The 125,168-nt window shown below is 31.9% G+C and overlaps 4 protein-coding genes across 5 annotated transcripts; 1 reads left to right on the forward strand and 3 right to left on the reverse strand.

Moving 5' to 3' along the window:
- Nucleotides 1-12,990: 12,990 nt before the first annotated feature.
- On the reverse strand, nucleotides 12,991-51,957 carry LOC143045386 (protein ecdysoneless homolog). Its single transcript, XM_076217844.1, has 14 exons — nucleotides 51,728-51,957; nucleotides 50,708-50,825; nucleotides 49,812-49,899; nucleotides 48,746-48,924; nucleotides 47,764-47,905; nucleotides 45,877-45,927; nucleotides 43,336-43,464; nucleotides 42,592-42,720; nucleotides 36,320-36,405; nucleotides 35,843-35,952; nucleotides 29,095-29,272; nucleotides 23,606-23,667; nucleotides 22,814-23,052; nucleotides 12,991-22,402 (listed from the first exon to the last, which is right to left on the reverse strand). The coding sequence occupies exons 1-14, from the start codon at nucleotides 51,927-51,929 to the stop codon at nucleotides 22,025-22,027; spliced, it is 2,091 nt and encodes a 696-aa protein (XP_076073959.1). The 5' UTR covers nucleotides 51,930-51,957; the 3' UTR covers nucleotides 12,991-22,024.
- An 89-nt stretch (nucleotides 51,958-52,046) lies between these two features.
- On the forward strand, nucleotides 52,047-59,634 carry LOC143045388 (ragulator complex protein LAMTOR2-like). Its single transcript, XM_076217845.1, has 4 exons — nucleotides 52,047-52,194; nucleotides 55,487-55,649; nucleotides 58,555-58,644; nucleotides 59,427-59,634. The coding sequence occupies exons 1-4, from the start codon at nucleotides 52,127-52,129 to the stop codon at nucleotides 59,481-59,483; spliced, it is 378 nt and encodes a 125-aa protein (XP_076073960.1). The 5' UTR covers nucleotides 52,047-52,126; the 3' UTR covers nucleotides 59,484-59,634.
- Nucleotides 59,635-60,662: 1,028 nt separating this feature from the next.
- Nucleotides 60,663-81,004, reverse strand: LOC143045389 (uncharacterized). 2 transcript variants are annotated; one of them, XM_076217846.1, is made up of 8 exons: nucleotides 80,938-81,004; nucleotides 75,507-78,506; nucleotides 74,866-75,002; nucleotides 74,274-74,433; nucleotides 73,728-73,823; nucleotides 73,070-73,201; nucleotides 67,796-67,900; nucleotides 60,663-62,023 (listed from the first exon to the last, which is right to left on the reverse strand). In XM_076217846.1, exons 2-8 carry the CDS (start codon nucleotides 78,490-78,492, stop codon nucleotides 61,836-61,838), a joined length of 3,804 nt encoding a protein of 1,267 aa, XP_076073961.1. In that variant the 5' UTR covers nucleotides 78,493-78,506; nucleotides 80,938-81,004; the 3' UTR covers nucleotides 60,663-61,835. The 2 variants fall into 2 exon arrangements, with proteins under 2 accessions (XP_076073961.1, XP_076073962.1); XM_076217847.1 differs by lacking the exon at nucleotides 80,938-81,004 and adding an exon at nucleotides 80,822-80,840.
- Nucleotides 81,005-98,221: 17,217 nt separating this feature from the next.
- Nucleotides 98,222-116,341, reverse strand: LOC143045390 (uncharacterized). Its single transcript, XM_076217849.1, has 7 exons — nucleotides 115,981-116,341; nucleotides 111,854-112,222; nucleotides 110,562-110,963; nucleotides 106,227-106,358; nucleotides 105,971-106,027; nucleotides 104,972-105,050; nucleotides 98,222-104,233 (listed from the first exon to the last, which is right to left on the reverse strand). Exons 1-7 carry the CDS (start codon nucleotides 116,039-116,041, stop codon nucleotides 103,210-103,212), a joined length of 2,124 nt encoding a protein of 707 aa, XP_076073964.1. The 5' UTR covers nucleotides 116,042-116,341; the 3' UTR covers nucleotides 98,222-103,209.
- Between the last annotated feature and the right edge of the window lie 8,827 nt (nucleotides 116,342-125,168).

Here is a 125,168-nt window from a genome sequence, read left to right on the forward strand (position 1 = left end):
GCAGATAAACTGTTGAGAATCTTATCTATTGCATTTGGACGGCAAGCAATATCAAGATCTGAATAAATCCCACCGAAGTAAAACAGAAGAAAATATCTGGCGACATCTACTCTTTGAATATTAAAGGGATAACTGTCATATGTTTCTATGAACCATGGAAATGTATCATTTATAAACTTCCTTAACATCAAGTCGTCCCAAAATAAGTACGTTATGTCTTTTTTTCCGCATTTTTGTTCCCGCCATGTTTTTTGGGCTTTCAGCCATACTTCCGGTACATTACCATATTTCCAAGTTTGATGCACTATCATGGATATTCCTTTGTACGTTGAAAAATTCTTCCATTCATGTGATCTGAAAAAACCAGGATCTTTCATCATGGACGAGCGTGTAACATAAATAAATGTAATCCATAAATAAAAACTCACCATTAGCAGAAACAATACTAATATTACACTTAAAACAAATACTTTCTTAACTCTAAGATAAAAGTACATAATGTTTGATTGAGTGTTACGAGATAAATTGATACAAAATGTATAAGCAAAAATATCGAACTTCATAAATATGATATGCACTAGACTTCATGGTATTTAAATAAAGCTTAATCGGCATAGATGGATGATTTGAAATAGAATCATTTAATTCATTTCATACCGAGTATCCGAGTATAAAATTTCAGATCTTTTGACATCCCTAATTTAAAACAATGAAAATTACAATACTTATAAATATTAAATAGTGGTAGTAATTAGACAATTCAAATGTGAATAGGTACGGGGCGCCGAACGGGACTCTTGTGGTTTTGAACTCGGAATTCAATTTTGTGCGGACAAAAAATTTACAAAGTTCAGTTTAACAAAATTTGTATAATACTACAAATTTAAATTTTGTCATACAAAATTATCTCTCAGTGAACAAAAGTTACTTTTGTCATGACAAAATTCATTTTTATATCACAGACTTTACTTTTATGACCTAATTTGAAAATAGGTTGACAAAAGTCAATGTTGAATGCAAATTAGTTTAGATTTGTTTCTGTGAACAAATTTGCATACAAAATTGACTTTTGTAAAAGTAACTTTTGTGACACAAAAATGACTTTTATGACACAAAAATGACTTTTATGACACAAAAATGACTTTTATGACACAAAAATTATTTTTATGAAACAGAAATTACGGGGCGCCGAATGGGACTCTTGTTGTTTTGTACTCGAAATTCAATTTTGTACGGACAAAAGTGAGTTTTGTTCAACAAAAATGAGTTCAGTTTAACAAAATTTATAGCATACTACAAATTTAAAATTTTGTCATACAAAATTATCTTTCAGTGGACAAAAGTTACTTTTGTCATGACAAAATTCATTTTTGTAACACAGACTTTACTTTTGTTACCTAATTTGAAAATTGGGCGACAAAAGTCAATTTTGTATGCAAATTAGTTTAGTTTTGGATTCTGTGAACTAATTTGCATACAAAACTGATATTTTGTCACAAAATTCAATTTTGTGTTTATCTTTGTGTAGACAAAATTGAATTTTGTTAAACAGAAATGAAAATTTAACACAAAAGTCAATGTTGTGTCACAAAAGTCAATTTTGTCAACAAGACAATTTTACAAAAGGATGACCATTTAAGTTTTGTATAAAGAAGCCAAATGACCTTTCCGTCAACACTATGCCAACTGCCACCTCTAAAATGTTTGAAATATTTGTTTCCATATAAGGAGTTATTGATATGTAAAATCTGTGACTTTCTGTTGTACAACTGAGCTTTTCTGGTCAAATATATTGATCCAGTGGTCAAAATAACAGTAAAATAAGGTATGATATAATTCTTCTTTGCTGGAAGAAGTCCAAAAATAACATATTCCATAAACGGATGATGTTTTGCAGCAATCATAAGGTCATTAGAAACCCCCGATGGTTTTGTCTCCATTAAAACAATACCCAGTAAAATAAGGTATGATATAATTCTTCTTTGCTGGAAGAAGTCCAAAAATAACATATTCCATAAACGGATGATGTTTTGCAGCAATCATAAGGTCATTAGAAACCCCCGATGGTTTTGTCTCCATTAAAACAATACCCTGTAATGCAGATAAACTGTTGAGAATATTATCTATTGCATTTGGACAAGCAATATCAAGATCAGAATAAATCCCACCGAAGCAAAACAGTAGAAAATATCTGGCAACATCTAATCTTTGAATATTATAGGGATAACTGTCATATGTTTCTATGAACCATGTAAATGTATCATTTATAAACTTCCTTAACATCAAGTCGTCCCAAAATAAGTACGTCATCCCTGTTTTCCACATTTTTGTTTACGCCATGTTTTTTTGGGCTTGCTGCCATACTTCCGGTACATTACCATCTTTCCAAGTTTGATGCACTATCATGGATATTCCTTTGTACGTTGAAAAATTGCTCCATTCATGTGATATCAAAAAACCAGGATCTTTCATCATTGACGAACGTGTAGCATAAATAAATGTAATCCATAAATAAAAGCTCACCATTAGCAGAAACAAACTAATATTACACTTAAAACAAATACTTTTGTAACTCTAAGATAAAAGTACATAATGTCTGATTGAGTGTTACGACATAAATTGATACAAAATGTATAACATCAGATTATTACATGGCATTTTTCATATCGCATGTATTATCAGCCCTAGGTTAAATATCAGCCCAAGAGCCGCAAGGCTCGAGGGCTGATATTGACCGAGGGCTGATAATACATGCGATATACAAAATGACATGTTACGATCTTTTTATCATATGCTTCAACAATGGAGAAAAATTACAGATTCATATATTGATCCTTTTACGTTGTTCCAAAATAGAAGTTTTAAGAGTGAAAAGTTCACGGACGTCGGACCCCAAATTTAGTTCATTCGATATGAAATCTTCTATCATATGCCTCAACACAGAAGAACAATATTCTAATATGGACGAATCGACAAAAAAAACATAGCATTGAGGTGTATTTTCCGGAATTTACCGAGTATCACCGGAATGCCATGCGATAACGTTACGGAAAGGCATGTGATAACAATCGAAGCATGTGATAAACTTTTCATATTAGCCCGCTAAGCACCAATTCGAAAAATATGGAATTTACGTTAATTTAATGCTATTATCATACAGTAAAAATCATATGTTATTTAGTCTAAGTATATGATAAACAAAAATATCGAACTTCATAAATATGATATGCACTAGATTTCATGGTATTTAAATAAAGCTTAATCGGCATAGATGGATGATTTGAAATAGAATCATTTTCATAACAGTGTGGAAAAGACAATTTTTTGGCGCGCTCAGGTAATTAATTGACTGGGTCGGATAAGTTGAATGCTTATCTGAGGCGCCCATTGTCATATCGTACGTGTTATAGACATTAAAACTGTGGGGTCGCCAAAGGTTCTTAACGCCTAAATCAAATAATACGAATAACTAGGAGAGGACTAAACCTTGTGTGTTGTTTTAAATGTTGGATGCTTCATTTTTTTTCTTCTCGTGAACCTGCATGTACTTTACTCTTTAAATCCCCACTGGAAAGCATGTGACAGACTAAGTGAGCGTAAAAATCACTGTTTTCGATAGCCGATGACAAACAAGTTGACGGTAAATAATTCAGTAGTATTACTAACATAAGAATTGCGGACAGGCACAAACATAGAGAATGTGGTGGGGTTAAATTGTTGATTTGTCTGTGACGTATATATCAACTGTTACTTTTATACATTAAGAATATTGGAGGTATCAGTCTAAAGAAAATTGATGAAAAATCTACGTGCTGTTCAGTTTTGCAAAGAAAATTAACAGGAGACAGATAGGAACTTGCAGTTTTATGTGATATACCGATTAATGATTTAAAAATAAAATTGAAAAAAGGAATGAAAACATGTTTTTGTTATAGTCAAAAAGTGATTAACCGACATATGCTTCTGTTGTATTCTCCAAAAAAGATGCATATATAAATGTCTAATTTGATTTTCCGAGATAAGAGGAATAAATCTTTTTGGGTATTGCTGTGGGAGGTTGTTTCGACCGGTTATAGATCTCTGAATCCAATACACACAATTTAACAACCGATCAATGATAAAAAAAAAAATATAGAGCATTGCAAAAGGTTCTTTGTGATAGTCCAAAAGAGGTTAAACTACATGCTTCTGTTGTATTCACCGAAACAAATATAAGTAGTCTATTTCAAGTTATCTTATGTAATTTAGAAGATATCTCATATCATTTTCTTTATAAGATATCTTATAAACTTTATATGATATCTTATTTGTTATATGAAATATATTATGTTTTATGAGATATCTCATATAAAAATTATTTATAAGATATCTCCTAAAGTTTAAAGGATATCTAATATTAATAACTCCATTGAAAATCCAAGTCTCCCTTTAAATAAGTAATCAATAAATGATCGCGCAGACAAAATTTGCAAATGTATTATATTAAGATACCTGAAATAACAGTTGACTTCTAATGAGAGTTATTTACCTTAAATAACGATTTTAATCGTTTTTGGTTGTGGTTTTTTACCTATAAAAGAAAAAGAGCACTCGTTAAGAGCAAAACTGAGCAGCAAGATAATATCTACAAATAGGCCGACAAAGCTGAAATTGTTCGTCCATGCACTTCTAATAGGGAATTAGGAGAACTCGGACTAAGCAACTTGGAAAAATTTAAAGACAACTCGGGTCAGTATGAACATTGTTCAGTCAAGGTTTTTTACTTGAGTTGACTTAACTTGTTTTATACAAATACAATTATAACATTGAAATTGAATCAAACATTTCAAACTATAGACTCAACAATTTTGTTAAAATATTCTTAAAACCCTTATGCTACCTATGATAAGTACGTGGATGTCTGTAAACCCAATTTTAGTTATAATGCATATCAAATCATTTTTAAAACGATGAATTTTTCCCATTTCTATATAATTAAAGTAGTTATACCTTATTAAAGAAGATTATGTAACATCATTCTTGACTTTAATCCTCTTTCAATGTATAGTTAATTGATTGAATAAACTCATCATAGACACCCGGATTTAACCAGTCTAACCCGGATTAACATTTTATACGCCACACGCGCATATCCGGGTATGGTCTACAAAATACTAAGTGACACTCGAATAAACACGGATATCAATTGGATCCGAATCTTAATCAAACCCTTGACAAATTATTTATAACGAATTTATTTTTTTATATATTTCATTAGAAATAAATTATTAACTGATATTAAAATGAATGGGGAATGTCTATCATATCAAGTTATAAAATGAAACAACTGAACAAAAAGTAAAATAATAAAAAAAAATCAAAACGGAAAGTCCCTAATCAAATGGCAAAATCAAATGATAAAACGCTTCAAACGAATAAACAACAGTTCCTGTTATAGTGATTCTACCCAAATTTGTACTTGATATGAGTTTCGTGTTAATATCAATTGTGTATTTCATAACATTTGGTTGAGGCAAACCTAAATTAGAGATTTAGCATTTTGTCCCATTTGTAAAGGTGCATAACTCTAGAATGGTAAAAGTGATACCCCCAAAATTCAAACCTAATCTGTAATTAGCATTGGGAATAATCAGTTATCAAAGGTACCAGGCTTACAATTTTGATACGCAAGACGCGCGTTTCGTCTGCATAAGACTCATTAGTGATGCTAAAATCAAAATAGTAAAAAAACTAAACAAGTATAAAGTTGAAGAGAATTGAGGACCCAAAAATTCCAAAAAAGTTGTGCCAAATACGGCTCAGGTTATCTATGCCTGGGATAAGAAAATCCTTACTATTTTGAATAATTCTTACTTTTGCAAACAGTTTATTTATAAAAAAATGACCATATACTAGTAATTGGTATGCATGTCAATACCGAAGTACTGACTACTGTGCTGATGATACCCTCGGGGACGAAACGTCCACCAGCAGTGGCAGCGACCCAGTCGTGTAAATAGTTATTAAAGGTACAAGGCTTATATAAGTTTCATAACATTTGTTTGAGGCAATCTTAAGTGAGAGAATGGAAACCAACTTTCGGACGTACGGGCGGACGTACAGACGGACAAGGGTTAAACTTAATGCCCCCTCCGCTACGGCGGGGGCATAAAAAAATCGACTACTCGTGCATGTACAATATCAAACATTTGTGTTGATCAACATTTATAGAAGAATTAAAATAAAACAGCCTTAATATTTGGCATTGTACTTTGTCAATAAGACAGATGAAATTAATAAACAATTAATTGAATAATGACTATTTTGCAATTACAGTGATAACTAATTAATTTGCTCTTATCAAATATTTTCTATCCTCCTTTGCCGACTTTACTCTTTACAGCAAAGTTAAATTATGTCCTTCCATGAAAGCAATGTATTTATGCCTATACGTCCTTGTTCCATGTGATAAAATTGCATCATTGGACCAAAATTTTATATGAATTAATTAAGAAATAATTCCTTCATGTCATGCTCTATGCTCATTTTAACATGGGTAGGCATTATATTTGTCGATATTTTACACTGAGCGTTAGCGAGGTGTAAAATGTGGTCAAATATAATGCCTATCCATGTTAAAATGAGCATAGAGCATGACATGAAGGAATTATTTCGATTCTAATAGGACAAATACAGTATTTTTATAGGTCGAAGCGTACGAAATTACCGTAAAAATGTTTGGCTGTTCCCGTTTCCTCCTCGAGGAGTCTGTGCATTGCATTTCATATTTGATAAGTTTAAAAACTACGAGCATGATAAATATATGTTGTTTCATAAAAATATATAATAAAAGTTAAATGTGTATATTTTAAAGGATAACGATGGAAATAACGTTAATATAAACAGTAAGTTTGTGCGCATGTGTCAAACATATTTTGTGCTCATTAGAACACGGCTTTGTTTACAAAGCGTAATAAGGACGTCATATTAGAATATCAATTAAGTGATACCGTACAAGTTAAAAAAATCTTATAATAATCAACAAGAGGTTAGTTAATCTCTGCATATTTTTATATTTAAATGAGATGATATCTCTGATTAACGCACCTCTTTTCTGGTGTGGTATATTAATTTCATATAATGGCTAATTGGCATAAAGTAAAATCACAAAAATACTGAACTCCGAGAGAAATTAACGGAAAGTTCCTAATCAAATGGCAAAATCAAAAGCTCAAACACATCAAACGAGAGGATAACAACTGTCATATTCCTTACTTGGTGTAGGCATGTTCTATTGTAGAAAATAGTTATATAACATTTGTATATCAGTGTTTTAGATTTAGTCAATTATAACATGCTTTTGTAAAATCACTCATGTTAAAGGGGCACTACCTACGAGATGTATAACAAATCTAATATCTTTTTTTTTGTTTTTCTCAATCAATAATGAAATGTAGATAGTGAAATAATAATTAGCTTAGCAGCCAGTTTGGATCAATTTTATCAAAGTAAGCTAAAAAAAACCAACATTGATTTTGAATTATTCACTTGCAAGTGAATAATTCGACCTCATTGGATCCGTATTCATGTGAACTTCAATTTAACCCCTTAGCTTTAGATGGATAACATGTGAATTGTGTATGTGTAAAGTTTTTTAAAGGAAAAGAATGCCAGCATTGAAAGTGAAACAAAGATAAATTATTTAATTGACTGATTCGATCCACAAAAATTTATTCTTATACAGGTAAAAACGATGATAACCATTTATTTTTCATCTACAATATGAAATTAAATAGACCTAGAATAATCCAACAGCACGAGTTTGCTTAATCTACATGTATTTATATCTATATCTATGTTTACATCGCTTAAATGGTCATCGCATGACTTTAGAGGCCAACTCGATATTTAATTAGATGGCGTCTAGACTAAAATACACACGAAACGGTTACGAAGTTACGTATTTTCATGCTCGTGCCCTGTTTATTATTTATTTTAGACTTTTAATAGTTTGGATAAATGTTTTACATTGTTAAAATATGAGAATTTGATTAAAATTGGTGAACATGAATTTGACAGCTAGTATTCTTTAAACGAGTTCTATACTATTGTCACTTTTCTGTTCTATTTGATTAACTTAAATGCTATCTTTCAATTTGTAAAATTAGATCAACCTGAAGCCCAAGGTTTTGGTTGGGTTCGTGTTGCTCAGTCTTAAGCTTTCTATGTTTTTGTTAAGTGTACTGTTGTTTGACTTTTTCCCTTTTTGTCATGGCGTTGTTTACAACTTAGGAGTTTGAATGTCGCTTTTTTACACCTTTGTCTCTCTTACATGTAAATCATAGGACTTTATTTTTCTAATTGAATTTTATCATCTGGCTAGCAATCACCTGTTCAAAGATATGCTAGAATAAACAAATAAGATAAATAAAAAAGAGGGGCGAAAGATACCAGAGTAAAAGTCAAACTCATAAATCGAAAATAAAGTGACAACGCCATGGAACTAGAAATAAAGGATACAACAGATACAGTTAAGTCTGCCTCATATCTTGACTTACATCTAGAAACTTGTGTAAAGTGTAGAAAATTCAAAAGTAACCGTAGCCAGTGACAAAAGAGAAACACTATCAAACCAAACGTTTCTTTTAAGGCAGGCTATCATTACATGTTTTAATGACATTCTGTCTTCATATGTCGATTAGGAACTGCATTGTCATGTATATTTCATGGGTTTTAAGATTAATAAACAAGTCAGACTTCCTTACCAAGTTTATAAAGTTATGTGATTCACACCTTGTAATTGGTCATCCACAACTCTTAACTGCAGCAAGATTGCAGATTATCAGCATGAGAGAAGCAGGTATGTCGCTGTGACAATTGCACGTAGTGTTGGTCATCACCATTCCTCTATAAGTCGTTTTGAGAATAAAAATCAGGCAACAAACGATGTTATAGACCTTCCGAGATCAAGAAGACCCCTATAACATCTGCTAGCTAGGGAAAATCAAGCCTAATGAAGGTTGGTCAGAAAGAAACCCATTGCTAACAATGCAATCCTAAAAAAGAGAGTGGTGGCAATACAATAGCCTTTAAACAAGAACTGTTCGAGATCGACTCATCGCTACTGGCTATCGTGCGAAAAGACCTTTTCGGGAACCTTTGCTTACGAACAGACACACAGTTGCCAGTATCCAATGTAGTGCAGAGCTCGCAAAAGTTGGAAATTACAATCGTGGAGGAAGATCCATTGTTCAAATGGCATTCTGTTAATCTTTCTTGGTTCGATCGTAGCCCGGATTTGAACCATATCGAGCATATATGGGACACTTTTGGGCGTAAAGTGCGGAAAGGATGCCCCAGTTCAAACATGTCATGAAATTATCAATGTCCTTCATCGGGAATGGTTTCTGCTACCTAGGCAACATATTAGTCGACTTATGGCAGGAATCAGAAGACGCTAAGAGGCGTTTATCCGTTTGAATGGAGGCTGCGCAAAAAGTACTAATTCTACGGCGTATAACGATCAACCATGATGTGAACAGTCATCTTAAGATTAATTTTAAAATGTCTGACATTGTAAAGTTCGACTACAGTAAAAGTTGTAAAATGCATTTTTTTGTACCAAAAACACTTCATTTTGTTATCAAAGTTAGTTTTTTCATACATTTTTTGTTCGTTTTAATGCCAATGTTATCCTTAAATATGTTTCAATATCATTTTACAATTATTTTATTATATTCCATCCAAAATAAGAGGCTGATTTTTCAAGCTTTAAACTTTTTTCCATGTGTGTACTTCGAATTTGACATACGCTGTCATCTTAGTATCAGAATCGATAAAAAAACGAGACGATTTTAATTTTTAATTATCAATTTCCCCCAACTTATATGTAGCAATAAAACAACCTTCATCTACACATAGGATATATTTTCCAACTTGTTCGGTATTCAAGAGCTTGCAAATGCTACTCATACTTTGTACTTTTTGGAATTTTGAGTCCTCAATGCTCTTCAACTTTGTACTTGTTTGGCTTTATAACTATTTTGATCTGAGCGTCACTGATGAGTCTTATGTAGACGAAACGCGCGTCTGGCGTATTGAATTATATTCCTGGTACCGTTAATTTGATAACTAATTAAACGTAACCAGATTCTGAGCAGAAAGTTGATAAACCTGGGGTTTGTTAAAGAACGTGTCGTCCTTTGTCTAAAAAAAATAAAGTTCATCGGAAGGTACCAAGACCTTGTTGATAAATATTCTGTATCAACTTCACAAGTAATACACGATGATATAGAAGTGTAGATTCTGGGTACTGACAGTGTTAACATCTTTATAGTAATTAAGATTAATTTATAACACAATGCTGACTGCTGATACCCTATTTTTGACATTTTTACGTCTTATGTCTGTTTGTTTTGATCACACATCGTTGTCAATATAATGGACTTTTTTGCGGCTGTCATACACATGAGATTTAGCTAGCTATAAAACTAAGTTTCACGATGAAAGATAATCTTTATAAAAAAATATCTGTACCAAGTCAGGAATATGCGGTCTCACTAATTAGCGACAACAAGAATTTTAGCGACAACAAGAATTTTAGCGACAACAAGCGTCAACAAGCGACAAGAAGCGACAACAAGAATTATTTTAGCGACAACAAGCGACAAGAAACTATTTAGCGACAAGAAAACATTTTTTTTAATTAAAATTAATTATTGCAATAAATTTTAAAAGAATATGCAAAAGAAAATAATTTTAGCGACAAGAAAGTTAAAATTGATAGAAAAAAATGAAACATTATTTACATAATATTTTATCATCTATTATGAATAACAGCCAGTATTACGTTTAATTATTGTATTATGAGATTACTTTTCCTTGTGTTTTAGAACATATTATTTATCTTATAATTTGTATTTTAAAACTCTTTTCGTGCAATATGTATTAAGCTCGCAAAATGAATTACTTGTGCATCATTGTCCTGAAAATATTGACACAAATTGTGAAATACAAAGAACTGAAACCAAACAGGAGGAAAAGAAAATTGAAATGTGAATGTTTTCATCTTTTTATTTGTTTATTGCCTCATTAAACGATATTTATCATGTTTATGCATATTGATTGAAGATGAAAGGAAATTAATGACAATCTTGAGTTTTCAACAGGTGTTCACTATTTACAATGATTGTATAGTCTGGTGCGTGTAATTGTATAGTCTGACGCATGTACAAAGTTGAAGGTGTTAATTGGATGTTATTGTAGCAATAAAACAGGGGACACGCGACTCGTTAATCTCATTTGATGTTCCACATTGTTTGTACTGTTATTACCTTAAGGTGAAGCCACATCTAATGTTGTTACTATTAAGAACAATGAATTATACTGTTAGAAAGGAAATAATATTTCATGTTTTTGTTTCAGTAAATCCTTCAAAGGAAAGTTGACCTTTTTTTTTGTTTTTTTTTCCGCAAAAGTACGTGATCTGTATATGGACCCCAAGGTAGAACCACGTCCTCGTCGTGGGGTCTGGAAACACGCTTAAATAATAAAGATGGCAAAGCGTGGCTGAGAGTTTTACAAATAAAGCATCGAATTGACATAACAAGAGTACACTTAGAGGATCCTAGAGCATAGTATTAAGCAAATGAATCAAAATACTATATTCGATTATGCCCGCTCCATATATATATCTCCATTCGTTTATTCATACTTTGACTTTGATGAAAACAGATACATACATTATCTTATACATATTCTTCATATTTAAAAATAAAAAAAGAAGCTCAATCTCTTTCTTTTTCACAAATGTTAAATTTCTTCATCTACCAATATACTAATATAAACTTCACAATCTCTTTCTTTCTCACAAATGTTTCATTTCTTCGTCTATCTATATAATAAAACATTTTAATTAGACATATCTGCTCGTATATTTAAAAAAAAAACATTACATACAAATTTCTTTATATCTAATAAAAAAAAATGTTTTCTTGTCGCTAAATAGTCTTCTTGTCGCTAAAATAATTTTTGTTGTCGCTTCTTGTCGCTTGTTGACGCTTATTGTCGCTTGTTGACGCTTGTTGTCGCTAATTAGTGAGACCCGGAATATGACAGTTCGTTTGATGTGTCTGAGCTTGTGATTTTGCCATTTGGTTACAGACTTTCCATTTTGAATTTTTCTCATAGTGAGGTATTTTATGAAACACTTTTTTCTAGCAACTGCAAAGTTATTAAATCTATCCCCTACTGTTGTAGTGTTTGAGTTGGGAAATTGACTGTACTTTTATTGTTATTTTACATGTCAAATATTTCTACAGTGCTATATTTCATATGGGTACAATTTTCTTACAAGTTGCATATGACAACTCTTTACATTAATTCTGTATTTTTTTAAATATTTTTTTTGAAATTAATAAGCTATACAATCGTACCTGATGATATTGAAATCTATTGCCTTAATGTATCAACCAATTAAAGATGCCAGGCTTATAACTTTGTATACCAAGCACCTTAGTCAAATAGCATATGGCCACCATAACTTATTTTTAATGTACTGTTAACTTATTAAATTATGTTGTCTTGTTGAAGTTTGAAAGACAGTTTTTAACATGGTGTAAAGTGAAATAAAACATTTAATTTGTTGACTACATTTGCATTGATGCCCACACATATTGTCTGCCCATATGAGGTTTTGTTTTATAATATGACAAGACTTATCAATAGCACACTGACAAACTCGTTTAAAATGCAAGTGCTAAATTTTAACCCCACCTAGGTAGCAATTAAAACAACCTTCACCTGCACATGGGATATAATTTCCAACTTATTTAGTATTCAAGAGCTTGCAGCTGCTACTCATAATTTGTTAAACGTAACCAGATTATGGGTAGAAAGTTGATAAACCTGGGGTATATTATCTAACACAATATATCTGTTATTGTTTGTGTGGTACCTTTGATAACTAGTTACATTTCACACCCGTAAAGCATTTGCCTAATAGAACAACAATTTTACACTTTTTCCATTTATTTTTATTTTTCATGGCACAATGTTCTATTGAATTGTCTGTATAATCATATATAACAGTGTTTAAAATTTAAGGCAAAACATAAGTTATCATAGTGCAATGATATGTTCTTTGATTGAATATGAGTTCCTTTTCATGGGGAAAAATAATGAACAAAAAGCAAACTGGTAATAAAAACCTTTATAATCATTTGTCCAAATATAGCATTTCTTTGCAATAGAACGTATTAGGTATTGCTTTGAAAGGTAACTGCAAAAGACTGAATAATGAGTAAAAAAAAATGATACAGCCCACTTTCTGTACATTAAAAACATTTCTCTTAACGGGTCTAAAGAGGACCTAGTGAAAGACGAAATATCTGCCTCACCTGCATATCTAGTTTCATTGGCAATCCAAATTTCATCCAGGTCGACAAAATCTTCAGAACCTACATATTTTATCTACTATTTGAAAAAAATAATTATACTAAACACATATTAAAAATTAGCTCATCGTCAAAACAACAATCAATCATTAAAGGTAAAGGCAGAAATCCTTACACATCTTCATAGGGATGGGTATCAGAAAAATCAAGCACATCAGTGAATATCTACACTTTGGAGAAACAACAATTTTCAGAACTTTTCAAATATTGCAAAATGAAAAACATTGCACTATGAGATAAATATGTTTACAACAATCCTTAGGTAAATGGTCATATAAAACTATTAATTCAGAAATTATTGGGAGTTTTTTTATCATTGCTAATAATGCAACTGAGTGAGGATAGCAAAAATCAAGAACTTCCATTTTAATATCAAATATTAACACACGAGCGTCACTGATGAGTCGTTTGTAGACGAAACGCGCGTCTGGCGTATTTACAAAATTTAGTCCTGGTATCTATGATGAGTTTATTTACTACCACTGGGTCGATGCCACTGCTGGTGGAGATTTATTTCCCCAAGGGTATCACCAGCCCAGTAGTCAGCACTTTTGTACTGACATGAATTATCATTGATATGGTTATATTTATAAATTTACTGTTTACAAAATTTTGAATTTTTGAAATACTAAGGCTGTTTTACCTCAGGCATAGATTACTTTAGCTGTATTTGGCAAAACTTTTAGGAATTTTGGTCCTCAATGCTCTTCAACTTTGTACTTTATTTGGCATTTTTAACTTTTTTTGGAATCGAGCGTCACTGATGAGTCTTTTGTAGACGAAACGCACGTCTGGCGTATATACAAAATTTAGTCCTGGTATCTATGATGAGTTTATTTACATATATGCAGATTTCTTTATATGGTCATAATAAATCTCACATTTTTTATCATCCTTCAAAAAAATCCCATTTTTATGCAGGCAATAATTTCTGAATAAACAGTATTAAATAAGTATAAAACAACATTTCCTAAACAAATAAAATTAATACTGACAAAGAATCCATTTACAACCAGGTGCTCCGCAGGGCGCAGCTTTATACGACCGCAGAGGTCGAACCCTTAACAGTTGGGGCAAGTATGGACAAAACATTCAAGCGTGATACAGCTCTGAATTTGGATTGTGATCAAATTTTTGACATTATATGTTTTTTTTATACACAAAACAAATGTCAAGATTTTACAAATCAATTAAAGATTTCTTCAAACTTTTTAAATCTAAAATTTAATAGTTGACACAGCATAGGTTTCTGACACAGAATGAATGTGGTCTAATGAACTTAAAAGTTTCTTTTTTGCCTTTTAGCAATTCACTATGCTGTTGAATATTAATCCTCTCAAAAAAATGTTTGAAGAAATTTTCTTTTTATTTATGAAATCTGAAATGAGAAAAATTTAACCCCCCCCCCCTTTTTTTCACATCCCCGTTTCCCTTTTTCCAAAACTGATATCAATTCAAATTTCTAATGGAGTTTGCAACAATAACTACTCTTTTAAATACATCATAAGATATTAAAATGTAAAATAAAGTGCTTGTTATCACTGAATGGTAAAGATTGGTTGGTAGTAAAAGTGAATATACATTGTTTATTGTATAAAACAATAAAAAAAACTTCATCAGCAACATTTTATATTGGCAAATTTCCAATGAAGTTATTTACATAAAGTTATTGGCAAATAAAAATAGAAAATGACATCATAGTCATGTCTGGCAAATGTCCAACATACATTATCTAAAAACATTTTAGATAAGATAAGGAAAAAAAGCTTCATCAGCAACATTTTATATTGGCAAATTTCCAATGAAGTTATTTACATAAAGTTATTGGCAAATAAAAATAGAAAATGACATCATAGTCATGTCTGGTAAATTTCCAACATATATTATCAACTACTATTCTATACAAAGAAAGATAACTCCAATTGAAAATTAATTGCTATTGCACAATATTGTGCAATTAGATATTTCTTGCTATTGTGCAATACTGTGCAATTGAAAATTTCTTGCTATTGCACAATACTTGATATGGAATCCTGATTTGGACCAACTTGAAAACTGGGCCCATAATCAAAAATCAAAGTACATATTTAGATAAAGCATATCAAATAAGCCCAAGAATTTAATTTTTGTTAAAATCAAACTTAGTTTAATTTTGGACCCTTTGGACGTTAATGTAAACCAATTTGAAAACGGGACCAAAAATTAAGAATCTACATACACAGTTAGATTTGGCATATCAAAGAACCCAAATTATTCAATTTTTGATGAAATCAAACAAAGTTTAATTTTGGACCCCGATTTGGACCAACTTGAAAACTGGGCCAATAATAAAAAATCTAAGTACATTTTTAGATTCAGCATATCAAAGAACCCCAAGGATTCAATTTTTGTTAAAATCAAACTAAGTTTAATTTTGGACCCTTTGGACCTTAATGTAGACCAATTTGAAAACGGGACCAAAAATTAAGAATCTACATACACAGTTAGATTCGGCATATCAAAGAACTCCAATTATTCAATTTTTGATAAAATCAAACAAAGTTTAAATCTGGACCCTTTGGGCCCTTTATTCCTAAACTGTTGGGACCAAAACTCCCAAAATCAATACCAACCTTCCTTTTATGGTCATAAACCTTGTGTTTAAATTTCATAGATTTCTATTTACTTATACTAAAGTTATGGTGCGAAAACCAAAAAAAATGCTTATTTGGGTCCCTTTTTGGCCCCTAATTCCTAAACTGTTGGGACCTAAACTCCCAAAATCAATACCAACCTTCCTTTTGTGGTCATAAATATTGTGTTTAAATTTCATTGATTTCTATTTACTTAAACTAAAGTTATTGTGCGAAAACCAAGAATAATGCTTATTTGGGCCCTTTTTTGGCCCCTAATTCCTAAACTGTTGGAACCAAAACTCCCAAAATCAATCCCAACCTTTCTTTTGTGGTCATAAATCTTATTTCAAAATTTCATAGATTTCTATTTACTTAAACTAAAGTTATAGTGCGAAAACCAAGAAAATGCTTATTTGGGCCCTTTTTGGCCCCTAATTCCTAAAATGTTGGGACTAAAACTCCCAAAATCAATCCCAACCTTCCTTTTGTGGTCATAAACCTTGTGTTAAAATTTCATAGATTTCTATTCACTTTTACTAAAGTTAGAGTGCGAAAACCAAAAGTATTCGGACGACGACGACGACGCCAACGTGATAGCAATATACGACGAAAAATTTTTCAAATTTTGCGGTCGTATAAAAAGTATGAATATGCGTCATCATGGTTAAACATGAACCTTGATTAAAATGTATAACTTTCCTAAATGATAATACTATAGAAATGTATATCATAAAAATAGTCATTTCTAATTTTAGTATGTCTGCTTTTTAAACATCATGTAATTACATAATATATGTGTTTCATGAGAATATGTAATTTTGATTTGCAGACAACAATAACAATGTATTCCAAATTATGGTTTGTTTCCAAATAAAATACAACATTCCTTAATACATAAATGATAGTCTATTCAAAAACTGAAATAATTTTACCTTAAATATTAGATAAAATGTATTATGATATACTGGTGTTATGTTAACTTTGGTTTTGTATTGATATTAAAAGGTTTTTAAATCTGAACATTCTTGACGACTGGTACTGAAACCAGACATTCAAACATAAAAATAGCATAAGACTAGACAATTCATTCAATTACTACATGTATATACATATTATCTGCTTTATTTTCATACATAAGCAAAACATAATATAAATAAATGCCATATATGAAGATTTTAAAAAATGATAAAATTAAAGAAATAAAGAAAACTTTACAAAATGTGTGAAATTATATTGAAATTTAGAAACTTGGCTGTTTTGTATCAATTTTCAACTTTAAAATCTTCTTAACACAACTACCATGCGACCAAACAATTTTAAATTCACTACTTTCAAATTTTGTTTTAATTTAAATCAAATGTTATGAGAAATGGAATGTTAGAAGTTATAACAGTTATAAGTTGTGTTAGGTTGAGGATGTTGGGAATGGTCTCTCATAAGTATTAAATTACCAAAGATGAAGTCAATGGTGCTATATTATTTTTCACTGATAATTTAGCTTAACAGATATAACTAAAAGCAGCATGTTTATATTATACCCAATGATGATTGTTCAGCAGAAAAAATTAAAATTAAGTACCTTTTTATTGAAAAAATAGAAAAATTTATTAAATGATACCAAATAAAACAATGAATACAGATATTTATTAGTTTTTGTCAAGCAACGCTTTGACAAAGTCATGTGTTAAACTGATGTAATATTGGAGGAATATTAAAGAAGAAAAAAGGTTTTTTTTCCAACTTTTTACTTAACTTTTTTTTTTAGATCACAATTATAGACATTACTTTTATAACATCAGGAGATGTAATATGATTGTCAATGAGACATTTGCAACTATCTGTACAGACCATAGAAACAAAAGTGTGAACAATTACAAGTCACTGTAAAGCCTTCAACAATGAAAAATACCTAGCTATAAAATGCCCCAGTATGACAAAATATAAAATAATTTGAAAAAGAAAAGCAACAGCCTGATTTATGCTACAACAAGGAATGAAAAACAAATATAACAAATAGCAACTAACAACTATTAGATTATACTTTCCTGGTGAAGGGCGGACTGATGTCATTAAGTCATGTATAACTAAAATGATAACACAAAATGTGACATCACAAGGAGGTTAATCTACTTATTTTGTTGATGTCTTATATATAATACTAAGTGGTACATATGAGGCAAGAACAAATAAAAAAAAAATACCAAATATTCCAAGACATAAAGATTAATATAAAAAAGGAAAAATACAAAAATGTTTAAAGTTAGCTTCTTTACTGGGAATCCATTTCCAGTGATACATATTTATATATCTATATATAAAATTACCATTTATTGTCTTAGAATATAAAATGTAATTGTACAAGCCTTAGTAACAAGTTGAAATGCAAAGCTCACAGAGGATTTAATTTTATTTTGTGTTGAGTCAAAATGAAATTTCTATTCCAAACAATGTTATAAATTGTTATTCTAGAAGAAAGTAGGAAGATTCTGCTATTCTATACACCGTAGCAAAAGCATGAATTTAATTCTATAAAAACATATTGTTGACATAACAAACAAGGCTTTGTACAGTTGGTGACTTTGTCACAAATGATTCTACAGTAAATACAATTTGACTGACTGCAAACATAGCACAGTTGAAGTATAAATGATGTTATTCTTACATCAGTTAGGAAGTACAGCAACATGACAATGTCACCTACTAAACATTGAAGTTATGTTTATCTTATATAAGAAAATCTTAACATACATTTTCAAGCTACACATTGAACCATGAATATTTACCATACATGAACATTTCACTGTTAATTTTTAAATGCTTTTCACAAGTTCATGAAATGCCAATAAGGAAAACAGCACAAACTAAGGTCGACCCCATGTCTAAATATACATGTATGGTATTTCAATGAATAATAATGTTATTTTCAAACAATAAACTATGACCATATTGTACTTAAATGCAAAGTCAGCATGTCGAGATTGTTAGGTAAAAAGGAAGGAATAATTGTTTCCTACATTGCAAAATAAATGTTTGAATTCTTTCTAAGACAGATTTTTAACAAACAAAATACAATTAACAAATTTAAATATTACATGTGTATAGATTAAGGTAAAATATATTTTTTTTACAAAAAAAATTAAAATTATATTAAAAAAAAGCACAAAACCACAATAATGTTGACCTTATCAAAAATGTGTAAGTGTATGGTCATTAAAACAACAATTCATTGTTAAAATCCAGAATTGATGCTTAATTTACAGTATGTGTTTTGCTCATGGCAAAATTATCTATATAGGTCACCATACAATCTTCCATAAAATAGATGATTAACTGTGAAAAACCTTATTTTTTTTCTGCATAACAAATATGAATTTCGAGAAGGATTGCAATCTTCCAATGTGCAGAAGTGTGAAAAACACTATTTGAAAACAAACATAATTATTAGTAAAGATTTTTCATCAAAAAAAATAAAAAATAAATATAAAAGTTATATCTTAATTGCCATATAGAATGCAAATCTTGAGAATTAATATATCTTGTCTAAAATATTCTTACCCACTCATTGGTTTAAACATGTGGACACAAACAAATGTATTTTTGTTGTATAACATGGGTTTTGTTGTCTTTTATATCTAGATATTATTGTATTTACATGTAAAAACTATGGAATACCACTTCAGTATCCACCAAAACTTTACCACACCACAATGCACACATTGCCTACCTCAGCAGGCCCATACCCAGGAATTTCCAAAGGGGGGTTATTTGGCCTCAAAAACTTGACTTTAATAGTCATTATTCGAACAGAACAATGCCTTTAACATTGTTACTAGAATGAAATTCAAAACAGTGTGGCTGTGGCCATTGATTGACACATTAAATTCATCCATTGACTGGGAACATTTACATGAACGTTTGTCTGTAACGACCACTGTTCATGACGTACCTAAGATAGACATTTAAACTGTGGGGTCACCAAAGGTTTCTTAACGCCTTTAATTATAAAATAATTCAAAAAATTAATCAGGAATAACCTTTATGTTTTGATTTATATAATTGATATTAATCAAAACATCGTGTTATTTCTGATTAGATTTTCAAATTACTTTATTAAGGTGTTGAGAACCTTTGGTGACCCCATAGTTTAAGTGTCTTTAAAAAGTACATAGTGAGCAGTGGTCGTTACATACAAACGTTCAACTAAATTGTCCCAGTCAATGGATGAATTTAATGTGTCAAGCAATGGCCACAGCCACACTGTTTTGAATTTCATTCTATCTATTCAGTACAGATGATAACAGCAAAACAAAAAACAATAGATAATAATTATTTACAAACATTAGAATTTATTTTTTTTTAATGCATGATTGGTCTGTACAGAGACAGTTTGTTAAGTTTATAATTGCACAATGTATTAATTTGAATTGCAAGTTGCATGAATAAACTCAAAATAAACATTACGGATAATTTTCAGTGAAGAAAAATCAACCAATTATTGCAAGTCTTCTCCTTTATTGCACTTATTACTATAGCCAAAGAGGAGAAAAATGTATAATCATATAAATGCATATCAAAAACAGTTTTTAAATGTGAAAATGAAAAAAACTATTTTTAAAATTTATAAACTTCTGATTGAATTAAAACACTACATTTTTGAGATAGCGCAGAGGTTTTTTTTCTGACATATCATTTGCTGTATTTACCTGAGAGAGAAAAAACATAGTCTATGCTGATTTATTCTGCATTAAATCAATGGATTTCAAAACTGAACACATTTGTATACATTCATAAAAGAAATCCTTTATAACTGTCATATTTGATTTGTGTGGACAAATCAATTTTGTATTCATTCATGAATTGAAACCCAAAAATGAAATCAAATTGAAATCACTTCATGAACAGTGATACCTACTTTTTAAGATTTTATGAATCAAACTTAATAATGAAATATTGACTCTGAATCAGAAACTGTTCTGTTAGAGCTGCCATCTTTGAACTTTGATTGAATTAAACAAAACAAGACAATCTAGTCAAAAACAAATAACAGTTGTCATTCAAACACATACTACATCAAAAACAATGTTGACTTTTCATTTTGTTTTGAGAAACAACATATTACATTTTCTAATGGATAAGATCAAGAATTTTCAGGTTGCAGCATGGAATCTATATAAAGTCACTTTCCAATCAATTAAGGACATTACCTTCAAATAGTAAAAGTTAAATCACAACTTTATCGCCATTTTTTCATCAGTAACAACATTTAAAAATTTAAATGCATTTATAGAACAGTTTTCATAATATTGCACAGAAACAACATAAAGTGCCATTTTCCGATCATTCAAGGACCATAACTCCTGAATGCCAAATTTGAAATTCCTCAATATGGAATTTAACTTCCATTTTGTAAACAATAACAATATATACAACTCTAATAGCATGGGTAGAATGTTTTTTAAGTTAAACTAAGGAAACAGCATACAGTATCTTTTCCCAATTCTTCAGGGATCGTAACTCCTAAGTGGCAATAGTGAAAATAGTCAATATTGAACTTCAAATTTGCCAGCAGCATAAGTATATTAAATGTAAAAAGATTGGTTGAATGGTTCATAACTCATTGCATAGGAAACAACTAGAGCAGACAGCCCCCCATTGGTACTACTCCACATAAATAATACTATTTTTTACCAGTAAACTTAGTTAAATATCAAAGAAAAAAAAACTTTTTATAAGTGGTCAATACCAGATTTTAGATTGTATAGGAGTTTAGAAGATTGGTTATTTAGAGGTAATATTTCCCAACACAAAGTTTAATCTAAACTTTTGATTATAGGTAGAGTAGAGGTAAATTTCGAATGATATGGCATTTTTGAAGTAACTACTGAATCAGAGTATAATTATAATATATATTATGCAATCATAATAAAATCTCTGAATTATAACAACCTTAGTACAAATAAAGTAAATGTAAAAAAATTAAACATTAGATTCTTGTCTAACAAGCAAAGGGGGTTTAGAGTCAGCTGACTTTTTAGGTGATCGATGATGTCGTGGAGGTGCTACCGGAAGATCAGTAGGTTTTGGCCGAGGAGGAATTTTAGGACCAGATTTCTTCTTTTCTCTTGATTTTGAACTTCTAGGAGGAACTATTGTGTCATCATCTTCCTCGGCCATTGGTGCTGGTGCTTTGATTCCCATGGACCCAAGTATATTTGAGGCTGGACCAGCCAGTCCTTGCTGAGACTCTAGAGATTGTAACATATTTTTGACAACAGTCATATCAATGTCAACTGGTTTAAATCCATCATCTTCTTCTTCAATACTCTTTTTGCTTTTTTTACCATTACCATTTACCTGTAAAACAAATTTTGACATGCTACAATATGAAATCTTGTAAAAGATATTTAAACTCCTCAACTTACACAAAAAGATAAAAAGCTTATCAAATATTTTCAGGAAAAAAACATTTACAGAGTAAATTAGGAAACGATTCACACATTTTCATGAAATAGATTTTTATTTTATATTATTTAATTTTCTGGTTTTTTTTTCTGTAATCTCAATATATAATCAACATTCCAACTACATCTGCAATCCATTTCAAAATTAAAAGAGAAAAAAGTAGTCAACAATGTGTTAGTGTTTTAGTTGGTTCAATTTACTTTGAAGCGGTGGCCTAAATATTTCGTTCTAGATGTTTGTGTCAGTTGAGGTTATTCTAAAGACGACTTATATACATTCAATGCATTCCCTACAATATTTTACCTTTGGTTTTGAAGCCGTGGTTTCATCTCCACCTACTCTTTCAAAACTTTTACCAACATCTGTTGTGGCTAGTTCCCTGTCCATCATGTTCATATAATCCTTAACTGTAGGTTGGACTGGTCCCTTTCCTTTCTTCCCTGACTTAGAAACAGGTGGCCGGTCATCAACATCTTCATCTGATTCCTCCCATCCATACTCACTCATGTCAGAACTTGAGGCATCATCATTGTCATTAAACTCTTAAAAAATATTTCAATACAATACATTAGTATTCAGGCAATATTCTGTTCTTTCATGACTTCTAAGTTAAATACTGAACTTAGAAACCTGCACTACCAGGTTATGTTTAACAAATAAAATCTTATGACTAAAATAGGTTGTAAGTCATCACTGGTCATGAATAATCATCAATTTTGTCATTAGATTTTTTTTTGAAACAGACAGGCCTGGTCTAATTGAAACTCTTTTGAAAACTCTAACAACTAAACTGTAGATGATCTGAATGCATTTATTTTAGTAACACATGTTCTCAGGCAGTTATTTTTTTCTTGGAATCACCTGCTTTCATCTAATTCTTCATATTTGATTCTTTACAATGTTCAAAGTTTCACCAAATTAATGAATCCTGTAAGAGGAATTGTAACTACAGGGTGCATTCTAAAATGAATTAATTTTACATAATAAATATAACTAATAATTTCTGAATTTAGAATTTTTTGGTCTTGAATTCAAAGTTTTTAACATACAATATAAATGTCTAACAGTATTTGTACACTTGTATATAAAACTTACCAAACATTTTCTGCATCTGTGTAATAAACCCAGTACCATCAAACTGTATATCATCATCCTCTCTGGAAAAATTTAAACAATCATTATTAAGAAATTACAAACGAAAGTGAACCAAAGCCTGGTGAATCTGTAGTACGATAATTATTATTAATAAACATTTTTTTATTTGAAACCTTTACAATTTAATTCATAAATAACAATAAATTGAACAAAAAAAGTTATTCTGTCTATAAAATATGTCTGATATCTGCTTATCTAATGATATTTACACTGCATGTGTGATCTTCTTAAAAGATGTAGTAACATTGTGATCCTTCTTTGAATTATTCGGGCAAGTATGGTTGCTTTTTTCATGACATCAAAGAAAAGTAAAATCAAAGTAAGACACATTGACATCATACTTGAAATTTTACGCATTGATTTCAAAAAAATAATTAAACATTCCAGAGAGTTAAAACTCAGCTAACAATTACAAAAGAGTAAAATATAATATCCCTCATCAATAAGGAGACTTACAGATTATTTAATGATTGTTTGATTGGTGTTTAATATGACTATCACTACAGTGGTAGTCTGTGGTGATAGTCTGGTAGTCAATTTTATTTGATGGAGAAACCAAAGGGCCTGGAGAGAATCATCAACCTTCCAGAAAGTAAAAATGACAATCCTAGTCATTTAAGACAAAGGTCAAGTGCAACTGCCACATACATGATTCAAAATCACAACCTCAGTGATGAAATGCTAGTTATACAGTAGTTGGACTTCTTAGGCCACTCAGCCACCAAGACCCAAATCAGATTATTTAACTAGTATGTCTAATCTATACTATTTAAACAAGAAGACCTCATTTTGTGTGTCGCTTCTCTTCTTCCCACAATAATTAATTATCATGCCTTTGTGTTCTATAGGTATCATGCATAGTCTCATTTATCATCCATTCTTATGATTATTCAGTTTGGGTTATTTTGGGAGAAAAACGAATAAAAAGAACTCCGTATATTGTTTCCATCATTGGAAGGAATTTTAAGGCAGAACAGACTTTCGGTTACCCATTTTATTTTTGCGGTCGTATATTGGTATGACGTTGGCGTCATCGTCGTCCGAAGACACATTGGTTTTCCCACTATAACTTTAGTTTAAGTAAATAGAAATCTATGAAATTTTAACACAAGGTTTATGACCACAAAAGGAAGGTTGGGATTGTTTTTGGGAGTTTTGATCCCAACAGTTTAGGAATTAGGGGCCAAAAAGTGGCCCAAATAAGCATTTTTCTTGGTTTTCGCACCATAACTTTAGAATAAGTAAATAGAAATCTATGAAATTTAAACACAAGGTTTATGACCACAAAAGGAAGGTTGGGATTGTTTTTGGGAGTTTTGGTCCCAACAGTTTAGGAATTAGGGGCCAAAAAGTGGCCCAAATAAGCATTTTTCTTGGTTTTCGCACCATAACTTTAGAATAAGTAAATAGAAATCTATGAAATTTAAACACAAGGTTTATGACCACAAAAGGAAGGTTGGGATTGTTTTTGGGAGTTTTGGTCCCAACAGTTTAGGAATTAGGGGCCAAAAAAGGGCCCAAATAAGCATTTTTCTTGGTTTTCGCACAATAACTTTAGTATAAATAAATAGAAATCTATGAAATTTAAACACAAGGTTTATGAACACAAAAGGAAGGTGGGGATTGATTTTGGGAGTTATGGTCCCAACAGTTTAGGAATTAGGGGCCAAAAAGTGGCCTAAATAAGCATTTTTCTTGGTTTCCGCACCATAACTTTAGTATAAGTAAATAGAAATCTATGAATTCTTGGGGTTCTTTGATATGCTGAATCTAAACATGTACTTAGATTTTTGATTATGGGCCCAGTTTCAAGTTGGTCCAAATCAGGGTCCAAATTTAAACTTTGTTTGATTTCAACAAAGTTGAATTCTTGGGGTTCTTTGATATGCTGAATCTAAACATGTACTTAGATTTTTGATTATGGACCCAGTTTTCAAGTTGGTCGAAATCAGGGTCCAAAATTAAACTTTGTTTGATTTCAACAAAAATTGAATCCTTGGGGTTCTTTGATATGCTGAATCTAAACATGTATTAAGATTTTTGCTTATGGGGCCAGTTTTCAAGTTGGTCCACATCGGGGTCCAAAATTAAACTTCGTTTGATTTCATCAAAAATTGAATTCTTGGGGTTCTTTGATATATGCTGAATCTAACCATGTATTTAGATTTTTGATATTGGACCATAATAGATTAATGTCTAATTTAAAATTTTTAAGTTTTTAAGTATAAGTTCTTAGACCACATTCATTCTGTGTCAGAAACCTATGTTGTGTCAATTATTTAATCACAATCCAAATTCAGAGCTGTATCAAGCTTGAATGTTGTGTCCATATTTGCCCCAACTGTTCAGGGTTCAAACTCTGGGGTCGTATAAAGCTGCGCCCTGCGGAGCATCTGGTTTCTGTATACTTTGATCATACAGGAATAAGTGTGTTTGCTATCTGCTATCATTTTCAAGTTTACTATCAAAGACGGTCACAGAGTTTATTAAATAGAGAGGGTCTATATAATATATCAATGACCGCCGTTGATCGATATTAATAAACTGAGAATTGATAGTAAAAAGAAAATACACTTTATTTATAGTAATGAATGTTCATAATATACAGATAAACACTAACATTATTGAAATTGATAGAAAACAAAAAAAATGGAATTTTGAAAAAAAAGGAGGAGCCGGGCTAGAAAAACAGTTTCCTATCCCAAAGTACCTATCACTATTGAAACCTTTTCTGAAATTCTCCAGTCTTAAAATCTTTTACAAAAATTCATCGGGTCACTATAAGCAGACATATAATACAATATTATAAGTATCATATGTCTCTGTTATAAGTATATTAAATAGAGAGGGTCTATATGATTATATATCAATGACTGACCACCGTGGATTGAATAAGTAGCTTATGTTCTTCTCATATATGTTATGATGGTATGATACTAAACCCCTAACGGGAAGGATTGTGCCTGATGTTCATATGATGAAATCACAAGTGAAACTGCGAGCTACTGCTCACTGATGATACCCCCGCCGCAAGTGGATAATATTAATAGTGTAAAAATATGCAAGTGTTCGGTAAACAGGAAGTTGTCGAGTGATGAATCTGAAAACGCATCACACGGTATAGATGACTTATAAAAATCCTGAAACCAAATTTCAGAAATCCTTGTATTGTAGTTCTTGAGAAAAATGTGACGAAAATTTTTAACTTGGTTATCATGTGTAAAATCATACAAGTGTTCGGTAAACAGGAAGTTGTCGAGTGATGAATCTGAAAACGCATCACACAGTATAGCTGACTTATATAAATCCTGAAACCAAATTTCAGAAATCCTTGTATTGTAGTTCCTGAGAAAAATGTGACGAAAATTTTCAACTTGGCTATCATGTGTAAAATCATACAAGTGTTCGGTAAACAGGAAGTTGTCGAGTGATGAATCTGAAAACGCATCACACGGTATAGCTGACTTATATAAATCCTGAAACCAAATTTCAGAAATCCTTGTATTGTATTTCCTGAGAAAAATGTGACGAAAATTTTCAACTTGGCTATCATGTGTAAAATCAGACAAGTGTTCGGTAAACAGGAAGTTGTCAAGTGATGAATCTGAAAACGCATCACACGGTATGGCTGACATATATAAATGTTGATACCAAATTACAGAAAGGGTGGATGTGTAGTTCCTGAGAAAAATGTGACGAAAGTTTCATGGGACGGACTGACTGACGGACGGACTGACGGACGGACTGACGGACGGACTGACGGACTGATGGACGGACAGACAGAGGTAAAACAGTATACCCCCCTTTTTTAAAGCGGGGGTATAATAATCTTTCAGTCAGTTTAATTGAAGTCTGGAGCTGGCATGTCAGTTAACTGCTAGTAGTCTGTTGTTATTTATGTATTTTTGTCATTTTGTTTATTTTCTTTGGTTACATCTTCTGACATCAGACTCGGATTTCTCTTGAACTGAATTTTAATGTGCGTATTGTTATGCGTTTACTTTACTACATTGGTTAGAGGTATAGGGGGAGGGTTGAGATCTCACAAACATGTTTATCCCCGCCGCATTTTTGCGCCTGTCCCAAGTCAGGAGCCTCTGGCCTTTGTTAGTCTTGTATTATTTTAATTTTAGTTTCTTGTGTACAATTTGGAAATTAGTATGGCGTTCATTATCACTGGACTAGTATATATTTGTTTAGGGGCCAGCTGAAGGACGCCTCCGGGTGCGGGAATTTCTCGCTACATTGAAGACCTGTTGGTGACCCTCTGCTGTTGTTTTTTATTTGGTCGGGTTGTTGTCTCTTTGACACATTCCCCATTTCCATTCTCAATTTTAACCTGAGAATTGATAGAAAACAAGTGAAACTGTGAGCTACTGCTCACTGATGATACCCCCGCCGCAAGTGGATAATTTTAATAGTGTAAAAATATGCAAGTGTTCGGTAAACAGGAAGTTGTTGAGTGATGAATCTGAAAACGCATCACACGGTAAAGCTAACTTGTATAAATCCTGAAACCAAATTTCAGAAATCCTTGTATAGTAGTTCCTGAGAAAAAAGTGACAGAAATTTTCAACTTGGTTATCATGTGTAAAATAGTTCAAGTGTTCGGTAAACAGGAAGTTGTTGAGTGATGAATCTGAAAAGGCATCACACGGTATAGCATACTTATATAAACCTTGAAACAAAATTTCAGAAATCCTTGTATTGTAGTTCCTGAGAAAAATGTGACGAAAATTTTCAACTTGATTATCATGTGTAAAATAATACAAGTGTTCGGTAAACAGGAAGTTGTCGAGTGATGAATCTGAAAAGGCATCAAACGGTGTAGCAGACTTATATAAACCCTGAAACCAAATTTCAGAAATCCTTATATTGTAGTTCCTGAGAAAAATGCGACGAAAAATATTCATGGGACGGACGGACTGACTGACGGACTGACAGACTGACGGACTGACGGAAGGACAGACTGACGGACTGACGGAAGGACAGACAGAGGTAAAACAGTATACCCCCCTTTTTTCAAAGCGGTGGTATAAAAAGCAAACACACTTTATTTATAGTAATGAATGTTCTTAATTTACTAAATATATTTTTCTATAGAAATTAATAGAAAACAAAAAAATTGGGAATTTTGGAAAAAAGGAGGAGGGGTAGAAAAACAATTGTCCTGTCCTGAAGAACCTATGACTTTTGATACTTTCAACCACGTTCTGAGCACGTGATTTCTCGGGTGTGTTCTAGTATCTTTTATCAATGAACTAACATCATGAATTATTTGTCATAAATGTTTGATAATTTGTTTAACATATATAACACAATGGTTGATCAAACCAGGGATAATCCTAAACTATAAATACATATGAAAATATAATCAGCATTTACCCTGGAATTTACAGTATACATGTTAGAAAAGGATCTATATTTACCCTGGGAATTCCGCTCCATCAACACCAGATACTTTGTTGACAAATGATTTCATTCCATCACCCATTTTATTTAAATCTGAAATATCTCCAGTTTTAGCCATGTTACTTGGGTCTAGACCTGATGATTTGAACATTAACTTATCAAGCTCTTCTGGAGTTATCTGTAACCAGTTATCATCTGAAAAATGAATCGAAAATAATATAAATACTAAAAAAAACTTAAACAACTATGTTTACATCTAGTAATATATATAGATATAAGTAGATGAGGTATTAGTGCCAATGAGACAACTCTCCATTCAAGTAAAAATTTATAAAAGTAAACCATTATAGTTCCATGTAGGGCCTGCAACACGGAGACTTAGCTCACACCCAAAATAGCAAGCTATAAAGGTCCATAAAGGTCCGCAGAGCCTTGGTTCACACCTAACAGCAAGCTTAATAGGTCCATGTTTGCAGCTATAAGAAACCTCATTCTGGAAGATATTTAGTAGAGTGTTTACAATGACATTCTCAATAATATTCTCAAGATTCAAACAATTCTAGTTTGGATTAAGAGAAGTGGTCAATACAAGACATACCCACTTTATATCACAAAATTTTGAAAGAAAGATTCTAATATTCTATGTGGAAGATTCTGTGACCATTTTCACAAAAAATCTTCTGATTAAAATTGATTGCTGTTCTACTAAATTGTCTATGACTTACAAGTGTTTTTGCTAGGTAGTTTCTGAATGTGAAAATTTATAACCAAATAAAATATGAAAGACTGTTCAAAACAGGCATAATACTGTAAATTCAGAAATTTATGAGCACATCTTTTATTGCAAATCTTTGACCACTGGCAAAAGTTTGAAATCAAATTAATGCAATACATTAATTCTTTGAAGTAAAACCACTTCTAACATTATGAATGCAAGTTTAATTTATATTGCACATCTGATATAGTCACAATTTGCGCATTAATAAAAACATAGCAATAGTTTCTGAATTTAAAGTACCAATCTCATACCCTACAGGCTGACATGTAAAATGGAATGTCAAATAACACTACAAGATACCTTTAAATCTAAGATCAAGTTATGTTTAAATAAAAAAATAAAAAAACAAACAGCAGTTTTATTTGCTATACGAATGAATAATAATAAATGTGAGTCAGCACACATTTCAATTGTCATATTAATCTAATAATATAGTTTGTGATTAAGAATCCCAATATAACATTTGATACATTAATTATGTCATTGTGTGTATAGTTTATCAATAATATTATCTGAGTATTTGTCACTGGTTCAAAAAAAAAACACCACATGAACAGCAGACCACTTGTACATGTGTATTTTTAATGGTTTGTTATTTACAATTATGTTCGGACTGTTGGTGTACTTATAAAGTGATTATTTTGATTAACTTTTACCCTTCTTTTAAAACGTTTCTTCAACTAATGATTGAAAAACTTTTCAGAAGTCTAGTAAGAGAGAAACCCAATGTTATCTCATGACATAATTTTAATATATTGATTTAAAAATTAAACTTATAGAACTGATAACATTGCCCTATGAAACTGTCTAAATACGCTTCTGCTATTAAAAAGTACTAAATAAGGCCGTAAGTTTTCATGTTTGAATTGTTTTACATTGTCATTTCGGGGCCTTTTATAGCTCACTATGCAGTATGGGCTCTGCTCATTATTGAAGGCTGTACGGTGACCTATAGTTGTTAATTTCTGTGTCATTTTGGTCTCTTGTGTGGAGTTGTCTCATTGGCAATCATACCACATCTTCTTTTTTATAACAGGTGCATCAAAATTGGCAGAATTTATTTTGACTATTTCGGTTGATCTGTAAGAAAACATCCTGAGAAAACAACTTGCTATACAGTATATGACTGTTGGCCAGAGCGTATTGCGTTTCCGCTAATTTTTCAAAGTCCCAATACTACGTTTCCGCAATTTGTATTTATTACTTTTCCGGAAATTTACCTGGTAAATTATAAATATTTGAATACAAATTAGATGAATAACTTATTTTATTTTTTTAATAAAGAAAAGGTTCTGATCTTATGTCTACAATTTACTAGATATAACCAGTTGACTGATTTTGGTAAATGGCTAACACATTTCTTTGGTTTGGCTTACTTGTCAACTGACAAGATTAAATAATGCCACGCTTTTGTTGAATTACCATTTAAGGCATCACCTCCTGACCTCAAAGAAAAGAGAACAACGAATGGTGCCGAGTCTTTTCGTGACCACCTGAACGAGCAGTTTTACGATAGCCATCCTAACATTTTTGTCTTTTTCGATGTATTATTGAAACTTCAAACACCATCATACATAAAGATGAGAACTGTAACTGTAAAAGCACCCGTTATGAAATATGAAAAGGAGAAAATGGACTTCCTTCTTGAACAAAATACAAAACTTGTAAACGATGAATGTACTGTGGACTTTGTATGATGTGTTGGCTACAAATATTCTGCCAGAACTGACTTATGAACTTAATCAAGATATATCTGATTCATGCTGACTTTTGAACATACGTTTTCATACATTTTAATGGTGAATTTTACTTGTTATAATGACCTTTAGCTTAATAAATATTTATTTTTTATTAAGGTTTTGCTTTCGTTCAACAGGTATTCTTTAATTAATTGCGGAAAAATATTAATAACGTAGACTTTTTTTTTCGGAAACGTCATCTTTTTTTTCTGGAAAAATAATGCCAATTTGCGGAAACGTAAAACGCTGGTTGGCCACTTCTTTGTTTGGAAAACAACTATCATTCATAAATGGATGAGTAGAGTACTCTAATACCCCTCTCTCCTTTAGAATATGATTTGGTAGTTTATATTTTAACTATAAATTCTTGCAGTATGTAAAACAAAATCTGCATGTTATGATAAATCAGACCATTAAAAAGAACACAGTTTTGCCTATACATGTAATCATTTATATGCAAATTTCTTATCACAAGTTAATATAAAGTACATATCTATTTTATGGTGTAACTGTTCACAAAGTAAATATTGACATTAAATTTGTTATTAACTCCCATGCAACGTTTAAACAAAAAAAGAAAAATGTATGGATCTTTTCATCAAACAAAAAAGCATATACTAACAACACACCTTCTGCTGTTGAATAATATCAATGGTATGTCACTTAGTACAATATAATTTTAATGTTATAACAGAAAATTTTTATATCATGAATTAGTAATTTAAATTCATTACGACTCTTAAGTTTTCTATAGTTTTTATACTGTTTTATCGCCACCTACTTAATAATATATAAACATTATTTACCAACCTTTTTAAAGAACTATACAAATTCATCCACTTACATCAGAATATTATGACTATAAATATTTTTGTAAGAATCAATGAAATTAACGTACCGTGAATTGTACATATATAGAACGCCAACAGATGCAAATCATGAAGAGAAACTATCCTCAATTTTCCATTAAATATGAATCAACTGAAGTTACCTTGCATTTAGTCATTTACCTTTCATTGGTAAACTGCAAACAAAACTCCATTACAAAAAGCTGCTGGAAACTTAACCTAGTTTTTAATAATAACATTTTCCTTTGAACATGTAATTCTATAAAATGAAGTTTGTCCTTAAAACATAATAATCAGTAACAGCCTTAGGATATGTATTGATTTTATACCTTGAATTAATAACAGACTAATAAAGTTTCTGTTCACTTCATTACATCTTCTTTGTAAATTAACTCTTCACTTTCATTGTTCTATATTTGGAACATTAGCAATTGTGGGTCATATGAAATTTGATTGATATGCTATTTGTTTAGATTAAATGTTTCAATTAATATGTCATTTTCATTTTAATATCAAGACGTTTTCCTTCATTTTGTTTCCTAACATTTTTGTCCTTCAGATATTTTTAATGACACTATTTAATTTAATAACATTATATTACGTAACCAATCATTACTTGAACTGCCACATTAATTATGTCCAAAACAAGTAACATTAAGAAATGATAATGGAACCAAAGTATATAATTATATATGGGAATATCTGATTCTCTTGACCACAACAAATAATCGCAGTAATTTGATCTATCAAATGATTACACAGTATATATAGATAGAAGACCTAGAGATATTTCAAATATGTTTTCAATTAGAAAAAATAGACTGGATACTTTGTCCTAAATTATAAATTAACCAAAAATTACTTTCTCCTACTTTTTTATCATTACCATATTTGAGGGGGGATAGGAGGGGTCCTGATCCCGAAATCCCGGGCTTTAAAACATGAAATCCTGAGGTCCCGAATTTAAATAACTTAAATCCCGACGTCCCGAAATTCGAAAAAAAAGAATTCCCGGATCCCGAAAGGGTCAATCCTGAAATCCCGAGATTAAAAACACCCAATCCCGGAGTCCAGATAAAGGTCCTATCCCCCCTCATATTTAGATGAATAACAGGAGGTATAGGTTATATATCAATGAGACAGAAACCCAACGACAGTCAAGGTCAAAATAATGTATTTAAAATAAATATGTTTTTATCTATGTATATAATCAAAACATTTGTGAGATAATCACAAGAGATAACCAAAGATCAGTCATTATGCTAAATTAAACAAAACTGGTATATATACACATCTTATCTGTCTAAGGGCAACAACTCAAAATAAATATTTGTTTTGTGTTTTTTTAAAGCTTTTTAGTACTGTAAATTCAGAAATTATTACGAGGTTTTTATTTTGGCGAAAAATGCGACAGAGTTGTTAAAGCAATAATTTAAAATCGCATTTTGAAATATTTCATATGAATTAAACAGGATTTTTCTCAAAATTGTAATAATTAAAATGACAAAATTGCAATAATAAATGCACGCAATAATTTCTGTATTTACAGCAAATATCTTACAAGAAACTATGATTGAGATTTCTAACAATGTTATTTTCCAGATATATTCAAAAGGCATAAATCATTCAAAAACAAGTTGGTTCACATTCTTCCAAAATCTTGCTGGTACGCCTTTGATATTTTCTTAAAAAATTTGGTATGAGACTGCTTACAATGCAAGTTCAAGATTATTATATTTCAAAAGAACACAACTGTAACTAGATGTGTCCAAGCGACCTGAATGGCCCCGTCCCAAAAAGTTGAAAAATCTGCAATTTCAATAACACATGTGGACACAAACATGATGGTAGTCTCACATATAAAAAATCAGCTCAAAATCAGGAGGGGTATAGAAAAAAAATCCGTATAACTATGATTTTCAATAATTTATCAAAGTCCAAAGCCTGTAATTTCAGCAAAAATTAGCGAAGCGGAACAAAACTTATACTTGATCTGTAACACATCATGGTTAACTCACATTTCAAAAATCAGCCCAATATCTGAAGGTGTTTAGAAAAAAAGTCTGTATAACTGTGATTTTCAACAATTTTTCAAAGTCCAAAGTCTGTAATTTCGGCAAAAATTAGTGGAGCGGAACGAAACTTAAACTTGATCTGTAACTCATCATGGTTAACTCACATACCAAAAATCTGCCCAATATCTGAAGGAGTTTAGAAACAAGAGGCTCTTAAGAGCCTGAATCGCTCACCTTAATTCTTTTGGTTAAATCTCTCATCAATGATTATTTTGGCTTTTCAATTTATTTAAATGTTTTTTGGATCGTCCTATTTTCTTCAAAAGCCAAAAAAAATAATCATTTTCTCCTATGTTCTATTTTAGCCATAGGAGCTATGTTTCTTGACATACAAGGAAATAAAATATAAAATTTATACTAGATACTCTGAAACTCATTTAGCCTAAGTTTGGCTGAAATTGATACAGCAGTTTCAAAGGAGAAGATTTTTTAAAGTAAGTCAACATGATGAACAAATTGTGAAAAAAGTCTTTAAAGGGCAATAACTCCTTAAGGGGTCAATTGACAATTTTGGTCAAATTGACTTAATTGAAGATCTTACTTTGCTGAACATTATTGCTGTTTACAGTTTATTTCTATCTATAATTATATTCAAGATAATAAACAAAAACAGCAAAATTTCCTTAAAATTATCAATTCAGGGGCAGCAACCCAACAACAGGTTGTCTGATTCATCTGAAAATTTCAGGGCAGATAGATCTTGACCTGATAAACAATATTACCCAACGTCAGATTTGATCTAAATGCTTTGGTTTTTGAGTTATAAGCCAAAAACTGCATTTGACCCCTATGTTCTATTTTTAGCAATGGCGACCATGTTTGTTGATAGATCAAAACTTCGGATACAATTTATAAATTAGATACCCTAAGGAACATTCAGTTAAAGTTTGAAAGTATTTGGCCCAGTAGTTTCAGAGGAGAAGATTCTTGAAATAGTTTACGACGACAGACGACGGACGACAGATGACGGACGACGACGGACGCCAAGTGATGGCATAAGCTCACTTGTCCCTTTGGGACAGGTGAGCTAAAAAAAACTCTGTATAATGGTTTGTTGCGGAATGACAGAATGACGGAATTACAAAATTTCGGAATATCAGAATTTTCGGAATATCGGAATTTGGGACAAGGGTAAAACTATATGGCAATGACAACTTCGTTGCAGAGCCATAAAAAGTTAACGGTATTGGCAAACAGGAACCATATGTCTGACAGTGCACACACAACTCATAACTGTCAGTCAATCTGACAGAAGTAATACCAGAAAAATGCAAAAAATAATTAATTAATAGAAAACAGACAAAATAAAACTGAAATAAACAAACCATCAGGAGGTTTGAGATCTGTCTCAGCGTCTCTCAGTTGTTCTATATCTACTGTTATCCTATCTAAGATATCTAATACTTCTTCTCCTTGGGAGCTGGTATCGTCACTTCTGTTGATATAAAAACAGAAAATTGAAGAACTAATATACATAACAAGAGGTTGCGAGTTCAAGCACAGCTTATGGCAAGATGTTTTTACTCACATCTTAACTGACTGTTGATAATGTTTACTATGTGATTATAAATGGAACTCTAGTCCTCAAAAATATTATCTGTCTCCAAGGATTTGTGTAAAATCCTAGTCACTATACAATTCATTGATGTCTCTTACTAATCCTAAATACTACAGCTGTATATTTTTTTTCGAAATGATATAAAAAGCGTAGAGTAGCAGAATTTTGTTGGAAAAAAATAATAGTTATTCAAAATTATTTTTAAAAATTATTATAAAAAAGGTCCAAAATAAAAATTAATTACCTATTTGTCAACTCTATCTGTTCCGAGAAGAATTGTCTGGCCTTTTCTAACAACTGTTTATATAATATAGATCCCTCTAACTCATTCTAAAAAGTAAAATTTATAACAGCATAAGGTGATTGACAATATATTTCGGTTTAAATAACGACTGATCTGAAATAACTGTAACAATACATGTAGTACTGTGTTCCTAACATGTCGTACAAAGTCCAATATATCATAATCAAATGAAAGGTTATTTTAACAATCAACATCCACTTAAATTCTTTCTGAAAATTACATAATAATGTTATCACAGAACTAAAATGTACATGTTCAAATTAGAAGATGAACGTTTTATTACATTTGTTTAAACCTCTGAAATTGAACCTCTAGAATACCACATAATCATGTTACAAAAACATCCGTTCTGATAAAATACAATTTGTTTTTGCCATCAATGCATGCAACAGGAGGATGTTTACGGGAGATTGTAATTATTTCTTTCCAGTTTTAATATAAATATCTCTCTATTTCTACATTCTTCAGATACAGTGATTTCCATTCCTTATCAAAGTTATAATGCCCAACATTTTAAAAACAATAAACAAAAATATTTCATTCTTCAAACACTATACTTATCAATCACAGTTATCATGGTTAAGATGACAATTAAACAGAGATAAACAAAGGATTTAGTTCATCTAGCAATCAAAAATACTTTCACTCTTTGCTTTTTTAAATATCTGAAGACTTCGAAAGGATTTGTTTAATTGATACATCCAGAAACAATTTTATTTGTTAAGGTAACTAATGGGCCATAACCCTTTGTTAAATTTCAACCAGATGCTCCACAGGGCGTAGCTTTATACGACCGCAGAGGTTGAACCCTGAACGGTTGGGGCAAGTATGGACACAACATTCAAGCTGGATTCAGCTCTAAATTTGGATTGTGATTAAATAGTTGACACAGCATAGGTTTCTGACACAGAATGAATGTGTTCTAATGAACTTAAAATTTTTGTTTTCTCTTAGAGCAATTCACTATGCTGTTGAATATTAATCCTCTCAAAAAAATGTTTGAAGAAATTTTCTTTTTTATTTATGAAATTTCAAATGAGAAAAATTGAACCCAATTTTTTTAATCACATCCCCCTTTCCCTTATTCCAAAACTAATCTCAATTAAAATTTCTAATGGAGTTTGCAACAATAACTACTCATTTAAATACATCATAAAATATTAAAATGTAAAAAAACTGCTTGTTATCACTGAATGGTAAAGATTATTTTAATTTATCAGTTGGTAGTAAAAAGTGAATATACATTGTATATTGTATATAACAAAGATTTAAGTTGATTCTGGACAAAGAAAGATAACTCCAATTAAAAAAAAATCTTGCTATTGCACAATATTTTGCAATTAGATATTTCTTGCTTACTATTCTGGACAAAGAAAGATAACTCTAATTAAAAAAAAATTTGCTATTTCACAATATTGTGCAATTAGATATTTCTTGCCATTGCGCAATACTGTGCAATTGAAAAGACTTGCTATTGCACAATACTTAATATAATAATTTTAGATCCTGATTTGGACCAACTTGAAAACTGGGCCCATAATAAAAAATCTAAGTACATTTTTGGATTCAGCATATCAAAGAAGCCCAAGATTTCAATTTTTGTTAAAATCAGACTAAGTTTAATTTTGGACCCTTTGGACTTTAGTCTAGACCAATTTGAAAACAGGACCAAAAATGAAGAATCTACATACACAGTTAGATTTGGTATATCAAAGAACCCCATTTATTCAATTTTTGATGAAATCAAACAAAGTTTTATTTTGGACCCCGATTTGGACCAACTTGAAAACTGGGCCTATAATCAAGAATCTAAGTACATTTTTAGATTCAGCATATCAAAGAACCTAACTGATTCATTTTTTGTCAAAATCAAACTAAGTTTAATTTTGGACCCTTTGGACCTTAATGTAGACCAATTTGAAAACGAGACCAAACGTTAAGAATCTACATACACAGTCATGACAGTTAGATTCCGCATATCAAAGAACCCCAATTATTCAATTTTGATGAAATCAAACAAAGTTTAATTTTGGACCCTTTGGGCCCCTTATTCTGTTGGGACCAAAACTCCCAAAATCAATACCAACCTTCCTTTTATGGTCATAAACCTTCTGTTTAAATTTCATAGATTTCTATTTACTTAAACTAAAGTTATTGTGCGAAAACCAAGAATAATGCTTATTTGGGCCCTTTTTTGGCCCCTAATTCCTAAACTGTTGAAACCAAAACTCCCAAAATCAATCCCAACCGTTCTTTTGTGGTCATAAACCTTGTGTCAAAATTTCATAGATTTCTATTAACTTAAACTAAAGTTATAGTGCGAAAACCAAGAAAATGCTTATTTGGGCCCTTTTTGGCCCCTAATTCCTAAAATGTTGGGACCAAAACTCCCAAAATCAATACCAACCTTCCTTTTGTGGTCATAAACCTTGTGTTAAAATTTCATAGATTTCAATTCACTTTTACTAAAGTTAGAGTGCGAAAACTAAAAGTATTCGGACGACGACGACGACGACCACGACGCAGACGACGACGCCAACGTGATAGCAATATACGACGAAAAAATTTTCAAATTTTGCGGTCGTATAAAAATCAGAAGAAAAAAAATCAAATCAAAATTTCAAAACAGTACTTTAATTATCATCAGTAGACTAAAAGTATGACTGATGAAAGCACTGATGTACATGCTGATGTGGCAAGACCCAATATAAAATTATCTTGTCTTATGCTCAGATGACACCAAAATTCAAAGATACTACAAATCAAAGGCCTTTCCTACATTTTAAACACCCAAACTACTACCAAAACAATCCCACAAGATTTCATCATTACTATTTACAAATGATACAACCTTGATTTAAATTGATTTTTACATTTTTCTAGTTAACTAAGTGAAAAGTAAACAGATATGTTTCAGAAAACAGGAAGTACGTGTCTGGCAGATCTGAAAGGCACATTAGATATTAAAAGTTATTACTGTCAAGCTGCTGACCAGATAGAAATTCATTCTGTTCAGTAGTATACTTGAGAAACATGTGACAAAAATGTCAAGTTAATGCAACATATTGAACAATTTTAAGGACTAAGTTTTTCTTTAAATCAAATATTTTTTCCGATTTTGTGTAAATTTTTTCTTCAAATATCCCAACAATACCTACAGAAACGGGTAGCTCTTCATGACCCCTGAATAAACATATTTTACCCGGCTTTATAAAATCTAATTAAGCATTGTCAGATAATGATAGATTTATTCACTATAACTACCAACATTATTGGTCAATAATAGCTTGATGAGAAAAAATTACCAATTTAGTACATATTTGGTATTGATTAAATAGACAATCAACTGATGAAAAGTCAAATTCAAGGTTAAAATTAATTACTTTATTCATTTGATTAAGTGTTTAATTTTCTGTATTATTTTCTTATCTAAAACTTTGAAGGTTGTAATCAATAAAACAATACCGTAACATTGTTATCAATCAAAATAAGTAACAGGATGACTATGCTACAGGAACATTTCTCACCTGTGCCGTATAGATTGATTGAACTTTTGGTGTTTAATGCCACTTTAAACACCTTTGGGTATTTCATGACAGTCAGTTTTTATTGGTGGACAAGCAGAAGGGGCTGTTTTTACTTCAAACAGTATGTGTAATATTTGCCTGGAATCAATGCCATTTCAGCCTTTTCCTGATCTTACTGTTTTTTTCAATGATTTTTGTGCTTACTATTCGTCATTGTAAAAATCAGAATTTCTGACTTATTACCCATTTCTGACTTGTTAAAATGTGGTTTAGAAGAGAATTTCTATTTAAATGTCTCTTACCTATCACCCAATAAACGACAAAGATATCAGACAATTGACAGTAAACCTTTAACGCTGCAATCACCCCTATTGTACTGTAAAAAATGTAAGTTGTATTTGAAGATAATACACAACAAATATAAGAGTTGAGGGTGAACATGGATGCGGCATCTTTCATTTTTGACAAAAAACATCTGAAAAGTGACATATTATGGCATATTTGATAGATTTTTGGTATTTAAGCTTGAATTTGAGCCTTTATATTGACTAAATCAGTAAAAATCTTTCACATAAACTAATTGATTTGACTGAAGTAGACACTAAGTGTTTAAAAAGTGTCCAAAATATTTTATCAGATGAACCTGAAATTTTAAGCCACAATCGGCTCTCTACTCCTTTGTATCGCTTCATTACTTTTCTAAATCAACTGCTTTGCAGACCACACCTGGATATGACCACAGAGGTCCAACCCCTTAACAGTTAAATATTTGACACAAAACAGATTTCAGACACAGAATAACTGCAGTCAAAGAACTTACAATTGTTTTTATGATTTGAATTTATATTCAATTTTTTTTCTTTTTTGTAATACACTATCATGACTATGCTGCTGTGAACTGATCTCCCCCCCCCCTTTTTACTTTTTCTTTTTTCAAAAACACAATGCTGTTGGGAATCCCCCCTTTTTTTCCAAAAAAAAATGTTTCCCTCAAGATATAGTCATAATCTCAATTATATTCCCAATGGAGTTTGCAATCATAATTACTCATTCAAATACACTGATCCACTACATTAAGAATTGATAGACAAAAAGATCTTCAGAAACAACAACTTCAGTCACTACACCAACTAAGCCAAAGAAAGAGAGGATGGCAGTCTATCTGGGAGACAAAATTCAAATGGCTGCGCAAACTCAAACGCAAACTTGCAAGAGTCGTTTTAATTTTATTTCTTTTATTTCATCATATTGAGACACAAAAAATTACATCCATTCTGGACTCATCAAAATCTACTGGGACTCAGCATTTCAAAAAGTGACGAGTCCCAGGACTCACCATGAAAAATTCTAAGTGAGAACCCTGACTGTATAAGTCTTAAAATAGAAAATGTCATACATAATCATGGCTAAAATTAATATACCCTAATCAGCATTCTTAATAGTAACTTCTAAAAATAAATTGACACCTAATCACCTCAAGACAATACAACATATCTGTATACATAATTTAAAAGCACTGTAAGAGAGGTAATGCAAAAATAACATTGTACTTTTAAGTTATTGTCCATTAACCAGGAAACCCTTGTTTTTCCCCCCTTTTTTCTCCTAATTCTTAACAATTTGAGCCATAACCCCCAAAAGTAAATCCTAACCATCCCTTTGTGGTATGGAAACTTGTGGTATAATTTCAGAGAGATCCATACACCTTTCCACAAGTTATTGTCTATAAACTAAATAATTGCTTATTTGGGCCCCTTTTTGGCCCCTAATTCCAAAAATGGTGGGACCATAACCCCCAAAATCAATCCAAACCTTACTTTTGTGGTTATAAACCTTGTGTTTAAATTTCACAGATTTCTATTTACTTTTGATTATTGTCCGGAAACCAAATGTTTACTGACGGCGCCACCACCACTGACGATGTGATACCTGCAAATTTTTTGCGGTCGTATAAAAATGGTGAATGTGTCCAGAGGTCAAAGACAAAACCTGTGCTTGCATATAACTATATAAATGGACATAACTCAGGAACAATAAAAGTGACACAAACCAAATTTAAACTTAAAGTGTGTTTTGTGGTAATAAACATAAGGTATAAGTTTCCTAGCATTTGGTGGAGGCAAACTTAAGATAGAGAATACAAAAAAACAATTGTTGGACTTACAGATATACAGACCAATATGAACATAAGGACAGATGTACAGACAGAAACAGGGGCAGATGCAGGAATTTTCGAAAGGGGGGGTGCTAACCCAGGGCAAAGGGGGGGTGCAGGGGGGGGGGGGGGGGGGGGGGGGGTGCAAAACATATGTCCCGATACAAATGCATTGATCGGCAAAAATAAAGGGGGAGTGCGCACCCCCGGAACCCCCCCCTGGATCCGCCACTGAAAAAAGGGTAACTCTTAATGTCCACTCTGCTGCATTGGGGGCATAAAAAATAATAGTTTTAAGTTAAAATGTTTGAATTCCTGGTCAAGGCCTACAAATTTTATATCACTATGAAGCTGTAATTCTTTCACCCTAGAATTAAAATGTTACTAGCTTATCATTTTATATAAATTCTCCCAACCCTACGTATAATACATACTACTCATCTGTATAATTTCTATTTTTCAATTATTAGTCCAACATATCAAAATCAGAAAATAAAAGCAGAGTATTAGATAAATAAATAACTCCTTACCTTGAAGTAGCCATGTTTGATCAGAGATTTGAGGTAACGTTCCCATCTTACATCGTCTACTGATGAGTTGTGGCCATTGTGATCTTGTCTCTCAGAACATTTTGAACATGAAATCTCAAAACCATGAGCCTGCAATAATATAATAGTATATAATTTAATTTGTAGTAAGTGAGATTTGTATGTAGGATAGGCAAACTAAATGAAAAATTCTAATGTTTAGGTCAAGAGTTAATAAAACTGTCCATACTTTCCTGTATTGGAGTTAGATATGGAATATTAACTGTCTGGTGTGTGTAGTTGTGACTAAATTAGTGGAATTGTTTGTACTTTACCACATAATCCTTACAGTACACATCTCTGATATTCCACAATAAAGTTTCTGAATACAGAACAAAAGCAAGACTAAACAAATGTCACCCAAACTATAACAAAGTTGGTCTTATGGACCAAAATATCACTGAACCAGCTGTTCCACCTTTCAAGATTTTAAAGTAACAAAATGTATTTATCTCAAATTTGGTAAAACAGACTAAAATGGGCATAAAAAGTTCACTGGTTTTCTCTTTTGAATTAGTTTCAAATTTTTCACTTTTGGGACTTTTAAAGCTTTCAATACAATATGTCTTTGCTCATGTTTCAAGGCAGTACAGTTGACCATACTTGATTAAATCTTTGTCTATTTGATTTACTAGATGTAAACTTCCTTTATCCTAAATTTTAATAATAAAATAATCTGAAACTCACCAATTTCATCCCAAGATCATGTGACAAATATTTTGGGTTGGATGTGCTAGGCATCTGAAATCCACTGCGCTTGTCAGGTTGAAATTCTTGTTGTACTAGCTGAGCATACAAACATCTTGTGAACTTTACCTGTAAAAGATATTGTTGTTACACTAATATGTCATACTGTGAAAGTACTTTTATTCGTGGGGAACCAATTTTCATGGTTTTTGTGGATGACTTTATCATGTTTATCCATGAATTTAAGTGTCAAAAGAAATGTAATAAGTGTTGTCCAAATCAAGACATCAACAGATCCCCATGTAGGATTGACTACTGATCATATCCAGAGAATACATTGTCTATTGGCAAATCTACCGAATGCACTATGAACTACAACTGGAGGCAGGATTATACCCAATTAATTATAAATTTTGATCTTTTAATTCTCGTAATACAAAATATTGTTGATCAATGAAAACCAGATTTCCGGTGATGATATGCTATGATAAAGTGTTCATATTATATCCTCATAATTCCCATAGGGGAAACAAATTAATTATATTGTTGGCTTGCTTTTGAAAAGAAAAAAAAATACAATTCAAAGTCCATTAATTTTATAGCATGTTCAATTCAATTCAATTCTTTATTACTTTAAGCACATTATGCTTATCAGTGCAATAAATATAAATACATTTCTATAACACAACATGACATAATACATCAGAGAAGCAAATAAATATCAAGTATTGACCAATAACAGTTTGGTCCTATGATTAAGTGCATTAAACAAGAATTTACACAAATTACGCAAATCTTTTACATTTTCAGTGCTGAGAAGTTGCACTAATTTGTTTATGTAACTGTTTTCTACAATATTGACATGTTTATTACCTAATTAACACCTTTGATGGTCTTTAATCACTCCATCTCAGGTTAATCAGTGTCATCACTACGATTAACACAAGTGCAACAATTTAAATGGTTACTTTTCAATTTCCTTCAATATAGACAATTTGCAATCTTCGTTTCTGATGACTTCAATTCTTCACTCTATTTTTTTTTTAGAAAACTGAATCCATGAATTTAAGAACCAACGAACGTGCAACTTTTGCTCAAACCACGAAAATTGATACCCACAAATTAAAGTACTTTCACAGTAGCTGATTTCAAGAATTTTATTTCTCTTTTATTTCCTATGGTAACATTTTTTGCAATAAAGCTGTAAAGCAGTTATTTGTGTCTCTTGCTTTGCACCCAAATGGATAGAGCCTTGTACTTGTTTAGAACTTGATGTTTTCAGTCATTCTTAAATTGTATTTAGTTTAGGAATTTATTGTATTAAGGGAGTAGATCGAAGTAGCACCAAAGTGTTCCCTTCATTTAATTTCTTTAATACTACCACCATGCCACATGTATGGGTAGGGATCCATAAATTATCTGTGTAGAGTCTAGATCTGGCCTCACGGTCATAAAACTTTTGTGCATGATTTTTGTACTCAGACTCGAAAAATCAACCAATCAAATTGCTGGATTTCATGTTTCGAGCATGATTTTTGTGCTCCAAGCACTGAGCAAAGTTTTATACCTTCAAGGCCTTATTCTTTATGACAATATATGATTTGGGTATACTTAACATGACCAGCTCGATTGACACTGAATACCTTATAACAGATTAACATCTAGGTAAAAGTGACTGTTTTGAAAGTATTGACCAAACTAGAAATAAATAAATATTTATCAGCAGGTCCAAATGATCTTCACATGAATGAAATAAATGAAACCCTACTGTTATTAAGGTGCCTACATTGTACTATATTAAATAAATGATATCATATTGAATTTTACTAAGACAATTAAGAATTGAATGCTTCTTTTTGTAACTTCATTGGGGTATAAAAGAGTTGACCGAAGTACATTTTGTATGGAGCAGGGAAGCGCTTCATGTTTATAATGTATACACAGTCAACGCTTTTACAACCCTATGAAGTTACAAAAAGAAGCATTCAAAACTTATAATAACATATTTTAGCATGGATCATGAAAACACGATTTTTATCATTTTTTTTTTAAATCTACCTGTGCACTTTATTGTGGGACCGATTGTCATCATGAATGATAAATTTTATTGAGTAATGAAGTTGATTAAGGAATAACGGGAGATTGCAGTGTAGCCAATCAGAATAACGTATCATAATGAAACATACATCTAATGTAATTATTGGATAATTGCAATAGATGTAACAATTTTGAAAACAAGGGAGATAAGTCACATGCATATTCTATCTTCAGTTAAATTTTAAATATGTGAATATTTATTAAGAGATAAATTGCTTAACGATTTGGTGGAGAATAATGTAATATCGGACATTCAAGATGGGTTTAGACTAGGAGGATAATGTGTAATTCAATTTCTTGAAATTTTTGGTGAAAGAGAAATATGTTGGATTTTTCATATCCTGTGTATACTTTTTTTCAAAATCATGTCTAAATATTATAAGAAGTACAAATAAAATGTGAGCAATTTCCATAAATATGAAAAATCAATTGTAAAAAACTTACCCTAGATACCACTCTAGTTCCTGGTCTAAAATATCTCATTGTTCTACATGCCTGTAAATATATATACAAACATTACTTTTTTTTATTTCATTTTAGTTATTGGAATAACAATGTGAGAACATATATACAAAATAAGATGGGAGCATGCACTTTTTGTCATTAATAATTTGTCCTTCAAATATTGTTAAAGATATGAGTAACATGAATAAACTAACTGAAACTGAATTAGAGCTATACAACAAATAAATGCAGTGTGCAGTTAAAAAACCAATTTTTCAAAACTGTATCATCCATAAAATTTACATTTTATGCCATTATACAGTCAAATCTGGCATAAAGGTCACCACAGTGACAATTATTAAATGATAACCTGTCTTAGCATGTCAAGCTTTTCTTGTCCTATGCATTTAAATAGGGTAAGTTTTTTACATGTCACATCGTTGACCTATTTAAACTGGCTTGACTGAATTCATATTCATATTAGTATCTATTTTGCAATATGACAAGAATCACAAGATGCAGTGTTCTCCCCAGAAATTTTGGATAGCATCACATTTTGCGTAAAAAAAAATAACTGTATGTCAATTGTCGCGTCGCGTTGATGCTCTATTTCCTTTATATGTTTTAGTTTATATTGTTCAATTCATAACTGAGAATACAATTAAACTGTAACCACAAAAACAGTTGTTTCAGTTTATGTTTTCTTTATTTATTTATAGTTACAGAATTATTTTTTTCCTCTTGTGCCACATAAAAATAAATATGTGGTTTCAGTTACCCAACAATAAGTCAAATGAATGAATGGTTCATTATAGTGCAACCTGTATATATACAAAACTAAATATCTAGTCCACAAAATTAACTATTTTTTATATTATATAAAGTAAAGATAAAGTAGCAAAAGTAGCAAAAAAAAATCAATTAAATTTTTTTTTTTATCATGTTTATGAAATTCATTGTTTCATGGCACTCAATGAATTAGTCCCAGTTGTTTCTTATCTTTACATCAAAATGATATGTATTTTTAACAAAGTTATCTAACAAATAGTCTGTTAATGCGTAGTTTTCTCAATTGGTATTTTTTTCTGTCTACTGTCCATCTGTTGTCATTATCATGAATATGCGGATTTTTGTCTTATCTGGTCCGGTTCCGATCCGTAGTTTACACAAAAATGTGTAATGGCGGCCGTAGAAAAATTTACGAAAATCAGTCCGAGAATAAACATTGTTTGACAAGAGATTGTGAATGAAGAAGACGCTTTTAATGCATTAAATGGATTAAAACAAAACTTTAGCCAATTATGATCACTTTTTAAAGAAGTATAAAACTTATTTTAGCTCAAAACCAAAATTCTCATTCTCGTATTACCGGAAGAGAAAAAAAGTAATTTTTGGAGAGTTGCACAAATAAACGACTTTTAAAAAAAAAAATCGTTTCAATCTTTGAAATTTCGTTATTCAAAACGTAGATTTCGAATTGTTTTGTGATTGCATTTTTCCATGTCGAAATTGGTGATTGCAGACACGTGGTATTAGTCATGTCACAAGTGTCAGCTTTGGATATTCGCATCCAAACAGTTATAACCCTGAGGGCAATTAACACCTGGCTATTTAATCTCTTAATTGCTTTTAGTGTCCGACTTAAAGGGATTACAATTAAAGGTGATATAATTTTTATGATCATAATCGATAATAGATGAAAGTTCAAAATTGAGGACAAATAAAATAGCATCTTTAAAATAATTATAGCGTCGCAGGAATTATTATAGCATCACGGTGAAAAAATATAGCATCGCGGTACCACGACGCTAAAACGGCCTGGGGAGAACACTGAGATGAGGTGACGGAATATTCATCAACTTTGTATATTTCAATATATTTATTTACCTTCAAGTCTATGGGATCTCTGTAGTAGAATGCATTGACCCCTGCAGCTATTAACGATGGTTTTGTATCTAAAACAACAGCTAGATTGGCTGGGATGTAACAGTGAGCATAATGGACTTCTTTCTTCACTCTATCAGATAATCTACATATATACAATAGAATCATATAAATTTATAATATAGGCCTCAGAACACAATTATTCTTCCCCTTGGCTACAATGCATTTTTAAGTTAAAGTCAAATTGAATTAAAAAAATTGCACCGCCACAAACATGAAATAAATTTAACTGCTTATAGACCATTATTATTCTAATAAAATATGCTTGTCCCAGTACAATCCATCAGTGCTTTTTCTTTTGAGGGCCCTATTAGCATGCCAATGGTAGGATTTGAATCTTGAACAAATGACGAAGGCTGATTTCTACCCTACTTTCATTTTGGCCAAATCACTACTTTCACTTTCAACAATAATTTTTTTCCACATGTTTTACTTATTTAAATATATATGCAACTGATAGGACCACTCAAATAGTAAACATTTCAAAGAAAACAGTAGACAGATTACTTGGGAAGAAATACCACATATAATAATTGGGAACTATATTCCTAGACCACGAACCAAGGGAATTAATTGTGATCTGAGGCCTATAACCATAATAATCCATGGGCCAAAGTAACAATCAGTGTTACAACAAAGATTTGTTGTACATTGTATTTGTAAGTGTCTTTAAATTAAGCTTTGCCACTAGCTTTGTATAAATGATTGTACAAAACATTAAGCATTTTTGAGAAAAATGGCATTTAAATCGTATCCTTAAACTTTTTCTGTACTATTTTCAAATGAAAGTGACAAAAGACATTGCATACTTGTCTGACAGCATATTATTTATCTCAGTGTTAGTAAGGGTAGCAGTGTAACAGTTTCTGACATATTTCACTTGGGAGTGTGTTTTATCTGTGCAGGGATATGGGTTAAAACTTACCCATCAAACCTTTGTCTGACAGCATTATTTATCTCTGTGCTAGCCAGTGTGGCAGTGTTATAGTTTCTGACACATTTTACTGCGTATTGTATTTCAGGTACACCACTAGGCAGGGTGGTTATCTGTGCAGGGGATTGTGGAAATGGAATAATGTGCAGGTTTCCTTGAAAAATATAAACCTGAAAAAATAAACAAGTCATTAAATTTAGCATTTTATACATGTATGCTGGTAAAGAAAGTACATTGTAAATAAACATGATAAATAATTATGTATGCATACATCATGTACATATTCATGAACCTACAAAATTTATGCACTGCAAATCAGTTAATTGTTACCTGGTTTTCTTTTTTTATTACTTCATTTTAAAGGGTGATCAGCTGATTAAGCTGCATTAGGTCAAACCAAGAATAATATTTAGGACACTAAAAACATTTTCTGTAACACATCTACATTTCTTTTTAATTAACAACATTAATACTTCCTTTGCCCTATGTCAAAGATATAATCAAATAAAATGTTATTGTAAAAGATTCATCAATCCCTCTTTTTGAACAGTTCTATGTTTGTTTTAACCATCTTTTGAATTTTGTCAACAGGAAATTTGTCTATATATATTGTAAATATAATAAAGATGGAATGCTATGTGATGAAGAAGGGGCGATTTACACAGCTCTCTGAAACAGACAAATGGAAGTGAGAAAATGAATTCATCAAAATCGCCCTGTTTCAATATTTAATAGGTAAACCAATAATTAGTTATTTTTCTCAAAACCTTTATAAAAAGGAAGACCTTTTGTTGTTGATCTTTTTTATCATGTTACATGTAGCTGTGTTTGAATCTCTACTACAAGCAGCAGATAATCCTATAAAATTGAGAATGGAAATGGGGAATGTGTCAAATAGACAATCACCCAACCAAAAAGCATTTAACAGCCGAAGGCCACCATGGGTCTTCAACATGTGTTCAATGCAGCAAGAAAATCTTGCACCCGAAGGCTCGTCTCAGCTGGTCCCTATACAAAAATGTATACAAATATATGCTATAAATAATGAAATAAATACTCTATTTTCAGCAGTATCAGGTTCCAGCCATTTTGGAAGATTATCAGCAGCCTCTATCAGCATAAACTCTTCATCACTATCCTTAATTCTGAATTAAAAAACATGATACTGAGTAACATCTTGTCATTCATGTTATTAATATGACAGTCACATACTGATAAAAGATGTCACCAAATAAAAGTTCATTCAAAATATAAAGCTCAAATGGAAAACATATTCAGGAATATTATTTAATTATCACTGAACAAATAATACACAACAGTATTTGTTCCTAATGAAATAAATGGTAAAGAATATTTGTTCCAGCAGGAACAAATATTACAGCATTGTTTATAACAAAGTTTTAAGAGGAATTTCTGTTAGACGTAACAAAATAGTATTTCCAATACTAAAGGGAAATCAACTAAACATGCTTATCATTTTTACATTTAGCTACTATGTAATACATGTAATAGTTGTTTGAGATAGAAATATGTGATGTACTACAAAAATATAATTACTGTGAGAGAAAAATTCACATGTTTTACACTCATCTCTAGAAAATCAAGAATCTCCAAAAGAAACATCCTCATATGAATAAAAAATAAATATATACTATAATTCACTTTTAATATATAGCAACAGAAAAACTACAAGTCTTCAAAAGTGAATATTAATCACTGATCATGAGTCATGAATATGAGGTCAAGGACACTTGACAAATGTCTGACAGAGAGAAAAACGTTTTATTTATCTAGAAGAAATCTACATGATGTAGGAAATTACAAATTCAATGCAAATATATTTTAGTTTAGGTTGTCAGTTTTTTTCTAAAAAAGTTTGAATATCATGAATATGTGCATAATGAATCTTTATAACTTTTGACTATCTTAAAAATACAAGTGAAGGTATCTTACTTTGCAACTAAGCCATCAAACTGTTTAGTTAATGTGAATAGTAGGTAAACAATAAGCCATTCATCCTCAACGTTATCACCATAACAGGTTTTTCCATACAGGTAAGGTGGTAAATTATCTAGAAATAATGTTAAGATGTTACACATGTCCTGTTTAAATATGATTATTATTATAAATTTAAACTTCGTTGTCTTGGAACAAACATTTCAAGCTTTTTAATTTTAACAAATTCCTTTCTTTCTTTCTTCAACCATTTTGTTCTCGCTAGCTACATGTACATGTAAACAACAAAAGAGTAATTTACTGTACATGTAGACTAGTCCTTGGTGTCCAGTGGCAAATTTTACACATGTTTAATGCATGTTCAGGACAATATAACTCAGACATGCCTGTGTCTTAGTAAAAGACTGAACAATAATGAAAATGCCTCACATCTGATCTTGAGCAAATTTTAAAAAAGGGTTACAATTTATTATTGGCGATTCAAAGTCAGGCAGAAATGCAATCTAAAAGTAAACAAAGTAACCTTTTTGTAGTCAAATTAAACTGCTCTGTTTGCCAAATGTGGTAGACAATTGTTGAACTAACAAAAGCAAGATAAGTATCAATATTCAAGTAACCTTTTTTCGCTTTGTCTCTTGACATATTAAATTTAAAGGATGGTAAAAGCCAATAATCAGAAGCATCGTCGGGTAGACAATCTTTCTTTTCTGCCATGCTAATTCAAAGATGACTGGTTTGTAATAATTAACTATGATCGCTTATTTTCAATTGTACACATTTCTAAATAGAGTTGCATCGCCAGTACCAGTGGCAAATATTACAAATGTTTAACTGTTAATGCATATTCAGGACAATATAATATCTCAGACATGTCTGTGACGGTGTGTCCAAGTACTTGACTGAACAAATTATAATGAAAATGCCTCACATCTTGGGCAAATTTTAAAGAAGGGTTACAATTTATTTTTGGCGATTCAAAGTCAGGCAGAAATGCAATCTAAAAGTAAACAAAGTAACCTTTTTCAGTCACAGCAGTCAAATTAAACTGCTCTTTTTGCCAAATGTGGTCGACAATTGTTGAACTAACAAAAGCAAGATAAGTGTCAATATATTCAAGTAAAATTTTTCGCTTTGTCTCTTGACATAAGGATGTGTCAACCAAGGGGAAAAGCCAATATTCAGAAGCATCGTCGGGTAGACGATCTTTCTTTTCTGCCATGCTAATTCAATGATGACTGGTTTGTAATAATTAACTACGATAGCTTATTTTCAATTGTACACATTTCTACAAAGAGTACCAGTCAAAATTTGCGGAAGTTCAGCACAGGTCGTAACCTCAAGAAATTGGCCAATCATTTAGATTGTTACAAAGTGCTTTGGGTCCGAATCATGTGATCTAATTTTTTTTGGTGAAAGATGTTGAAGCCGAAGGCATTAACTCAAGTTTTGAGTCAGGCAAATACTGGTGGTGTACAAAGCACACTGTAAGAATATTATCTAAATATCAAAGTTTATGAATTTAATGATATGCAAAGTATGCTAAAAATGAATGAAAACCATTTAAACAGGTTAAAAAAAAAGAACATGCAAGCAGGCTAGATCATACCTGAGACTACTATAACAGTTATAGTAGTCTCAGATCATACATGAAAGTAATCTCGGACTATAAACATACAATCAGAGACATATAATACAATGTATCTCTGATGCAATGTATAAAATTAAAATTATTTGTTTGTTTATAAGAGCCTAAAGAAGGTGGTAAAGGGTTATTTTTGTGCAATGTGTTTTGCCATTTTTATTTCCATGCAGCTGTGAATAAGGTTAGTTATTCATTTTTTTTCATGAAATCGTTAAAAAGATCAATGTGCAAGAAACTTTATAAATTGTTCATCATTGAATTTCAATTTAATTTCTTGTTCTTCCATGTAGAATCCGGGTCCGTTCGCCCTGATTCACATTCGCCATATTACCTGTTCGCCCAGGGTCCATTCGCCCAGATTTTTATTTTTTTCTATTTGTTGTCCAGTCGCATAATGTTAAGTATTTGAACAACATATATGTTAAATTTTGTTAAAAAATTGACAGAATATTTATATTGCCGCAATCATTTTATCATTTTGAAAATTTCACTTTGATTTATAGAGTAGAATACTGGTTGAAATGTATTTCTCTTTATTGATATTTGTTAACAAAATAATTGTATTCAGTCAATCATGAATGACTTTTATGTATGCAGTATAACTGAGACTAGTCTCCGAGTATAATAATAAATGAACTTGTAAATCCGTTTCATGATTTACAGTTTGTACCTCATTGTGTTTGTTAATTTCAAACTGAATATTTTATCAAAACAAGATGTTTGATTTTTATTAATAATCCACCAAAAGACAAGTATCACAATAATCAGTGATCCGAATTATTTGTCATTGAACAATTAACGATTCTAAACAAGCCATAAACTTTTAAATATTTTCCTGTTTCCATAAATTTCAAGAATATATACCATAGAAATATCTGAATAAGTTTATTCAACTTCAATGCCCTGAATAACAATATTTGTTTAGTAGGGCGAACAGACTTTCTGGGCGAACGTACCCAGGGCGAACATGTTATTAGGGCGAACGGTCCCGATACCTTCCATGTAGATACCCCCTTTAAGCCACTCTTATAAATTATAACTATAAAATGAGATTTACACTTGTTTGCTAGTTTGTCCACCATTACTATAATCACACAATTTCAGCAACAATTGCATCAGAGTTGAAAAAAGTGACAGACATATTTAATTAAAAAAGTGATTGTTGCTTGACACCTGAACATATATATGATATATATTGTTCCCAGCTTGACACCAAAAGGTTATTTGGAGACAGAATTTGGCTAAATACTGAAAAAAAAAAGAAAAAAAAATTTAACCCCAATTAATTTTAAAAGAGAAATTGAACCCCTTGAAGGAAATTTGTTGACAAGACCCATTGGTGGCCTTCAGCTGTTGTCTGCTCTATGGTCGGGTAGTTGTCTCTTTGACACACTCCCAATTTCCTTTCTCAATTTTATGGAATGTGAATAAAAGTTATAAGATTAGTGCATGGTGAATGAAAGCTGTCAAATCTTTTGTTATTGATGTCAATAGCATGGTTGTCGATCACCTCTTACATGTCTTAAATCAGTTGCAATATTATTATATTCACCATGAAACCAGAGTGATATTACAATAAACAAGAATGTGTCCTAAGTACACGGATGCCCTAATCGCACTATCATTTTCTATGTTCAATGGACCGTGAAATTAGGTAAAAATCTAATTTGGCATTAGAATTAGAAAGATCATACCATAAAGGGAACATGTGTACTAAGTTTCAAGTTGTTTGGTCTTCAACTTCATCAAAAACTATCTTGACCAAAAACTTTAACCTGAAACTCCCACTTTCATTTTCTATGTTCAGTGGACCGTGAAATTGGGGTCAAAACTCTAATTTGGCTGTAAAATTAGAAAGATCATATCATAAGCCACAAGTGTACTAAGTTTCAAGTTGATTGGACTTCAGCTTCATCAAAAACTACCTCGACCAAAAACTTTAACCTGAAACTCCCCCTTTCATTTTCTATGTTCAGTGGACCGTGAAATTGTGGCCAAAAGTGTAATTTGGCTTTTAAATAGAAAGATCTTATATCATAAGCAACAAGTGCACTAAGTTTCAAGTTGATTGGACTTCAGCTTCATCAAAAACTACCTTGACCAAAAACTTTAACCTGAAGTGGGGTGGACGGACGAACAATCGGAAGAACAGACCAGAAAACATAATGTCACCTACGATACTCTACTATCATAGGTGGGGCATAAAAATGTACTACACAGAATCTCAAAGTTGGGTTTCATATATACACAATGTATAGAATGAATTAGATTTATAATTTTTGAAAAACTTGGTAATTTAACTCACTTTACAGGATCAATTGACCTGGTGTCACATGGTATTTTGAACCTCCTGTAAAGTAAACTTGAGGTCTAAATACCTTAATATTATAAATTGACGCTGGAGTCATAAAACCGCATATTACAGTACAAATTTTCTAAAAAGTGTGTTAAGGTGTAATCAGATACAAAGTTGCAGGAAACCATATGCTCCTACATCATGTACATGTATATCATGTATTGTTTTATAAAAAGGGTCAATAAAAATGTCAAAACTGGAACAGGATTAGTATGTATGTATATACATGATATAGGTGTTGCTCTTACCCAATTAGTACATTAAGGCTAAATAGAAATTTTAATGTGCGTATTGTTATGCGTTTACTTTTCTACATTGGTTAGAGGTATAGGGGGAGGGTTGAGATCTCACAAACATGTTTAACCCCGCCGCATTTTTGCGCCTGTCCCAAGTCAGGAGCCTCTGGCCTTTGTTAGTCTTGTATTATTTTAATTTTAGTTTCTTGTGTACAATTTGGAAATTAGTATGGCGTTCATTATCACTGGACTAGTATATATAATATTTGTTTAGGGGCCAGCTGAAGGACGCCTCCGGGTGCGGGAATTTCTTGCTACATTGAAGACCTGTTGGTGACCCTCTGCTGTTGTTTTTTATTTGGTCGGGTTGTTGTCTCTTTGACACATTCCCCATTTCCATTCTCAATTTTATACTTGATAGCTATTAATTTTGATATTAAAAGGACTGCATATTACATGTATTACATGCATATACACTTTTATTTTGATGCTGATACTTGTAATTATATAACAAGAGATTTTTTTAATTGATCTATTTTTAGGTTGTTGAACAATGAAGGAGCCTTATTAGCCTATTCTGGTTATGGTGACAAAGATGCTGCTGTTTCAGCTGCTATAGCTGGTAACATTTGGACAGCCTATCAAAAGAGTGGATCTGCAGCTTTTAATGATGATAAATTAAAATTAGTTCTGTTGGAATGTGAGGTAAGAAAAGGAAAAAGCATTCAATGATTAGAACTCAATTCCAGAATTTACTTTTAAGGGTCCTGGGATGGATAAAAGGGGTTCCTGTCTTATTTTTGTAAATTCATAGGAAAATCTAAATCTTGTAACATCCTTCTCATCCCTTTTATGTCAAAATTGTAGTAAATTTTAATTTTAGATAACAATACCAAATTTTAAGAACTATGTTTGTAACAGGATTTCAATGAAAATCAATATGTACATGCAGGTACAATTTGCTATTCCAAAATAGATAGATCTTTATTCTCATTTATAACTAAATAACATAGTTACAGAGATGATAATACAAAATGTATATACAATACAACATATTTTGCATGTGTGAAATATACATAAATAAATGTAGTTTAACCAGGAGGACAGACTTTCACTGATATATAGTTTTTAAATCTACACAATTTTTCTAGTAAGACAATATTGACTGTAGTGAATACATTTTTAAATTTAAGAATATTAACATTTGTATAACAATAGTGTGGTAAATATTTTTATCGTTCTTTTTTGAAAAAAGGACAAGACATTTCATTATGGAATTCACCGCCGATGTCAGCAGATTAACAAAGGTGACATAGCCTCTCGGGTCTTTGAACATTTTGCCACTTCCCTGTCTCCACTGGCAAACGGTGATTGCCACACCTAAATTTACATAGTTTCAGTACATTTTTTAACGATAAAACTGAAATATAATTTTCAAATTTAAGTTCTGTTTTGAATAATTTATAACATAGACCTTTTGATGATTTATTTACATTTGCAAACCATTCTTGTTTAAACTGATCTTTTAACTTTTGTTCAATACTTAATACAATCCATTTTTTTTAGATACAATCTTGATTTTGCCAAATGTTTGACATACCACAATTATCAAAAATACTTTTGATAAATAACAACCATTTGTTTTCAATTCCATACTTATCATAATTAATATATATCAACTTATATAACATTGACGAAATCTTGTTATCAAGAAGGTTGCACCAAAATTTTATCATCCGTAATTTAACGTGTAAAGAAATCGGATATCTTCCCAATTCCCCGTACACCATAAAATTTGGAGTCGACCTTTTTAACAGTAAAACATGCTTACAAAAACTCAAATGTACTCTTTCCAAAATGTCAAGATTTTCGTATCCCCAGATTTCGGCCCCATATAAGTGTATAGGTAAAACAGCTTTGTCAAACATATCGAGCTGGCATTCTATAGATAGATGGTTTGATCTACACTTCTTAATAACACAATACATAGCTCTAGTAGCTTTATCTCTAAGATATTTTCTAGTTGCAAAAAAAGATGCATTTCTAGAGAATATAACACCAAGGTATTTATAGTTCTTAACAATTTCTATCTCTTCGTTTTTAATATAAAATTTCAGATTATTCTGTGGTCTACCTTTTGAAAATATCATTACCTTTGTCTTATTAACATTAATTTTAAGTTTCCAGTTTTCACAATATTGAGAAAAACAGAAGTAATTGCAAATCTGTGCTTGTCTCAGTGAGTAAAATCGAGTCGTCAGCATACAATAAGACAAATGTCTTAAAATAAATATCCAGTTCATCTTCTATATCAGATGTAATTAAATGTACAAATGTATACACCTTTTAAATCACTATTTTCTAAAAATTAATGAAGATCATTTAAGTATAAAGAAAATAATAAAGGAGAAAGATTTTCCCCTTGGCGTACCCCAATATCACTAACAAACATGTCAGATGCTTCATTATTATGTACAACTCTTGATTTCACATCTTTATACAAATTTTCTACAATTCTGAGAAATTTACCAGTTATCTTATTTAAAACAAGCTTATACAAAAGTGAGTTTCTTTGAACAAAGTCGAAGGCTTTTTCAAAGTCAACGAATACACAATGTAATTTTTTTCGTTTGACACGTAGCAACTCAAAGAGTGCATACAATGAAAAAATATGATCATTAGTAGAGTAGCCCTGTCGGACGCCTGCTTGTTTTTCCTTTAAGATATTAAGTTCATCAACAAACTCCCCTAATCTATCATTAAGAATAGATGTAAAAATCTTACCAAGGCATGACAATAAAGTAATAGGCCTATAATTTTTTGCGTCTAATTTACATCCTTTGTTCTTGAAAACTGGTATTATGTTTCCAATAAGCCAGGCCTCCGGCAGAATACCCGTATTAAAAATAAGATTAAACAAATTAACATATACATCAATCATACTGTCAAATTAATTTCCTGTGTCACAAACTTTTGGTTGCTTACCATTTATGGAATGCCCTCCATTAATACATTTTGTTTGGATGTAAAAGAAACTATATATTATCAAAAACACTTCAAGCATTAATTGCTGGCATCAAAGTTCCTGAAATGTGTCACACATTGCACATGCATGACATGCATAATTGTTTTGTATACATTAGTCTGTCTCACACTAAAATTTGCTAACCCTGGCTGACACATCAGTTTTCATATTTTAATGATGAATCACCAATAGCCCTAGAAAGATTGATACAAAATAAATTAACTGAGTTTTCTAACCATAACAACTGAACTTACAGTCTAAATCTGTCTCTGGAAGTAAATTAATGTTGATGAGATGGGCATAATTTTAAACACTTTTTGTATAAATTAACAAAACCAATGTGAACAAAAGGAAATGAACACAAAAGTCTAAAAGACAACATTTTGCTTTATTTAGTAAATTTTATTTGATTACAGCAGGATTATATAATTCCTGTTTTTAATTTCGACTTTTTAACAGTTTTCATGCAGAAGTCATTTAGGGTTTTGGTACATGAATGTATATCAAATAGTTAAGCAATGATTTTATAATTTTTATGCTCAGAACTTTTCAATTTGATTACAGTACAAACTTTTTGTATTTCAGACAGGAAAAGTAGCCATAACAAAAGTTGCAAATTTAATTCTGTGCATGAGTTCAAAAGAAAATGTTGGATTTGGAATGTTAAAAGCAAAGGTAAGGCATGTATACCTTTCTTTAGGCTGTACATGTGTACTTACAATGTGAAATGATCCTTCCAATTGGTCAAAAAGAAGAATATGGTTTATTTACTTAAATGTCATAGTTTTACTATAAGTGAGGCCCCTCATGGGGGGTCCTAGTAATCACATAATCACCATTTTTTTGCCAATATAATCACATAATCATTAAATATTTGCTTATCTTTAGTAATCAAATAATCATAAACTAAAAATACAGCCCAGGTCATCAAATAATCATGAAATATTTGGCTTAATAATCAAATAATCATTAAAAAAACGGCCAAGTAATCACATAATCAAAAACCCCATGAGGGCCCTCATAAGTATAGACTTTCTTATAAAAGAAACTCTTCATTTTATCCAAGTCATCATCGGAATGTACTGCTAGTGAAATAGTATCTCTAATTTGATGACAGCTTTTTGATCTGTAGTGGCCTTAACCATTACAAGGTGTAAACCCCTCTCATTAGAAATTCTGCAATTGTATGGTACTTATTAACTTATTATTCAGTATTTTAAGACCTGTTCAGATGAAAATTTATACTAGGTCAGTTCTAAATCACTGCACTAGGGATGGTTGGGTGTAGCAAATTTGAAATATGAAATTTGTCAAGATTAAGACTTTGTAGTGTTAACTTTGTTTTAGAGGGTTTTCCAGATGAAATTATTCTGATTTCTTTTATGAATCTTAGTTTGTTTATTAAATTGTAGTTAGCATTTTATGAAGTGTTAACATAACTGTATATTATCTTTCAGGCAGAAGCATTAGCCCTGTATCTAGAAGAACCTTTATCACAAGTGGCAGCATCCTGACAGTAACAACATGTGGTCATCCACCCTTTGCTACTGATCACCATAATGTCACCAGTCTCTCCATGAACTTCATACTTACTGTCATACTAGATGACTACAGTCAAATACTTGTTATATTGCTTATTGTTAAGTAAAATTGTGTAAATAATAATCAGAGGGTTTTTTTATTCCTATTCTGGATGACCCATGGTTCACCTTTTAATACCCAGCCTACCTAGCCTACGAAAGTAGGACAAACTGTGACTTGGATGGAGAGTTGTCTTATTGGCACTCATACTACATTTTCTTTCATCTATTAAAATTCTTTGAAATAAAGGGCAATGTAAATAACACAAAGTTTAGTTGAGCACCAGTTCAACATGTGCAACATGAAAAGATTTAAAGCATTGTACCACTTAGATACAAATATACAAAATAAAATAAATTTTGTGTGTCAGAAAATTTATAACTGTTTTAAAAAGGTTTATAAAACTTCCCTATTCAAATCACACTACGGTATATATGAAATATCTCTTCTTGCTGGAATCGGCTTGATAAATACTGAAGACCACAACAACAAGAGAAACAAGTATAGAAAGCACTCTTTATCAACATCAAGTGCCTAAAATGTTCATTCTAGAATCAAACACATGTATAGATTTTTTTCATTGTAGCTGAACAGTGGCCTACAATTGCTTACTGCTACTTCATTTTAACTGGTTGATAGTTCTCATCTGCAATCATATCACTTCTTATATTTATACATACCAGATAGGTAACTTTTTACAGAGAAAGAATTGTTAGAATTATGGCATAAATTTATTTGGTATGGCAAAATATGTGGTAATTATATTGAGTAGAATAACCTAATTCTGGCCTTTGTTATTCTTGTATTTTCTTAATTTTAGATTACAAGTGTGATGTCTATGTTTATTGAACTACTATATATCTTTGTAACGGTCTAGCTGAAGCCACACTGAGGATGTGGGAATTTTTATCGCTGTGTTCACCCTTAGGCTGTTTAATGCTCTTTGGTTGGGTTGTCTCTTTGACACATTCTCTGTTTCCATTCTCAATTTTAACTATCAATTCTCAAAAACTTTTTTGTGGCAATTAAATGCACCTCCATGAAAGAAAAGGAAATAGGAGGCACTCTAAAGAGTTAACATTTTGATAAAAAGCCAATAAAAGTTCAACAATGTACATTTATATCTGATGATTTTATTTGTTCTTAAATTTACAACCTTTAAAAGGTTAATCTTGTCATGACAATTAAGAATATAACAGTTCTATGTGTCACAGTGTGGGGATCTGAATAGTTATTATGATATTAAAACAATTAATGATATGAAAGAGGTTGGGCATGACCCCAGGGACAAAGCCTATAGTTGACTAGAAAGGTCTGATCAAGGCAATTTAGAAGAAATAGGTGGTCATGCAACGTTTCCTAAAATCATTTAGTTTACATAGATATCACTGTTTAAGGTCATAAGTCATCTTCCATGGTATAGGACACATTGACTTGAAATTGTACACCCATGTCATAACTTTCTATCAAAGGATTGAAAAGTTTATGATGAATACATAAAAATGTCCAAGCAAATCAACTTTTACAACGCAAGGTTTCATGATGGTCGTGATTTGTGATACAGAGTCTTATAGCTATTCATCTTCATAACAAATATCAAAAGTCAATGACAAAAGACGACAGTATTCAGGATTGGAAGTCTCAAATTGTATGAGAACCAATAGAACAAATAATTTTGAAAATAAGACTCACTTTATCAAAACATTACAGATTTTTTCATCAAAACATTATATTTCACTACATCAAAACATGAGATTTCTACTCAAAACATTATGACTAACTTCATCAAAAACATTACGATTTACTTCACCAAAATATTATGGCTCACTTCATCAAAACATTACAACTCTCTTCATTCAAACATATTGACTCACCTCATAAAAAACATACGACTTATTTCATCAAAACAATACGACAATTCATCAAAACATTACCACTCACTTCATAAAAATATTACCACTAATTTCATCAAAACACATTGCATCACTTCATACAAACATTAAGACTTATTTCATCAAGAAAACATCTATAGCATGCATACAAATGAATAAATTTATACATGAGTTCATAATCAGGTCATCCAATAAATGAATTTCGTAATTGTGCAAAATAAAAAATACTTTTGTTAAATCTGATCTTTCAGAATATAACATTTAACACATTTACAATAAACATGCATTTTAACCCTTTGGTGTATCGCTGATACACATCTGGTATTGTTTAATACTGTAAAGAAAACATATGGCACATTTTAAGAATTTGTTTTCCATGTTGGCTTCAATCCATCAGGTATTACACATGGTATACAACATTTCAACTTCCTTAGCATATGAATCATTGTCAGCACAGGGAGTTTCCAAGATCATTGGAATGTGGTTAAACCTTGGACAGTTCATAATTCGATTAAATCCAGCCTTTCCAATGTGACCTTTCCCAATATTTTCATGACGATCAAGATGGCAGCCAAGTTTACCTAAAAATATATATGAAATAACTCCTTGCGTACATTTTCCAGAGAATGGATAAGATAATTTAATAATTATAATAGGAAATGATGGTTTTGTTCACCACATAACTGAGTTAAATCAAAGAGCTGAAAGCTCTGAAGAAAAATGACGCCACTGTCTCTAATATTGGGATAGTTTTTATGCAAGTCTTGATTTTCACATACCGTAATTAGTTTAACAATGCAACATGTCTCGTAAGCATATAATTGATATTCGTATATGTGTGTGTGTGTGAAGTAAAGGTGACAACTTGCTGTTTTTTAAGACAAATGAATAGGTCAAGACTACCTGAATTGTACAAATAAATACCGTAGAAAGGCTTGTATATTTCTCACTGGCACATAGTCTGAATCCGGGTCCGTTCATGCCCACTCATGTTCGCCCCTTTCACTTTCACACCCTACATGTTCGCACCCAATCTTAATTGGTTTTGTGTTTAATAACTCTGTAAGCAAGTGTTTTCTTATAAATATAATTGTTGTCATTGTCTCAAAATAAAGTGAGACAGCATTTTTTTTTGTGTTGAATAAATCTTAATCATGTTTTAGATAGCGTATTGTTAAAAATTATAATAATCCTTTCTAAATAAAGTGGTATTTTGTCAACGTTTTATTTTGTGTTGAATAACTCTTAATCATGTTTTGTTAGTGTATTGCTATAACTTTGTTTCATTGACTTCTTTCAAAATGAAGTGAGATTCTGACTATGTTTTTTTCTGTGTGTTGAATAGATTTTATCATGTTTTGGTTATAATAGTGGATTGCTATATTTTGGTTCCTATATTTTATTGTTTCGTTGTTTCAGATCAAAGGGACCAAGCTGTTAAACATGTTAAAAACAATTATCTTTTGTGTTTTTCCTTAAAAATCTTCAATGTTTTACTCATACCAAGCTATAAATACATTCAGTATTTACACCAAAGCAATTTAAAACAACAATCATGATTTTCCAATTATTCAACTTGAATTTGAATTAAAATTGGGCGCGAATGAGTAGAGTGCAAACGGACCTTGGGTGCGAACGTGCGAGGTGCGAACGTGTAGGGTGCGGAAGTGTATTGGGCGCGAACAGACCTGATACCACATAGTCTGAACCCCCTTCTCCCACAAAATATTAAGTAAATAATCTTTTTGTTACTGTTATCAAAGATCTAATGAAACTCAGGTAATTTCAAACATTTGTCAAAGAATTCTAGTCAAACCGGCACCTGGTTAAAATGGCACCTGGACAAATCAGCACCTGGTTAAATCGACACCTCATTTAGTCAATTCGTCACCCATGTTAAATATAAATTTTAACAGTATTTTAAGCAAAAAGAGTAAAAAATAAGTAAGGGGTTGCCAGAATTTTTTTCAGTATTTAAGCAAAAAGAGTTTAATACTAACTTTCACATTTTTGGGTGTTCATGTACATTTTGTATATATTTATTTTTCTCATTTTAATGACTTTTTTGGTGTATTTTTAATGATATATATGTTACAGTGAATTTGTATAATCAGTGATTATATAGAATCCCTGAAATTTTCAGGGATTATGTAGAATCACTGGCTAGTTTAGGGATTATATATAATCACTAAAATTTTCAGGGATTATGTATAATCACTAGAAAATACATCAGGGATTCTACATAATAACTGAAATGAAGAAATAGTTTTATTTATAAAGAAAATGAATAAAATTGAAATTATTTATTCTATAAAATCACATCAAAACATCATTATAAAGTAACATAAATTGTAAAATGTTAAGCACAATATATCAAAATAATTACCTAATTTTTTTTAAATGTTTATTACCACAATATCCACATTTTAGAAAACCTTTTCCTGTACATATCGAATCAGATTTTAACGACACGCCTAAGTGAAATAAAGTGTTCAGTAAAACATCTGAAGGAACCCCCCCCCAACAAAAGATGGGAATTTGCAACCTTGAACTGGTTCGAACAAGAAAAATACCATATTTTGTAGTCAGGCGATATCCTTTTTCAGACTTTTTTAAAACAATTGTCATTATGTTTTTCGGGTTTCCCTTTCCTTTTTTAACATGTGGAATTGCTATGAGAATATTACACCAAATGCAAGCTTCCTCTAAAATTTGTTTCTATGTGTCAATCCAAAGTTCTACCTGTTTTTCCTACATTTAGATACCTAAGTTCTCACAGTTTGAATGTCTTGTTCATTTAAACAAAAACAAAACCACACAAAACAGATGTTCCATAAGCTTCTTCACCATTTGTTTTACATGTATCACAAATAACATGCTTTGTGGATTTAAAAATAGAGTAGAAATAAGGCATTTAGTTTTCTCGTTTGAATTGTTTTACATTGTCATTTCGGGGCCTTTTATAGCTGACTATGCGATATGGGCTTTGCTCATTGTTGAAGGCCGTACGGTGATCTATAGATGTTAATTTCTCTGTCATTTTGGTCTCTTGTGGACAGTTGTCTCATTGGCAATAACACCACATCTTCTTTTTACCTGAATATTCATTTGACGCTGGCTTTTAATAAACAAACAATACATGTAAAGCTATTGCTATAAAGGGAATGTTGATATTATTAATTTTGAAGTCTTGAACCGTATCTCGAAACCCTGTGTTGGTTATATCTTTTAGATCATCCTCTGTGTTTAAAAGAAAAATTATTTCATCTGGCAAGGAATTAAAGGCATCAAACAAAGGATCATTAAATTATTCATAATCCCTGAAATCATATTAGGGAATTTGTAGAATAATTATTAAAATGTTCAGTGATTATGTAAAATCACTGGTTATTTTCAGGGATTATATATAATTATTAATGATTTTAGTAATTCTACATATTCCCTGAAAAATCAGGGATTCTACATAATCCCTGATTATACAAATTCACTGTAACATATATATATGAGTAGTCAAAATAATTATTACGTCTGGCAAAGCTTTTTTAATTTTATTCTGGGACACCTTTCTATGACCGCAAGGCTATGTTAATTTTTTTCTGGGACGCCTTCCTACGAACTTCATAGGAAGACATCACAGAAAAAAAATTAAATAGCCTTGCCAGACGTCATAATTATTTGGACTAATACATGAGATATTGGATATGTTTATGCATTATTTAAACCAGTTGAGCATTTTACAGGATTGTTTGTTTAATGCTTTTTAAACTTTACTGAAAAAACCCACCTTAAATTTGCTTATTATTTGGCATGAAAGTTGATTTATTGAAAGGGACTCATAGTTTTCCATTTTATTTTAATAATTGTCTAATTGTTAAAACAACAGCTTGGGTAAGGGCTTCGTTGTTTACCTTTATACACAACATCATATTCACTATGTACTTGGTAACAGTTATTAATTAATTGAATAGAAAATATTATAACAAATATTATTGGATGCCGAATTGACGTCAAATAGGTGCCGATTTGACTAGATGCCAATTTAACCAGGTGCCGACTTGACTTGAATGTACGTTTCAATTCCTCTGCGATCGTTTGCGGTATTTTCTTGAGAAAAACCTATTTTCCATCATCAAAGAGAAGAAGAAACTGCTTGAAAATGATTCTGGAACGCTTCATGATTGTTAAAATAAGTTAAATTCACTCAAAAAACAATTTTAAAACTTGCGATGTTTAAACAGGAAGTTTCAAAAGCACGTGTAAAAGAAGAAATTAACCGGTGAAAGTGGAAATCCGTACATAACAGATATCACTATAGTACGACTTTGAAAGCAAAACAGTTCCATCCTTTTGTAAAACAGTCTTTAATATACCTATCACATTAATGTTTGAAGGGTCTTAAGCTTTTTCAAACCATAAAAGTCGGTATGAAACACCAAAACGGAATGAACAATAACCGATTACGTTTTGTAGTTTACAAATTCTAAACTGGTTCCCGTCAAACTACAACACTTTGTTCGAGTGTAGTGGAATACAAGCAGAAACCAGTTAGTTTGTAAACTGGTTCCTGGCTGATTACTACACAATGACCTCTCATGCATAATGATAACACAAGCAAATTCCAGTTTGTATAGAAAATAGTAAATACGAAACCAAGCGCGGTAGGCAGAGAAATGTAATGAAGTTCAGGTCGCCAGTTATGGAACAATGACTGCGTCATTTTCCAAAAAAAATGTTTCTGTATATTTTTCAGCAAAGAAATCAAATTGAGAATGGAAATGGGGAAAGTGTCAAAGAGACAACAACCCGACCAAATAAAAAACAACAGCAGAGGGTCACCAACAGGTCTTCAATGTAGCGAGAAATTCCCGCACCCGGAGGCGTCCTTCAGCTGGCCCCTAAACAAATATATACTAGTCCAGTGATAATGAACGCCATACTAATTTCCAAATTGTACACAAGAAACTAAAATTAAAATAATACAAGACTAACAAAGGCCAGAGGCTCCTGACTTGGGACAGGCGCAAAAATGCGGCGGGGTTAAACATGTTTGTGAGATCTCAACCCTCCCCCTATACCTCTAACCAATGTAGAAAAGTAAACGCATAACAATACGCACATTAAAATTCAGTTCAAGAGAAGTCCGAGTCTGATGTCAGAAGATGTAACCAAAGAAAATAAACAAAATGACAATAATACATAAATAACAACAGACTACTAGCAGTTAACTGACATGCCAGCTCCAGACTTCAATTAAACTGAAAGACTTTTTAGAATTCAGAAAAATTAATGAAACATTGTGGGTATTCCAAGGAAAAGGTAGGTTTTTTTTTGGCAACATGTTTTTATACCCCACCACAAATAATTCTTACCATCATTTGTAATAGAATGATATTTTCCCCCATATTACCGATGGAGAAATATCATGCGCTGTCAAACCATTCCAGTAAAATTTTCATGAAATAGCCCTTATGTGTAGAATGACTCAATGTATATTGCAATATTTAAAAATGTGCATTTTAATTTTGTAAGGTGTATACAGTAACCACATAGATAATAATGCACTTACATCAGTTTCACAATAACAAAAAAATCCACTAAAGGTGTAATACCACCATTGATTTTCCCCTATTAGTCTTTATTAAATTTGCACTTTTCAAATAAATGTGCAGAATTTATCTTTGATTCAAATAAAGAAATACTTGGCATGAGTAAAGTTTTATCCTGTCCAGTACTATAAAAAAAAATTCACATAACATTTCATTGCATATAAGAAAATAACCATCACTGAAAATTAACCAATAAAATTTCTCCCCATATTTTATCTGTGTACAAGGTTTAGTCACCATGTAACCTCAAGATTACAAAATATTCTATAGAAATCCCAAATAAAAAAATAATGGTGCTTTGAAATACCTAAGACATATGTTCATGACACAGAAATGTTTAACTGCAATAAAATGTAGGATTAATTACCTACAACTGTCAAATTCAAGGGAATATTTTTTTTAGACCTATTTTCGTATACAACCGTACCATGATTTGGTGGTATTACACCTAAACCTGTATTCTGGTCAACTTTGCCAGCTGGTGTATTGATTTTATTATTTTTTTTAATTCTTCTTTCCATTAACATATACTGTGGCTGCTATCATAGCTACAGAAACTGCTGCAGAGAAAGGTTGTAGCTCTCTTTTGATTTCAATTGACCCATTTGATTCTAAATATTTACTTAATTCTGAAACTAGAAAGATAATTTCCAAAAATGCTGAGAAAAGATACACTGCTCTTCTAGGTCAAGTATTCTAAAAAGATGAATTGTATGTCCTATTTTCATTTTTATACAAATAGCGTACCTTTTGAATCATTTATATGCAAAGCTTTTAAATACTGGAATCCAACTATTGATTCAAAATCTGATAACATCTGATTGAATCCTTCTTCTGTAGAGAGGTCAAATCCTGAGAAAAAAAACAAATTTAAACTATTAAACTGGCAAGTGAGCAAATGTGTTGTTTGGTAGTAAAAAGAGCTGTCATAAATATTTTATCCATTGAACCCTGAACAGTTGGGGCAAGTATGGACACAACATTCAAGCTTTATACAGCTCTGAATTTGGATTTAAATAGTTGACACAACATAGGTTTCTGACACAGAATGAATGTGGTCTAAGAACTTAAACTTAAAAACTTAAAAATTTTAAATTGGACATTTACCTATTATGGTCCAATATCTAAAATCTAAATACATGGTTAGATTCAGCATATCAAAGAACCCAAAGAATTCAATTTTTGATGAAATCAAATAAAGTTCAATTTTGGACCCTTTACACCTCAATGTGGACCAATTTGATAACCGGGCCCAAATATCAAAAATCTAAATACATGGTTCGATTCAGCATACCGGTATATCAAAGAACCCCATATATTCAATTTTTGTTGAAATCACACAAAGTTTAATTTTAGACCCAGATTTGGACCAACTTGAAAACTGGACCTATAATCAAAAATCTAAATACATGTTTAGATTCAGCATATATCAAAGAACCCCATATATTCAATTTTTGTTGAAATCACACAAAGTTTAATTTTGGACCACGATTTGGACCAACTTGAAAACTGAACCTATAATCAACAAGAATGTGTCCAAAGTACACGGATGCCCCACTCGCACTATCATTTTCCATGTTCAATGGACCGCGAAATTGGATAAACAAGAATGTGTCCTCAGTACACGAATGCCCCACTCGCACTATCATTTTCTATGTTCAGTGGACCGTGAAATTGGGGTAAAATCTCTAATTTGGCATTAAAATTATAAAGATAATATCATAGGGAACATGTGTACTAAGTTTCAAGTTGATTGGACTTCAACTTCATCATAAACTACCTTGACCAAAAACTTTAACCTGAAACATGCACTTTCATTTTCTATGTTCAGTGGACCGTGAAATTGGGGTCAAAAGTTTAATTTGGCTTTAATATTAGAAAGATCATATCATAAGGAACATGTGTACTAAGTTTCAAGTTGATTGAACTTCAACTTCATCATAAACTACCTTGACCAAAAACTTTAACCTGAAACATGCACTTTCATTTTCTATGTTCAGTGGACCGTGAAATTGGGGTCAAAAGTTTAATTTGGCTTTAATATTAGAAAGATCATATCATAAGGAACATGTGTACTAAGTTTCAAGTTGATTGAACTTCAACTTCATCATAAACTACCTTGACCAAAAACTTTAACCTGAAACATGCACTTTCATTTTCTATGTTCAGTGGACCGTGAAATTGGGGTCAAAAGTTTAATTTGGCTTTAATATTAGAAAGATCATATCATAAGGAACATGTGTACTAAGTTTCAAGTTGATTGAACTTCAACTTCATCAAAAACTACCTTGACCAAAAACTTTAACCTGAAACATGCACTTTCATTTTTTATGTTCAGTGGACCGTGAAATTGGGGTCAAAAGTTTAATTAGGCTTTAAAATAAGAAAGATCATATCATAAGGAACATGTGTACTAAGTTTCAAGTTGATTGGTCTTCAACTTCATCAAAAACTACCTTGACCAAAAACTTTAACCTGAAGTGGGACAGACGAACGGACGCACAGACCAGAAAACATAATGCCCCTCTACTATCGTAGGTGGGGCATAAAAATCTAAATACATGTTTAGATTCAGCTTATCAAAGAACCCCAAGGATTTAATTTTTGTTGAAATCAAACAAAGTTTAATTTTGACCCTGATTTGGACAAACTTGAAAACTGGGCCCATAATCAAAATTCTTAATACATGTTTAGATTCAGCATATCAAAGAACCCCAAGGTTTCAATTTTTTTTGAAATCAAACAAAATTAATTTTGACCCCGATTTGGACCAACTTGAAAACTGGGCCCATAATCAAAAATCTAACTACATGTTTAGAATCAGCATATTAAAGAACCCCAACAATTCAATTTTTGTTAAAATCAAACTAAGTTTAATTTTGGACCCTTTGGATCTTAATGTAGACCAATTTGAAAACGGGACCAAAAATTAAGAATCTACATACACAGTTAGATTTGGCATATCAATGAACCCCAATTATTCAATTTTTGATAAAATCAAACAAAGTTTAATTTTGGACCCTTTGGGCCCCTAATTCCTAAACTGTTGGAACCAAAACTCCCAAAATCAATCCAAACCTTCCTTTTATGGTCATAAACCTTGTGTTTAAATTTCTTAGATTTCTATACTTATACTAAATTTATGGTGCGAAAACCAAGAAAAATGCTTATTTGGGCCCCTTTTGGCCCCTAATTCCTAAACTGCTGGGACCAAAACTCCCAAAATCAATCCCAAAAATCAATCCCAACCTTCCTTTTGTGTTCATAAACCTTGTGCTTAAATTTCATAGATTTCTATTTAGAATGAAATTCAAAACAGTGTGGCTGTGGCCATTGATTGACACATTAAATTCATCCATTGACTGGGACAATTTAGGTGAACGTTTGTATGTAAACACCACTTCTCACTATGTACTTTTTAAAGACACTTAAACTATGGGGTCACCAAAGGTTCTCAACACCTTAATAAAGTAATTCGAAAAATTAATCAGAAATAACACGATGTTTTGATTTATATCAATTATATAAATCAAAACATAAAGGTTATTCCTGATTAATTTTTCGAATTATTTTATAATTAAAGGCGTTATAAAGAAACCTTTGGTGACTCCACAGTTTAAATGTCTATCGTAGGTACGTCGTGAACAGTGGTCGTTACAGACAAACGTTCACGTAAATTGTCCCAGTCAATGGATGAATTTAATGTGTCAATCAATGGCCACAGCCACACTGTTTTGAATTTCATTCTACTTATACTAAAGTTATTGTTCGAAAACCAAGAAAAATTTGTAAGGGTTCCACGGAACCCAGTGTCTCGCCTACTTTTGCTGTTAATCGCAGACTCAACAAAAATGAGGAAAAACATCAATAAAAATTTCCCTCTCGATACTGTCTTTTGATTGAAAGAAGCTTCCAAGTTTGGTAAAAAAAAAACTTTAACTGCAGACTGTATGTAATGTTAACTGGAAGAAAAACTAAGTCCATTTATAAGTAAAATACGGAAAAAGTGATTTTTTTTTACAAAATTTACTTCTGAATAATATCTTATGATCAGAAACAAGCTTTTGTTTAAGTTTGGTAGAAATCCAGGATAGTTTAAGAACATTATAAAAATTTTAAAAACTTAAACCACAGAGTGAATGTTTTGTTTCTGGCAAAAAAACGAAGTCCATTTATAAGTAAAATACGGAAAAAATGGAATTTTATTTTTACAAAATTTACTTCTGGATACTTTCTTATGATCATATTAAAACAAGCTTCTGTCCAAGTTTGGTAGAAATTCAGTATAGTTTAAGAAAGTTATTAAAATTTCAAAAACTTTAACCACAGAGTGAATATTTGTGGACGCCGCCGCCGACGATGATGACGACGCCAACGGAATGTAGGATCGCTTAGTCTCGCTTTTTCGACTAAAGTCGAAGGCTCGACAAAAATGCTTATTTGGGCCCTTTTTTGGCCCCTAATTCCTAAACTGTTGGGACCCAAACTCCCAAAATCAATCCCAACCTTCCTTTTGTGGTCATAAACCTTGTGTTTAAATTTCATAGATTTCTATTTACTTAAACTAAAGTTATAGTGTGATAACCAATGTGTTTTCCCGCCCTTATTGTTAAGAAACTGCAATAATCATCTGACTTTCTGACAACCAGCGACATGCAGTGTTGGACATGATCCAATGAAGCCTTTCACAGAATACAATTACGAGAAGACTGAAGTTGTAGCCTCTACAATAACACAAATCATCCCCAAATTAAACCAAAATGGATCATTTAATGATAAGCCACATCCCGGGGTACAAAAAGCAAGAAACGCTCAGCAAGACCGATACATTTGGTCTTTAACATATCCGATATCAACTCTGCTGGCTGTCAAAAGTCACGAGACTTCAATGGTAGTCACGGTAGAACCTTTGGAGCAATTTCAGTAAAGCACCATTTGCGCAGAAATTGTTAAAGAGCACCACAGTCTTTCCTTAGTGACATCTAAATGGCCATCTGGCAGTTACATAGACATTTGGCACCGGACGCCTTGTCCAAAAGTCATGCTTTTCCCCGGATTTTAGTCAGATCGAGCAAATTTTGCATCAGATTTGACATGGTTTAAAAGATGAAAACCACCACCAATATCATAAAGTCAGCTTGAGTTTGCTTTGCGGGACAAGTGGAATAACATTCATCAGTATCACATTAAATGTCAGGGATGATCAATTCAACAACGCTGTCGAGATTGCGTTGCACCACAGGGTTGTAACATTTTTTGTTAGGTCTGTGAGTTGATGATTCGACATTGGATGATTCTTTTACCTATTGCGCCCAAAAGATGACAATGAAGCATTTTTGATTGATATCGATCGATTGTTAATATTGTTAAGTTTTAAGAACAAATTATTTTGAAAGATTATCATTTCTAATATAAATTTTATTTTTGAAAAACCAAGTGTTGCATTTTCATTGGCACTCAGTATATATGCACATCAATATGTATAAGGCTTAATAGTTATATTAAATGTCAAATATTAATTGTCAAATTAACATTTAAACATGACGTGCACATTTACTATGTTATAAAATACATATGTACCTTCGCTCATTCCAAAGATTAAAATTCACAGGGACTGCAATTAAGTACATTTTGCCTTAAAAAAAAATATTTTAAGCCCTGTAGTATGGTCATGTGTTAGTTCAATATGCCGAACCTCTTCAGCAGTCTTTAGCAATTTCGTAATGTTTTCGGTTTTCATGGAATTTGGTGTTAATGGCAGATCCCTAATAGCCTCTGATAAACTTAATAATCAATTTTTTTTCTGGACACATGTTGTATACTTGTAGACACTTTTCTATTGTTATAGACAGTTTGCTGACCACTTAACATCTTTACATTTTAAATCATTGCATTGAGAATATGTATCATGAATTACAGCTCATCACAATGAAGTTTGGTACCTGAAAACACAAAAGTTGTGATTGTTACTATCCATGCATAATGTGAAAAGAGAGTATTAATATGATTAAAATGTCTTACCGGCAGCAAAAGCATGACAAGTATCAAGACAGACACCCATCCTGGATTTGTCCTTCACTCTGTCTATAATTCCTTTCAATTCCTCAAACTTTCCTCCGATTGTGTGGCCTTGACAGCTCATGTTCTCCAGAACTGTAACAAACAATAAATCAATAGATTTCTTCATAACTACTTTCATGATTTTTCTTAGAAATAATGCCACCTAAATTAATTTCCCAATATGTTGTACAAGAGTTTGAGCATAACAATACAAAGGTTTAAAGATGTTTTGGAAAAAATTCACACTGAGCTCCAGTTTTAGTTTCACTGCAATAAAATTAAATATCACTATTTTGCATAATTTCCTTTTTTTTAATTTTTTTAAATAGATTATTTTTCAAATCATGCTTCTTGCTTGAGATAGAAAATTATCCCAGAAACTATGGGTGTAAATAACTTCAATGTAAACATCAAAAGTTCATATACAAAATAGGGATAAAAAGATTTCTGTTTCAATGGTCTTTCAAACTTGTTTTTCTGTCTGTTCAATGAGATTGAAGCTAATAAACACCCTCTCCTTTGAAAAAAACATCAATATAAATCTATAATTGTTTATTAAGATAAATTTGCCTGACTGTATGCTATGTTAAGGAAACTTTTCTAATCTAAAAAGTCTGACCTGTAATGACACCACTGGTTTTAGAATGGGCAATATCTATGCTGGCAGCAATGTTATCCAGACATTTTTCTACACTAATTTTCCCACATGTTGAACCTGAAACAAACACGAGAGATATTTTATAAATGTAAGCATATTGAATAAATATTCATATTTCATGAAACAAAAATGTTAAACCATTTCACAATTCAATAGAGCTTGCTTTATCAATTAAGTTCTGTTAACACATAGTTGAAAAGAAAAGAAAATTAAAAAGTATCATTAACAATTTTGTGACAAAAAGGAAATAATTCACAATTTCAAGCTAATTGTTTCCAGCTTTATTCTTTATAACCAGGTGCTCCACAGGGTGCAGCTTTATACAACCGCATAAGTCGAACCCTGAACAGTTGGGGCAAGTATGGACACATTTGGTTTCAGAAAAAAACATTGTGCATATAAAGGGAAAAGAAGTGCCTCTACATGCTCATACAGCCAAGATTGACAACTAAAAATTCTATAATAGGTTATTTTCTTATTTTAAAATTTTTACAATGGAATTTTTACCTGGATGGAAATTAAATATTGTTAATCCTAACTTTTCACATCTCTGTAAGTCATCTATTAGTAAGTCTCTACTTTTGTGTAATGTATTCTCATCAGGTGAGCCTAGATTCATCAGGTAAGAACCATGAGGTACTATGTACTGTGGAAGGTACCCATACTCCTGTCAATAAATAAATCAAGATGAATATACAAGATTAGAATTAGATATGAAAATATTTGCAACAAAATAATAACAATTTTAATATTACAAGACAGTCTATTGAGATAATTGGAATCTTTTTGTCAATAGTTCTGCCTCACTGAGACTCTCTTAGTCATTTCGTTTATTGGTATTTTTTTCTTTTTTCAACTATTTTGCCTTCTTTCTCCATGCAATGTTTTTATTGGGGGTTCTGTTTCCAAATTTTTTAGGTGTTTCTGTAGTAAACAAAACGTTCAAGTATCATATTGTTGTGAATTTAAAACATCTTGTCTGTTCCAAGTCATGTGTAAAGTTTATCAGGATTAAGCAACATTTTAACTTCTCAGTAGTAGGTATTTCAAGAATACACACATTTTTTTTTTCTTCATTATACTAATTAATGAATCCAACCTGACAGGTTTTCCTGAATTTTTCTGCTGCTTCGTCTTCTAATGGTTTACAGGCCCACTGTCTTTGTGACTTCAAAAACAAACCAAATGCAAAGGACTTCATGGCTACTGCTTCCAATACAGACTTGTAAATTCCTCCTACAGTAATGTAATTTCCGATTAGTTCTCTATTATGAAACAATTTATACAAGTATAACATTTTTGGTTGCTATAACACTCACTAAAATATATAAATCATAAAGTTAGATGACATGAAAACAGATACGAGTACGTCATTTCAAACACACATATTTGAACTTCTTTTTCTTTCGATTTCTATTACACCAAAATAAGACAAAATTTCTATAAACAATGACATTTGATATTGAATTTACTTTAGTCTATGTGTGAATCCTTCAAATAAATTCATTAAACAAGTGTATGTTAACTACCACTTGGAAACCAAATTTTAAAGAACAATAAACATGTGTTGTGAAGAGAAATGGACATAAATTCACTTTTATTTAAGATGTATGTATAATTTTTTGTATCAATGTATCAAGAAAAAATAATCCACATTAAAATTAAAAAAGGCAAAAAAGTTGCATATCATGGAAAAAAAGTAAATATGCATGTCATGAACATCCATAAACACTTACTTACCTGCAATAGATACATGAGCTCCAACAAACTTTTCTTGATTCGGGTCTAATCTTCTCTCATCGACTACCACCTCTTCACTTTTCTTCTTCTTTTCTTTTGAGTTTGGTCTTGTGTCCTTTTCTCTATTATCTGTATTACCATCTTTCTTCTTCTTTCCTTTAAAGCTTTCATTTGATTCCTTTCCTTCAACATCAACATCTGATTTTTCTGTCTTTCCATCTGAGATTGAGTGATGGAGATCAATTTTATCATCAATATTTGTGTTTTTCTCTTTTTTTCTTGTGTCAGTATCTGTTTCTTTGATTGTTTTCTCTCCTTTTATTTTCCTTTCTTTAATCTTTGTTTCTGTTCCTAGACTTGAATGTGATATGTTTTTATTTTCTTCTACTTTTTCAACTTTAATCTTGATCTTGCTTGGCCTCCCCCTTTTTCTCACATTTACAATTTCTATTTCCTCCAATTTTCCTTGAGTCTCAATGTCTGAAATATTTTCGGTTTTAATAACATCATCAGTTACAACTTTTTTCTTTCTTTCTTCAGCTTTCTCCTTCTTTCCTTGAACGCTTTTATTTGATCCCTTTTCTTGGACATTACCACCTATTTTTTCTGTCTTTCCTTTTGAAATTGAGATCTTATCATCATCATTAATATTTTTGTTTTCCTCCTTTTTTGGGAGGTCTATGATAGGATCAGCTTCTTGGTTTGTTTTCTCCCCTTTTCCTTTCCTTTCTTGAACTTTACTTTCTGTTCCTAAACATACTGCATTTTCATTTTCTTCTACTTTTTCAACTTTGATCTTGCTTGGCCTCCCTCTTTTTCTTGCATTTACAATTTCTTTTGCAAGGGATTTTAGTTGCTTCACATCATCAGATATATTTTCTGTTTTAATCAAATCATCAGCTGCATCTTTTTTCACACATTCTTCACCTTTCTTCCCTTTTCCTTGGAAGCTTTTATTTGCTTCCTTTTTGTCAACTTCAACATTAAATTTTTCTGTCTTTCCTACTGATATTGAGAGAGGGAGATTGATTTTATCATCAACATTTGGGTTTTCTTCCTCTTTTCTGGTTTCTATAAAAGGTTCTTGGTTAGATTTCTCTCCTTTTCTTTTCCTTTCTTTAACTTTAATTTCTGTTCCTAGACGCGATACATTCTCATTTTGTTCTACTTTTTCAACTTTGATCTTGGTTGGCCTCCCCCTTTTTCTCATATTTACAATTTCTGTTTCTTGTGATTTTGGTTGCTTCACATCATCAGATATATTTTCTGTTTGAATAATTTCATCTGATGCAACTTTTTTCTTTCTTTCTTCAGCTTTCTTCTTATTTTCTTGTAAGCTTTTATTTGATTCCTTTTCTTCAACATCAACACCTAATTTCACTGTCTTTCCTACTGAAATAGAGAGAGGGAGATCCATCGTATCATCATCAATATTTTTGTTTTCACCCTTTTGAGGGGGATCAATGATAGGGTCAGCTTCTTGGTTTGTTTTCTTTGTGGTTCCTTTCTTTTCTTTAACTTTAGTTTCTGTTCCTTGGCTTGATAAGTTTTCATTTCCTTCTACTTTTTCAACTTTGATCTTCCTTGGCCTCCCCCTTTTTTTCGCATTTACAATTTCTGTTTCACGTGATTCTGGTTGCTTCACATCATCAGATATATTTTCTGTTTGAATAACTTCATCTGATGCAACTTGTTTCTTTCTTTCTTCAGCTTTCTTCTTGTTTTCTTGAATGCTTTTATTTGATTCCTTTTCTTCAACATCAACACCTAATTTCACTGTCTTTCCTACTGAAATAGAGAGAGGGAGATCCATCGTATCATCATCAATATTTTTGTTTTCACCCTTTTGAGGGGGAACAATGATAGGGTCAGCTTCTTGGTTTGTTTTCTCTGTGGTGCCTTTCTTTTCTTTAACTTTAGTTTCTGTTCTTTGGCTTGATAAGTTTTCATTTCCTTCTACTTTTTCAACCTTGATCTTGCTTGGCCTCCCGCTTTTTCTCACATTTAAAATTTCTTCTTCAAGCGATTCTTGTTGCTTTCCATTTTCAGAAATATTTTCTGTCTTAACCACTTCAACGGATGCAACTTTTTTTATTCTTCTTTCTGCTTTCTTCTTCTTTCCTCCTAAGCTTTTATTTGATTCCTTTCCTTCAACATCTAATTTTTCTGTCTTTCCCTCCGAGATTGAGAAATGAAGATCAGTTTTATCATCTTCCACATTACTTTGTTCTTTCTTTTTTCTGGTGTCTATTAGAGGATCTGTTTCTTGACTTTTTCTTTTCCTTTCTTGAACTTTACTTTGTGTTCCTCGGTTTGATAAATTTTCATTTTGTTCTACTTTTTCAACTTTGATCTTGCCAGGCCTCCCCTTTTTTCTTGTATTTCCAACATCTGTTTCCTCCAATTTTTCTTGCTCCTTATTGTTAGATACATTATCTGTTTTAATAACAACATGAGATGCATCTTTTTGCACTTTATCTTCTAACTTTGACCTTTGCAGTTTTGTGTCATCTTTACTACTGCTTTCTATATCAAGCAATTTTTTCATTTCTTTTTTCTGTTTTAAAATCTTTTTCTTTTTCACCAATTTTGCAGTATCTTCTAATCTTACTTTGACTGTACCAGGCTTATTTTTTACTTTAACCTTTACTTTGATTTTCATTGTTCTCTTTTTAAGTGTCTTTCTCTTTTTACTTGAAACTGGTGTTTTTACTCTTTCTTGTATATTCTTCACCTGTATTTTTTTAGTTTGAATTCCCTTAATATGTTTTGATTCAACTTCAAAATGTTTACATCCCTCATACTGGCCTTCTATCTCATCCTCTTCTTCATCTGTTGTGAAGCCATCTTCATTACTCAATTCAACTGTACCTAATTTATCTCCATGCTTCTTTCTTCTTCCAAGAGAAGACAACTTTGGCTTCTTAACAACAATTTCTCCATCTGAATCTTCTACTGTCTCTACACGTTTTGATTTTGTCTTCATGTTTACCTAATAATCTGGAAAATAAATGTTGCAAAATTCAAAATACCACTTCCTACACTACATCATTTGTGTACATAACATGACCTTCTGCTGTTGTCTTCTCTATGGTCAGGTTGTTGTCTCTTTGACACATTCCCCATTTCCATTCTCAATTTTATTACAAGCTTTTGCATACATTCTCATTGTATACATGCTTTTCAGAGGATGTTCTTTTGAGTAAAATATGCTTCGTAGATCTGTGAGAAACTTGCAATTTCAGTGTCTAAATAAATGGAAAACATTGAACTTTGGTTACCAAGCCAAACAACACAAATTACACTATCTATATATATCATGTATATGCAGGCAAAATCTTCTCTTCTTTTTTTTGGGCATTATTTTTGTTGTTGTTAAAATTGATTCTCAAGAATTTCCTCTATTTTTCACAATTTTTTGTATAAATCAACTGCTGCTGAAACCCCTAAATACAACATTTTTAGTGTGAGGCCATGGAAAATAAATGTTGGTTTCCCCATAAAAGTGAAAATAGTTACAGCCTGGCAGAAAGGAAAACCTTTTCATTTTTCAATTTTTTTATTGATTCATCTCAGAGTATTTAATTTATTAATTTCTGTGTTTATTTCATGTTTTATTCCCAATATGATGGCATTCAACTATAAACCCCTGAGCATGAACACATAGCCTCGAAAGCCATCTTGGTTTTTTGTCCCCACATATAGACAGAATCGTCATACATAGTCCAAATAATTATCATTTTTATGTCGTCTTGAAAGGCTATTATAATTTTTTGCTTTGACGTCAAAGCAAAAAAATATAATAGCCTTTCAAGATGAAATAATAAGAAACCAGTAGGGCAACGTCGGCAGTTTTCGACCACTTAACGGTAAATTTGATTGTGACGTCAGAGAAAAAACAATGGTCATCTTCACGTTACATGTGAACATCTTTACATATTGGGCATTATTTTCGTTGAAGAAACAATACTTAATTTTTGATAATTGCATTAATAAATTAGTTATGACTATTTTGACGTTGTTAAATATTCGGGTATTTTCAACCATGTTCGGGTATTTTCGACCATGGTCGGACATTTTCGACCACTTTCTAATTTCCTTCTGTCATATCACTGATATCATTATGTTATGGTTCGACCACAGAATCAATTGGTCATGGACTGTTTAATTGATAATTATTTTGCCACCGTAAGTGGAGATAAACGGCCATTTTTAAATAAAACTTCTCAAAGTGATACCGTTCACACGATCGTTACAAGTTTTGATCAGCAACTGATATTTTTCAGGCATGCAGGCTTTAAAAAAAAATCAATGCTGATTTTCTGAAAATTTCGAATTACCTGTTTTAAGCGGATTTCAGAAGAAAAAATGAACCTCTACAACTGCTTGCACGGGGCTTGTGTGAACACTTGTGTGTATTTTCACTGTAGCCTTGAAAAATGTAAAAAAAAAGCGTCCATAGTAACACAAAATATACAAGACTGGTCGAAAATAGGCGAAATATGTGTGAAAGGGATACAAGTTGATTATGGGCAAAATATTTTTTAAAATGCGTCTTTTTTATTCATTTATGTGTTCATTTTAATATTCTCAGGATTTAGCGAACAGTGTCATTAGGTTTTCATGCTTGAACATTATGTGTTTTTTACTGAAATCATTTGTTGAAAGACAGATATTTTTTAACACATGACGTAATATTTGTTTTTATCATGGTGAGACGTTCCACGACAACGGTAATAAATTATGTAAGTTACTACTTCTTTCTGTGAATTGTAGCTAACCTAACCTTCCATGACAAATATTAAGTTCTGCAGATCTGCACGCGGAAAGGATGCGGAAACAATGCCTCGCGTACATGAAATTGCTCCCGAAATGTTCGGTGGTCGAAAACTGCCTCTGGTTGAAAATACCCAACAGTACTCTATAAAATGATATATGCTTCCTAATATTTTTCTATAAAAATCCTTTCAGAAGTGTTTATCAATGCTGGTCTTCTATCACAACATGTATACTAATTTTAAAAGACAAGCGTACAACCATCTTTCTTGGAGAGCATTGTTTTGCTGAAGGTGTTTAAACAAAGTTGGTTGAGTCTTTGACACCCCCCCCCCCTTTTTTTTTTTTTAGTTACTATAACTGCATAGTTTTGTAATGATTGACATTGCACAACATTCAGTGTTTTATTCAGTGAAACTGAATGGACAGTTTTAAAAAGAATCAGGTGGGTTTTTTTTTCCATCTTGATTCTTCTGCAGTGATGAAGATGAAAAAATTTTGAAACACCTGCCTCTGTGCCTCATATCAAAATTATTTACGTTTTTTGTTATCTCAGTCAAAGAATTTCTTATTAACATCATTCAAATCTTTGTATAAGCTATGGAGACAAGTGTCTAATCTAAAAGATCAATGATCCAGAAAACGAAATGCTTACCCGCGGTTTTGTCACCTTTACAAGAAGTCTATTTCAAGAGAGATAACTCTTTTTCGTCTCTTTTTTTCGAAACAAGAGGCGCCTCAGAGTGTAAGTGATAAATTTGTCATGTTAAAATATGTCTGGGCGGACAAATATTACCTGTATAAAAAGTCCATGGTTACAGAATTTACTAGTATATTTGGTCTGATGTTAGTAATATATGTCCCCAGACTAATTTTCCTAGGTAATCATGTCCTATACAATCCTATATTAATAAATTCAATTACATTTAAACCATGGAAATTTAAATGTTATATGTTTTAGTAATGTTTAATAGTTACAAAATCATGGACATGGACTTGATTAACTCAGTAGGGAAAAAAGTCTGGCGGACAAATTTTACTACCGGACCAAATTTACTGTTACAAGAGCACCTTGGAAAGAATTGTCATCATTTTTTAAATGATGATTTGTTAAGCTTTATTGTAGAATGAAATTCAAAACAGTGTGGCTGTGGCCATTGATTGACACATTAAATTCATCCATTGACTATGACAATTTAGGTGAACGTTTGTATGTAACGACCACTTCTCACTATGTACTTTTTAAAGACACTTAAACTATGGGGTCACCAAAGGTTCTCAACACCTTAATAAAGTAATTCGAAAAATTAATCAGAAATAACACGATGTTTTGATTTATATCAATTATATAAATCAAAACATAAAGGTTATTCCTGATTAATTTTTCGAATTATTTTATAATTAAAGGCGTTAAGAAACCTTTGGTGACCCCACAGTTTAAATGTCTATCGTAGGTACGTCGTGAACAGTGGTCGTTACAGACAAACGTTCACGTAAATTGTCCCAGTCAATGGATGAATTTAATGTGTCAATCAATGGCCACAGCCACACTGTTTTGAATTTCATTCTATTAAGTTACATTCATTGGTTTCAACAAAGAAAAGACATATAATTTTATACAATGAATTATAGACCAATGATCCAGAAAATGAAATAATTTGCTTACCCGCGGTTTTGAAAGCTTTTCACATTAAAAAAAAAGTCTATAAGCACAAGTCAAAAAACACACTGGCGGAACCTGAGAACTTTTCATCAGGGGTAGGTGGTGAGGTGGCCTGACTGACATAAAAGGGGGGGGAATCGCTCCAGTCATGCTTCAGTGATTCCCTATATAATCAACAAAATTTTTCCCACGAAAGGGGAGCCCAGGCCCCTTCTGGATCCGCCTATGAAACACATAAACCAGTGAGCACAAATATTGATATCAAGCACAGAACATTAATTCAGGCGCGTAGCTACGTTTACGTCAAAACGCCCGGGCGTACACTTGAATTTTGGTAAAAAAAAATATTTTAATCTCAATAACTTAAAAAGATCTGCACATCAGTCTTTTAAATCATTCCTCAATTCCTTGTAATTGTTAATAAAAGCGACATTTTTACTTTCCTTTCGTTTAAAGCATTTCATAATCAGCTGGGATTCGCTATATATGCTTTGAATTTCAGTCGAGCCTACATTTGTGACGCGAAAACAAGAAATATAAGAGAACCTAGATTTCATTTGAGGTGACAACATTTAGGTTCAATATGGTGTAAAAGTTGTTGGTTTTTTTTTTTAATATAAATGATTTTGTAAACCTTAATGAAATTTTACGAAAGTTAGAGACTCGGAAGCTTTTTATTCTCAAAAGATTATCCAGACCATATAAATGATGAATTTATATTTTTAATTTTCTCGCATTCTACTGATAAAAGGAATTTCTGTTTGCATATACAGTCTGTGGTTGAAGTTTGTTACACTTCAATTACTTTGTTAACCCTTCATTGAATTTTATGAAACTTTTGCAGAAGTTTTTTTTTTTGTGATTAATGTCTGAAGCAAAATTTTGAAAGTATATTTTTTTTTTCATTTTTCAATTGACCTACGGACTTATCTTTTAGCAGTTAGCAGACGCTAGATGTGATTATTATGTTTTACATGATGATTTTGAAAACCTTCAGATGTTGTCATGAGACTAGGGTAGAAGTTAATATACCAGATCAAGAAAAAAAAAATCTAAAGAAAATGTTTGATTATTTAAAACCCTATTATAGACTGATAGAAAGATTCAATTTTCGCGGGAAGCGGCAATCTAGCGAGAACCACGGTTTCACGGAACCCTTTACGAATTTTCATAATGCATCTAAACATCTTTGCAAACAGTGGCGTAGCCAGGGTTGGAACGATGTGGATGCGATCTAAAAATTTTGGGACTTTTTTATGCAGAAAATTAAATTTTTCCTGTATGCATGTCAGTGTATTCCCCTAGAATCCGACACTGGTTAGATTTTCGTTTAATTTCTAAATACCCACCAGTATACATTATATTTCCAACAGAATTTTATGAACAATACTACCGTCATTAAATTCAGAAATATTTAATGTAAAAGTTTCACACCAAATCTTATATGTGACATCTCAAAAACAAACCCATTACAGCGGCACTTCTGTATATGGAACTTCGGAATATAGGAACCGAAGTGACACCCCTCCTTTCCTGGCGATTTGACTGCGGCCTCCCAATGGGGGTTTTGATTACTTGTCTTAACTCATTGCTGCGAGAGGATATGGAAATGCCGGGCGTCCGTCCGTCCAGTCTTGTTTAGCGCTGTCATTTGTACAATTCTTGCCAGATTTTTGTGAAACGTATATCATCATGCAGCAATGTCTTTCACACATGCGAGTATAAATCCTGATCAAATATTTTTAACCAATATATGCCCCTTGGAAATATAAATTATAAATGCAAATCTCATTGTATTTGTCTGGAAGCTCTCGAGATATAAATTCAAAAAAAATAAAAAGTGCTTTGTTTAGTTTTGCCCTCTTGTACATAAAAATGTATCTTGGATGCGGGGGACATGATCTCTGGTCTTTTATTGAAAACAACATTACTATTTGTACCTAGATGGAAAAGGGTATTCGTGAGTCCTGGAATAAAAACACTTCATTACAAATAGAGTCGTCGTCTTTCGTGCCAAAGAAAACAATATTAGGATATGATGTTTAAGATTCTTGTTTACATAGAGGAAAAACCACGCATACGGCTTCGGAAATGATTGGAAGCTATTCTCATATTCTTATATACATTCGGATACCATCATGTGTATATGCTGTCAACTGTCATTATATAATTATTAAAAAAAAATTTTTTTTTGTCAAATTGATGTGGATGCTTGAGCATCTGAGCATACATGAAAGCTACGCCACTGGCAAACTAATCATTTCATATCCGTTAACGACATTTGCACAACAATGGGCCTTATCCCACGGTTCCTTTAAACATATTTTAAAGTAACCGGTTTGGATATTTACCCCAACACCAATGACCATTAGATTTCAAACCAACGCAATGAATAGATAAAAATAAGGTAGTCTATAAGGTATGTTCAACTTGCTATTGATTAGTTTTTTATAAAAGAAATGCCCCCTTTTCGAAACCCACTGCTTGAAGGTGTTATTACCTGGGTCCGATTGAGCTATCAAACCCTTCGCCGTGTTTGGGGCGTACACTTAAAAATAGCCTAGCTACGCCACTGATTATAACAATTAATAAGTAAATTAAAGCATATATGAATTAAGTAAACATAAAATGAAGACAACTAACACTAAAAGTAATTCTAGCATTTTAATCAGAAAAAAGTATGCAACAAAATATAAAAGCCAGGGTATACAAGATAAATAAGTATTCTACAGCTCACCGTGAGATCTACAGGAGGAACATTGACACTATTTGAAGATCTTTTTTATCCATGTATTTTGCTGACCTCTTTGCTATTTTAAAAGTTCCTCCCTATATCTGTTATGGTTTCTGCAAAAAATGAACCAAAACCGTCTTCACTGACTCCCTGTACGGTTCAATTGACAATGTTGCCATGTTAATTTGGTCTCAGTATTATAGATCTGCAAAAAAGGAGAAAAGTCGTCTTTTAAGGACAAAAACTCCGATAGGGGCCGATTGATGTTATTTTTACTCAGTGTACATAACAGTTTAACTTAAATAATAGCCAAAACTTCGAAACTGGCTTTGTACTATAAACAGCAACAAGGCGGGTGTCACTTGTAAAGCAGCCCGATGATGAATCAATTTGAAATGAGATCAGCCTCTGTTTTTTTGTTGGGTTTGTGACTGAGTTGCTCAGTCTGTAGTTTTCAGGCTCTGTTGTGTTTTGCTAGTAAAAACATGTTTGTCTTTTCGTGTGTGTTTTTTTTTTTTATTTGTCGATCCATGGAATTGTTAGCTCGTTTGCGGCGGCTTGACTATCCCTTAGTATCTTCGCCTTGTTTCGTAAACATAAATATTGGCAAAATGTAAACTAGATACGGTACCACAAGGAGCCGTGACTCATGTTACACTCAGGTAATGTTTTGTGGTAATATTCTATACAAAGTACAAAAATGTCGCAATTTCCCTACAAAGCTATATGTGTCCAAACCTTTGAAACATAGATATAGTTACGATACTGTTGTTAAGTTGTTGAAAATGGCATATTTTGTATTAATATTGATTCTTTCATAGCGTCTTTGCAGTTGTTGGCATGATATGGGTTATGTTCTGCTCATACATTTTATGATGGTATGATAAACCCTTAATGTGAGCAAGGATTTGTATAGTAACTATACAAATCCTTGATGTGAGGGATTGTGCTTGATTTTCATAAGATGAAGAAATAACCTATTAATTGATCAGTTTGATTGACGTCTGGAGCTGGCATGTCAGTAACTGCTAGTAGTCCTTTGCTAATTTATGTATCATTGACGCTCATCTGACATCGGAATTCTTTTCAACTGAGTTTTACTGTGCGTATAGCGATGTGCTTGTTTATTCTACATTGGCTAGAAGTATAAGGGATGATTGAGATCAATCCAATCAAATATCAACTCTAATATTGTATACTCCATATGAGGCTAAGTATAACGACATCAGAGTTCTATAAGTTTTAATTAGACCCTGTTGCATTTTTGCGCCTGTCGCAAGTCAGAAGCCGCTGACCTTTATTAGTCAGGGTTACATGTTTTTTTTTTTTAAATAAGATCATTTTTATATATTTGTAATGAATATGACGTCAATTTTCACTGAACTAGTACACATTTTTGTTTGGAGGCAAGTTGAAGGCCGCCTCTGGGTGTGGTATTTTCGCGCTGTATTGTAGACAAATTGGTGGCCTTGCGCTGTTCTTTGGTCGGGTGTTTGTCTTTTTGACACATTCTACTTTTCAATTCTAAACTTTATCAGTAACATTTGGCTCCAGATGAGGATACATTTTTTTTTAAAGTTTTGGAAGATGGACACTGAACGCCGACGCCAAGTGATGACAAGAGCTTTCAAGTAAATTGGCAAAAAGGGAAGAAGTGATTAAATCGTCATTTAACGCAATACGATAAGGGGTTTTCTAATTGTACAATGAAGCTTTTAATTGCTTACATCTACTTTATTTAAACTTTGGTGGATAGGAAACTGTCTCATTGGCAATCACACCGGCCACATTTCCTTATTTTTAATATAACTCAAATACGTAGTTGACTGGCCATTTCGGTCTTATCATGTACGCTTTTAAAGTTCCGTCTATCTAATATGGTTTTTGAAATATTAGACAAAAACGTCAAAAATTGTTGAAATAGTCATTAAAATGTAATATTAACTCCAATAAGAAGTCGATTCACAAATTGTGCATGTTGACTTGTTTGTACATCTTTCCTTGCCGATAATTTCCTCTATTATTAATTTAAAGCTAGTAGGCAAACATGGACAACACAATTGGTAAACAAGAGTGCACACACTAAAATGTCTCGCCTTCTTTACTAATCATTGATATTATGTTGATACTCCTAAATATAAAGCTTTATTACGACTGTCACATAAACTTAACATGAACCATGAAAATAAGGTCAAGGTCAGTTGAACCATATGCCAGGCAGACATGTACAGCTAACAATGCTTCCATACAACAAATATAGTTGACCTATTGCTTATAGTTTAAGAAAATAGACCAAAACACAAAAACTTAACACAGAGCAATGAACCGTGAAAACCAGGTCAAGGTCAAATAAAACCTGCAAGACTGACATATAGATCATAAAATATTTCCATACACCAAATATGGTTGACCTATGACATATAGTATAAGATAAAAAGACCAAAACTCAAAAACTTAACTTTGACAACTGAACCATGAAAATGAGGTCAAGGTCAGATGACATCTGCCCGCTAGACATGTACACCTTACAATCATTCCATACAACAAATATAGTAAACCTATTGCTTAAAGTATGAGAAAAACAGACCAAAACACAAAAACTTAACTATAACCACTGAACCATGAAAATGAGGTCAAGGTCAGATGACATCTGCCCGCTAGACATGTACACCTTACAATCATTCCATACAACAAATATAGTAAACCTATTGCATAAAGTATGAGAAAAACAGACCAAAACACAAAAACTTAACTATAACCACTGAACCATGAAAATGAGGTCAAGGTCAGATGACACCTGCCAGTTGGACATGTACACCTTACAGTCCTTCCATACACCAAATATACTAGACCTATTGCTTATAGTATCTGAGATATGGACTTGACCACCAAAACTTAACCTTGTTCACTGATCCATGAAATGAGGTCGAGGTCAAGTGAAAACTGTCTGACGGGCATGAGGACCTTGCAAGGTACGCACATACTAAATATAGTTATCCTATTACTTACAGTAAGAGAGAATTTAACATTACAAAAAATCTGAACTTTTTTTTCAAGTGGTCACTGAACCATGAAAATGAGGTCAAGGACAATGGACATGTGACTGACGGAAACTTCGTAACATGAGGCATCTATATACAATATATGAAGCATCCACGTCTTCCACTTTCTAAAATATATAGCTTTTAAGAAGTGAGCTAACACCGCCGCCGCCGGATCACTATCCCTATGTCGAGCTTTCTGCAACAAAAGTTGCAGGCTCGACAAAAATCATCATTTTTGGTCAATGACTCCTATAAGAAGTGTACATATTTCATATCAATATTCTAAACACTTTTGTCCCTGTCAGATTGTCTCTTTTTATAGTAGTATGAGATCCTAGCTCAATGCTCGACAGTTGTGTCGACGAAGTATTAGATTGGGTCAAGATGCCAGGCTATTTTTATAACAGTTTTCAAGATAAATTAAAAGACATACACTTTTGGTTGGCAGGCAAAGTCATCAGACACATTTTTGAAACTAGGCGCCCAAAATGATGTTTATGGACAAGTTTAGCCCAATAGTTTTAGAGACGATGTTTTTAAAAGTTAACGAACCTCAACGAGAACAGCTCTCTATACGTGTTGGCATCCAATTGAATTCTATCAAATCGAAAAGCTAGCTGCTTTATGTCTAACTTTTCTGCTAAGAACACTATAATGTCTAAACATGCTTGATTAGTTTGTCATGGAAGGTAAAATATATAATTTCAGTAATTTTTACCAGACACAGAATATTTATATTAACATATATAATTAATACATTAGATATATGTTTCATTATAATACTGTACGTTATTCTGATTGGATAACTGCAATCTCGCGTTATTCCTTAATCAACTTTATTACACAATAAAATTTATCATTCATGATGACACGAGGTCCATAATAAAGTGCACTGGTAAATTAAATAAAAACTTGATAAAAGTCGTGTTTTCATGATCCTAGCTAAAAAATGTAATTATAAGTATTGAATGCTTCTTTTTTTTAACTTCATAGAGTTGTTAAAGCGTTAACTGTGCGCATATTTTTAGAATGAAGCGCGGAAAATGTACTTCGGTCAACGCTTTTACACCCCAATGAAGTTACAATAAATTGCTTCGCCGAGCGCAGCTGAATACGACCACAGAGGTCCAAACCTGAAGAAAAATGGACACAATATTCGCGCTTGTTACAGGTCTGAATTTGGATTGTAATTAAATATTTGACACATAATAGGTTTCTGACACAGAATAACTGTAGTCAAAGAACTTAGAATTAGTTATACAGGATTTGAATTTATATATTTCTGCTTTTGTGCAATACACTATAATGTTGCAAATTAAACTCCCCTAAAAAAATGTTTACCCTCCTTTTTTTTGCTTTTCAGCAATACACTATGCTGTTGCCTATTGACCTCTAATTATTTTTGCAAATAGTCCAAAACCTGACATTTCTTTATGTATAAAAGTCGTGTTTTCATGATCCTAGCTAAAAAATGTAATTATAAGTATTGAATGCTTCTTTTTTTAACTTCATAGGGTTGTAAAAGCGTTGACCGTGCGGATATTTTTAGAATGAAGTGCGGAAAATGTACTTCGGTCAACGCTTTTACACCCCAATGAAGTTACAATAAATTGCTACGCCGAGCGCAGCTGAATATGACCGCAGAGGTCCAAACCTGAAGAAAAATGAACACAATATTCGCGCTTGATACAGGTCTAAATTTGGATTGTAATTAAATATTTGACACATATGGGTTTCTGACACAGAATAACTGTAGTCAAAGAACTCAGAATTAGTTATACAGGATTTGAATTTATATTTTTCTGCTTTTGTGCAATACACTATAATGTTGCAAATCAAACTCCCCTAAAAAAAATGTTTACCCCCTTTATTGCTTTTGAGCAATACACTATGCTGTTGCCTATTGACCTCCAATTTTTTTTTTGGCAAATAGTCCAAAACCTGCCATTTCTTTATATATAATCTACAAGTAGTGTAAGGCAGGTAAATCCAAACATTCACAACATTGTACTTAAATTGTATTTGAATTACCTCCCTTACACTGCTTTTAAATGGTCTTATTTGTCCATTAACCAGAAATATCTAGTTTTTCTCCCTTTTTTCCCCCTAATTCCTAAATGGTTTGAGTCATAACCTCCCAAAAGTTGATCCTAACCATCCTTTTGTGGTATGGAAACTTGTGGTATAATTTCAGAGAGATTCATACACTTAAACACAAGTTATTGTCTGGAAACTACAAAAATGCTTATTTTGGTCCTTAACTCCTAATCTGTTTGGACCATACCCCCAAAATTAATCCCAGCCTTCTTTTAAAGGTATTGAACCTTCTGGTAAAAAATTATAATAGAGATCCATTCATTTAAACAAAAGTTATTGTCCGGACACTAAATGGGTTTTTCGGACAACAACGCAGACAACGACATGATAGCATTTTACTACGCAATTTTTTTTTTTTACATTCGTATGAAAAGAAGCATTCAATTCTTAAATAGGGTGCATTTCAAATACAAAGAAAATACTACAATAGACAAAAAGAAGATAATTTTACCTCCATACAACAAGTTGAAAATTAGATATATTTTAAGATTAACAAGTTGGTATGTCTGGGTTGTTTAACGTAAATGACTGCAATATGTCCTAAAATAACCGAGTCTGGGTGGTATAATGGATAATATATAATAGTTCTGAATTGAACTTCAGCACAACTTTTTAACGTCTTCCTGTAAAGTTTCTGATGTTGTTTGTATGAAAGTTACTCTTGAGTACAGGCGCCAATATTACAGTAGATGGTTTGAATACAAATCCCATTACAATTACTTGGAGAAGGTATCTATCTTGTCAATTGTATTACTTGTACATGTTTTTTTGTGTGTACGGGTTCTACTAGTATACGGTTATAGAGAGGCTATACTATGTCCTGGTTTTATCGTATTCGTTTAAGCATCTTTTTGATATTCCTTTGATAACAAACGTAAGGTTGATATCTCCAAAGCCTAGTTCATCTGTCTGTCTCATGTCATCTTTCCTAGCCAAGGGTTACAATCAAGTCCTCTCCTTGCTAGCAAAGATGAATTACTTTGTATTTCTGGAATAATCTTGATCATGAATGTTGGCAACCATAAGGATGTAAAGTCACAAATATTTTTAAAAGTTCAAAATTATAACTAGAGGCTCTCAAGAGCCTGTTTCGCTCACCCTGGTCTATGTGCATATTAAGCAAAGGACACTGAAGGATTCATGACAAAATTGTGTTTTGGTGTTGATGATGCGTTTGTAGATCTTACTTTACTGAACAATCTTGCTGCTTACAATTATCTCTTACCTATAATGAACTTGGCCCAGAAGTGACAGTTGAAAATATTTTGTAAAAATTAAGAAAAATTTACAAAATTTATGAAAATTGTTTAAATTTGACTATAAAGGGCAATAACTCCTTAAGGGGTCGATTGACCACTTCGGTCATGTTGACTTATTTGTAGATCTTACTTTCCTTTACATTATTGCTGTTTACAGTTTATCTCTATCTATGATATAGATAATATTCAAGATAATAACCAAAAGCTGCAACATTTTCTTAAAATTACCAATTATGGGACAGCAACCCAACAACAAATTGCCCGATTGGTCTGCAAATTTCAGAGTAGATAGATCTTGACCTATGAAGAATTTTATTCATAGCAGATTTGCTCTAAATGCTTTGGTTTCAGAGATATGAGCCAAAAACTGCATTTTATCCTATGTATTTTTTTTAGCCATGTCAGCCATTTTAGTTCGCGGGCTGGGTCATCAGACACATTTTTTAAACTAGATACCCTAATGATGATTGTGGACAAGTTTGGTTAAATTTGTCTTTGTAGTTTCAGAGAAGAAGATTTTTGTAAAAGATAACTAAAATTTACAAAAAATTGTTAAAAACTAACTATAAAGGGCAATAACTCCTTAAGGGGTCAACTGACCATTTTGGCCATGTTGACTTATAGATTTTCTGAACATTATTGCTGTTTACAGTTTATCTCTATCTATTATAATATTCAAGATAATAACCAACTAGAGGCTCTAAAGAGCCTGTGTCGCTCACCTTGGTCTATGTGCATATTAAACAAAGGACACAAATGGATTCATGACAAAATTGTATTTTGGTGATGGTGATGTGTTTGAAGTTCTTACTTTACTGATTGATTTTGCTTCTTACAATTATATCTATAATGAACTTTGCCCATTAGTAACAGAGAACTATATTTGGTAAAAATTTACATATATTTACCAAATTAATGAAAATTGTTAAAAATTGACTATAAAGGGCAATAACTCCTTAAGGGGTCAATTGACCATTTAGGTCATGTTGACTTATTTGTAGATCTTACTTTGCTGAACATTATTGCTGTTTACAGTTTATCGCTATCTATAATAGTATTCAAGATAACCAAAAACGGCAAAATTTCTTTAAAAATTACCAATTGGAGGGCAGCAACCCAACAACCAGTTGTCCAATTCATCTGAAAAATTCAGGGCAGATAGATATTGACTTGATTAACAATTTAACTTCTTGTCAGATTTGCTCTAGATGCTTTGAATTCATAGTTATAAGCCAAAAACTGCATTTTACCCCTATGTTCTATTTTTAGCCATGGCGGCCATCTTGGTTGAATGGCCAGGTCATCGGACACATTTTTCAAACTAGATACCCCAAAGATGATTGTGGCCTAGTAGTTTCAGTGGAGATTTTGTAAAAGATTACTTAGATTTATGAAAAATGGTTAAAGATTGACTATAAAGGGCAATAACTCCTAAAGGGGTCAACTGACCATTTTGGTCATGTTGACTTATTTGTAGATCTTACTTTGCTGAACATTATTGCTCTTTACAATTTATCTCTATCTATAATAATATTCAAGATAATAACCAAAAACAGCAAAATTTCCTCAAAATTACCAATTCAGGGGCAGCAACCCAACAACCGATTGACCGATTCATCTGAAAATTTCAGGACAGATAGATCTTGACCTGATAAACATTTTTATCCCATGTCAGATTTCCTCAAAATGCTTTGGTTTTTGAGTTATAAGCCAAAAACTGCATTTTACCCCTATGTTCTATTTTTAGCGGTGGCGGCCATCTTGGTTGGTTGACCAGGTCACGCCACACATTTTTTAAACTAGATACCCCAAAGATGATTGTGGCCAAGTTTGGATTAATTTGGCCCAGTAGTTGCAGAGGAGAAGATTTTTGTAAAAGATTAATTTAATTTATGAAAAATGGTTAAAATTGACTATAAAGGGCAATAACTCCTAAACGGGTCAACTGACCATTTCTGTCATGTTAACTTATTTGTAGATCTTACTTTGCTGAACATTATTGCTGTTTACAGTTTATCTCTATCTATAATAATATTCAAGATAATAACCAAAAACAGCAAAATTTCCTCAAAATTACCAATTCAGGGGCAGCAACCCAACAACCGATTGACTGATTCATCTGAAAATTTCAGGGCAGATAGATCTTGACCTGATAAACATTTTTATCCCGTCAGATTTCCTCAAAATGCTTTAGTTTTTGAGTTATAAGCCAAAAACTGCATTTTACCCCTTTGTTCTATTTTTAGCCGTGGCGGCCATCTTGGTTGGTTGACAAGGTCACGCCACACATTTTTTAAACTAGATACCCAAAAGATGATTGTGGCCAAGTTTGGATTAATTTGGCCCAGTAGTTTCAGAGGAGAAGATTTTTGTAAAAGATTACTCTAATTAACGAAAAATGGTTAAAAATTGACTATAAAGGGCAATAACTCCTAAACGGGTCAACTGACCATTTTGGTCATGTTGACTTATTTGTAAATCTTACTTTGCTGAACATTATTGCTGTTTACAGTTTATCTCTATCTATAATAATATTCAAGATAATAACAACTAGAGGCTCTAAAGAGCCTGTGTCGCTCACCTTGGTCTATGTGCATATTAAACAAAGGACACAAATGGATTCATGACAAAATTGTATTTTGGTGATGGTGATGTGTTTGAAGTTCTTTCTTTACTGAACGATTTTGCTTCTTACAATTATATCTATAATGAACTTTGCCCATTAGTAACAGAGAACTATATTTGGTAAAAATTTACATAAATTTACCAAATTAATGAAAATTGTTAAAAATTGACTATAAAGGGCAATAACTCCTTAAGGGGTCAACTGACCATTTTGGTCATGTTGACTTATTTGTAGATCTTACTTTGCTGAACATTATTGCTGTTCACAATTTATCTCTATCTATAATAATATTCAAGATAATAACCAAAAACAGCAAAATTTCTTTAAAAATTACCAATTGGAGGGCAGCAACCCAACAACCGATTGACCGATTCATCTGAAAATTTCAGGGCAGATAGATCTTGACCTGATAAACATTTTTATTCTATGTCAGATTTCCTCAAAATGCTTTGGTTTTTGAGTTATAAGCCAAAAACTGCATTTTACCCCTATGTTCTATTTTTAGCGGTGGCGGCCATCTTGGTTGGTTGACCAGGTCATGCCACACATTTTTTAAACTAGATACCCCAAAGATGATTGTGGCCAAGTTTGGATTAATTTGGCCCAGTAGTTTCAGAGGAGAAGATTTTTGTAAAAGATTACTTTAATTTACGAAAAATGGTTAAAAATTGACTATAAAGGGCAATAACTCCTAAACGGGTCAACTGACCATTTTGGTCATGTTGACTTATTTGTAGATCTTACTTTGCTGAACATTATTGCTGTTTACAGTTTATCTCTATCTATAATAATATTCAAGATAATAACCAAAAACAGCAAAATTTCCTCAAAATTACCAATTCAGGGGCAGCAACCCAACAACCGATTGACCGATTCATCTGAAAATTTCAGGGCAGATAGATCTTGACCTGATAAACATTTTTATCCCTGTCAGATTTCCTCAAAATGCTTTGGTTTTTGAGTTATAAGCCAAAAACTGCATTTTACCCCTTTGTTCTATTTTTAGACGTGGCGGCCATCTTGGTTGGTTGACCAATTCATGCCACACATTTTTTAAACTAGATACCCCAAAGATGATTGTGGCCAAGTTTGGATTAATTTGGCCCAGTAGTTTCAGAGAAGAAGATTTTTGTAAAAGATTACTTTAATTAACGAAAAATGGTTAAAAATTGACTATAAAGGGCAATAACTCCTAAACGGGTCAACTGACCATTTTGGTCATGTTGACTTATTTGTAGATCTTACTTTGCTGAACATTATTGCTGTTTACAGTTTACCTCTATCTATAATAATATTCAAGATAATAACCAAAAACAGCAAAATTTCCTCAAAATTACCAATTCAGGGGCAGCAACCCAACAACCGATTGACCGATTCATCTGAAAATTTCAGGGCAGATAGATCTTGACCTGATAAACATTTTTACCCCATGTCAGATTTGCTCTAAATGCTTTGGTTTTTGAGTTATAAGCCAAAAACTGCATTTTACCCCTATGTTCTATTTTTAGCTGTGGCGGCCATCTTGGTTGGTTGACCGGGTCACGCCACACATTTTTTAAACTAGATACCCCAATGATGATTGTGGCCAAGTTTGGTTTGATTTGGCCCAGTAGTTTCAGAGGAGAAGATTTTTGTAAAAGTTAACGACGACGGACGACGGACGACGACGGACGACGGACGACGACGGACGACGACGGACGCCGGACGCAAAGTGATGGGAATAGCTCACTTGGCCCTTCGGCCAGGTGAGCTAAAAAACAGCGAAATTTCCTCAAAATTACCAATTCAGGGGCAGCAACCCAACAACCGATTGACCGATTCATCTGAAAATTTCAGGGCAGATAGATCTTGACCTGATAAACATTTTTACCCCATGTCAGATTTGCTCTAAATGCTTTGGTTTTTGAGTTATAAGCCAAAAACTGCATTTTACCCCTATGTTCTATTTTTAGCCGTGGCGGCCATCTTGGTTGGTTGACCGGGTCACGCCACACATTTTTTAAACTAGATACCCCAATGATGATTGTGGCCAAGTTTGGTTTGATTTGGCCCAGTAGTTTCAGAGAAGATTTTTGTAAAAGTTAACGACGACGGACAACGACGACGACGGACGACGGACGACAGACGACGACGGACGACGGACGCCAAGTGATGAGAAAAGCTCACCTGGAGGGCCAGGTGAGCTAAAAACGACAAAATTTCCTTAAAATTACCTATTAGGGGCAGTAACCCAACAACAGGTTCTCCAATCCATCTGAAAATTTCAGGGCAGATAGATCTTGACCTGATAAACAATTTTATCGCATGTCAGATTTGCTATAAATGCTTTGATTTCAGAGATATAAGCCAAAATCTACATTTTACCCCTATGTTCTATTTTTAGCCATGGTGGCCATCTTGGTTGGTTGGCTGGGTCACTGGACACATTTTTTAAACTAGATACCCAAATGATGATTGTGAATAAGTTTGGTTTAGTTTGGCCCAGTAGTTTCAGAGGAGAAGATTTTTGTAAAAGTTAACGACGGACAACGCAACATGCCAAGTGATGAGAAAAGCTCACTTGGCGAGCTAAAAACAAATAAACATAAAAAGAAGAGCCAAAATCATCTATGCATGGCCAACTTTGCCTTCATAAAAGGGGGAGGTTGCAAACTCAATTTTACAGCTATATATCTTTCTCATATAAAATGTAGTCAATAGTAAATGTAGTGTCACACATGCATGTGTCCTTATAAAACCAACTACAGACTATTGATATATCCATGTCTGCTGCAATTACCTATTCCTGAAAACTTAGTGTTGATTTTAAATGGTCACTCTGGTGGATTTTTGTCTCAATGTTAATCATATCACATCTTCTTTATATTCAAGCATGAATATGAGGCTAAGTAAAATAGTACCAAACTAAAACTTCAGAGCTATATCTTTCTATATACACTTTCAAAACATCTTGATTTGTCTAGATTTTGAAATATAAAATCTCTACAGCTTTCTAATGCTACTTACCCTGTGGTTTGCAATCAATTATATATTTAATTAATGTCTCACCTTTAGTTCAATTTGGCCATAAAAAGGAGAAAAACAAATTGAATGGCACAACTTTAATTGTAAAACTGTACTAGCTTGTTAAAAGCATTACAGTATTGTTCCAATCAAACAACACAAGGCCAGAGTTGTGATAGACAGATAATAGAATAGTACAAATTATATCAAATGCATACTATTTACATTATTCATTATGGTAATAATAATATATCATAACTGATATCTATTTTAGAGTGTAATGCAGAACTATATATAAATATAATGCAGACATTTTTGGGATTAACAGCTGACTGAGTCACTGCAGTTACAAAAAATTCTATTCACATTTTACTTTGACCATTTGACAAAAGCATAAAAATCAAATTGAACAAACCATTTTTTTAGACAAGAGTGCACACACTGAAATGTCTCGCCTTCTATACTAATCATTGATATTATGTTGATAGTCCAAAGTATAAAGCTAAGCTTTATTACCACTGTCACATAAACTTTACATTAACCAAGATAACTAAACAAAGACCAATGAACCTTGAAAATTAGGTCAAGGTCAGATAAACCATGCCAGGCAGACATGTACAGCTAACAATGCTTCTATACAACATATATAGTTGACACATTACTTATAGTTTAAGAAAAATAGACCAAAACACAAAAACTTAACACTGTGCAATGAACCGTGAAAATGAGGTCACGGTCAAATAAAACCTGTGCGACTGACATTAAGATCATAAAATATTTCCATACACCAAATATAGTTGACCTATGGCATATAGTATTAGATAAAAAGACCAAAACTCAAAAACTTAACTTTGACCACTGAACCATGAATATGAGGTCAAGGTCACATGACATCTGCCCGCTAGACATGTACACCTTACAATCATTCCAAACAACAAATATAGTAGACCTATTGCATATAGTATGAGAAAAACAGACCAAAACACAAAAATTTAACTAAAACCACTGAACCATGAAAATGAGGTCAAGGTCAGATGACACCTGCCAGTTGGACATGTACACCTTACAGTCCTTCCATACACTGAATATACTAGCCCTATTGCTTATAGTATCTGAGATATGGACTTGACCACCAAAACTTAACCTTGTTCACTGATCCATGAAATGAGGTCGAGGTCAAGTGAAAACTGTCTGACAGACATGAGGACCTTGCAAGGTACGCACATATCAAATATAGTTATCCTATTACTTATAATAAGAGAGAATTCAACATTACAAAAAATTTGAACTTTTTTTTCAAGTGGTCACTGAACCATGAAAATGAGGTCAAGGACATTGGACATGTGACTGACGGAAACTTCGTAACACGAAACATCTATATACAAAGTATGAAGCATCCAGGTCTTCCACCTTCTAAAATATAAAGCTTTTAAGAAGTGAGCTAACACCGCCGCCGCCGCCGGATCACTATCCCTATGTCGAGCTTTCTGCAACAAAAGTTGCAGGCTCGACAAAAAATTACACTGATTATATAGCAGTTTGACAAACACTCATTTTGATCATTGAGAAGCTTAATTTTCCTTTAACAACACAACGTAATTAAAACATTTAGCTGATTTTAAAGAGTTATCTCCCTGTCGTGTTAGGTACCACCTTAATATGTAGAAAAGATTTAAATGTAATTAGGAAATAAATGCAACAAATGTGATTGAGTTCAGTTTTCATTAACAACACACTGTTATTCCAATTATGCATTCCAATAGTTGAAATTAAACTGAGATTCATCAATTTTTCATGATTTGTATTTATATCAAATAAATAAATCAATGCATTTTGTTCTTTCAAAATTTCTATCAATTTTTATTTTAATCATTTTATTATTCTTGAAAATAAATTACACTTAAACAGAAGTATTCTGTTAGTTATAAACTATTGACAACCTACTTGAAATAAGTTTCCTTTGTTAATATCATCGTTAATTTAAGGCTACACCAAATATATATCTTTTCCAACTTTTTTTTAAATAAATATTTGGAAGGCATTTATTTAAGTGTACTTGCAAGTTACTCAAGCATTCAATCGTCATTTAAAATATAAATTTGCAATAAATGATGAACAACAATCTTTCACAACAAATAGTCCTTAATTACATATGTATCAATCACTGCAACAAAATGTCTTGTTTACATACTCAATAAATATGGCAGTAATGTTAACCACAATTATATCTTTAAATGTTTTTTTTATGCAAAAAAGAATCACATTTCTAATGCTGAATATTTTTAACCATAACTTAACTTCAGGGTTTGAAACAATCTAATCAAAATACAGATTGTGTGTTAATGCTTTTCTTAAAAGGATCTGATAAAACTCTTGTATATTGTCTGTTCTGGTAAGAATTACAGCAGCCAATGAAATTCCTGTCTACATAATTTTGAAGGTGTGTAACATGACAACAAAATTGGTCAAAAAGATTTAAATAGAAAGCTGAACAGAAAGTTTTCAGATTATCATGAGCCACATGATCTCTAATTTAATCAGATTGAGTTTGAAATTTGTCAAATACAAAAATACAACCTTTATTATATTCTATTTTTACCATACCAAATTTTCTCCTCTTACAATTTCATACAATAGTAAATATTGAAAATTGTAAAAAATTCAAGTAAAAATGAACTCTTCATTTACCAAACATTTTGAAGCAATATTTCTACAATATACAATAAGGTGATGTGGTATGATTGCCAATGAAACAACCATCCAACAAAATCCAAATAGTGTGAATGACCCAGTCCCATAATAAAAACAATTATATCAAACAACTCCAGCCCTTATATCACAACCATATTGGATACAACAAATTCTTTCAAAATTACAATAAATATTTTATATACAAATCTAACTAGAAACTCAACTTTGATTGACTTATAGCACAAAGTACAGAAAACTGATAAAAAAAAACTTATTGGAATGTGTTATTTAGCTTAGTAATTGACAATATCTTACATTTACCCATAAATTCTCTGCACAAATGATTACTAAAAATTCAGAAATTATCATAAGGTTTCTATTAATGCATTTAATAAGAACATTTATTCATATATCTGATACATATACCATTTTGTAGATTTCGTCGAAATCACAATAATCAATTTTACATTTTGGGTGATTCTTTAAAATATCAGAATAATAAAAGCTAGCTATAATTTCTGAATTTACAGTATTCTAATATCAGGGATCTTCGTTGCAAAAAATGTACTATAATCTTAAATGACCAGCAAATCTTTAATTCATGTAAATATTATTGCTTTGTTCTCTTATGATTCTCATCATTAAAATAAGAAATTTACTATCTCAAAAATTATTGTATCTTCTACAGTATCATTTTGTTTTTGTATTGTTTGTTTTTTTTCCATTTTTTTGCATTTCTGATTTATAACTGAAAACAGATTCCAAAAACTTTGACCATGAGTTCTGGAGTAAATGGCAGAATCAGTTCTATATATAAGGTGTATAATTGTACAAAATACTGGAATGCACATCGTGGCAAGGATCTTAAAATGATGAAATTAGCAAAAAAAAACAAATATGGAATACAAAAATATTGGAATGTGAAAATCAAAAACTATTGATGGTCATGCATGAACACATCTTATCTATAGTTTATTTTTAAAATGCAATGTCAAGTAGAAAAATATTATGAATGAAATAACCCATCATTACTAGTGCTCAAATAGTGCTGTATATTAATTTTACTTTTTTAAAATTAATCTTATTTGTAGATTGAAATTGTGTGTGCTTTACTGACAAAGTGATTTTTTTAATACAATTTGTGAGTTTCAATTGTATTCTAAAAGCGTACAAAGACTTTGACATTCAGTGAAAAATTATGAAAAAATGAAATGCTAACAAAAATACATGTATGGAGGTCAGAGGTAATCTATTAGTAAGAATAGTCTAAGTTTTTTTAAAATACTTATTAAAAAATTTAAGTGATTATCTTGATGGTATATATCATTGTCAGTAATTAAACTTCACATAATATAAACCATAATGCCCTAGTAGATATAGAAAGCCACAAAAAAGTGGTCAAATGAAAAATATTCAATAATAGCCTGAACTTTTAATGCAAAAAATATATGTTAATAAAATATATTGTTATATGAAAAAAAATATATAGCAAAATATTTATTATGAATAATTCAAAAAGTTGCATTTTAATATAAAACTGGGATGGAATCCATGTGCAAGGCAAAATGAATCTCTAATATTGCTGTATACCACAAAGGGTATAAAGGCACAATTTTTCCAGTCTTGAAATAATCAGATTTTTATGGGTAAAAAAAAGTGTATTCTTTGAAGAAAAAAAACATTTGTTGAAAAATTCTATGAATTCCCTAGATTAAGCATTTATACAAGAATTACAGAACCCATCTGCAAATAACTAGTACAAATGTATAAAATTATTTCTGTGTGAAAATTACATACAAGATTTAGATATTATAATTTAGGTTTAAGTTGATTTTTTAAAAAGAAATCTAACCCACCATGATAGGTTAATTTGCAATCCTGTATTTTAAAATTATTTTCACATTTTTGTAATTTCTGAATAAACACAATGTTTATCCATGGTGTATTAAGCATATCTTTTTACACTAACCATTGAAATTAAAGATGAAAACATAAAACATTAATAAGAAGAATTATATATATGCTCCTTCTAAATAAATAATGACAAGACAGGGTGTTATTCTTAACATGACAGTATATAATTGTTAGTTGAAACTGTTTAATATTCCTGGTACATTTTGAATCAAAAACTAAGACTTAACATCTTTTAAAATCTTATATAAATTTTACAACCCGATAAAATTAGACACAAAAAAATATGCATCATTCAACAGAAATAATACAAATATAACAGATCTATTACATGTTTCCTTTATACAACAAGTTATTATGTCACATTAGATGTATTTTAAATTCTTGCTTTAGTGTTTGAGACATTTTCGCACAAAAACTATTATTTGACCCATATACCCATTGTATTAAGGTGGAGCATTTTGTACAAAATCGATAAGAATATTGACATCAATGATGAAGGCAAAATTTATCCTTGAGAAAAGAGATGTGCAAAAATGTTTTACGCTATTGAAGATTATTAAACTAGCAATATTAAACTTTATCTTCAAAAGTATATGCGGCATACAGTGGCTTTATTCACAAAAAAACTTACGACAAAAATTGATCGACCTACTAGAAGCTTTTTGAATACATTTACTCTTTGAGATTATATAAACAATGTTTTACTGCATGTTTTCTCCAAAAAATCAATAAAATGTTTTACTTATCATAGCATAATAATCTAAAAATTATGAAAAAAAAACAAACATGTAATTTATTTACAAATGATTTTATGGAATAAAAGAAAATTAATACTGATAACTATCTTCAAAACAATAAAAAAAAATCTATAGAAGTAAATGAAATACTGGTAAGTACAAAAACATAGAAAGACAACATGATTTTCTAAAGAAAGTTATACAAAACAAGTTTCAAATTTTGTAAATTTAGAAAATTGTCAAACTATATTTGAGACATAAGATAACACAACCAGTATACAACAAAATATAAATTTTATAAAAATTATTTTGTTTGTATTTTTACCTTTGTAAGTTTTGTTCTCAAATCAACAATGAATTGTATGATACTTTAAATATCTTATATATATCTCCAATAACTAAAAAGTGTTATACTGACAGTGCTATACATTTCATAAATGCAGTAATTTTTTAAATACAACAATTATTGCACATTAAACAATTTATATCTTTTGACAGCACAACTATTAAATAAAATATTGTTTCAATACACATGTATATTTATCATGTATATAGAACAAATCAAAAACAAAAAGAAAACTGTTTAAGGAAAATTCCCATGTTCATAAGATTCAATGATTGAAGGGAAAAGTTCCCATGTCCAAAAGATTCATTGTTCGAAGTCAGCGAACATTTTCCATGTCCAAAAGATTAAATGTTTGAAGGGAAAAGTTCACCATTGAAATAAAAAATATCAATTAAGATCAACTGACATTACTCTCTGTGACAATTTCCTGATTAAAGTAAATTTTACAAGCCGTTTAACTTCTCTGAAACATTGTTATAGCTATGAACACAAAAAAAAACACCTCAACAACATACATAAACGATTATTTTCATCATGTCATAAATAAATGAGCATATCCTTTTTTTTTAACTTAACGTAAATACCTGATTAAAATTCTTTACTTTAATATCCGATTGTAACCTGATTGTAAAAACATCTGATTAATACAACAACCATTAAAGCTAAAATCAAACTGAATTTTACTTCAAAGAAAATAATGACAAAAAAATAAACAGAACAACATGAAAACTGCAACCTATGGAAGAATTTTGAAAAAAAATAATACAACTGATGTAATAGACAACCTGAACCTAAATTTCAATTTTTACAAAATTAGAACTTAGTTTTTACATCTAAAGTTTTGCCTTCTTCTAAAGCATCATATACTTCTGCATATGCTTCACCTGACATTGTTTCTCCATTTCTTTTCTCCTCACTAACACTAGATCTATTAGATTTATCTCCTTTTACCGATGACTGACTAGACAGACGTTGAGGCAGATTCGTTTCCTCCTTTTTTCCTTTAACAGAACCAGGAACCAGATAATCATCTTCTGATACCAGAATATGTTCCTGACTTCCGACTGAGCGGTAACCAGTGTCCTCGCTACTACACATGACGTCATGTGGATCAATATGAACATGTTCTGGTAAATGTCTTTCGTCAGGTATATTTACACTGTGTCTATGATCAAGTAATTTCTTACTGTCATCCTCACCTTCATCCTCTTCACTTTCATCGTTCTCTTCATCTATCTCATCTATATCATCCTCTCTCATCGACTGTGATAATTTATAATCATCTATATGTATAAATCCAGTTGGACTGGTAGTCTCCCCTTCGTTTAACTTCCTTCTCTCATTATCCATTCTTTGAATGAGTACTTGTATTTCATCACTTGTTGCATATGCTAGATCACTCTTTTTACGTCTGTTCGGCATCAATAGAGGCTTACCATCCCAAGGCTGCTGGTAGGGGTTAGCATCTTTATCGTACGAGTTTTCTGATGCAGGACTATTTGGCACAGTTGGTGATGAAACTAGAGGAGACAATGGGACAACAGGTCCAGTTGGAGGTATAGCTGGAACTGTCGGTGGCACAACTGGCAATGGCGGTGGGAGAACTGGTGGGGAAACTTTCTTCGGTTCCGTTGGGAAAAATGAACCCATATTTTTACCAGGAGTAGCAGGTTTAAATGGTGACGTTGGGTATTTTCTTCCATTCTCTACAGAATCATAATAGTTACCAGCTTCATATTCGTCATATACATTGTCCTCAGGTGATGGTAAGGGTGGAGCAGTGATAGTCAAACTGTGGGAAAATCTATCTTCATCTTTCTTTCTTAATCTTCTCCTCCTACAATATGTTAATAAAATAAAGACATTGCTTCAGTACAGTACATGTGTTATTTGTCACAAACTTATAGTTCAGAGTTTATATGACAATTACTATTTGAATTGAATTACATTTGTTTTATTTAGATGTTAAAAACAAATTATGTATGGATTCCAGAAATAACTGACAGTCATTGTCAAATGGTTCAATAATTCTTTACTCTACATTCTTAGCTGAATACCCTATCTTTTCAACATTTCAATAAGGTTCTTACTAGGAAAACAGATTTTCAAATAGTTATATAATAATTCATTGCAATATTATTGCACTTGGATCTTTTAAACCTGTCAAAATTACAATAGCAAAGTCACATTCAACTATATAATACAGACTTTTTTAGAATATTTACTTAAAAAGATTGTCTGATTTTATTTTTACAGAATTTGGTGTTTATTTCTAAGTCAGGTCGTCTCTGATGTACAACTTATCCAGACTCAAAACGTAAAGAAAAATATCCACTTATATTTGGTAAATGTGTGATACATAAAAATATAATTCATGTAGTCACCTTGTGGTGAAATAATTGCATTATTTATATTGTAGGTTCCTCTTGCTTTATATCCACCATGCATTCAAATATTTATACATTCTTGGCTATGAAATATGGTGTTGAAGCATTCCAGATATAGGTCAACCCAGGAATGCACTCAAATACACCAAATTTATATAATATAACTTTTATTCAGAAAACAAACCAACCTTCTACAACACACTACTATAATAATCAACACTACAACTACCAATCCTGCAACAACACCAGCCACTATAGGTATCACATCTGTAATCAAACAAACAAATACATAAATTATGATACAACCAATTAAAACACAGATATCTAGGTAAACACAAAATTAGATAAATGATTGATTGTTGGTGTTTTGATGACACTTTCAGTACATGTACTAGCAGAGGCGGATTTAGGGGGAGCAGGGGACCCAGCCCCTGCCCCCCTTTTCTGGAAAAAATTTGGTTGTTTATATAGGGAATCACTGAAGTATGACAGGCGTGGGCACCCTCTTAGGCAGTCAGTGGGCCCCGTGGAATTTCTAGATCTGCCACTGACTAGTATTGGTTAGTTTGTTGAGGTCAGTGTTTACTGGTGTAGGAAATATGAGTGCCTTGATAATTATACAGTCATTGAAGTACTTAGTAGACTGAATTTCATAAAGTTTCTTGTATCATATTTTTCAAGATAATCTAAATTTAATCAGCATACTATGAGTATCTAAGCAAGGGTCCCAAAACATTCACTCAACATTTTGGTCATGTTTTAAAGAAATACAAGAGGCTCTCAAGAGCCTGATGCTCACCTATTATTTTTTGCTTAAAATCTTTCCACAAGAGAAAAACTTAATTCCTTCGTGTATATTAAACATATTTTTAATACCAAATAAAATGGTCAGGAATCACCGAATGGTGCCGTTTATACTTAACAGACAACAATGATTCAATGACTTTTGTTTGCATTTTCTGCCATGGTTTTATTTTAGTAGAGATCAACCTCATTTCTTTTTGGAATCCTGAACAGTTTAATTATTTCACAATATTTAAAGGTTATTGTGATGAACAATATCAATTTCTTAATATTCAGTACACATTTCTTCTTTAATTGGATAGTATGCAAGAAATCTTGTTGTTCAACCTATTGATATCTCAATTTTCATTAGAAGTGAAACAAACTAATTTTTAAGTGAATACCTGTTCCTTTTTCTATATTGCCAGGATTAGGACCTTTATCTTCACTTGGCCTTGACTCTACAAAAGATGCATAACACTGTATAACTTAATAGTTTCTATTAAATCTACTAGAATTTTACAAATTCATCATGCTTAATTCTTCTATAATTTTAATTGATTATTATATGCAAATCAAAGAATCAAAGGAACTGTGAACTATAGTATTTTAACTATGTTATCAAATTTAATGAACTTTAAAAGCTAACAGATATCTTACCAAAAGTTGAACGCTGTACATTAGAAGGAGTTGTTGAGGGAAAAAACTCTGGTGGAACACACACATTCTGTAAGCTGTGATGTATTGCACCAGAACCACATGTTATCATTACGTCAACATCTGGAAAAGTAGCTGGAATAGAAATCAAAACATGTCTTGCTCAACAACTGAACATTTTTATCTACAGAATTGATATCCAGGAAAGTAAAGCTGAAAAATAAGGTTACACTTTTATCAATAGTTCTACAATAATTTAGAATGAAATTCAAAACAGTGTGGCTGTGGCCATTGAGTGACAAATTAAATTCATCCATTGACTGGGACAATTTACATGAACGTTTGTCTGTAACGACTACTGTTCACGACGTACCTACGATAGACATTTAAACTGTGGGATTACCAAAGGTTTCTTAACGCCTTTAATTATAAAATAATTCAAAAAATTAATCAGGAATAACCTTTATGTTTTGATTTATATAATTGATATAAATCAAAACATCGTGTTATTTCTGATTAGTTTTTCGAATTACTTTATTAAGGTGTTGAGAACCTTTGGTTACCCCATAGTTTAAGTGTCTTTGAAAAGTACATAGTGAGCAGTGGTCGTTACATACAAACGTTCACCTAAATTGTCCCAGTCAATGGATGAATTTAATGTGTCAATCAATGGCCACAGCCACACTGTTTTGAATTTCATTCTATACTTTTCAAGTTGTTTCATAAAACTAAAACTGACATGTCCTTTGGTTATTCACAGCTCTTCATTGTTATGAATTCAGATGGGCATAGGACATTTGAGCGAAAAAGAAAAAAGCACATAGGGTCATTTGAGCGCCGACTTCATAGGACATTTGAGCGCCGGGATATTAACCTTACCTGAGTTTTCAGACAGGACATTTGAGCGAAATTTTCCCTGATAATTTTACACGAATTAAGATTTTTTTTTAAAAGTAAGAAAAAAAAGTAAGATTTAGTTATAAATATTTTTTATTTTATTTCACACCCGAGTAATTCGACCGGTTCTGGCTGGTTTATGTAAGTGAAATCCTAAGTTGATCTCTATTTACCAATCAATTCTACTATAATTCATTGGCTATGCAAATTTTCTTTGTTCTAAAATTCTTATATATATATCTATTAAGTGAAATGTCCCTTGGCACTTGAAATCTTAATACTAATAATACATGTACGTGTTAAAATGGATATTATTTTGACCGAGACTAATAAGGGAAAAAGAAGCCTTGTTTGTGACAGTTTCCGATATAGAGTGGACAAAACACTAAAATACACTGTAAAAATTGTGCTTAGAAGCTAAACACATAAATGTCTGTGGTGTTCCCATTCTAAACATGTTATGAATTTCATTTCATTTCATTTCATACTACATCTTATTTTTATGTCTTGCAATAGCAAATGAAAAAGCATTTAAACACTTCAATTGTATTTGTCCTTTCAATATTTTTCAGGCAAAAGGTTGCAAAGCAAGACTGAGGACGGATTGTACCGGAACCGTTATAATTCAACAGAAAAATACTCATAACCATGATACCAGTGATCGTGACAATGAACGTCACTTGCTGCGGGTACGATCAAAAAGAAAAGCGGATGATGATATTGCTCAACGTCCTTCAAAAATTATCCGTACAGAGTTACAGAACATGGATGAAGCAAATCTAAAGTCTGAAGACATTGGCAGCGTTTCAAAGGCTATATATAGAAAGAGGCGTAAATCTCACCCTGCACTTCCTAAATCTAGAGAGGAAACACACCAATCATTAAAGAAGATTAATATTCAGTCAAATAAATTTGAAAATTTTGTGCAGTTTAATGATGAACAAACTGGTATAATTATTCTTACGTGTCCAACCAATCTTGAATGTTTATGCAGTGTGCCGGAAATTTTTATGGATGGTACTTACATGTTGGTAAACTCCTGTTTTATGACTGTGCTTTGTTTTTTACAATTAAAATATGTTTTAATCTTTTTGTTGGTAAACTCCTGTTTTATGACTGTGCTTTGTTTTTTACAATTAAAATATGTTTTAATCTTTTTGTTGGTAAACTCCTCATTTAATGAACTATATTCGTAAGAAAATGTGGTATGATTGCCAATAAGACAATTCTCTATCCAAGACTTGTTTTCGCTCAAATGTCCTACGCTTATTCTTATTTTCGCTCAAATGTCCTAAAATTTAGGCGCTCAAATGTCCTATACTTTGGCGCTCAAACGTCCTTTTTTTTTCGCTCAAATGTCCTGTCAATGCGCTCAAATGTCCATTGCCGATTCAGATAGGCAGTGTTCTCCCCAGAAATTTTGGATAGCATCACATTTTGCGTTAAAAAAAAATAACTGTATTTTTTTTAATGTCGATTGTCGCGTCGCATTGATGCTCTATTTCCTTTATACGTTTTAGTTTATATTGTTCAATTCATAACTGAGAATACAATTAAACTATAACCACAAAAACAGTTGTTTCAGTTTATGTCTTCTTTATTCATTTATAGTTACAGAATTATTTTTTTCCTCTTGTGCCAAATAAAAATAAATATGTGGTTTCAGTTACCCAACAATAAGTCAAATGAATGAATGGTTCATTATAGTGCAACCTGTATATATATAAAACTAAATTATCTAGTACACAAAATTAACTGCTTTTTATATTATATCAAGTAAAGATAAAGTAACAAAAGAAGCAAAAAAAATCAATTTAAAAACTTTTTTTTATCATGTTTATGAAATTCATTGTTTCATGCCACTCAATGAATTAGTCCCAGTTGTTTCTTATCTTTACATCAAAATCATATGTATTTTTAACAAAGTTATCGAACAAATAGTCTGGTAATGCGTAGTTTTCTCTCTTGGTTGAATTTTTCTGTCTACTGTTCATCTGTTGTCATTATCGTGAAAATGCGGATTTTTGTCATATCTGGTCCGGTTCCGATCCGTAGTTTACACAAAAATGTGCAATGGCGGCCGTAGTAAAATTTACGAAAATGAGTCCGAGAATAAACATTGTTCGACAAGAGATTGTGAATGAATAAGACGCTTTTAATGCATTAAATGGATTAGACATAAACTGAAGCCAATTATGATAACTTTTTAAAGAAGTATTAAACTTATTTTATCTCTAAACCAAAATTCTCGCTCTCGTATTACCGGAAGAGAAAGAAAGTAATTTTTGGAGAGTTGCACAAATAAAAAACCTTTAAAAAAAAAATAAAAATCGTTTCAATCTTTGAAATTTCGTAATACAAAACGTAGATTTCGAATTGTTTTGTGATTGCATTTTTCCATGTCGATATTGGTGACTGCAGACACGTGGTATTAATTAGTCATGTCACAAGTGTCAGCTTGGGATATTCGCATCCAAACAGTTATCACCCTGAGGGCAATTAACACCTAGCTATTTAATCTCTTAATTACCTTTAGTGTCCGACTTAAAGGGATTACAATTAAAGGTGATATAATTTTTATGATCATAATCGATAATAGATGAAAGTTCAAAATTGAGGACAAGTAAAATAGCATCTTCAAAATAAATATAGCGTCGCGGGAATTATTATAGCATCACGGTGAAAAAATATAGCGTCGCGGTACCGCGACGCTAAAACGGCCTGGGGAGAACACTGAGATAGGATTCACTTATCTATTCTGCCATAACGAGAAAGATATGTTGAATTCAAGTACAATGCATAAATAAATTGGGAATGTGTCCATGGATCACAGATGATGCCCCCACTTCCATATAACTTTATAAAGGGACATAACTCAAGATCTGTGTTTTGTGGTTGTTAGCATTGTGCACAAGTTTCATAATATTAGGTGAGGCAAACAAGTTAAAGGTACAAACATTCAGCATTTTTTCCATTTGTAAAGAGGCATAACTCTAGAACAGTAAAAGTGCTGACCCACTAATTCAATCTTGATCTGGTTTTTTTTTGTGGTACATGTACATGTAATAAGTATTGTGTTTAAAATTCATAACATTTGGTTGAGGCAAACATAAGTTAGAGAAATTGAATGGAAACCAATTTCAGAACAAACAGACAAGAGTTAAACTTCATGTCCAATTTGATTCATCCACAAAACCTTTGTAAAGATAAAGTATCCAATCAATTGCTGTGCAAAAATTATCAAAAAAATCCTGTCTCAAATAGTCTAAACATCTAATATCAAGTATACAGTATAATTTCTGATATATATTGTATACATGTTTTACATATTTTTTATTGATATCTTTAAAGTTACTGTGCAGATTCTATAATGGCTTTAAAAAATCATGACTTTTGAAGTTACTTCCTGTTTAAAGATCACTATCTATGTACATTTTGTACCTGATATACGTAACCATATCTGTGATATGTTCAGCTCTGCCTTGTTATACATAGATATCCTAGCATATGGTGCCCTGGTGTAGTAATGATCTATCAAGCCTCGTCTGAAAAGATTCCTTTGACATTTATATGAAAAAGGTCGACTTCCACGCTGTCCATCAGTAATTTCAATTACACTGTGTGGATGACAATCTGTTATATCTTGGTTCTTATGTAGCCGAACATCTACAGCTTGAAACCGTAGTCTAGCATCGGAATCACAATCTGAGGTGGATATGACGCAGGCGCAGAGATTACTGTTTCGAAAACCAGGATGAGGTGTAGATTGTGATCCATTCAAGATTAAGTTGATTGCTTTACCATAGATAGTACCATTGGAACACATGTCTACAAAGGTGTCATCTACAAAAGAGTTACACTCAAAATTAAATTTCTGGTCAACATAAAAATGTAATGGTATAATAAACAGTCATATTTGAGATGCTTTATTAATAGACATACATAAAATCAGGTCAGGTCATATGTTCTTTTAATTTTTAATGCATTAAAAAAACTAAGATTGATGTTTTCAGTGAACCCTGCTGGTTAACTGCATGTCTCCAGTCTGCACCAAAATCCATGTACAAAATGTACTAGTATTCTGACATTTTTCTCATGTGTCTAAAAAAATGTTTTGCTAAAACTAAAAAGTTCTAATAATCTTTGACAGTCTCATTTGCTGATATACCTTGTACAATAACACAACATAGTTGACTTATTAATAAAAAAAATATTAAAATTCTGATTTAACACATCATATAACTGGTCCATGACTATTTACTCTTCTCATGTCTTGGCCTTTCTGGTCTTGTGTGTGTGTGTTTTTTTTTTGTTTTTTTTTTATAGTTTTAGCTCAGTTATATGTTTTGGAGTTTAGTATGATATCTGTTTTCACTGAACTAGTATACATGTTCATTTAGGAGCCAGCTTAGGCCCAACTACAGGTGCTGGATTTTCTTGCTGCATTGAAGACCCAATAGTCATGACCGTCGACTATTATCTGCTCTTTGGGAAATGATTGTTGTTTCTTTGATATTTTACCCATTACCATTAACAGTTTTATTATAGTTTTTTTTCTTTTATCATAATGATGTTTTAAAGGTAGTTTCAGATACTAATTCTCTTTAATCATCATAACTACAATGTATTTGGATTTTTTACGACCAATAGTTAAGTTAGATACATGTACATGTATTAACATGATTAGGGATTTATTTTTAGCTAAATTTCTTTTTTAACAACACAAATCTTACCATCTTCACAAGTGTATGTTGCTGCTACATAATTAGACACATCACGGGAAGAACACCTGGATACTGTTGAGATCTGCTCAGCCTTCAACCCATCACACTGTTGTTTCCCTGAACATTTAGTATACACAGGAAAAGCTACTGAGTCTGAGAATGGTATACGACAATCACCAGCATCATAAGAACAACACTGTCTCTTGTCTTGGCAAGGTTCTTGGACGTTTGGACAGTTCAATGAAACTTCTTTGGAAGCATATTCTAATTTATGTAAGGCAATTTTCTGTGATGCAGGACACTGTAAAGAATATGTATAACTACATCGTCCTGTACATGCCGTCACGTTTTTTTTACTGGTGTCTCTAAAACTCTCAACTGAAACAAAGAAAATATTTTTTTTATTACTGTAAATTCAGAAATTAATGCGAGGTTTTTATTATTGCAAAAAATTGCGACAGAGATGTAAACGCAATAATTTAAACTCGCATTTTGAAATATTTTATATGGATTAAATAGGACTTTTCTCAAAATCTTGAAAATTAAAATCGCATTTATGTCTAAAATGACAAAATCGCAATAATGTATATGCACCAAGGGTCCAGAAACGGTCATATATGCCAGACATGACCGATTTGGAAACTCAAAAGTCCTAAATCATTTATTGGGATTTAGGTCAAATTTTATTTTTCAACAGAAATAATTTCGGTCATTTCGTTGAGATTGAGTTTCAAATCGCTATTTTAAACATATTTTTGTTTTGTTATCGATTTTATGTAATTAAACTGCCACTCCAGTAAAGTGTTATAATCCTGAGGGCCCTCCTAATAGCTATATTAATGCCTCAGGGAGCTATTGGCTAATGATCGCTAATCTCTTTACCTGTGTTTTTAATTCACACCTGGCTATTAATCACAAGCTCCGAACTAATATTATAAAGAAATTAAAATTCAATACCAACTGTCTTCATTATTTAATTACTTTTCAGCTAAGACAATTGTCAATTATGATTTAAAATTAAATTAAAACTTGATTTAATTTACGTAGAAAACAGATTTTTTTCACTACTAACACACATGCTTTGTTTACTATGATACGCATGCCTATAATTCTCTTCCGCAGATTTGACACTAAATCGTAAATTTAAAATGATTTCTTGCTAAATAAAGCAAGTGCAACTATTTTCATTAATATTCTTACACTATTAAAGGTAAAATATTAAAAAAAACGATGTTTTCCTATGAATTTGATAAACAAAACTAATCCCGGGAATAAGTCCGGAGTTGTTCGTTTTAGTATTGTTGCATTACATCCGGTTTGAATTTCGACTCCAGAATCGAAAGAAATGTAAGCGATGACTGAGAAAAGTACGATTTTGAGTCATTAAAATCATTTTATTCTTAAACTGTTGCCTTCCCTTAATTGCTCTTGATCGATTTTAGGAAAATGGTGGGATAAATCATGAAGTAAACGCGATGCAACAGTGAACAAGTTCGTTGATGCTACGAGTATGAGCATACAATGTACTCGTGCAGTAATGAGATTTTGACAATCTGTTTTTGAAAAGGGGCACCAACTTTTAAGTTATATGAAAATGACCGAAATTAGGTGAAAAAATTTCCGGATCCTTGATATGCACACAATAATTTCTGAATTTTCAGTATTCAAAAATCTTTTGATGCATGCACGTCATGGCAGCATATGGACATTTTGTACATCAAACCTACATGTATGAAGTCTAACTACCACAGGATTAATTTAATTATGTGTGGATATTATCAATTTCTGTTTATTAAGGACTACAAATGTAATTGTATTTTCATGAAAACTTGTGTTTAAGGCTTAACAAATTTATATCACACATGTACATGAATGCATGTTAATTTACCGGAAATTACTTTTTTATTAAACGCTTATTATTTACAGGAATTTGAGTTTGCAACTGGTTAGCAGATTGAAATTCTGTTGAACAATATTTTGCAATTTTTCTTTTGTATTTCTTGTCATGACTCATACATGTATTACATTATTATTAAACATTCACACCAATATTTCCTTGTTTTCTTGCAATTTGCAGTTTCCTATCTGACAATATCCATAAACTGAAAAATCCATTCCGAGAGTTTATATTCTAAGTCGGCATTTTGAATAACCTAACCTTCTTTAGATAAAAAGTAATTAAAAAAATATTTCTTTGAGACTATATAACTTACATTGTACAATGGCACTTGTACAAAAAATGTATACTACCTAATTGATTCTTCTGTATTTACTTTCCGATCAACTACACCCTTTCTTTTAGAAGTATTTTGAATTATTTTTTACATAAACATGATAAAGAAGGTTAGGTTATTCAAACTGGTGACTTAGATACCTTTAGGATTATTCAGTATATGGATATGGTATCAGGTCTGTTCGCGTCCAATACACTTTCGCTCCCCACACGTTCCCACCTAACATGTTCGCCCCTAAAGTCTGTTCGCACCCTACACATTTGCGCCAAATTTTATTTGAATTTCAGTTGAATTATTAGATATTTCTTTTTTATGTGTATACCAAATAATTCTATTTTCTCGAATAAAATTTGAGGAATTATTTTACAGATGTTTTTCTTCATTAATTTGATTATCAATTATAAAATGTTAATTATGTATGATTACTTCTCATTGGTATCCATACACAGCCTAAGAAAAATAACGATTTTATTTCTCGTGCTTCGTTAATTTTTTTTTTATATTCAGTGCAATGTTTTTGCGGTTTTTAATTTCACGTGTTTCAGTATTCAGGGCCCCCTTTACCACCCTCTCTTTGTACTATACATAAAGAAACTTGCAAATGCATTATTTGTGCATCATTGTCCAAAAATCATGATTGTTGTTTTAAATTGCTGTGATATAAATAGAATCTGGGCGGTGCATGTATTTAGCTTGGTATGAGTAAAACTTTAAAGATTTCCATAAAAAACATGAAAAATAATTGTTTTTTACAGTTTGATCATGAAGATGAAAAAATGTGTGTTTGTCAGAATCCCAATTCCCTTTAAAACAATGAAAAAGAAATATTTATAGAAATACACTTTAAAGTCATAAGAAACCTCAAATTAAAAAAAATCATGCATATGTTTTTTATAACTAAATGGATAGTTTTCATTATACAACTTATGTACATATACTTTTTTCTGAGGAAAATTCTTTAGTGTGTCCACATTTACAAGAAGTTTATTTGTTTTTAATTGCTTGCTTCCAGGAAGCAATTCGCCAACGTATTTTCCGTATGCATAGTGACCTGAGCGTAACCCTCCTCGTAAAAATCCGGTGATCGCAATACGCATGGATCTGTCATTAAAATAAACAATTATCTGATTGTACATGTTACACACGTGCTCAATACCCATGCTTTTTGTCATTTATTTACTATAATTAGGTGACAATCGGTAAACTTCGGCTTTAAAACACAGCATTTAATGAGCAGCCATATTTGTTAAATCATAACAGACAGAGAGAAAAAAATTTGACGATTATAGGATATATTTGCGTAAAAAATGACAAAATCGTGCACAGAGCTCTAAGTTTATGATATAAACATGCATTGGTTCAAGAATTGGATAAACATTATTTTTCACCACTCACTGGTTTCATATGACTTTAATCAATCATGACACAAAAAAAAGCATGTCAGAATCTCACTTTATTTAAAAACAATGAAAAAATATATATTTATAGCAATACATTTCCCAAAACTCGTTTACAAATAATTAAATTGGGCGCGAATGTATAGGGTGCGAACTGGATGCAAACGTGTAGGGTGCGAAAATGAAAGGGGGCAAATGTGAATGGGTGTGAACGTGATTGGACACGAACTGACCCGGATTCTATGGATATGGATAGGAAATTGCACATTGCTAGTCCTAGATTGCAATAATGAGTATTGTGTAAAGTAGTTTTTGTTGATTTTAACATTAAAAATAAATAAATAGTAAAATCCTGAATGTAGTAATCTAATCTATTATTCAGCAGGAATTTATTTCCAAACAGTTGTTTCCTAGGACAGTATCATTATTAGCTGGTAATTGTTCATGTTATGTGTATCATTGTTTACCTTTTTTATTGTCGATACAATTTTTTTGATTCACTTACCATAACAAATAAATTGCAGAGCTAAAATGACAGAAATTGTGCACCATTTCACTAGAACCATTGTAAAGAACACTCAGCAACATTCGTTTGTTCTATCACATTGTTCTAACCAAAAAGTGACAGTACAACACATTTCAAATGCAGTTGACCTTACTAGAGGTAACAACACACGATTTGTTTGTCGTTTGCTTTACACAAATACATTGAATTTTCATTAACAGATACGTGTATCGTTACAAATTATTGTTGTTGAAACGTTTCTTAATTAAACGGTTTAGATAATTTAGGTAGATAGTCTGTATTTCATTGTTTAACTGAACATATTTGTAGTTTCGATTTTTGACTTCCCATTTCCTTTCACCTGAAACCGGAAGCACTATAATCGGAAAAACAAATGCGATTCGTTGCAATTTTCCGAAATTAAAATGATCTATCATAGTTGGGGTTTTCATGTTTTGATTATGTGATTACTTGATCGTTTTTATAGTGACTACTTGATTACCAGACCAATTATTTCATGACTATTTGATTATCTAGGACTGTGTTTTTGATTTATTTGATCATCTTAATTGTTTAAAAAAAAAATAATTAACGATAATGCCGGTGATTTTGAGACTGACTATCCTATAAGACTGGGGGATATAGGACCTTTCTCGGGACTCCGGGATCGGGTGTTGGAAAGCCGGGGATTTCAGGATTGACCTTTTCGGGATCCGAGAATTCTTTTTTCCAATTTCGGGATTTAGAATCAGGACCCCTCCTACCCGCCTCCCTCATATAACATCAAGTTAGTACTATAGTCTCAGTGTGATTCAGTATTGGCAAACTAATATTGTTTTTATGTGATTACTTGGACACCCCCATGAGGGGCCTCATTATCATTAAGTTTAACACACCTCATACTATTATTTATTAACCGCAGGAATGGTGTTTCAAGTATTCCTCTTCCCCGTTTTCATGACCGTGAGACGAGGAGCATTAATACTCCTTTAGAATACAAAAAATGCGAACGACACTGGTTTTCAAATCCTATATATAGTGCTTTTGTTTTAAGTTACATAAGATCTGTCAAAAATGTGCTAGAGCGAGAGCCCTAACACGCCGACAGTTTACAAATAATTCAGTATACTATTTCTTCATAGCTCCCGCAAATCTATAGACCCCGCAAATTTATCAATAACCGCAAGTTTTCAATATCGATGAAGATACATTTTTAGAAATGAGTTCATTTAAACCTACAGTAATCAACTGAAATCTTTCAAAATTTGAATAGCTCAGATATCCAAAAGCACGACTCTAATAATAATAATTATAATAATTATTATTATTATTATTATTATTATTAGAGGAAACGTTGAAGTTGTAAGTGACACAAATACTGCCCTCTATAACCACTGTCTATAATATTATAATGGCAAAACTTCGTAAGTTCCACTCTTTGGAAACCTAGCTGAGAAAACTGTGAAGATACAATCTTAAAAATAAAGAATGGCACTCACTTCTTTAATCTGTATATATGCATTCACCGAAAAAAAAAATCAGTAGTATTGCCCTATAGATAAATGAACAAAATTAATATGCCCCCACAAATTGCAAAAAAACAACTTTCGCAAAAAAGCAGTCGCGCGAAGTAAATAAGGGGACGTAGCATCAGGTGAACAATCATTATTCTGTTGGAATACGTCTGGTCCCTTTCCCATAAAACATGAATTATTTGTCTCGTTAGAAGAAAGCAGATTATATCACCATATCAATTCCAAATAGGAGCTAGGCCATTATTGAAGTGTGCGAACACTATGCATTTTTTTGTTATATAATTTGAAAGGAAAATGGCGGAATCATGGATTACAAAAACTTATAGCTACACACGATAACATTCAAATTCGATGACAAACATAACTAAGTTCCACATATCAAAAATCTGAGAAAAGAGTATACGAATCATTCCAAAATAAGAGATGCACATCGTACAAATTTACTGATGACTCAAATTTAATAGGTGCCTTCTATACATGTGTTTCGGACGGACGGACGGACAGACAGACGGATGGACAGGTGTGGATATGAGTGGTAGCTACTAGACCTGCTCACGTCTCTGGATCGCGAATGGCTAGATATTGACAACTTGTATCGCCGATTGTAGACTAAATTTTAACTAAATTTTAACTCAGATCAACTCAGAGTTAAACTTTCAAGTTTGTTCTAGTAACAAGTGATGGGTCTAGGCCAGAAAAATCCTGATACTTATTTGTATGCATATATATTTTGAAGTATAAAATATATGTAAATACAGTTCTGATCAAGAGTGATAATTTGGGGGAAGGGATAATACAATGGACTTGTTGGTAAAATGTCAAACTTCAGCAATGGCAGATATCTCAAATAAAAATCTTAAATATAGTATTGACTAGTATAAAACATATCATAAATACAAATCTTTAACAAAGGGGTTTAAATGATATATTTCGAAACAGCAGTAAATACTTTGAACTAGGGTGTTGAAATAAGTAAATGAAGTCTAGGGATATAATTATGATTTCATTTCTATGTTCAAATAAGTGTATCAATAATTAGAACTCTTGTGAAAATATATACATATTTAAATCACCGGATCTAATCCTGTCAATGGATTCGCAGTGGTTGTATATATTCGAATGCATAATTAAAAAGCGAATTATTAAGATATATATATAAAACGGTCCACGTATATTAGTAATTAAATATATAGACTACTTTACAAATAGGATGAAAAGCAGAACAGCCTTACAAAATCCGTTCAAATCTCCTTCATGTATGTATACAGATTTATACATTTCAAAAAGAGATTTAATATGACCGTTATTTTCGACGACTTAATCTATCTGTGTACGCCAGATTTATTTTGAAAAAACATAATATTTTCACTGTGGATCGATTTGTATTACTTAAAAGAATAATAAGACATGTGTGATTTTATATTTATATATTTTGAAAAGTAACAAAAAGAAAAAAGGATTTATATTATCTTAATTAACTGCATAGCAAGTGTCATGTGAAGTTTTATATATAGTGTGAGCAACAAAGAGAATATCCAAGTGTCAAAAACTTTCGGATTATTGATTATATGTATTGATAATTTATCACAGAAGTTATAATATTTGATAGATTGGAAAAGAAAATGAAGTTTTTTAATAGTGTTTATCTTATCCAACCAGTAGGTGATTTTCTGTGTTTGCTTTAGGTTTATTGCACTTTATTTATAATATTACTTGCAAAAAATGCCTATAGATCATTATCGAATGACAATACAGGCCAAACCCCTGGCCTCACTTGGTGATAAACATCAAAACGAGACGTCAGATCCAGTTTTACTTGGGATAGCAAGACCACTAGGTCATCTTCGTAAAACCAGAAAGGTAGCAAATGCTGTAGTGAATATTCCAAAGCCAGAGAAATCGGAAGACTTATTCCCGCAAGTTAGCGGCATAGGAATATACGATTCTGACGACGAAATGTCTTCAAAAGGATCCACCGTTTCTAAAGATACCAGTCGCTCCAAGAACTCAAGTCGAGACAGTCTACCATCGGTTAGAATGACAAAATCACAATTGTTCGAAAATCGATACAAACTCGCCGCCGCTCGTTCTCAACCCGATGCCACAAAACCTTCAGATATGTACAGTAAACGTGTAGTGTATTTACCAATGTTCAGAATCAACGTTGAAACGTACATCGGGGAAACAGAAGATCATAAAACCGTTGAAACAACGCGAGAATCTCTTAAAAAGATGCTGGATAACAGCCGCAGCAAGATGAAGTCTCCCGATAAAATTGCCCGTAAATTGAGGGACTATTTTAAACAACAAGAAATGGATAATATTAGAAAGCAAGAAATTGAAAAGGAAAACGAAATTTCACGTAAGGAAATGTTACGAGTAAATATCCCTAAGACTCCATATCTGTATGACCCAGCTTCTATAAGAATTCCAGGTGTAACGTTAGATGGAAGAATTCACGGGACAAATTCAAAAGTAGAACCTTTAGATTTAACATCTGTTACGGACGATGACGGCCTTTCTGTGATATCTGCTAAAACTAGCAAAACAAAACTATCTGATAATGAAACGGTAAAGCTTCAGTCAGATCGAGGCACGCCTAATAGCTTTACAAAACCCTATATTGGACTTGTGTACGGTCATGAATCTGAAAGAGAACCACAGAGCAATTATGCAACGTATTCTGATATCCGTCGAATGAGACAAAAAGGAAGATTAAAAGTAGTCCAGAAAAGAGACAGTTCCGCTAAAACAAGTCGAGCTACAAACGACACACAAGACGCGAAAGACTGGATAACTATTCAAAGTAAACCGGTTTTAAAGTATACTACACCACAAACTGTCAAACCAAAGTTAGATCCGATAATTGTACCGTCTCATCCGTGCTCAGAATGTCCTATGTGTAAAGCTGCAAAATACAAATCAACAGAACCAACGGCAGTCCCACCAAATAGTCCAACCCTGAAAAGACCTGCATTTGAAGAAGATTGTCACGAACATCACGATTTACAACCAGATCTGACAGTACAAGCGCATTCTTCTAACAGCACACACGTGCACGAACACGTCGTGCACGATATTCCAACGCATGCAAATTTCACTGAGAGAGTCAATACTGGGCGAGCACCAGAAGTAAAAGTGAAAAAAGCCGTAATACACAGTGATACTTTAGCGGTTTCTAAAGTCACTATTAGAATGTCGCGATATAAAGATGGGCACATGAAGAATGCTAAATTAACAAAAAGCATTTCAAGCAGTACTGGGTCTATTAACGAATTGTAACTTGGGTAACGTTATTTATTGTATTAATTTATTGTCGATTTATTTTTCCAGTGCTATTTCAATGTATTCATTTATCACAATAGAAATTATTTGTTTTATTATGTAGTTCGTTTTTTTTTTAAATGTGAAATTAAAACATGCAGGTGCTTACATTTGAAATATATTAATTTCCTTATGTTGTCACTATCACACAAAAACACTATAATAAATAATTCATAATATCTGATAATGAAGCATAACTGTATGCATCATAAATAGAATTGTTAACAAGTTTTTCCGATACATGTACTTGTATTTATTTAATATATGTTTCCTCATGTAACTAATATTTCGTGGTTTAGGAAGATTCTTATTTTCATATAAAATCATCTCACTTTTTTGCGTTTTATGACTGAGTTGAGATTTTTGTTTTGGTCATCTATCAAAATGCAGCCTAAATAATGTTTCGGTTTGTTGTTTTTAAGTCATATGCGCTAACAAATAATTATAATAACTATAAAACAACTTAAATGGCTTTGAATTGAAAACTTGATATATTTTTTGACCAGGTTATTCAGCATTATGTTCTTTTTTTTCAAACTCAATGATTAGAATAACTATAAGAATCATATATAATGGTTAAACGTTTTTAGGGACACCCTCATTAGCGTATAAACTGCATTTGTTTGGAGTATATATTTTAGATACAATTAAGTATATGAAAACATATCAATCAATCATATTTTTTCAAACGATTTTAATTTTATTACATGATGACGTTATAAGGTTTTTAAGTTTCCATTACGACACATACTTCACGGTTAATTTAAGTAACTTTAATGTTATACAATTTTAATATGAACGCAAAAGACCCACTTTATAATCCAAAACAAACGATTTACGGCATAGTTAAGTATGCTTAAGAATTAATTCATGTATCGAAAACGTCAAATGATATATTTCAATTTGACTCTAAGGAGTCTAGAATTATGTAATGGAAAAATCACTGGTATGATTAAATCGTAAATCACATACAACAATGAATAGGGTTCTTCGTACGACATGACACAGTCAAAATTTCAACAAATTGTATAACTGCGGGTAATAAATAACAACTGGTTCAGACCAATATCACATTTTTTTCACTCGAAATCTTTCCCATTACATTTGGTGTGGGTTGCGCCAAATACTATTGGTTTTAGACAGTAGTTTACCGTTTTTCAGTACTCGTAAACCCATTTATAAAGAGTATATAGATATAGGAGGATGTGGTGTGAGTGCCAATGTGACAACTCTCCATCCAAAATAACAACTTATAAAAGTAAACCATTAAAGGTCAATGTATGGCCTTCAACACGGAGCCTTGGCTCACACCGAATAACCATATCATATCAAGGTGAACAGAAACTGCGGGAATCACATGGTCTGCAAACGAAACATATTATTAATATAAATTATCTAAATGACAAAAAAGAACATTAAGATACGACATGAGAAAACTTTTGGCTCTCAAATAATAACAATTGGGAGGCCAAATACGAAGTTGAAGGCCATTGAAACCCTCAACACCGAGTTGTGGACTACTGGGCTGGTGATACCCTCGGTGACAAAACAGCGAGTAGTATAGGTAACACCCCAGTGGTGGTAAAATCCGTTTTGCATTTGCGCCGATCTGCATTTCATTTGCGCCGATTTTTTCTTTCATTTGCGCCGATTTTTTTTTTCATTTGCGCCGATTTTTTTAAAGGTAAATAACAGGTAAATTACAGGTGAAATGATATAAGAAGATGTGGTATGAGTGCCAATGAGACAACTCTCCATACCAGTAATGTTATTTTCATTTATCATTAAAGACCTCTTCCGTTAGCCAGTTCTACATATGTTATGAATTGTCAATCATAACATGTATATAACTGTTGTATCCTGCTTAAAATCAAGAAGTAAAAACCTAAGATAAAAGCACTTTGTTTATACTAAAATGACGAATTAAAAATATATGTACAGCATTCAAATCCATAAAAACGGAATACATTCAAATCATAAATCTGTTCTTGCCGAGTATGGATAGGCAACACATCTAATATATTCCTTTCTTATGATTTCGTCTCTTCTATATTTGGCGTAATTGTCGATAACGAAGGCCATCTTTTCTTTGTCTGGCATACGTACTGGTGGGGGCATTTCTAGAGTTCGCATTTTCTCACAAGGAAGCTATTAAACCAAGAGTTGGTGAAGTTGAAATCATCCCTTCGTTAATTTTATGGACGTCATCACGAATTGGTTGACGGTTATGGAATGTGTACTTGTACGTTGTCTAAGAATGTATGACATTTGTCACCAGAAGGAGCGGAGCGTCAGACAATGTCAAACGTGAAGCAGTCGTCGATTTCATTTAGGGAAAGGAATGGTTACCCAAAATATTTGGATAGCCATTAACCAATTGCAAGGTTACTTGATTTGTCTTTATACTCTGTGCTCAGCCAATGTAAAAGTATTAACTTACCTGTAATTACCTGTAAATCCAATTAGGAAAAAATAAAATCGGCGCAAATGAAAAAATGAAATCGGCGCAAATGAAAGAATGAAAATTTTCAAAATCGGCGCAATTGTCATACGCCCCTGGGGACTGCTGATCGAGTGTCATGTAGAGTACACGTTTGACAGGCGTACCAAATAGTAAACCTGGCATCTTAGACGGATTTTACCGGGCGTATGACAATTGCGCCGATTTTGAAAATTTTCATTCTTTCATTTGCGCCGATTTCATGTATTTTCTTTACAATATGTTCTCTGCATTTTATTTTTTTATATATGCTATGTTGGTGACATTTTTGTTTTTGTACATAGTATGCTAAGGCCAATTTTGTTTTAAAAAATGGCCTATTAGTGGGGTTTTTTTTTTGGGGGGGGGGGGGAGGGTACACATATTTTATTTTTATTTTTTAATTTTGGTACATGGATTGGTATGTTTGTAGAAATTTTGTTTTTGTAAAAATTTGTTGATTGCATTTTAAATTTGGTATATGGTATGAGAGATGTATTTTTTTGTTTTTGGTACATAGTGTTTATGTGGCGTTTTTAGTTAAATATAAATGATATCATGGCTTTTGGTTTGGCACATGGTACTAAAATTGAGAATTGAAACGGGGAATATGTCATAGAGACAACAACCACCAAAGAAGATAATAGCCGAAGGTCACCAACGGGCCTTTAAAGTTCAGTGAAAATGGATGATTTACTTAACTCCAAAACACATAAATGAATTAAAATTTGAAAACATACCAGACTAACAAAGGCCAAAGGCTTCAGACTTGGGACAGGAGCCAAAAAGTTTATCATTGGTATTTCTGTTGTGGCACATGATATGTAGTGGTATTTCTGTTTTGGTACATGATATGTAGTGGTATTTCTGTTTTGGCACATGCTATGTAGTGGTATTTCTATTTTGGCACATGCTATGTAGTGGTATTTCTGTTTTAGCACATGCTATGTAGTGGTATTTCTGTTTCAGCACATGCTTTGTAGTGGTATTTCTGTTTTAGCACATGCTATGTAGTGGTATTTCTGTTTTAGCACCTAGGTAGTGGCATTTCTGTTTTGGCACATGCTATGAAGTGGTATTTCTGTTTTGGCACATGCTATGTAGTGGTATTTCTGTTTTAGCACATGTTATGTAGTGGTATTTCTGTTTTAGCACATGCTATGTAGTGGTAAGTTATGTATTTTTGTTTTGGTATATGAAATGTTAGGGGTATTTTTGTTTTGGTATATGAAATGTTAGGGGTATTTTTGTTTTGGTATATGATATGTTAGTGGCATATTTTGTTTCAATGTTTTTGTATTTACTATGCTAGTGGCATCTTTTGTTTTGGTACATGATATTTAGCGGCATTTTACTGGGTTTTTTTTAACCAGTGTATATTTTGTCATATATATTTCCACATCCGATTTTTTAGCCATATTTAAACAGTAGATTCCACGTTTCGGACGTACAAATGTACCTGTTTCATTGAGCGGAATCATGGAGACGGTAATCTTCAGAGTGAGTTTTTCAGCTGTTAAAATGTAGACGAAAATAATGCTTCAATGGAGCGAAACTGGCGCTTTCTGAAAAATATTTATTTATCCTTAGTTGAACTGTTTAGAATAAAAGAGTTACTACTTAGTCATGCTGAATCATTAAAAGCCAGTGCATTATATATGTTCAAACATTCTATATTGGATTAATTTGAAAGGTACAAAGGCACTACAAATTTCCCCTGCACTTTTTAAAAAAAATTGATGAATCGTATACATGTAAATTGGATTAGAGTGTAGATAATACCTATATATGACGAACTTCTATAATTTCACTTGTCTAGAAATTCCAACCAATGATGTTTAAACCTCAAA

Source organism: Mytilus galloprovincialis, chromosome 9 (genome assembly GCF_965363235.1).
Source record: "Mytilus galloprovincialis chromosome 9, xbMytGall1.hap1.1, whole genome shotgun sequence".
In the NCBI taxonomy this organism is placed as follows: domain Eukaryota; kingdom Metazoa; phylum Mollusca; class Bivalvia; order Mytilida; family Mytilidae; genus Mytilus; species Mytilus galloprovincialis.

What these genes read in the sequence shown, in the direction of transcription:
- LOC143045389 (XM_076217846.1), bottom strand. Translation starts at nt 78,492, where the DNA reads ATGAAGACAAAATCAAAACGTGTAGAGACAGTAGAAGATTCAGATGGA. An exon ending in AGCTCATGTATCTATTGCAG is followed by an intron (nt 75,003 to 75,506) that starts GTAAGTAAGTGT and finishes ACATTACTGTAG; the next exon opens with GAGGAATTTACAAGTCTGTA. An exon ending in AATATTTAATTTCCATCCAG is followed by an intron (nt 73,824 to 74,273) that starts GTAAAAATTCCA and finishes TGTTTGTTTCAG; the next exon opens with GTTCAACATGTGGGAAAATT.
- LOC143045390 (XM_076217849.1), bottom strand. Translation starts at nt 116,041, where the DNA reads ATGGTTCTAGTGAAATGGTGCACAATTTCTGTCATTTTAGCTCTGCAA. An exon ending in AACATACACTTGTGAAGATG is followed by an intron (nt 110,964 to 111,853) that starts GTAAGATTTGTG and finishes ACTCTTTTGTAG; the next exon opens with ATGACACCTTTGTAGACATG. An exon ending in TGTACAGCGTTCAACTTTTG is followed by an intron (nt 106,028 to 106,226) that starts GTAAGATATCTG and finishes CATCTTTTGTAG; the next exon opens with AGTCAAGGCCAAGTGAAGAT.
- LOC143045388 (XM_076217845.1), top strand. Translation starts at nt 52,127, where the DNA reads ATGTTGAAGCCGAAGGCATTAACTCAAGTTTTGAGTCAGGCAAATACT. An exon ending in GGTGGTGTACAAAGCACACT is followed by an intron (nt 52,195 to 55,486) that starts GTAAGAATATTA and finishes ATCTATTTTTAG; the next exon opens with GTTGTTGAACAATGAAGGAG. An exon ending in TAGTTCTGTTGGAATGTGAG is followed by an intron (nt 55,650 to 58,554) that starts GTAAGAAAAGGA and finishes TTTGTATTTCAG; the next exon opens with ACAGGAAAAGTAGCCATAAC.
- LOC143045386 (XM_076217844.1), bottom strand. Translation starts at nt 51,929, where the DNA reads ATGGCAGAAAAGAAAGATCGTCTACCCGACGATGCTTCTGAATATTGG. An exon ending in GAGATCCCATAGACTTGAAG is followed by an intron (nt 45,928 to 47,763) that starts GTAAATAAATAT and finishes ATATATTTACAG; the next exon opens with GCATGTAGAACAATGAGATA. An exon ending in GATGGAGCGGAATTCCCAGG is followed by an intron (nt 23,668 to 29,094) that starts GTAAATATAGAT and finishes AAATTTTTCCAG; the next exon opens with AGAGGATGATGATATACAGT.